The 113,219-nt window shown below is 35.7% G+C and overlaps 5 protein-coding genes, 1 long non-coding RNA gene, 2 other non-coding genes and 1 pseudogene across 12 annotated transcripts; 4 read left to right on the top strand and 5 right to left on the bottom strand.

Moving 5' to 3' along the window:
* The first annotated feature begins 21,984 nt into the window (after nucleotides 1–21,984).
* Nucleotides 21,985–28,203, top strand: LOC132605950 (proteasome subunit beta type-4-like). 5 transcript variants are annotated; one of them, XR_009569507.1, is made up of 5 exons: nucleotides 21,985–22,054; nucleotides 23,548–23,624; nucleotides 26,316–26,445; nucleotides 26,949–27,060; nucleotides 27,746–28,203. XR_009569507.1 is itself a non-coding variant. In XM_060319230.1 (4 exons), the coding sequence occupies exons 1-4, from the start codon at nucleotides 21,990–21,992 to the stop codon at nucleotides 27,771–27,773; spliced, it is 300 nt and encodes a 99-aa protein (XP_060175213.1). In that variant the 5' UTR covers nucleotides 21,985–21,989; the 3' UTR covers nucleotides 27,774–28,203. The 5 variants fall into 5 exon arrangements, 1 of the variants encoding a protein (XP_060175213.1); XM_060319230.1 differs by lacking the exon at nucleotides 26,949–27,060; XR_009569510.1 differs by lacking the exons at nucleotides 21,985–22,054; nucleotides 23,548–23,624 and adding an exon at nucleotides 25,368–25,423.
* A 1,457-nt stretch (nucleotides 28,204–29,660) lies between these two features.
* On the bottom strand, nucleotides 29,661–31,230 carry LOC132605951 (uncharacterized). The gene is made up of 2 exons (XR_009569511.1): nucleotides 30,881–31,230; nucleotides 29,661–30,731 (listed from the first exon to the last, which is right to left on the bottom strand). It is a non-coding gene; the product is annotated as an uncharacterized LOC132605951 (long non-coding RNA).
* Nucleotides 31,231–54,063: 22,833 nt separating this feature from the next.
* On the bottom strand, nucleotides 54,064–57,247 carry LOC132605949 (elongation factor 1-alpha-like). The gene is made up of 3 exons (XM_060319229.1): nucleotides 57,098–57,247; nucleotides 55,344–55,818; nucleotides 54,064–55,257 (listed from the first exon to the last, which is right to left on the bottom strand). Exons 2-3 carry the CDS (start codon nucleotides 55,803–55,805, stop codon nucleotides 54,376–54,378), a joined length of 1,344 nt encoding a protein of 447 aa, XP_060175212.1. The 5' UTR covers nucleotides 55,806–55,818; nucleotides 57,098–57,247; the 3' UTR covers nucleotides 54,064–54,375.
* Nucleotides 56,465–56,538, bottom strand: TRNAT-AGU (transfer RNA threonine (anticodon AGU)). Its single transcript has one exon. It is a non-coding gene; the product is annotated as a tRNA-Thr (tRNA).
* A 4,283-nt stretch (nucleotides 57,248–61,530) lies between the features above and the next one.
* LOC132607693 (uncharacterized) lies at nucleotides 61,531–62,987 on the bottom strand. The gene is made up of 2 exons (XM_060321777.1): nucleotides 61,976–62,987; nucleotides 61,531–61,565 (listed from the first exon to the last, which is right to left on the bottom strand). The coding sequence occupies exons 1-2, from the start codon at nucleotides 62,985–62,987 to the stop codon at nucleotides 61,531–61,533; spliced, it is 1,047 nt and encodes a 348-aa protein (XP_060177760.1).
* A 27,520-nt stretch (nucleotides 62,988–90,507) lies between these two features.
* Nucleotides 90,508–93,311, top strand: LOC132605946 (elongation factor 1-alpha-like). Its single transcript, XM_060319227.1, has 3 exons — nucleotides 90,508–90,662; nucleotides 91,559–92,037; nucleotides 92,120–93,311. Exons 2-3 carry the CDS (start codon nucleotides 91,576–91,578, stop codon nucleotides 92,999–93,001), a joined length of 1,344 nt encoding a protein of 447 aa, XP_060175210.1. The 5' UTR covers nucleotides 90,508–90,662; nucleotides 91,559–91,575; the 3' UTR covers nucleotides 93,002–93,311.
* A 4,797-nt stretch (nucleotides 93,312–98,108) lies between these two features.
* LOC132605948 (elongation factor 1-alpha-like) lies at nucleotides 98,109–101,118 on the top strand. The gene is made up of 3 exons (XM_060319228.1): nucleotides 98,109–98,264; nucleotides 99,353–99,827; nucleotides 99,914–101,118. Exons 2-3 carry the CDS (start codon nucleotides 99,366–99,368, stop codon nucleotides 100,793–100,795), a joined length of 1,344 nt encoding a protein of 447 aa, XP_060175211.1. The 5' UTR covers nucleotides 98,109–98,264; nucleotides 99,353–99,365; the 3' UTR covers nucleotides 100,796–101,118.
* TRNAT-AGU (transfer RNA threonine (anticodon AGU)) lies at nucleotides 98,970–99,043 on the top strand. Its single transcript has one exon. It is a non-coding gene; the product is annotated as a tRNA-Thr (tRNA).
* A 1,179-nt stretch (nucleotides 101,119–102,297) lies between the features above and the next one.
* LOC132605003 (receptor-like protein 34) lies at nucleotides 102,298–104,142 on the bottom strand (annotated as a pseudogene).
* Nucleotides 104,143–113,219: the final 9,077 nt, after the last annotated feature.

The raw sequence follows: 113,219 nt of genomic DNA, 5'->3' as shown, positions 1-113,219 counted from the left end.
TGATGCTTCGGTCCGCGCTTGTTATTGCATCAAAATGAAAGATAATTTAAAAAAAAAAATAGAAGTATAAGATTCTATCTATGCAGCTTCTTCTTCTGAAGCTTGACATGAAGATTAGATAGACACTTGATATTGAAAGTAAACCCTTTCTTCAGACGGACTCCTGTTAGTTGATTGGAATAAGGATTGCTTAATTCAAAGTCCAAACTTAACGGACTACATTGAACCAACATTCCCACGAGTCCAAATAAAACTGACTCCACGAGTCCAAATCAGGTTACCCGTGACCCCACTGAATTTGACCAAAATAAAAGTCGAAATTGAAATTGATTCATAGTCGGGTTAACCATGAACCCAAGAGTTTAAATTTTTCATTAGATTTAAAACCGACCCTAAATCGATACTCAAATCTCCATTATTCTAACCTAGGAAATGTCCACTTGTAAGACAACTCATCGATGAATTCCTCTCCGAAAATCACACTAAGCCGAGCCCAAAACCCCCCAAAATGTGTTGGAATGAATTAAAAATCCAAAATTTAGCTCATACTGCAAGAATTGTTGCAATTGCAGCTCTGGCCACGCAATTGCGATGGCCCAAATATGTCTACCATCGCAAAAAGACCTACCCACTAGCAAATGCGACAAACTTCCTCAAAAGTGGCTGTATTAGTTTTTTTTTTTTTTTTTTGGCAACTAACTAATTTCTCTTTCTTGTTTTAAAACTCACTTGAATCTCTCGGTCCCCACTCAAAACGCTCAAACAAGCTCTAAATTGTTAAATTGACTTGTCCAAAATATCATATCTTAAAGCCTTAGAACTTAGAATTACGAATTGAATTATTACCTTTCCTCCAGATTGAGTATTTTAGGTTCTTGGTCTTAAAATTGACAGTTGTAGTTCCTTGAGCATGTTTCTATTATTTGCTTTTAGCATGTTTCCGCATTGTCAGTAGATAATTAGCTAAGCTGGTTCGACTAGCTTGGGTAGGAGCTCGTCAAGTGTCAATCATGGCGTAAGTGCTAGATTTGAGTCGTGACACTTAGTAAGTCTCATAAGCGACCCCCAAAAATGTAGCGGCGAGAGTTAGTATAAAAATACTCACTTTACAAACCTGTGCAATTATAATAATCTTGATGACAAATATAAAACAGATATTTCGCATAAATCAAATATGTACAAGCCCGACACTTTATAAAGTACAATATTTTGAATTTGTTGTTGCTTTATTTTTTTATTTTATTTTATTTTTTTGCTTGAAAGTTCTGTTTTATGTTCAATATAGTTACTCACTTGACTTTTTGATTTAATTTAAACTAATAATATATAATTCAATCACACTTGAATGCAATATACCAATTTAAACCAGTGTTTTAAAAAGCGGAGGCGTAAGACAGGGCGTTCTACATATGTCTCGGCGAGGCGTAAGCCCCAAGGCACGGGGCGTAAGCTCCATGGGTATTTAATCTTTGGTATTTCATAAAATAATATAATTACAATAAAAAAAATTAAATAGGTAAAATTACATAAAAATTATATAAAAAGCTGTAAATAAATAAATAAATAAATAAATATATATATATATATATATATGTGTGTGTGTGTGTGTGTGTGTGTGTGTGCGCGCGCGCGCGCGCACGCTGATCCTCACAAAAAATTAATCAAAGCAATCCATTATAGATACGCCACTTACAACTTGTAATTATATATAACATAATTTTACAAATATAAACAATACAATGAAAAAAATTATTATGAAATGTAAATCAACTCTAACATCTTAACTTTCAAACAATGAAAAAATCACAATTTCTTAAAACATTATTACTATAATATATACTATTCATTTTATTTCCCTATAAGCAAATAATCAATAAACTTTATAAGTATTATAATTAAAATGTAACTCCTTTGTGAATAAAAATAAAATTACTTTCAAATAGCGAAATAATAAAATATGATAATTTTGATATATAGTACAAAAGATCAATGACAAGTGAAAATGTACAATTCGGCTATGCATTTTTAAAAGAAATATTAAATGATATTCACTCTCACGATGTTCTCAAATAGTAAATATGTGATACCACGACTTATTATTTGAGTTACACCCAATCTTCTTATATCTATAGATGAAAAACTATTAGGTATCACTCATTTGTTAAAGAATTAAGAGAGTCAATGATTTTAATTAGGGAATTTGACATATAATTTGTGTAAGAACTGGCGTACAGTCAGGCAGTTATGGCATAAGCCTCACATGAACTAAGCCCCACAAGTGAGCCCCGGGGCGTTTTGCCAGTGCCTCACCCCGGAGTGAGTCCTGAAACTGCCTTTTAAAACACTAATTTAAACTAGTAATACTCATTTTTATTTACCAATGAATTTATTATAATTTTAATTTCTTTCAGCTCTGCGAGCTCGGTTACACTAATACAACTTGTTTGGGCTCAATTCGAAAATCGGCTCAACACGGTACTATAAAAACTCAATTGAGCTCATCTCAATATTATAATAAGCTCGATAGGGCTCGACTCTGTTGAACTCAACTCGATATTTAGTAAGCTCAATTGGACTCCGCTCGGGTTCAGCTCGACACCCGAACCTACCGGTATGTAAAAGTAAATTACAGTAGTTGAATGTATAACGTTTTTCTTCGGACTATCAGAAATGTTCTGTACTCGGAGAATAGAAAATTAATACTCCTTCCGTTTCAATTTCCTTTTTAGTCTGTTTAAAAAAAAATGCGTATTTCTAATTTAACATCTCTTTAATTTCAACTTCCTATATGACATATTTAAGACCACAAGTTTAAAGAGTACTTTGGTACAATATACATATGCCTAATTTAGGATACATAAGATTCAAAAGTCGGTATATTATACATATCTTTAATTTAGAAAACATAAGATTCAAAAGTGTTCTTTACTTTTTAAACTTCGTGCCTAGTAAAACTAAGACAAACAAATTAAAATGGAGGGAGTATATAAACTTTTAATTTGACAAGATATTAGTGGTAAGATATGACTAAGATCTTGATTTATTGTTTGTTGAACGTTGAACCATTTTTGTTTTACATCAAATGACATGTGCGGAAATAAAAAGAAAAAGAAAAGGAACTTTGAATGGAATGTGAGGAAAGAAAAAAGATCAAAAGAAAAGAAACAAGGACCACAAATAATTACAATATAGCAATAATGAACAGAGGTAGGAGGAAAACAACGGGACACATTGTACTTATGAGAATGAAGAGCAATAAAATGGATGTTTCTAACTTTTAAAATTAAAATACAACCAACATTATCTGACTATGGTTGGGAAGAAGCTACATTTTTCCTTAGTGCTTTAAATTTGTAACCAAAATATTCAACTGTTGATCTATGAAAGGAGAAAGACTATTACTAAAGTACCAGGCAGCATACATTGCACGATGTTGGCAAATATAATGGTAAAACTGATTATTCGTTTTATGTCATGATCTTTTCTTCTTAATATATATATATATATATATATATATATATATATATATATATTTTAAGAAGATGGACCCTTTTTCTTTTTTCTTTTTTGTGCCTAAGAAGATGTAATCTCATTAACTAACTGTTATAAGATGTGACCCTTCTCCTCATAACTTGATTTGAGGGGTCATTAACATAGTAGTCATGCACAAATGAAGGATGACAAGTAAAGCATGACAGATCAGTAGCAACACAATTAAAACAACTATACTTGGACAAAGTATCAGTTACAATGTTGGTTTCTCTATGTTGGACAGGTTGTCCTCCAAAATCATCGAGCAGTGACCTGCATTTGATAAGAATACGTGAGTATTTATCATTTACTCCATTAAGCATAGTCAGATTTAATAGTCAAAGAAATGATATTCTAATCCTTGGAGAGTTGTAACAATGCAAGTAGCTCCGCTGGGGTAATAGAAGTAGAGATAAGGTCTTTTGAAAATCCAAATATCCAGCTATCTGTATGGTTTCTAAAAACACCCCCATTCCTCCTTTTCCAGTAATATTTTCGTAAGCACCATCTACATTAAGCTTAACGACATCTTCCGGAGGGAGTTGTCATTTGACAGGAGTGATGGAGATGTTAGGGTTTAACCTGAATTTCTTATCTTATTTGAATTTTATCTTTATTGTGTTTTACTTCAAAAAAGGTTTCTTGGTAGAAAAGGTTTTCTTTGTGCAAAAGGATTTTATCATATTTATTCTTTTTCTATTCTACCATATTTATTCCTTTTCTTGTAGGAGAAGATTTAGATTTCTATAAATAGAAGATTTATTTTTCTCATTCATAACACAATAGCATCCCCAATGTAGTCGTTTAAAGAGTTTTGTTTAGGGGGAGATTTTTCTCTCAAATAGTTTTTATGCTTTTAGATTAGTTTTCATATTTAGATCAATTGATCAAACCATATAACTAGAATATTATGTCTCTTTTAGTATGTTTTTCTTTATCGTCTGATTTATCGTCGTTCAAGGTTTGCAAATTATTAGTTTTCACATGACGCCCTGATTATTTTGATCCTAACAGGAGATTCTTGGAGATAAGGAAAATAAGTTCAGAAGCTTGCCTAATGATATGATGGATGGAAATTGGATTTGATGCATTATTAAAAAAAAAATGTTTCTATTATGCAACATGTTCCAAAGGAGAATCCGGAGGATGACATTAATGGGAAAGGACGTGTCCAATACCATGGAGGTAGTTCTTGTATTGCCAGCATAGGTCCATAGTGACCAGGTCAATAGAAAAATGGGTATGTGTACGCGAAGGAAAAAATAACCTGGTGACCGATAATCTGATCACTGTCCTTGACAGGGTGGACATGGACATCTTTGCCCCATTTGGACTCTTTCTAGACAAGAGGAAGGTTTTCAAACCGGATATCAGAGCTGTACCAACTCACCAGAGTGTTCCGACACCCTATTTGCTTCTCCATCTAAACTTGAGCGCGCAGTCTGATGTAATGCTCCATCTTTTGGCGATTATATCTGAAGCCTCTGATTCTTAATTATTATTTTTGCTTTTAGAGGACTCTCCATCCCGAGTCCTCCCTTTCCTCGTTAGTGCCACCGCTTCTTCCACCTCAGCAATGATGGCGCTCGCCATCAAATGCCTCATCGTGGTGGCGGAATCAGATGTAGCCAAAGACTCTCCAACTTGAACAACAGGACTTTGTGACTCTATAGTTGAAGTTCTTGAGGTTTTAAAGGACTACAAAAAGAGAAATCAAGATGTGAGTGAATACAGTAATAGTTGAACCTGAAAAAAAGTTGAAGAAGATGAAGATGAAGATTCAATCAAATGATGTAAATAAAATTGAAAAGGCTAAAGTCATCGACAAACCCCTGAATTTGTCTTGATATTCCATTTAGACCCTCAACTAAGACGATAATCATCTGGACCCTCAAACACAAGCTAAACTGTGCTATTTGAACACAATCCAGATCAAGTGTGGTGTGTGAGCTACACTTCCTGTGACATGGAAAAATAGACCAATAAAAATAAGTCATGTCAACAGAAACAATTAATTTTAAAATCTATTTAAATAATTTAAACCCAACTCATCCTCTCCGATAGCCCACTTCGCCGCTGCCGCTGCCTCCGCCGCCGCCGCCACCGCTGCTTCAAAATCTATTTAAATAATTAAAAAAAGGGTGCCGTTTTTCGTCGGAGATTTGTTTAAATAGATTTTGAAGTGGAGCGGCGGCGGTGTCGACGGCGGCGACAAAGTGGGATATCGGAGAGGATGGGTTGGGTTTTTCAGTTTTTTTTAATTATTTAAAATAGATTTTTTCTTAAAATTAATTTTTAATGATTAAAATTTTTTTAAAAAAAGGAAAAATTTGGTCTCTCACGCTCTTTTTAAAGCAAGGTATTGCACGCATGTGCCAAGCTGGCACGATGTGTTTAAATGGCATAGTTTAGCTTATGTTCGAGGGTCCAAATGGTCAACGTCTCAGTTGGGGGGTCTAAATAAAATATTAGAAAAAGTTCAGAGGTTTGTCGATGACTTTAGCCAATTGAAAACTAGGAACAAAGAGTTTATATCATTATGGGGTTGAACTCATCATTACCTCGATAGCCTTGGTTTATATCATCTCATGTTAAAGCTCAACATGTTTCCAGAGCATTAAGTGAATGGAGGGCCACATCACTTTGAATTTGAAACAGTAGCATTAGACACCTTTTTATTTTTTCCCGCCTAAAAGCTTTTCCACTTTCTAAACAGTTCTCGGGAACTATCCAAAAAATAATTGGACTATTGGTATTGGTGAAATACAGATATGACCTCGATATGAAAGTTGACGTGTGGCGAACATCATCTAGTCAACGCCAGGTCAGCTAAGAACCTGGCTGAAGACAGAAGGACAACCCCAAAGGTCTATTTCGGGTTTGTTGCTACTGGAATATAGCAAGGTAGCAATTCAAGTTAGCAGTAGCAGTTCAAGTTTTCAGTTAGTTAGTTGGGCTGTCCAGCTGGAGATTGACAGTTGGCCACAACTATTAATGAGTTATTTAAATTAACAGATTAGTTAGCTTGTATTAGCATGTAGAGAGTAGAAAAATATCTTAGGAGTTAAGTTGGCTACTGTGTATGTATATATAGGGGATTAAGCAGATAAATGAAACAGTTGAAAATTTCCCAAAAGTTCTAATGCTTCTTCTTCAACCTAGCTCCTCTTTAATGGAGTCTTGGTCACATTTCCACCTTATATGCACAATTTTCACATGGTATCAGAGCGTACGATCGAAATTCACCACACTACAGTTGTTTAAATCATTCTGCAATCATTTCTAGTTAAAATCTGAGAATTTCGAAGCTTCAAATCTACAACCATGGTGGAAGTTGAAGTACAGATTGAACAAGTAGATCACAAATATCCACTTCATCTTCAATCATCTGATACACCTGGTTCCATATTGATCCCAGTTCAATTGACAAGAAATGAAAATTATGGACTTTGGAGTAGATCTATGAAGATTGCTCTATTAGGTAAAGGAAAATGGGGGTTCGTGAATGGAAACTGTAAGTTGGATAAGTACAAAGGGGATTTGGCTTAGCTATGGGGAAAATGTGATGCAATAGTGCACTCATGGATAATGAGTTCAGTTTCAAAGAATTTACTGACTGGAGTTGTATATAGATCTAGTTCTCATGCTATTTGGGAAGATCTAAAGGAGAGATTCAACAAGGTGAATCGAGTAAGAGTGTTTCAGTTGCACAGAAAAATTACAAATCACAGACAAGGCACAAATTTGGTATCTGTGTACTACACAAAATTGAAGGAATTATGGGATGAATACAACACAATAATATTCGTCCCTAGTTGTGACTGTCCAAAATCAAAAGAATATGCTGAGCATCTACAAGACCAAAGGTTACAGCAATTTCTGAATTGATTGAATGATTCATATGATCAAGTTAGAAGGCAGCTACTTATAAAGTCAGTTGCTCCTACTGTGAGCCAAGCCTATGTAATGTTCACAGAAGATGAGAGCGAAAGGGTTATGGTCGATGGTGCTCAAGTAAATGCTATAGTTAACAAACCTAATGATCAACAAAATGCTATGCAAGTAGGTAGAGGACAAGGAGATCCACCTATTGCTATGCAGGCAGGAAGAGGACGAGGATACAAATTAGGGAAGAAACCAGTTGTGAGATGTGATTGCTGTAACAAATTGGGACACTCTAGAGATCAATGCTGGAAGATTGTTGCTTATCATTTTGATAACAAACAAAAGGGAAAATACAACTCTAGTGGAGGATATGGAGGCTACAATCAATGTAGATATGGGAAGCCACCATATGCAAATAACATGTATGTAAACAATGTTCATGGAGCTGGTCATAATCTCAACAATGCCTATGGTGGAGATAAAGGTTCACATGAAGAAAAGGGGCAACAATACTTCACTGAGGGACAATACAAACAAATTCTAACTATGTTGCACAAGGATGCAACTGATGGCCAGCAATCAGTGAATCCAACAAGTACTATCACTTGTTTCCCCTCAAAATTACCACATAGTGAATGGATAGTTGATTCAGGGGCCACTCATCACATTGCTGCTAGTTTAGAACATATACTGAATATTGAAAAGGTTGACAATACTGGAAATGACAAAATTCATTTACCTACTGGGGATAAGGGAAATATAACACATATTGGAAATGTCAAGATGTTTGATGATTCATTAGTGAAGAATGTCCTCTATGTGCCTAACTTTAAATTCAACCTACTGTCAGTCTCAAAGATAACCAAGGAACTGTCATGTTTTGTCAGTTTTTCCCTGATTTCTGTGTATTTCAGGACCTATTTAGTGGCAAGGTGAGGGGGATTGGTAAGGAAAGAGGTGGACTGTACATATTCTGATCAGGTGGTGAAAATAAGCAAGCAAATAAGCTGCAGCATGAGAGAGTAAATGCAGTGGCTGCAGCAGTAAATAAAGAGTCAAGCATGTACAAGTTGTGGCATATGAGACTTGGACACCCTTCCTTGACAGTAATGAAGCATGTAGATATAGTCAAGAGTAGTTGTGATAGTGTAGTGCAGTATGATTGTACTATATGTCCAAAAGCCAAATAGACTAGGCTGAAGTTTCCAATTAGTGGTTCAAGTGAATTTCTTTTTCAACTTGTACACCTTGATCTGTGGGGACCTTATAAAACTGCAACTATTGATGGAAAGTCTTATTTCCTTACAATTGTTGATGACCATACTAGATACACATGGATTTATTTGTTGCAATTAAAATCTGAAGTCATAGTGGTGTTAAAATTGTTTTTGACTGTGGTTAAAAACCAGTTTAATGTGAGTGTTAAGAGCATAAGATCAGATAATGGGATTGAATTAATCAATGGTCAATGCAAGGATTTGATGCAACAACAAGGCATCATACACCAAAGTAGTTGTGTATATATCCCACAACAGAATGGTAGAGTAGAGAAGAAGCACAGACACATCTTAGATACTGCAAGGGCTTTGAGGTTTCAGGCTGGTATTCCTATCAAGTTCTGGGGTCTGTGTGTAAAGGGAGCAGTCTACTTAGTCAATAGGCTACCATCTAGTGTTTTACATGGTCACACACCTCATAAAATGTTGTATAGAAAGAAAAATGTCATTGCCCATTTGAGAGTGATTGGTTGCTTGTGTTATGCAACAAACTTAGTCAAAGGAGATAAGTTTGCAGAAAGGGCCAAAGCAACTGTTTTAATGGGATATTTAGAAACACAAAAGGGATTCTTATTGTTTGACATTACTACTAACTCCTTCTTTGTTAGCACGGATGTTACTTTCACGGAATCCAATTTTCCTTTTAAGGAGAAATATACTACAAATCAGGAGAGCCAATGCAGAATGGAGGATTGTCACTTCCTGGAGAAACAGCACTCACCACTGGTGTACAAGACGATAACTCACCTTGAGTTTAGTCAAGGGACTGATGCAGTTGAGGAACAAACATCTGATCATGTGGCTGAGGATCTTATGACAACAGATGAACCAAATGATTCACTAATATCTGATCAACATGTTGGTGGAACAACAGATTATATAGCTTATAGCTCCTCAGAACAACCTAATGATGTTGACACTAATACTCTCAATGAAGATACTGCAGGGCTCAACATCCCACAAGCATCAGTTGAAACACCTACTTCCACAAATAAACCAGCATATACAAGAAAGTCTCAAAGACACACAAAGGAGCCCATTTGGATAAAGGACTATGCTACACAGAAGGCAGGACAAACTAGTCTGTATCCTATTACAAACTATTTGTCTTATCACAGGACCTCCCCCAAATATCAAAGCTATTTGATAAAATTTTCAGAATCAGTGGAACCACAATACTTTAGAGAGGCAGTGAAGGACCAAAAAACTCACAGATGCACTGGTGGATGCAGGCTTCTCTCAGAGCATCATGATTACTCACTATTCACCATAAAAGAGGGTAGTGACATTGTGATAGTGCTAATATATGTGGATGATCTTCTAATTACTAGTAGCAACATGAAGATAGTTGAAAGGGCTAAGCAAATACTACATAACAAGTTCAAAGTAAAGGATTTGGGAGAGTTGAAGTATTTCTTAGTATTGAAGTTTTGAGGTCTGAAGAAGGTGTTCTCTTAAACCAAAGGAAGTATGTACTAGAACTCATCTCAGAAATGGGGTTGAGTGGTACCAAAACTGCAATCACACCACTGGAATTTAACCAAAAGCTTACTACAGTAGATTATGACAAGGCAAATGAAGTCAGTGGGGATGAATTGTTAGAAGATGCTGGTGCATATCAAAAGCTGATTGGGAGATAACCATTTCAAGGCCTGACATCAGTTATGCAGTTCAAACACTGAGTCAGTTCATGCAAATGCCTAAAAGATCACATTGGGATGTTGCAATAAGGACTGTGAGATACTTGAAAAATGCACCAGGACAAGGGATATTATTAAAGTCTGGTCATACTCAGCAGCTTACATGTTGGTGTGATGCTGATTGGGCTGCTTGCCCAAACACAAGGAGATCTATCACTGGATTTGCAGTCAAATTTGGAGAATCGTTGATATCTTGGAAATCAAAGAAACAACAAACAGTTTCTAGGAGCTCAACAGAGGCTGAGTACATGAGTTTAGTAGTAACAGTAGCAGAGATTACATGGCTACAAGGATTGTTTAGTGAACTAAGTGTGCAGCTTGACAAGTCTGTTACCATCTTTAGTGATAGTAAATCTGCAATCTAAATTGCAGCTAATCCTATACTACATGAGAGAACCAAATATACCGAGATTGATTGTCACTTCATTAGAGACAAAATCAAGGAAGGTTCAGTGCGAGCAGTCTATGTAAAACACTAAAGAACAACAGGCTGATCTGCCGACCAAGAGCCTTACAAGAGTTCAACATGACCATTTGCTTAGCAAGCTTGGAGTATTCAACATCCTTCATCCTCCAGCTTGAAGGGGAGTATTGGAATATAGCAAGGTAGCAATTCAAGTTAGCAGTAGCAGTTCAAGTTTTCAGTTAGTTAGTTGGGCTGTCCAGCTGGAGATTGACAGCTGACCACAGCTGTTAATAAGTTAGTTAAATTAATAGATTAGTTAGCTTGTATTAGCATGTAGAGAGTAGAAAAATATCTTAGGAGTTAAGTCGGCTACTGTGTATGTATATATAGGGGATTAAGCAGATAAATGAAACAGTTGAAAATTTCCCAAAAGTTTTGATGCTTCTTCTTCAACCTAGCTCCTCTCTAATGGAGTCTTAGGTCACATTTCCACCTTGTATGCACAGTTTTCACAGTTGCAAGCTCATTTCGTGTTTCGCCGTACCAGAGTAAGATAGTTCCAGAGCCGGGTAAACTGTTTGGTTAGTGATCAGTGTTTGAATAGGATAAGCTTCACAGGTCAACAGACTCCAAAGTATTTGAGATTCTCTACGACTGTTACAAATCACATGCATGATGTACGAAATATGCTGATAATGCTCATGATGAATAAGCGTGATATTAGGAAACAAGTACTTCATGATTGTAGTACTGTAAATACTCCCTTGTTCCCTACTATATCTTATCTGAATCATAATCTCTTATCACTTACACACTTAAGTTATCACAGTTACTCAATTAGCAACAGTGTTCATCAATTCAATCAATAAGAATTCTCTCCCCTTTGTTTACTGTTATTTCATAATTTAAACGCAATATTATCTATTTTTCACTATCATAACCCGATTCATATTATCGAAAGACTAATTATCTATGAGTTAATGCACTTGCTTGTGGCCCAAAACTATAAATTTAATTTTTAATCTTTAATCTAGATCTTAGGCTAAACACTTGGACAGACAATAATCAACTTCCAAATTCAATATTTTTTGAATTCAAATTCAAATTAAATAAGTAAATAAATAAATAAAACTAAAGGGAAACAATTTTTTACTTTAAAGTATGCCCAAGCACAAAATTTCAAGTCCTCCTTTTTGTATTCTATTAATGGGATAAGGCATCATTACACTCCTCACCTAGTAGCGTTTTTGCTACGACACACCTTACCTAATGTTTGGTCCTATCACCCCCCTAAACTATTTAAAATCGTAATATTTTACCCCCTAAACGCTGACGTGGCAAGGAGAGTGTGTTTCACTCTCTTTGAGAGAGTGAGAAACATAAAAAAACGGGAAAACTTAATTTTTTTCTTAAAAATCTGTATTTTTTTAAAATATGAAAATAAATGTAGTTTTCCAAATTTAGTTTTAAAAACGGGTTTTCCAAATTTAAAAATAATAATTACTTTTTCCAAAATTTTATAAAAAATCAGTTTTTTTTTCAAATTTTGAAAAGAAAAATACTTTTTCTGGATTTTATTTGAAAAATAAAAGTGTCCTAAGAAAATGAAATCATGAAAATCAAGATCTTTTAAGACATTTTAAAAATAATAATCAAGCTTTCCATATTTTTAACAAATCCATTTTTCCATATTTAAAAAAAAAAAATCATGTTTTCAGTTTTGTTTTTTTAAAAAAAAAAACATATGGGTTTTTAAAAAAAAAATCAATTTTTTTTTAAAAAGGGTTTTAAATTTATTTTTTTAAAGAAAATTCAGTTTTTTAATTCGCGTTTTCAGTTTTTTTTTTTTTTAAAACGGGTTTTAAAAATAAATTTTTTAAAGAAAAATCAGTTTTTTAATTCGCGTTTTCAATTTTTTATTTTTTATAAACATATGGGTTTTAAAAAAAATAAAATTTTCAATTTTTTTTTTAAAAAAGGGTTTTAAATTTATTTTTTTAAAGAAAATTCAGTTTTTTAATTCGCGTTTTCAGTTTTTTTTTTTTTTTAAAACGGGTTTTAAAAATAAAATTTTTAAAAGAAAAATCAGTTTTTTAATTCACGTTTTCAGTTTTTTTTTTTTTTAAACGGGTTTTGAAAAATAAATTTTTTAAAGAAAATTCAGTTTTTTAATTCGCGTTTTCAGTTTTTTTTTTTTTTTAAAACGGGTTTTAAAAATAATTTTTTTAAAAGAAAAATCAGTTTTTTATTTTTTTATTCTTGAAAATTGACACGTAAGCTGATTTTTTTTTTTAAATAAATAAATAAATAAATGCACATGTGGCAAGGAGAGTGTATGTCACTCTCCCATATGAGAGTGGGCATCAGCGTTTAGGAGGTAAAATATTACGGTTTTAAATAGTTTAAGGGGGTAATAGGACCAAACATTAAGTAAGGTGTGTCGTAGCAAAAACGCTACTAGGTGAGGGGGGTAATGATGCTTTAAATGAAAACTTGTATTCTCTTCTCTTTTCCAAAACTAACTACAATTAACAACGTCAACAAATATTTCTGATTGATTTTGATGGACTGTTGTTACTTCTACTGGTTCTTCATGTTCTTCAGAGATCTCCTAAATTTCATGAGCACTAAACTCAACTAACGTTGCAATTCTCAGAGAGGTGAATTCTATTTCTTGTTGCTGCAGCTTATTCTTTTGCTTTTTTTTTTTCCTCTTCACTTCTGTGTGCCATTGCTTTATGGCTTGCATTATGTGTTCTTCCAACAATGCTCTTTTGAAATGTGAACCCATCTAAAAGAATTTAAAAAAAAAATGTCTTTTTTTAGAGTTGAACTTCTATATACTGACAATTAAAAGAATTTTTACATTATCAGGTCATATATAATTAACCGTTCATATGAGTCTATGTTAATAGACCAATCATAAAATGGAAAAATATGCACTTGCGTTGCAAGTTAATCGACGTTGTATGAATAAAAGTTATCATAAAGTTTCATTATTGTTCCACTGATTAACCTAAATTAATTCTTAAATTTATTGTTTTCCCTTAATTAACTAAAGCAGGTTTGTAAAGTGAATCAAATCGTTATAGATGTTCTTGGGAGTACAAACCTGCTTAATGAGGGCATAGGGAGGCAAAGTATTGTAACTACAAAGTACTTGAACCCTCAGCCTGCATGGTCCATATATGCAAAGAAATTACAATTTTATTTTGAAAAAAGTCAACTTTAAATACCAAAAAGTTAAGAGAAAATAATTCTAATAAAGAAATTAATGAGGATGGAATTATGACTTACGCCAAAACTACCCTGATAACAATGATCTCCACATGCTCATGGTAACAGGATCTTATTCCAAACTGCCACAGAAATATTTAGTTTTTACCAAAAAATTAAAAAAATGAGTTTTCTAAGTACAAATTACTCTGCTCCTTGTCTAAATGAGAGAGTTTGGCCAAAATTAAGGGTAGTGATTTACCGGCACCCAAATAACTGAAGGCTAGCTCAAATGCATTCTACAATCAAGTCATGTAACACAGAGAAAAAAAATATTACTATGAGTTAATTGTTAGGACAACAAAAAGGAAAATTTGATAGCTTTGCTTATAAACTAATGGCATCTCTCAGATTTCGAGAGATTTTTTTTATTGTAATTTTTTGGGAAAATGGTTCAAAACACACTCTAACTTTGGCTGAAATTGCTATAACACACTCCAATTTTGCGGGGGTCCTATGACACCCCCCACCCCCCCACCCCCCACCCCGACTATTTTTTTGTGTATTATTGATGCTATTATCGGGTGACGTGGACAACCAAGTGAGCACATGTTGGTTGAGCGCGCAAGGGTGGACTTAAAACTAAACAGACCCGTCTCTATTTGTCATGTTGAATTCCAAATAATCCTTCTTTATATGCTCACTTTCTTATCCATATCACCCGATAATAGCATCAATAATACACAAAAAAATAGTCCAGGGGTGTCATAAGACTCCCGCAAAGTTAGAGTGTGTTATAGCAATTTCGGCCAAAGTTGGAGTATGTTTTGTAACCTTTTCCCTAATTTTTTCATATGTCTTGTAAATATTTTGAATTGTCAAGTGTTGTGCGTACAATATTTTCTACATAGTATTCAAATATGTAAAAAAAAATCAAAAGATTTAAAGATTTTATGTCTGAATTCATGGTCTAAACTAAAATTGACTATCGGAATTCGAACTGTGCCACATAATTTGGGACATAGAAAGTATGCATTAAATTTTTATACATCTATATAGTGTTATAGAATATTTATACGGAAAAGAGCCAAAATTACCCCTGAACTTTGAAAAATAGTTCATCCATACCCTTCGTTATACTTTAGGGCCAATTATACCCTTACAGTTATACTATGGGGTCAATTATACCCTTCTGTCTAACTGTTGCCACATGGCATCATCCCAGCCCTTCAAAATTATTTTACTCTCAAATAATTTTTTATTCACTAAAATAACTCAATCCGACCAGATTTTTTTTTTCAGCAAAAATAATACGGATAATTTTTATATTTTTTTCTGGAAAAATTATCCGTATTATTTTTGCTGAAAAAAAAAATTTGGGTCGGATTGAGTTATTTTAGTGAGTAAAAAATTATTTGAGGGTAAAATAATTTTGAAGGGCTGGGATGATGCCACGTGGCAACAGTTAGACAGAAGGGTATAATTGACCTCATAGTATAACTGTAAAGGTATAATTGGCCCTAAAGTATAACGAAGGGTATGGATGAACTATTTTTCAAAGTTCAGGGGTAATTTTGGCCCTTTTCCGATATTTATACTATCAGGTGAAAGGAGAAATTGCTTACTATGAAAAGTGTGTAGTGGAGAAGGGTCAAAACAAATTGAGGTTGATTAAACCAAAAAAAATTATCATCAGGTTGGACCAGTGGGGATCCTATGATGACTCTATCTAAGTTTCTAGTTGAAGAGCCATTTGGGCTACAATTGTCTCCAGCTTAGGCCCAATCACCATCACTGTCTATAAAATCAACCATTCAGAAATTTGAATGGCAAATTAAGTAGTATATTGAAGTTTTTACATGGATAAGACCTAAATATAAAGTAAATTAAGAGCAGGTTTATGTATTCTTACAATTAGTGGGAGAAATGATACCCAAAGATAGACGTTCCAACCTGTTTGAATTGAGACAAAGTTCAGCTGGAAGAACCAATTATTTGTGATAGTTTAACTTATGCCTAAATGGTGAGACATAAAGTATACATGCTCTCTATAATTTTTAGATCAGATAATCACGCACTTTAACCTAACTAAGAAGATGTAGACAAACGTACCATGAACGTCAACCAGCAAGAAGATGACCACCACTAACCACATGAAAGGGCTGTTTTAACAAAGAATAAACAGGTAGTATAAGAATGTAACAATAGCTAAGAGAACTGAGAGTTAGACGCAAGCAATAGCGTCAACCTATCCAATAACAGTGCCAAGTTTTTTCCAACGTAGTCTTCACTAAATTGTGTGACAATCTATTATGTATTTGTTGTATATAAGAGATTCTAACGATCAGAATAGGTATTATATAAGTTCAATTTCAAATTTTACGAGCTGTACAATTACTACGTATGACGTATCATTGTAGTCGAGTACAATTATTTTCATGTTCTTTAGTTAATACGTAAATAGTTATATAAATTACTATCTCTACTTAAGGGAGTACCTGATGCCAACTACAACTTTGAAATCATCTTCCAAAGATCGTTCAACGTACTTCTGAAAATTGAAGGAGTTGTTTGAAGATAAATGAGCCTGCACATTTTGATTGAGTAAATAAAAGGGAAACACATTAGTGAGACAGTACGGTTAATGATTTGTTAATTGGTTACACTCAAATCATTTAAATATTACTATATCCAATCCAATCCATAGTATTTAATATTTCCGTACACTAAAAGTTAAGATAGAGACTATTTAATATCTGCATTATCACCTTAGTTTACTAGACGTTGACGCTAGTTAACCTCACTTCTTGTGGCAATCTACCTATTGTATTTGTCTTTTTCCTATAAGACTTCTACTTACATGCCCCCTAAAATCAGATTGGCTTTTGTCTGGATCACTCATTTTTTGAAAATCATTTTTGGGGGTTTCACCATATACAGAGAGATTGAATGCCTAAACCACGAATATTATATATTGTGTTACGATTACTTCATATTGATGGAAGTCTAGAGAACAACTTTTCTAACATACCCTTTAATTATCTTAAACATCTCACTTAGTAAATACGGTATCATTTGAAGCAATATGGATAAAAATAACAAATGACTTACTATCTTTAGAATGTTTTACATTTTAAATAATTTTAATCTATCAAAGCGATTAAATATTTGAAATCGGAGAATTGGAAGAAGAAGAAACGGATACTCACTGTAATGAAGCCATGGCGTAATGTAAGATAGTCAACTTTTGCTACTGAATGGAAGAATTGCCGAAAGAAACATTTCTGTCCCATTTGCAAAACTAGTAGTATACTAGTGTATATTTCCGCGCTTGGTGCGGTCGTTAAAAAAAATGAAATTATAATATAAATAATTATTGTTATAATTTTTGTGATAAAAATATTCATTAATTTTTGTGATAAAAATATCCATTACTTTTGATCAATTTAGTCTCGTTACATTCTCCAAGCATAATACTATCTATTGTTCCTCGATATAATTGTATTGTTAAGATTGTTTGCTCTCTTTTCGTATACCGTCTAGTCTCGGTTAACTATTGATGCCGGTACCATATTGTGCAATTTTACCAAAATTAAATAATATCTTGTATCATACTAACAAAATAATATTACAATAATTAAACATTCAATTTTAAAAATAGTGAACTATAAAATAAATATTATATTTCATATAAGAACTCAATTAGAAATCCAAAGAAACACATAGTTTTATATGTATTATTGTAATAATTTTGTAATCTTAATTATGATATAATATTAGTTTTATGAATAATAATATAAAAAAGTTCAACAAAAGGTTTTGTTTTTTATTCTTATAAAATCTTTGTATCATCCTTTTCTTCTTGTTGTTTTATATTCATAGAATTAGATTTGCAAAACAAGGTATAAGATAAAAGGAAAAATCAGAGAATTTCAACTTTTATAATATTAAATAAAAATTCAGAAAATATCACTTTTAAAAACTTTATAAACAAACGGTCAACACATAATTTAATTTTCTATGTACGTAATTAATATTTTTATGTTTTATTGTATAATCTTAATTTCAAGAATACAAAATATAACCAACAACAAAAATAATTAAGGGAGAAATAAAAAATTTGGCTATTCATTTGAAGTTGCACTATTTTAAAGAAAAATACATAATCCGTCATCTCTAAATATGATAAGAAGAAATAAAAGTCTTCATCTGCAGTTCGCTCAATTTAAACCATTTTTCAAAAAAGAAATCTTAATCGAGCCTTTTTTACATACATATTCTTCCAAAAAATTCTACAAGTCCAAATAATACTCTTTTATGATAATATATTTTCGGTAAGAAATTATTGAAATGTACAGTTATACTTTCAATTAGGATGCATGAATATTATTAATATTATTATTTTGATAAATCCATCAAGATAATAAAAATATTCTTCCTCCGAAAGAGTGATATTATCGAATCTATTATTTTGATAAATCCATCAAGATAATAAAAATATTCTTCCTCCGAAAGAGTGATATTATCGAGATTCAAGAGAAACCCAATCACATATACCTCTCCACTTGAATTGTAATCAAAATACTCAACTACACAGTCCATCTTTAAGAGTTTCACAAACATAACAAAATCATACAGATCCAAGAATACAACACACACAAAATTTTATGAGAAAAAAATAATAAAATATATAGTAGATATATACCTATGAATTTTGATCTTTGTGGGTGTTACACTCTCTAAAACAGTCTCTGTAATAACATTCTCAAAATAGACGTACAAATAAGTTCTATGTCCGGATATTGCTCTCAAAAGAAATAGTGGTTTCAACATAAAAAGGCCAAAATATAACTAATTTAAGCTTTAAAGAAAATCAAACACCTGATCAACATTAGCGCACTCCTACAAAAGAAAAATCAACAACCCATACACATTTAAATGACAGACAAAGTATGTATCACATATTAGAAATTAAAATTACAAAAAGAAAAAATGAAATAGAAATTCGCAGCAGTAAGAACATAGAAAAATATGAACCTTGGTGGACTTGAACTGAACTTGGAGATTCTATATCCCTTTTTAAGTGCCAAGGACATACATATGCTGTAGAATTCTGCCATGCCCAATGAAGCTATACCGTATGAGTTATATGAGGCTTAGGTTTCTGTCTTTTTAGCTCCTACCATTGATACATGATTAATACTACACATTAATTAAAATTAATGTAAGGACGGGGAGAAGAACCATAACATCTAGAGACTTTAAGGCTATTTTTTTAATTTTAATACAAGATAAAGTAATAGGATGGAGGTCAAGCAATAAAAAAAACTGACAGAATATTAAAGAGAATATAACGTGCAACATTTATCATAATTAAGAAATAATAAAGAGAGTTGAAAGAGTGACTTGTGGAGTTTTAACATAGCTTATAAATAGAAAAAAAGGAGAAAAAAAGATAAATAAGAATGGAAGCCATAGAGAGATGCCGCATCACCTTGCCTATGCTTAGCTTTATATTATATATAGATTATCAGTAGGAAAAATGGCATATGGTACCTACTCCTTTTCTTTGATGACATGGGAACTCATAGCCGCTACCCTTCGGGTGCGCACAGGGTAAACCCAGCTTCTGTGCAATAGCTCGCAAACCACACAGAAGAGGTAACCCGCACTAGGCAAGCCCGGTGCGACGAGCTCGACCTAGAAGGCAAATCCCCTACTGTCGTAGGCAGGGAGGTTTCGAACCTGAAACCTCCATTATGAAAGTTCTATGTTCAACCAACTGAGTCACCCTTGCGAGTTCATATGGTACCTACTTAAAGACTCTTTATAAATGGGGTCATTTGCACATCTGACTCTATTTTGTGGTAGTCTTTAATTTTTACTCCTAAAAATAAATAATTTTTTTGCGGGACATAAATTTATAATTTCACATCATAATATTTCACAAGTAATGTTGGGGCCCTTAAACAACATAGGGGTCGTTTGGTATGCGGGATGGGACAAATAAGAATATTCCACGGGTTGGGATATCCCATGAGATTATTTTGTCCCACATTTGAAATAGTAATCTCACCATTTTATTATAATTGGCGGAATAAAATAACCATGTGATTAATTAAGGGAAAATTTCATAAATATACAAGTTGGTCACTTACATTGCAAAAAAAAAAGCTCAAAACTTACATTACAAAAAATAGCCAAAAATATACAAACATATACGGACGTATACAAACATATACAGACATTTATATCAACATATACAAACATATAAGAAGGCAGAGAGAGAGCGAGAGAGAGAAAAGTTTGGGTAATTTTTTGTAAGAATTAAAAAAATGGATCAATTTTGATAGCATTGTTGCCCCAATTAACATACAGTGTAATTTTCTCATTAATTTAATACCCATAATCAAATGCGGAATAAAATAATCACACATCTTATTCCGGAATCATTATCCTTATCCCAACAATGACCCTTATACTTGCTAGGCATTAGTTCAATTTTAAACAACAAAAATTTAAAACCAGGGAAAAAAAAAATTAAAGACCAGCCAATTTGAAGGACAAACCGTGCAATTTCTTTTTTATAAAATGTGTCACATTTCTTGTTCAAAGGGAAAGCTGAAAAAAATAAAAAAAATAAAAATCAGTGTAAGTTTAGCTTCGATAAAAAATGGGAAAAGGGCCTGATTTACCCCTCTACTTTGGGAAAAGGTTCATATTTACCCCTCGTTATACTATCAGACCATTTATACCCCTACCGTTATAATAGTTGAAATATTTGCCCCTATTTTTAACGGAGGGGTAAATATGAACCTTTTCCAAAGTAGAGGGGTAAATCAGGCCCTAAAAAATAAAACACCCTAAAGTTTCCAAACAAAACTTACTTCGGGTACCTTTTCAACCCCTAAAATGACTATCCGAACGTCTACATATCCTTGATGTATTGAGCCTACATTATTGTACGCAGAAAAAATATCAGGTTCTATATAAAATATTGACGTTTCGGAGTCTTGACACACCACTAATCATTGGTCAAAGTATGAAAAAAAAAACTAAATTTTTTCAACCAAAACTTACTTCGGGTACCTTTTCAACCCCTAAAATGACGATCCGAACGTCTACGAATCCTTGATGTATTGAGCCTACATTATTGTACGCAGAAAAAAATATCAGGTACTATATAAAATATTGACGTTTCGGAGCCTTGACACACGACTAATTATTAGTCAAAGTATGGAAAATAACACTAAGTGTTGCAAAAAATAAAGTTGACCAATTTTTGTTTTTTATTCATACTTTGACCAATGATTAGTGGTGTGTCAAGACTCCGAAACGTCAATATTTTATATAGAACCTGATATTTTTTTCTGCGTACAATAATGTAGGCTCAATACATCAAGGATTTGTAGACGTTCGGATCGTCATTTTAGGGGTTGAAAAGATACCCGAAGTAAGTTTTGGTTGAAAAAATTTAGTTTTTTTTTCATACTTTGACCAATGATTAGTGGTGTGTCAAGACTCCGAAACGTCAATATTTTATATAGAACCTGATATTTTTTCTGCGTACAATAATGTAGGCTCAATACATCAAGGATATGTAGACGTTTGGATAGTCATTTTAGGGGTTGAAAAGGTACCCGAAGTAAGTTTTATTTGGAAACTTTAGGGTGTTTTATTTTTTAGGGCCTGATTTACCCCTCTACTTTGGAAAAGGTTCATATTTACCCCTCCGTTAAAAATAGGGGCAAATATTTCAACTATTGTAACGGTAGGGGTATAAATGGCCTGATAGTATAACGAGGGGTAAATATGAACCTTTTCCCAAAGTAGAGGGGTAAATCAGGCCCTTTTCCCATAAAAAATCAAAGAGTTTGGTAAGATTTCTATTTTCTCGTATTACTTATATTTCCAATAATTCGAACCTATCATTTTGATAATATTTCTTTGTTTTAATTAATATTTTGGCAGTTGATGGATTCTGTATTGGCTAAGAGTAGTGGCTTATTGAGCCCTGAAACTGATATCCAGAGAACACAGTATGCATTCTCTTTTCTTTTTTATACCTCTTTGAATGTGTTATGAAATTTTGTTGATTTGATTAGTTAAGTACATTATGTGTTTTGAGTTATAGGGTGTGTTTGATATGAAGCAAAATGTTTTCTTGGAAAATAATAACCTGTTTGGCCATGAGAAATTTTCATTTAGTTCAGCATTAGTTGTTTGAGCTCACACTTGGTGTTGGGAACTATAGGATTTTTTTTCCTAGCTATGGGAAAGTAGCTCTTTTAGAGCGTGTTTGGTATGACAGAAAATGTTTTCCAAGAAAATATATTCTCACTCATTTTCTTGTGTTTGGTACGCAAGTTGGAAAATGTCATTCTAAGAGCATTTGCATATATTCAAACAAAACACTATGAGGTTTTTGAATTCGGAGTGCAACTTCTGGCGGTGGTTGGGGTGTTTTTATGATCCAGAAAATGTTTTCCCCCAAATTGTTAAGGAAAACATTTGCTCCTATTTTGAGGAAAACATTTTCCAAGATATTTAGTGCAACCAAACAAGGGAAAATAGGAAAACATTTTCCGTCATACTAAACACACTCTTAGTGAAAAAACTTCTTCAAAGTGGAAACTTATAATGCCTGCAAGCGTTATTTATGGGCTTGGACTTCGATTGTGTATATAAGAATATAGAAAATTCATGTAAAGAACTTTAAAATATGTATATAAATGGTATTGGTTGCGGAAATACCTGTATGCTCTCCGCCGATCAACTTGAGAGATGTTTCTAACAATGTCAAGGGTTCCAATTTGATTGTGCTTATTCCTTTACAATTTAAGCGAAAAAGGAGCTTCATTGAGTATTCTTCGTGATTGGTTAATAGTGGTACTGACCTGTCCCAGCTCGAATCTTTTATTACGATAACTTTTACCAGCCAATAGTCGGTAGCTAGGGCATGAATCGGTATATAGTTTGACAGCTGATTCATGGAGGCAGTGGATCACTCTTCTTAATTCTAGTTTTCCTATTGATGTGGTAACTACGAAGCGAAAGTTGAGATTCTTTTTGTTCAAAAGCATGAGACTGTTAGAGCATAGAGACTGATTGTAGAGCCATGAGGTTTACAGAGAAGAGGGGCAAGTGATGCACTTCGGTAGAAAAATGATGTCGAAGATTAAAAATGGGGAGGGGGTGCAAAAGATTCAGATTATTGAATAGGTTACTATGTAATGGACATGAACAGCATGGTTTGAGTTTATATTCGGAACTTTCCTCTTGGTATGGGGGAATGGTTCAGTTTCCTTGTTTTAAGAGTACATATAAAATGATCCAGTAAGTTATCTGGCTTTGTCTGAGAGAAAAAAAGAAAAAAAGTTATCTGGCTTTCTACTGTACAACACAATTGGTTGAACACCTATTTTCATATTTGTGCTCGTAGAAATTGCATATTTGTGAATTGTCTCTTCTTTTGCTCTTCGCTTACTATACTTTGGTTCTTTGCAATATTAACTTCGCTTCTTGGTTACAGGTACCCATATGTGACGGGTACCTTAATTATCGGCATCAAGTACAAGGATGGTATTCTGTTGGCTGCTGATATGGGAGGTTAGTTTCTAATTTTAGATTTTGTGAATAAATTATTTTGAAAATAATTTGGTCTCGTTCCAGTTTGTTTGCTACTGCTATTGGGATTTTTGTTTAATTTTTCATTAAGTATATTTTACAGAGGTGGATTGATTACGGGAACTTACTTCTGTCTTTGTGATTTGACTGATTATCCTATATGAATTTGTTTATAAAATCTTTCTGACACTTACAATGGCGTTCAATCTTACGTGCTCGCGGGGGATATGAGGATATCTTTATATTTGGTGTCACTGCTGATGAAAACGGGAAGCACCTCAAAATGCTGAATTTTGAGCTTAGTAGTGTCTACAGTTGTTGACTCCCTAATAAGTCATTTACAACTGGAATTTGGGCTATATGCAGTACGTGTTAGCTAATGAAAAGTAGTGGAGCTCACTCTTGTTTTCAAGGATTCAGATATTGCTCGAGAAATAGTTCACACTGTGTGAAAATAAAAGGAAAGGAAAACTAATCCAAGAGAAGCAGAATGGGGATGTGTCCCATGTTAGAAAATGGCGAACTAGCTATAGGAGTCCTCTCCGAAAAATTATTTGATAATTGCTGAGAAAGTACTCTGAAATAGCAAAATGTACAAGGAAAATATGAGGCTTTCATGTGTCCCGGGGCATCTTGGCCTATTGAAAATCCCTTATATATGTTCAACCCAAAGCAATGATTAATGATCTTATCCAACTTCTTCTTCCTTCTTTTCCGGGCTGGCCTAAAGAAATATTATATCAAAAGAAATTCTGTAATAGGGAGTGTCAGGGTATATCTAAAGCCACCAGCAGCTGACTGTTTAACAAAAATAACAGAAGATTGAAACAGATGCTTTTGTTGCTGTTAGCATAGGCAGTACCTTTAGTGTGATCACTTTGAGCAACTTTGTTTACTTCATCTTTGGTTGGAGACTAATTTTCTGCAGGGTTTTTCTCAGTTGTAATTTGTACTATACTATTCCAAGCTTGAGAGACTCGTAAATATAAAGTGATTTGCTTTATGTAAAATACACGCAGAAAAAAATTACGCAATCGGCATGTTTGGAAGTCGAAACTGGGGGTGGGCATAAAATGGAAAAACCACTATTGTGTTTTTTAGGTTTACTTGGTCAGTTTACGATTTATATTTTTTTAAAGTTCGGTTTTTCTCGGTTCATTTTGACTATTCTTTAAAAAGGGGTTCTGGTTTTCTGTAATGATGGATAATGCAGTTCTGGTTTTTTAAAAACGGGTTCTTGTAATAAGGATGCTCTCTACCTTTTTATATGTATAATGCATGCACATTAAGTTTAAGTTCCTGAATATTTCTAAAGGGATAAATCATAAAACAGTTGTTCATTAGTACAAAGCTCTATATACCTAGAAAGTCGACTTGTGTTTAAGTGTATTGACGCTTGACTTGTGTTTAAGACTTCAAGTGAATTTTGAATTGATATTACGAGTCAGGTTTGTTTTTATTGATAGAGATGGACAGCATTCTTTAGCACTAGCTTTGCTCTACTGAAGTGGCTTGTCATACCCCAAAGAGAATTGTGTTTTTTATCTATAAAAAATTAATGTCACTAGGGAGTAGGGATGACACAAATATGAAAAGAAGCCACTTAAACAGGTTAACTTTTGAAAAAATTAAGTCTATTTTTTCAGTACAAAAAAGCCCAATGACAGGCCCAAAGAACCGGACTAAACTTCTAAAAACCGAAAAAAATCGTATTAATTTCAGTTCGGTTTTTGGTTCACCTAAAGTTCCTAAACAAAAACCGACAATCAAACAAGGCCCTGGTACATCTAACGAGATAGCCGCAGCATTTTGACCTTTAAATTTAAAATCCTACGATTTTCTTTAAAATGTTGAAATCACATAACTATATATGACATGGATGCTTCAGGTCTGATAGTATTTGCCATCTTTTGTTTGTGAGAGAAAAGCTAGGATTCTTTCATCTCTTTCCTCCCAAAAAAATAGGGGGAAAAGATGACTGCAAGAAAGATGCAATAAGGCTAGATAGTAGATAGATCAGCTTGTTGGAGCCCTAATCCTCGTGGAGAAACTAAACTGTTTTTTTTTTTTTCCTGATACTACACAATTTGTTATGTTGCGTCTGATTTTAATGTATACAACGTCACCGACTTTTCCAAAGAGTTGTTATATTTTGACTCCAGAGAAATGAACTATTTCTTTGGCAGTAGGCATTTATGCGAATGTGTTGCACCTGAATTGAATGCATATAATGTTATACTGAATTTTCCAAAAAAATGTTATATTTTGTGCTGTGATTGTCTTTTTCTTTTATCAGGCGCAGTCTCCAGTATTTTTCTACTCCGCCTGCAGCTGGCAGTAGGAGTCGTTACTTACGAATTTCTAAGAAAAGAGAAATTCAAGTTTAGGTTGTATTCGAATTAAAACTTAAGGTCTATGTTGTAGAGAGCGTGTCTCATATATTCGAGTATAGTCAGTTCTGAACTCCTTCAGAACAGCATCCTTTTTTACATTGTTAGCAGCTGTACTTAAGACAGTAACGGGAATTAAGTAGAAAATAGGAGAATGGCCTTGAAAGAGTTTGTGTTGATCGGTTTTCTAGCCTTGCCACTTCATTTAGTTCAGCTCATACATGCTTAAAACTGTATAATATTTCTTGTTTATGTTGGTCATTTTTGTTTTTGTCCTTTTCAGGTTCCTATGGTTCAACAATACGTTACAAATGTGTGAAGGGATTGAACTCAGTGGGAAAACACTCCCTTCTTGGTGCAAGTGGTGAAATTAGTGATTTTCAGGAGATACTGAAGTACCTTGACGAGCTTATGTAAGTTTTTCCGATAGAAGTTACTACTAAAGGTTTACATTTTGCTGTTGATAACTTGATATGATTAGTTTTGAATTGCTAGTACTTCCGCGTGTGATGAAAAATTCGTAGTGGCTTATGATACTTGATGCTTCATGAATGCAAATTGTATGACAACATGTGGGATGATGGGAACTCCTTGGGTCCCAAAGAAGTGCATATTTATCTAACTCGTGTGATGTATAATCGAAGGAACAAGTTCAACCCACTTTGGAATTCCCTTGTAATTGGTGGGGTGAAAAATGGACAAAAGTATCTTGGAACAGTAAAAGCTATTACATTTGTCTTGCACATTCTCTTATGTGCTTCGCCGTTATTAAGTGCTTTTTCCCACATTATTTGAGTACCATTATTAGGTGTTAGTTATAAATGCTACATTTTTCTGTTGTCTTCTTCACATCAGATATATTTCTTTTATTCTAATGTTATGATAAGCAAATATATATTTCTATTATCTCCTTTAGGTTAGTATGATTGGTGTATATTATGAGGACAATCACGTGGCTACCGGATTTGGAAATCACCTTGCAAAGCCCATTATCCATGATGAATGGCGTGAAGACTTGAGCTATGAAGGTATTAAGTTATTGGAGAAATATATGTGTGTTTCTTCTGTATAGGGATAGATCTGCAGTCAACAAGCTTCAGGTATAACCCTCCTGCTTGATATGCACAACTTCTTGGAAGATTTTTGTTACAGTAGTCAAGAAAAGCAGAAGAACCTATATTTTGATATTCAAAGTTCATAGCTTTTTTCCACGAGCTAATGCCACATATCAGTCATTGTGGTTTCTTTCCTAGATGTACCAGAAAATATTAAACGTAGGAAACAGAGTTTGGAAAGCTTAAACGGAACATAACATAGAACTTGTAGCAGATTTTTGCCGTTAGAGTTGAATGTACGATAGATAATTTGACTACCTTTTGACTCTTGAATATTTAACTTTTAGTTGATTGCTCCTCCTGGCTCCTTCTAGTTCCTTTGAGATGGTTCAGTGGAAGTTTTGTGCTCTCCCTTGTGATTTAACCAGCCCAAAGAGAGAGGGAAATATGTTCTATTCATTTATTAGTTCTTTTAAAGGAAGTCTGAGATTTATGTATTAGGTGCTATGATTTTAGTTTTTCGTTGATATCTGGACTCCTGACAATACAACATCTATTGCATGTGAACAAGTTCATTGAGTTTGTTAAATAACAAACAAATGACATCTACCTACTGTGTTTTTAAACTTCCATTTTGACATCGCTGCATGAATTGCAGATTGCAAAAATCACGGAAGAGGGAGTGACAATTTCTCAGCCATACTCATTAAAGACTTTCTGGAATTTCTCTGCTTTCCATAATCCAACTACCGGTGCGGTGGGGTCATGGTAACTAGCCCCTGTATGTCAAGGTTTGAAAAAAGGAAATATGTGACGTTTTCCTGGTTCTAAAGTGCTGCATAGTTATGGTGGCCTTGGGGATATGGACTGAATCTATATTATGGAAATTGTCGTTATGTTGGTCTTTTTTCATATGTAACTTAACAGGTACGGCACATGATGCAGCACATCCCTCAACTGTGCCCATCTTATTTTCCCAAACGTTCACTTTCCATCTACTTTGTTAAGTTTGCAAATTTATTTGGCATGCTATGGTTCATCATTGGTTAAACAAGCACTTGTATTCGCGTATATTATGTATAGCTAGATACGTACAAGCTAAAGCATCCTTCTTTATCCTGTGTTCTGGAACCACTATCATCAGAAGATTTGTTGATTGTCTTTCGATTCCATGCACTATTCCTGATTAGTTGAAGGAATCTGATCCTAAGTTTTCAGCACTCGCTTTAGATATGAAAGACGATGCTGGGGGAAACTCTTCCCTCACAAGGTTGTTTTGATGAGTAAATACATCGTTACCCCCCTCAACGATAACACTTTTTTCAAAAAAGACACTTAAACTTTGCGGGGTCCGAACACTCCCTATTCTTGTTCAAAGTGGATTTATCACGCCCTTATGAGCCCACGTGGCATATAGAGTGTATTTCACTCTCCAATAGCGCGTGAGATAAGAAAAAAAATAATTTTTTTATTCATTTCAGCATTTGTTTCATTAAAAATACCTTTTTCTTTTATTTTATTTAATATTTTCTTTTTTCCTTATCTTCTTCACCAAGAAGACCCAATTGGTTACCCTTTTTTTTCCTCTGTTTTTTCAAGATCGTTCTTCTATAGACTTTTCCGGTTCATCCTTTTTCTCTGTCTTTTTTTTTTTTTTTTTGCTTTTGATTTTTGTTATGGAGTTTGGGGTAAGTCATTGGAGATGGAATGGTGGTTTGAAGGTGATTTCTAATTTTCAAAGTTTGATTTGGTGATGGTTAATGCTATTTGTGATTGGAGATGGAATGGTGGTTCTTCTAATTCTGGTCGGTTTTGAAAAACAATACTTTTGTTTTCTTCCTTGTTCTTTTTTCTTTTTTAGTTGGGTTCATTAATTTTTTTCCCTCCTAAAAATGGAGGTTGAAAGTGGTGAGGTTAAGGGATATTGATTTGGGGGTAAGAAGTTGGATAGATGCTGATTTAAATTTCAGATTTGGTTTGGTGCTGATTTTAATTATTTGGTGGTGGTTTGGCATCTTTTCAGTGTTGTTTTGGTGGGGGGAACTTCTACAGAAGTTGAGGTGAAGAAGAAAGGGGTAAAGAAAAATAAAAGAAAAGAAAGAAAAGGAATCAAATAGTAAAAATCAAAAATTTAAAAATCAATTTGACACGTGGCAAGTGATGATTGGTGCGTGAGTTGCACATATCTTCTTATATTTGGAGTTGATCGAAAAAGGATGAATATATACTATTTTGAAGTTGTTCTAGGACCTCCGCAAAGTTTAGATGTCTTTGAAAAAAGGTGTCAACTTCAGGAGGGTTCCAATGTATTCTCTCTTGTTTTGATGGTACAAGTTTCCATGTATCTCCTATTTTTTATTTTCTATGTCTACTTATGTGACATAGTTTGAATTGACACGAAGTTTAAAAAAGATATGATTATTTTTAAACTTGTGAGTTTAAACATGTCATCATTTGTGTGATTGTAAAATTTTCCATCAAAGGTAAAATGAGCACGGTAAAATTAGTTGTTTTCAAATGTGAAAGTGTCATTCTTTTCTGAATTAATTAAAAAGGAAGGTGCATCACATCTTACCAGAACGGACGTACTTCTTATTCAAATCAATGCAAATTTGACATGATTGAATTTTCTTGTATATCTCTTAGGGAACCCATTGTAAGGGGAATCCTCAGCTCACAGTACCTTCATCTGAACTTTCATATATTTTACTGTCCTAAAGAATTGGTGATATGCTCCAACACAGAAGCCACAGGAACTTGGAATCTCATGAATCCAGTAAGGAAAGAGAAGATAATGAGGTGCACAAGGAGAGGGGAAAGGATAAAAATGATCCACTACACTTGCTCAAGGAAAATAACAAAAATTTGTGCAGCTGCAATTGGCTATGATGGTTCCTATTTCCTCAGTCTATCATGCAGAATCAGTGTTTTAAAAGGCATGAGTGTGAGGTGTGTTTTTAGTGCGTCTTGCCAGTACACCTCGGTGTGTCTTTAGTGCGCATCGCCCTGAGGCAGGGCGAGCCCCGAAAATGCTTTTTAAAATACCGTACAAAATACACAATGTTCCTAGAAGATAGAGAGTCTCGTGTTTTTCCTTTATTTTGCGACTTTATCTGGCCTATCCTTGTTGCCTGCTTATTTTTTAGCTGGCTTTGTGATTTCTACGTTTGTTTGGAACTCTTTTCTTATCTGAATCTTAAAGGCCGAACCTTCACCCTATGCTTGAAACCCTCTGCTGACCTTTGCTCTGTCCGCATTTCCTTGTGCTTTAAAGATCGAGGAAAAAAAAAATCTCTCTACCTGCTGCCAAGATCTTTAGGGGATCCAAATCTGTCATTAGCCTCTCATAGAGCTATCATTGATGGATCAAATCATTCTGCAAAAGCGTTATACTTAACACAAGCTTTTCTTTTTGCCTAGTACTGGAAAAGTGCTCATTTTCTTTTAGAAGGAAAAAGAATAAAAAAGAGTTGTTTAGGCAAGTTAGAGCAGGTGCCTCCTTCTAAACCTGAAAAAACTTGTTAAGAAACAAGTGACACTGTGAGCTGATATATGTGGATTAAATAAGTATCAATTATAGTCTATAAATGAGACAAATAAACTCTCTCAAGTATCTATAACCATCCTGGTCCCAACAATTCAGCCTGAAAAGAAAGAAAGTGGGGTAGAAATTAAGTTTCTATTGAATTGAGTAAGATCCCATGAAGAAAAAAAATTAGAGGAAGAGAAAAAAAAAGGCAGATTTCCCTATTGATTTACCTCTAAAGTGAATACGATTCAACGAAATTTATACCTGCAGATGAAAGAGGAGCTTCTACGTGAACATTTCTAACAATGGTTTCTCCTCCAACAGTCGATCGTAATTAATTAACCTGGTTTTGTAGCATCGTTGGAGGCTTAATATGCAGGAGTATGATGCTGGCCAATAAATAAAGATAATCTAACTAGGGATTGAATTTGTTCATCGATCGTCCAGCATCATCTCTCCTGCGTAGCAAGCCTTTTGATACTTTTCACCTATTTTCTCATTTGTGAATAAACTCAATTCTATATCTTATCTTTCTTATAAACAAGAAATATTGGGATGTACGTACTTGTCAATGTTGGAACTATTTGCTCTACTTTTGTCACGTTTATTTTCTTTCGTGGTGGTGTCTGAATTAGTTTATGCCCACATTGATTTTTCCACGGGTACCTGTTAGGCTGCTATCTCTCACTTACACACTTAACGGGTAATTTTGCCCATTAAAGCTTAAGTACGCATGCCTAGGTAGATGCAACTTTAAGTTACCCGGTTCATTTAAGCTCAATACTTTTGACATAGAGCATAAATTTATATGTAACTATTCATTAAATTTGGTAGATATGAACCAACAACTTTAATCACATAATCATTTTCATACAAAGAAGCAGAGGCGAATCTGAATCTAGGATTTCTGAAACATGATTTCACCACTGAAAAAAAGAAGGAAAAAATATATTAAGTGGAAATTGATCCCTAGTCCTCTAGGTAAATAATTCAACCTTCAATCAAGTGACCCATTTAGCCTGTATTCCAGCGGATAATATTATACTAATTTTAAAAAATATATACATAAAATACCTAATTTTACGAAGAGACCATGGATTCGCGTGCTCTAATTTTAATACATAAAATCGCCTCGGCTAAGAACCTTAAATCATAAAGCTTAAATTTTGAATCCACCTCTTTTGGGCGGAAAGTAATCTCATAATTTTGTCTCTACTCAGTTTTCATTTAAAAAAAAAAAAAAAAAGATTTTCACCTATTTTATTGACCCACTAACTTAGTTTTGGATGCCTCGCGTTCTAAAATTCCTCTCATTAACTTTTTCCTGTCCTTTTCTTTGTGTAGATTAAAAAAAAAAAAAAAGGCCCTCATGATTTTGGTACATCGTTCCCTACCATGTCAGGTCACTATAAAGACCAATCATTTTCGTTCTAACAAAGACAAAATTGGACAGAAAAAAATGCACAAAAATTGAGGGCCGGAAACAATCTGAATAGTGGCATTTAATGTTTTCTATACAACTTGTTGGTTCCATTTGAGTGGCTTGAATTTCATTTTAGTTAATTATATATAAGCCTTATCTTCTACATATGGTGATGTCAATACTTCTACGTCATTACTTTCTGAAAATGAAGTAGAGACTCTTTTTTGTGAGGTCAAGTGTCACACCACCAAACGAAAGACTCAACTAGCAAGTGGTAGTATAATTTTACCAACGAGTTTTTTTTATACATTGAACACAATTAAGTCACCTAAAAAATAATCATATAATTGCCGTTTATAAAAAGTGAGATTATTAGTAGTCGAAAGGGATACGGTGGGATGATTGACATTCATTCAACCTTAATCAGATGTCTCTAATTCAATTCCTGAGAACATAAAACTTCTTGGTAGGAAGCGGTTTACCTTCCTAAGCCGGCTTATCTGATGTGGATATAGATTAGTCAAGCTAGTAGATTTTGAATACCAGATGATTAAACCCAAGAAAAACAAGAAAAATAATAAAGATTATCTAATATATATAATAACTGCTTACGCTGCTGGTATTTATTATAAGTTACTGCATCGTTAGACCATTTGAGTAGTTTATTCAGGATCGCATCTTTATCTTTTTTTATCCTTTCTCTTCTTTTTGAAGAGTGTTTAGGCCTTAGGTGACTGACGACTTTAGTGTTTAGGCCTTAGGTGACTGGCGACTTTAGCTTTCTTGTATTTTTTCAGAAGTTATAGAGGGTAAATATTTACCTGCATCGGATGTTTATATCGTATCAGTTCAGGTTATCATGGTTAAGCGATTTAATGAAGTGAAAAATAACAATTAATTAGTCATAGTTAAATGATAGTCATGTATATTCAAACATGTGTTTTTCTCTTCTGCATTCATTGATTTGGTGTAACCATCCGATACGATTAAGTTACCGATTGTTGTTTTCGAGAAGTCATTTACAGACACTAGTAATCCAATAAGTGTTTGGGCACACACTAAATCTCAATATTTGATATAATGCCTACATTATACTTAGGTATTATATTAAAGGATTATAGAAAAGGTAAAAGCTAGGCATCAAATAGCTTTGTGATGACAAAAGCATGGTTTATAGAAGGATTTTTGTCTAGCAATTAACTCACCGATTTGGTAATAACTAAGCTAGAACTTAGGTCAATTGCTATTAAACTACTCTTATTCTAATCCTTTATAGACTTCATACGTTTGTTTCCAGCAAGACATGGAAATGATTTTTATTCTTTTTCAAAATTACAACCTCTCTCTCAAAATTTCCGATAGACTATTTTGTCGTATTAAACCCCTGAGTTATTGCGGTTTGAAGACTAAAATATTTTGGAGTGTGCTTTGAGACTTTAAAAAAAAAAAAAAAAAATTCAAATATTAATTTCTCCAAGAAGTCTGAAAACTTATCTAAAACAACAGTTCAAACACCATAATCATAAGCGGTTAAAGCTAAATTCATGGCTTAATACATAGATAGACCATTAAACTTGACATGTTTTGTAAGTTAGACACTTAAAAACTTGTCTAGTGACAAGATAGACACTTTAACTTAACAAATATGTATTCATTAAACACAAAAATCTGATGTGGCGAACTACCTGCATAAAAAGTTATTCTAAGCGCGTGAGATGCTATTAAAATTAGCTGACATGGCATATATCCATATTTTTTCTTTTATATAAAATGATTAAAGGCCCCTAAAATCTTGGTCATCTTCATTCATCAGTGGCAGTTGGGGAAAAAACTCAGCACAACAATATCAAATTTCAAAAACTCAAACACAAAACAACTTCAGATTCAAAGAGCCGGATTAATAGAAATCTCAAAATATCAAAATTTCAAATTTAAAAATTAAAATTAAGATGAACTGATCGCTTTCCGGTTAACTTTTGCAATTCGATTGCATTGCAAAGATGCTCCACCGGGAATGAAAGGTCCAAATTTAATTGTTTAATTCCTATGAAATTTTTCCTATTGTCGACAACTCGACATCATTTTCTGATGGAATAAATAAACGGAAAAGGGCCAAAATTACCCTTGAACTTTGAAAAATAATTCATTCATACCCTTCGTTATACTTTAGGGCTAATTATATCCTTACAGTTATACTATGGGGTCAATTATACCCTTATGTCTAACGGCTGCCACGTGGCATCATCTCAGCCCTTCAAAATTATTTTATCCTCAAATAATTTTTTACCCACTAAAATAACTCAAAATGACCCGAATTTTTTTTCCAGCAAAAATAATACGGAATTATTTTTATATTTTTTCTGGAAAAATAATTCCGTATTATGTTTGCTGGAAAAAAAAAATTGGGTCGTTTTGAGTTATTTTAGTGGGTAAAAAGTTATTTGAGGATAAAATAATTTTGAAGGGCTGAGATGATGTCACGTGGCAGCCGTTAGACATAAGGGTATAATTGACCCCATAGTATAACTGTAAGGATATAATTGGCCCTAAAGTATAACGAAGGGTATGGATGAACTATTTTTCAAAGTTCATGAGTAATTTTGGCCCTTTTCCGATAAATAAAAGAGAAATATTGTCGTGAGTTGATTATTATATGAGAAAAAATGATGAAGAAGAAGCTTTTACAAAAATGGGACAAATAGAAATTGAAAAGGAATTGGGGAAGGGAGTGGATGACATGGGGATAGGGGGAACGACTAGGGTGGGGTTGAAGAACAAGTGGGTTTTGTTTTCCTTTTTCCAATTTTTATTTTTTAATACCTTTTGTTTACACTTGTCATTTTTTTCATTTTTATATTCCACATGGCATTAAATAATAGGTTCACTTGCCACATCATTAGCAAGTGTTTTTTGCACACTTGGTCTTGTGGATGCAGGGGTTCACAAAATACATACTCCCTCCGTTTCAATTTATATGAACCCATTTAACTGGACACGACATTTAAGAAAGAGGGAAGACTTTTGAAACTTGTGGTTCAAAATAAGCCTTGAAAATTTGTGTGGCTGTAAATCATTCTTAAAGTGAATTTGTTTCCAAATTAGGAAAGAGGTCATTCATTTTGGCACGGACTAAAAAAGAAATAGGTTCAAACAAAGGGAGTATTTGTTAAGTTAAAAGTGTTTATCTGGTCACTAGGCAAATTTGAGTGTTTAACTTACAAAACATGTCAAGTTTAAAGGTCTATCCAAATATTAACCCTAAATTCATTAACTTGGAAATTATTTGGTGAAAATGACAAGTTGGCCCACACCAATTATTACTACTATTAAGAAGAGTGAGTCCAACTTACTTTCTCGTCGTCCGTTTAATAAATAAAAAATGTGGGGCCCACAATTTAAACAACAACTAATATTAAAAAAAGAAAATTGTGGGCCCCATAATTCTAATATATACACTCTTCTTAATAATAGTAATATATATCCGTTCCAATTTAATTAAAAAAAATTGTGGGTCGTTCCAATTTAATAAAAAAAAATGTGTGCCCCCCATATTAAAAAAACAAACAATATTCATGTAATTTCCAAAGTATCTCATTAAGTCAATAATGATGGATTTATTGCCACGTGCGTATTCGTAGCAAACACTAATATAATAAAGTTTTAAATACGGAGCACAAACTACAATATTATATTAATCGTGTTTTGAACATAGTATCCCATATTGACAAAATTAAGCAATATATATATAAATAAATAAAAAATGAATCCCATATTAAAAAAAAATATAAAAAAAAAGTGCAAAAAAAAATTATGAGTCCCATAATTCTAATATATAAAAGTGCCCCCCATATCAAACTACTACAACAGGCCTTGTGGACCCTTTCATTTACTGTTTTTCATGGACTGCTTGCTCCTTTATTTATAGAATGCTTTGGCATTCTCTTTTTATTGCCATCCTCAGTACTTATAAGTTCCATTACCCCATATTAAAAAACCAAACAATATTCATGTAATTTTCAAAGTATCTCATTAAGTCAATAATGATGGATTCATTGCCACGTGCGTATTCGTAGCAAACACTAATATAATAAAGTTTTAAATACGGAGCACAAACTACAATGTTATATTAATTGTGTTTTGAACATAGTATCTCATATTGACAAAATCAAGCAATATATATATAAAAAAAATAAAAAAAAAGTGAATCCCATATTAAAAAAAAAACAATGTCAAAAAAAAAGTGCAAAAAAAAATTGTGGGCCCCATAATTCTAATATATAAAAGTGCCCCCCATATTAAAAAATCAAACAATATTCATGTAATTTCCAAAGTATCTCATTAAATCAATAATGATGGATTCATTGTCACGTGTGTATTCGTAGCAAACACTAATGTAATAAAGTTTTAAATACGGAGCACAAACTACAATGTTATATTAATCGTGTTTTGAACATAGTATCCCATATTGACAAAATCAAGCAATATATATATATATATATATATATATATATATATATATATATATATATAAGTGAATCCCATATTAAAAAAACAAACAATGTCAAAAAAAAAGTCCAAAAAAAAAATTGTGGGCCCCATAAGTGAATCCCATATTAAAAAAACAAACAATGTTAAAAAAAAAAAAAAGTGCAAAAAAGAATTGTGGGTCCCATAATTCTAATATATAAAAGTACCCCCATATTAAAAAGTGCAGACTTTGTATTCGTAGCAAACACTAATATAATAAAGTTTTAGATACGGAGCACAAATTACAATGTTATATCAATCGTGTTTTGAACATAATATATATAATATGCATAAAAATAGTGCAAACTAATAATGTCCAAAAAGGTGGGCCCCATACTAAACAACATCAAGCAATATAAAAAATAAAAACAAAGAAAAGAAGAAACTATATAAAACATGGGTTTAGACCCATGCTTCGTCGTCCGTTGTCCCTTAAAAAAAAGGGTGGGCCCCATACTAAATAACACCGAGCAATAAAAAAAAGGGAGAAAAAAAAGTAGAACTCACCATCTCCAAACTCATGGGAAAAAAAAAAGTGGACCCTATATTATCAAAATCAAGCAATATAAAAAATAAAATAAAAAAGTGAACCCTATATTAAAAAAAATATAATGTTAAAAAAAAAGTGTTGGCTTTATATTCGTAGCAAACACCAATATAATAAAGTTTTAGATACGGAGCACAAACTACAATGTTATATTAATCGTGTTTTGAACATAGTATATGTATATATATTATATGCATAAAAATAGTCCAAACTAATAATGTCCAAAAAAAAAGTGCACCCCATAAAGGGTGACCTCATACTAAACAATATTAAGCAATATAAAAAAAAAAAAAAAAAAGTGGAATCCGTCATCTCCAAACTCACTGTAAAAAAATGTGGACCCCATATTAACAAAATCAAGCAATATCAAAAAAAAAAAAAAAAAAAGTGAACCCCATATTTAAAAAAAAATAATGTCAAAAAAAAAGTGCAGACTTTGTATTCGTAATAAACACTAATATACTAAAGTTTTAAATACGGAGTACAAACTACAATGTTATATTAATCGTGTTTTGAACATAGTATATATATATATATATATATATATATATATATATATATGCATAAAAATAGTGCAAATTAATAATGTAAAAAAAAAAAGGTGCAATTCATATTAAAAAATCAAACAATATTCATGTAATTTCCAAATTATCTCATTAAGTCAATAATGATGGATTCATTGCCACGTGCGTATCAATCCATTAGTGGGAGCAAATGAAATTGTTTTTCTTCAAAAAGTTAAGTAGTCAAATCATACAGTTTTCTTTCTTTTTTTATATTAGTCTGAGATCTAATCTAGATATTAAACTGTTGTATTTGTTATTCCGCCATGTCATTTATTTGTTATGTTCACTAAAATAAATATACTTAAAATATTTATATTTTAAAATAAGATAGAATTTAATTACTTTTTTATTTTTATTCTCTTTTAAAAAATATTAATAAATTTGTCGATTTTGTATTCGTAGCAAACATTAATATAATAAAATTTTAGATACGGAGCACAAACTAAAATATTATATTAATCGTGTTTTAAACATAATATATATATATATATATATATATATATATATATATATATATATATATATATAATCATTATTCAAAGACAACTACATACACATAGATGCATTATAATCTAAAGTGTTGGGCGCACGGGCATAGACCGTCTAGTATTCAAAGAAAAGGAAAGACACTCGTATCTGCTTTTTAATTGTTTACTTCCCGTCTTATCTGTTCTCCATCAAATTTCCAAGCAAATAATTCCAAACTGTCAAAACTCAACCAAGATCAAGTAAAACCTTGAAATTTTCCCCACTTGCGCTCAAGCAACCTTGTATTTTTCCCCCAATCAAGAAAATGCCGCCATCCAACTTAAACCTCAAAGACACTATGACCTCTCACAATCAGAGGCAGGGTCAAGATTTGAATCTTATGAATTCTGATTTCTAATCTTTTTAAGCTATTGATTTTAAATTGATCATTTGTACATATTCAGTGAATTTTTAAGACAAAATACAGAATTTGAACAAAAAATTGGGTTAACTCGTGACAAACACTCTCGCTCCGCCCCTCCCCACCATCCTCTTACACCCTTTTATGTCTCTTTCTACCTTATAAATACACCCATTCTTTTACAAGACAATTCAGAATAAGTGTTATTAAATATATATTTTACTTTAATATGTAATTATTTATTTATCCATTTATTTATAGAATTGAAGTTAAGAATAATGAGTTCAATTAAACCAGGTTTGCACTTGCTCACTAATAAGAAATCGACTATGATTCAACTTGCATGATGGCACATCACAATGGACGTAAAGAGACCATGAATAAGCAAAGAGATCAAAAAGGAAACGCTAGGAACTGAGAGCAAGTCATAGGTCAAAATTTCACATTTTTTGTACCGAACATATAGCTAGTTATAGCCTCACTTGAATCTTAGATTTGTGCAAGACTTTTGGAATATGCATCAGATCCTTAGGGTGTACTCTTCTGATAATATTATTATTCAGTTGATGGCACACAAAATCTAAAGATTAAGCAACGTTTTATGAAATTGTATGCACAAATAGTCTGTGTCCTATTTCTAGTTTTAGATAGCGAATAACAAATCAAAGGATTAAATTTTCTTGTAATTTCTTAAGATATTTGAGGAAGAGATAGTGTCATGCCTATCTTTGACTATCTTATTAATTTGTGGTAGCTACTGCTCCTCTTTTCATAATGCTTTATCATGGCTTTTTTGCTTTCGTTTTTTTTTCACTTTCATATTGCTTTGAATTGCTTGTCCTTATCTGACCTTTTTTGGCATGCTTTCTCTTGAGCCGAGAGCCTTTCGGAAACATCTCCACCTTCCAAAGTAGAGATAAGGTCTGCGTACACTTTTCCAAACCCCACATTGTGAGATTTCACTAAATATGTTATTGTAGTATAGCGTCATGCCGTTATACTCTCGTCTAGTTGAAAATTTTGTCTTTTAGCACCTTGCTTTGATACAGTGATAAAAACACAACACATATGGCTTTGAATTGTGCGTCACTAACGCTTAGAAATATCTTAGCTATTAAAAAGATATCTGAATGGCTTAGGAATTGTTAGTTCTTAGTAGAGCATTTTGTCAAGTAAGTAGGGGCATTTAATTGTAGTGGCCTGTAAGTTTTAAAATTGAGTGGAGGTAACTCAAGTTTTTTTTATTGAGCAGAGATGATGATTTTTTGATTAGTGATTAAGGAGTTTTGGACTTGCCCAATAGTTTCATTTTTAACATTTTGACTCTAAGCTTTATTTTTAACACTTTGCCCCCAAGTTTTATTTTAACACTTTGACCCAACCAATATAAACCCTAAATACCAAAATGGGTCCAAAAAAAAAAAGCATCAATAGCCGCCCTCGTTTTTGCTCTTTTTCCCTCCACTCTTCTTCTTCCTCCTCCTTCTTCTTCTTCTTCTCCGTCCGCTCGTTCTCATTCTTTTTCCCTCCATTCTTCTTCCTCATCTTCCATTGCTGCTTCCCCTACTTCTTCTTCTTCCATTGTTGCGCCATTTTGAAGAATTTGCTCAATAAAGAAAAAAAACGAAACCACCAGATTTTGCAATTTTGTGGCTGGATTTCATTCGTGTCTACCTGGGCATTACTTCATAAGTATTGTTGCTTCCCCTGCTTCTTCTTCTTCTATTGTTGCGCCATTTTGAAGAATTTGCTCAACAAAGAAAAAAACGAAACCACTAGATTTTGCAATTTTTTTGGCCGGGCATTAATTCATAAGTGATTTCCGCTCATTTGGTAAGTAAAATAATGTTTTTTTGTTTCAATTATTTATCTGGGTTTTGCTGTTGATTTTCCAACAATTTATAGTAGCAATTGTATTTGTTGCAACAAGTGCTAAAGTTGTTGTATAAGAGCTTCTAAAGTTTTGCAACAACTGTTGTAGTTTCTGCAACAGCTGCTGTAGTTTATGCAACAGCTATTGTAGTTGCTGCCACAATTACAACAGATTATGTAGTTGTTGCAACTTCTATACTAATTGTTGCTAAATACGTCGTATGAATAAGTTGCAACAGATTTGTGAGTTGTTGCAAGTAGTGCACTACGTGTTGCAACAAGTAGTGCACTTATTGCAACAACTCACTGATCTATTGGATTCAACTTCAGTCCAACAGAACCCAAAAAACTGAAGCTAACTCCAACAAACTAGTTAGTTGTTGCAACAAGTACTATACTTGTTGCAACAACTCACTAATCTGTTGGACATCTTCAACTGTCTTTGGATGAAACAGAACCCAAAAACTGAAGCTGACTCCAACAGATTAGTTAGTTGTTGCAACAAGTATAGTACTTGTTGCAACAGGTAGTACACTTGTTGCAACAACTTATTCATTTGTTCCAACAAGTCATTAAGTTATTGCATTTTGTTACTATACTGTCATGACTCTTTTTTAAAAAACAAAATATATTCAGGTACCGTTAATGGGGGGGACTCAATAACAATAGGTGTTGATTGCCATGGTGAATGGATCGAGAAGAACAATCGATATATTTGGCGATGGAAGGGTAGTCACATGTTAGAGACGATAGCGATGACTGTCCAAAGAGATGTTGTGTTTGATGATTTTGTGAACTTAATCATCACCTATTCTGAATTATCTTGTGAACCAAAAGACCTTGTCATCACTTACATGCATAGCTCTTTTGAAAACCAGAAGGTCTTGCCTTTTAAGATAACCGATCAGGATCGTTTGCGTACTTATTTGAATGATGTAGCTAGGCCTATTTTAAGGGTATATGTGGTTGGAAGCCTGGTAGAGAACCATAATTTAGGTCAAAACCAACAAGATGTGTTAAATGATAAATTGGATGGGGTGGATATGGATATTCTAGATAATGGAAGTGGGGGTGAGCTGATTCCTATACCTGAAGTTGCGAGCAATACACCGTGTGCTGCATAATCGTCACAGTCCAGCCATGTTCAAGATGATGAAACAGGTTTTTATAAAGGAATGTCATTCAAGAACAAGGAAGAACTAGCAACTATGTTGAAACTTGCTTGCGTGAAGAAAGATTTTACACTCAAGAAGGTGATTAATCGCACTGTGTATTGCTTTAGATGTATACATCCGGAGTGCAAGTGGTGGCTGAGGGCTATGAAGCTTTTAAGTTCTGACAGATTTTGTATTACAACCTACGTAAAGTATCACACATGTGGTTCTGAGCATATTACTAGCCATAATCCTCACGCCACAGCGAAAGTCATTGATGAATACTTCAAAGATAGGTTTCCTGACGGTAAAGGCTCATCTACAAAAGATATGAGTCAATCATTCCGCACAGAATTGGGTTGTAAGATAAGTTATTGGAAGGTCTGTAAGGGCATAGAGATTGCAAAGGCTTTGACAAGGGGGACACATGAGCACGGGTATGCGGCGTTTGATGTGTATTATTATATGCTTCGTTTCGCAAATCCAGAAGGTATGACGGCATTGAAGGTTGATGATAATAGGAAGTTCAAGTACTTTTTGTAGCCTACAAGGCTTGGATGCTTGGTTTTGCGCAAATGAGAAAAGTCATAGTTGTTGATAGGACATTCTTGAAGAGAAAGTACAAAGGAGTGTTGTTTTCAGCTGTGGCACAAGATGCGGAAAATCATGTTTTTCCTGTGGCATTTTGTGTAGTGGACAAGGAGTGTGATGCCTCATACAAATATTTTTTTGAACAAATGAGAAGCTTTGTAGATGATACCACTGAGTTGTGGATAATTTTTTATAGGCATCCAAGTATCAAAAAGTCGGTTTTAATTGTCTTCCCTTTATCTCATTATGGTTGTTGCATGAGACACCTTGGGAAAAATCTCCGAACCAACTTTCACAATACGAAGGTCGTATCTCAGTTTTATAAAGCAGCAAAATCATACAATATAGATGAGTTCAATGACCATTTCAATCAAATCAGAGATATGGTCCCTGGGGCCGCCAAACATCTTGAACGTGCTGGATTCCACAGATGGAGTAGGGTATTCTTCCCCGAAAATAGGTATTCATACATTACTATTTCCAATAAGTTAAACATCTGTTGGAACAATTGACTCACTTGTTGCAACAAGTAAGTTATTTGTTCCAACAATTCACTTAGTTGTTGCATTTTGTTATGACACAGAGACAAAAACTGAAGCTGTTTCCAACAAGTAACACATCTGTTGGAACAACTAACTTACTTGTTGCAATAACTGAGTCACTCGTTCCAACAACTCACTAAGTTGTTGCATTTTGTTATGACACAGAGACAAAAACTGAAGCTGTTTCCAACAAGTAACACATCTATTGGAACAACTAACTTACTTGTTGCAACAAGTGTCACTTGTTCCAACAACTCACTTAGTTGTTACATTTTGTTATGACACAGAGACAATAACTGAAGTTGTTTCCAACAAGTAACACATCTGTTGGAACAAATAACTCACTTGTTCTAACATATCACTTAGTTGTTTCAACATATTTAAGCAATTGTTTGATATTTTCCAACAGCTATAATCTTCTGTACATTAATGAAATATGTTATTATTTATTTTCACAGGAATAATCTTATGACGTCAAACATTAATGAGTCAGTGAACTCAATGTTCAATGTTGAAAGAGAATCTCCCATTATTGCTTTATTTGATGCCATAAACAGGAGGTTTGCAGAAAAATTTCATGAGAGGCGTATGAAGTTCATCAACTCACCAAACATCTTTGTTCCTTCAATTGAAAAACTAAATTCAAAAATTGTCAACTTGGGGAATAAGTTATTGGCCCATCAAATTGCCAACTACAAGTTCAGTGTCATTGGTCACGGTGTAGTTGCGACAGTCGATCTGCAAAGTAGATCTTGTACTTGTAGAGATTTTGACCTGGACAAAATACCTTGTCCATATGCAATGGCAGCGCTGCGGGTCCAATATGGTAACGACTTTGGAAGGCGGATTTATGAGTACTCATCTCCATATTATAAGGTGGAGAATTACATAATTGCATATTGTGAGGAAATTTGTCATGTGCCTTCTGAAGAATCTTGGGAAGTTTCTTTGGAGATTTTAGAGAGAGAGATACCTCCTCCATATGTTGATCCAAGCAAACCGGGAAGAAGGAGGACAAAGAGGAGGCGTGGAATTGTAGAATCATTTCGAACGAGGAAAAATAAATGCTCATTATGCAAAACAGCTGGCCACAAAAAAAAAAACATGTCCAAGAAGAAATGTTCCATAGTTGTAATTTGCATTATGTTGTAATAATAGTTATATGTTGGAACTTTATGACATTTTAATATTATTCTTTCTTAGCATGGTAATTTATGTCTGGTGTTTGTGAACTTGGTTTATATGTTTATGATATGTTGATCGTGTTCAAATCACAAATGTGTGTGTTCTTTGTTAATAAATTGTTGAACAATTTTCGACAAGTAATGAATCTTTTGCAATAGCTCTATAACTTGTTGGGTTTTATCCAACAAGTAACAGGACTTGCTGCAACAACTAGTAACTTGTTGCATTTTATCCAACAATTGATAGGCCTTGTTGCAGCAACTAGTAAGTTGGTGAACATATTACAAAAAATGGGAGTTTTTAAGAAGTATCAAATCTGTTGCAGCAACTAAGTTACATGTTGGGTTTTATCCAACTAAGTTATCTGTTTCAACTTATGTTTTATCCAACAAGAGTAAGGACTTGTACAAGAACTTACTCACTTACTGCAACAGATACTACAGTAGCTGCAATAGACAGTACAGTTGTTGCAACAGATACTATAATTCTGCAACAGATACCACACTTGTTGCAACAGATACTATAATTCTGCAACAGATACCACACTTGTTGCAACAGATACTACTTGGTTCACCCATATTTAGTGATCAACGAAGGGAATCAACCATATTTGGTGACAAACAAAGGAAATCAACCACACTTAATCAATTTTATGTATTTTGAGTCATGAAAGATGATCTACTAAGTTAGTATGCACTAACTCGAGTGACCATTAAAGTGAATTAATGTGAACTACTTGGTTCACCCATATTTAGTGACGAACAAAAGAAATCAACCATGTTTAGTGACCAATGTGAAATACTTAATTAATTTTATGTATTTTGAGTCAGGAAAGATGATCTACTAAGTCAGTATGCACTAAATCGAGTGATCATTAGAGTGAATTGATGTGAACTACTTGATTCACCCATATTTAGTAACAAACAAAGGAAATCAACCATATTTAGTGACCAATGTGAAATACTTAATCAATTTTATGTACTTTGAGTCAGGAAAGATGATCTACCAAGTCAGTATGCACTAACTCAAGTGATCATTAGAGTGAATTGATGTGAACTACTTGGTTAACCCATATTTAGTGACAAACAAAGGAAATCAACCATGTTTAGTGACCAATGTGAAATACTTAATTAATTTTATGTATTTTGAGTCAGGAAAGATGATCTACTAAGTCAGTATGCACTAAATCGAGTGATCATTAGAGTGAATTGATGTGAACTACTTGATTCACCCATATTTAGTGACAAACAAAGGAAATCAACCATATTTAGTGACCAATGTGAAATACTTACATCAAGTTATGCTAGAATTGGGCTTTCCTGCTAGATTCATCACTTGGATCATGTCATGTGTACAAACTGTTCATTATAGTATTCTTATTAATGGTGAACCAAGTGAACCTTTTCCAACAGCCAAAGGGCTCAGGCAAGGTGATCCCATGTCTCCTTTCCTGTTTGCCTTGGCAATGGAATACTTGAGTAGACAGCTACAAGGACTTAGAGGAGTAAAGGGATTCCGGTATCACCCAAGATGTGAAAAGTTAGGTCTTACCCACCTATGCTTTGCTGATGATTTGCTAATGTTTGCAAGGGGTGACATCTCTTCAATCACTACTTTACACAGTGCATTCCAGAGGTTTTGTAGTTCTTCCGGTTTACAAGCTAACTTAGGCAAAAGCTCCATTTATTTTGGTGGGGTTTCGCAAAGTCACCAAATGAGTATTACTCAGTTTCTTGGCTATTCCTATGGTGAACTTCCTTTCAAATATTTAGGAGTTCCACTATCTACAAAGAAGATGTCCCTTATTCAATGGAGGCCACTCATAGATAAGATTGTCACCAAAATATCTTCTTGGACAGCAAAAAAGTTGTCTTATGCAGGCAGGTTACAATTAATTCAATTTGTGTTGTTTGGTATTAAATCTTACTGGGCTCAGTTGTTCATCATTCCTACAAAAGTAATCAAGATAATTAAAGCTTATTGTCGAAGTTATTTGTGGGCTGGGACTAACACTCTCTCTAAGAAGGATTTAGTGGCATGGGACAAGGTGTGCTCCCCTAAAAGTGTTGGTGGCTTTAATATTGTCAACATGCCTCTATGGAACAAGGTAGCAATTGCTAAACTTTGTTGGGATGTAGCTACAAAGAAGGACACTATGTGGATTAGATGGATACACGCATACTATATCAAATCTACTGATCAGTTTCTTCAAGTGAATACTTCTAAACAAGCTGCTTGGTTGATAAGGAAGATTTTTTAGGCCAGACCTAAGGTAACTCTGATTCAACAGCCTATAACCAGCAAGAGGGGCATTATTCAACAGATTTATTATCAACTGTTGGGAGACAGAGAGAATGTGGAATGGAAGGGCTTGATGTTCCACAATCCGGCTAGACCCAAAGCAATATTCACCTTGTGGATTCATGTACAGGGGAAGCTATTAACTGTTAATCGTTTGGTAAAATGGGGCATGGATATAGACACAAAATGCAGCCTATGTTTACAACAAGATGAGACAAATGAACATTTGTTTGGTTGTTGTATAGTGACAAGATGTATATGGGATAGAGTACTAAGATGGATGAACAAAAATACTCCACAAAATCTCACCTGGGAACAACATAAACAGTGGATCATTGGAAGTGTCAAAGGGCAATCACAAGAAGCACAACTGTTTAAACTAGTATATACAGAGTTTGCCTACAATGTTTGGATGGAACGCAACCAACGAGTATTTGAGGCCAAAATCAAAACATGAGAACAAATTGCAAGGGAAATTATATACACATGTCGTGTTCGAGCTCCTCCGAGACTTAGGAATTTAGTAGACAACCTTGTATTTTAAAGCTTATGTTTCACTTTTAGGCTCTTGTTCTGTTAGATTTATTTGAGATAGCAGGCAGTGGTATAGCCTTTCTACCAGTTTTGTAATGACTACTTGGTGATTAATGGAAAGTTAGTTACCAAAAAAAATGTGAAATACTTAATCAATTTTATGTACTTTGAGTCAGGAAAGATGATCTACCAAGTCAGTATGCACTAACTCGAGTGATCATTAGAGTGAATTGATGTGAACTACTTGATTCACCCATATTTAGTGACAAACAAAGAAAATCAACCATATTTAGTGACCAATGTGAAATACTTAATCAATTTTATGTATTTTGAGTCAGGAAAGATGATCTACCAAGTCAGTATACATTAACTCGAGTGATCATTAGAGTGAATTGATGTGAACTACTTGATTCACCCATATTTAGTGACAAACAAAGAAAATCAACTATATTTAGTGATCAATGTGAAATACTTAAGTCACAATGCAACAGAATTGTTGCAACAACTAAGTAAATTGTTGCAACAGAGGATCCCTCTGTTCCAACAGATTCCTTGTTGCAAAATCTTCAGCAGCTGTTGGATTATTTGCTACAGAAGATCTATATGTTCCAACAGATTACTTACTTGTTTCAACATCTTCAGCAGCTGTTGGATTATTTGCAACACATTAATTATCTATTACAACATATTACGCATCAGTTGCAATATATTACGTATCTGTTGCTACAAATTCTAATATCAACTCTGGTTTTATCCAACATATGGGAATCTGTTGCAACAGATAATAAGTATGTTGTAATAACTTTTCCACATATGTTGCAACATTTGCACCAGTTGTTTTATTTTTACCAACAGATTAGGTATTTGTTCCAACATATTTGTGACTTGTGTAAAACTACTGAAACAACTTAAACAATATATAAGGGTACTGAACATAGAATATATATTTAACAAAATTACATAATGTGTTCATCCACCATAGTTCAAATGCAAGAAAAACATAAGAGAAATTGTTTAATGCAAACATAGTTTAAGAGAAATTATTTGGGCCCACATTAGGGCTCCAACACCTTATCAATAATTCCACAAGCCCACCTCAATTGCATCCTCTCCACAGTATTGTCACTCAATAAAGTATCGGGCTTGGTCATATTCGTGCGGGTAAGCAAAGCCTCAACAAAAGTAAGTGACCAGGAAGCACGTGCCCTATTGGTCTCATTGCGGGGGATATCCTTCTTATGATCAAACTTCCATGATTCATTCAGTAACTTTTCAGGCAAGTGTGAGAACATGTCACTCTGCTTTAGCAACTTGGGGAACAAATCCAATAGCGGCTGCATGTGGCAGAAGAAAGCACTATTTTCATTACATGGGATGTTGCAATCATAAGCATTTATGATACCCTCCTCAACGATGATCTCAACAGTGACAAAATGGTTGTCATTAATATTCACGACAGATATGATCATTTTGGAACCAATCCACTCGCAGCCACCTAGGTAGGGTATGCTACCTCTGGAATAAGCGAGACCATCATCGTCCCACTTAAAGAGAGCAAGTCTTTCCTTATAAGGCACAGCACCCACATGTGTAGCCTCATCGGTCAACTCTAAGTACTTGTTGCGAATGTGATGGTAGAAGTTGAGGTCCATTATTCTATCAGAGGAATCACAGTACTCAGGGAAATTAAGTTGTCTCATACGCATCAGCAACAAGATTTCATCTACATATTGTAGTAAAAGTATCAAAACAGTCAGTTACTTGCTGCAACTGCTAGTTAACTTGTTGCAACAAATAGTTAACTTGTTGGACAACTAAGTATCTTGCTGCAACAACTTAATAACTTGTTGGAACAACTAGTTAACTTGTTGCAACAAGTTCAACAAATTACAGGACTTGTTGCAAAAACTAGTTAACTTGCTGCAACATCTTCAACAAATTACGGGACTTGTTGCTACAACTAATTAACTTGCTGCAACAAGTTCAACAAATTACAGGACTTGTCGCAACAGCATACTGAATCATATAGATATATACAAGTGTTGAAACTTACTAAATCCTCCCACCATGTTGCATGTTTATCATAACCTTGAAACACATGGCTTTCCCACTCCTTTTGGATTTGATCAAGGTTTCAATCTTTTTCTTTCTTTAGGGATTTAAACGCATGAAAATATCTACCTTTTTTTAGCACTTGTGGCACAACTTCAGCAGGAGGAGTAGCAATAGACTTTTGTGGAGTACTTGATTTCCTTGCTCTACAATCAGCAAGTGCATTGGAAATTGTTTTGGCCCTCTTGCGAATCCCAACAGCAGTATAGGGTGAACTAAGCTTCTTGGATGGATTGACACCCCTCTTGGGCATCAAACTCGTTATAGAAGAATTTGTATCTTTTTGTGCCTGAACCAAGTCTTCAACCTTGTTTATCAAATCATCCATTTTCAGCTTGCAAGTATTGCATTCACAAGCACAAGAAAACACCTTGGAGGAACCGGCACCAACTGAAGAATATCTACCCAACCTATATGGGATATCTCTGGTCTCTCCACCACCACCACTTTGGGGAGTATATCCAACAACTCCATCATCATCATCTCTTCTTTTATCAGCAAGACCTTCCACAGCTTGTCTTGCAACATCAACAACAGTATTAATATCAACACCATCACCAACACCAACATCAACATCAACATCAACATCACCATCAATAACACCAGCCCTTATGATGGTTGTGGCTCCAGCTAATTCTTCTTTTATCTGATCAAACAATTCATCTGGCACAGATTTCCCAGGCCCTAAAAAAAACACATGACATGTGCAACTCTGGTTTTGTCGGGATAAGGCGTGGGTGCAAACCTACAACAAACAAACAGATATATTCAAATGGTTGGAAGAATTTACAAGATGTTGTAATAGGTTGACAAGTTAACAATTTAACAAATAACTTGATCTATTGCAGCAGGTGTCAAACTTGTTCAATAGTTTCCAACAAGTGTGTAATCTGTTGCAAAGACCCTCACATATGTTCCAACAACCTTCTCAGTTGTTGCAACATATTCTTCAGCTGTTGGAAAAACCAAAAAAGTTGTTGCAGCTTCCTTTGCAACTGTTCTGATATTTTCCAATAGATTGTGAACCTGTTGCAACAACTGAGTCAGTTGTTCCAACATCTTAGGAGTTGTTGAAACATATTCACTATCTGTTGGAAAATATTAGAACAGTTGTTGCAGCTTCCTCAGCAACTGTTTGATTTTTCCAACATATTCTGAGGTTGTTGCAGCAGATAAATGTATCTGTTGCAACAAGTATTTACTTGTTATAAAACTATTCAGGGATATTTTCCAACAGATTCTGACTTACTGCTTCCTTAGGGGGGTTAAAAGGATCAAGATTCATTTTTTTATTGTTGTTTTTAGCAATCAACCATCTGAGGATCCTTGGAAAACAAACTTCTTCCGAGTAGTCCCTGACTAGGTGAGGAATGGCTTTAAATGCCCAAGCCCAAAAAAAATTATGCCACCAAAAATCAGAATAATCAATGAAGGAAAAGAATTAAAAAGATAAAATATTGAAGAAAGAAAGTTTACCATGAAGGCCCAATGGAAGCCATAGATGTTGGAAGTCTTCACATTAGGGTTCAAATCTCTCGACAAATAATCAACAGTCAACTTAAAAGTTTTATGACCCCATGGATAGTTATTGAATGCCTCATGATCCTCCGAGAGTTCAATCAAACCAAGTTCTATATTATTATTTACATCTTTTGCCCAAAGAATAGAATGGACAAACCAAACTAAGCACAATGACTCCTTGTGCTTTCTTGACATAGTTTTTGACTTCAAGTCTTCCAGCAACTGCTCTGCCTTGTAGATCTTTCCAACAATCTCCACTAAATCCAAATCATCATCAACCTTTGTTTTGCTTTTCTTGCCTTTCTTGGCTGTCTTGGATGGCTTGGGTGTCTTTTCACTCTTCTTTAGTGTGACTGTAGGAAGAGGCTGAGAAGGAGCATGACACCTCAGTCCGGTGACTATGGAAAACTCCTTGATGCCAGAACAAACTGGCATGCCGCAGTAGTTTATCCATATCTCATTAGTTTTGCTACAAATAATTCTTCGTTTTAGTAGACCATACACAATGGTCATTTGAAACCTTGCATTGTTGTCCTCAGGCAAATATAGATACATCCCAAAACATTTGGACCTGAAGAAATCCTCCAAGTCCTCCTCTTGAAGTATCTTCTTAAGTAATCAAAGGGCTTGCCCATGACTGATTTTACAACAAGATCAGCATTCAAATCACCTAGTTTATCCATCGGCGTTTGCACACAGAACTTCTCAATACTGAAAGTTTTGACAACTTCATCAGTGGAAGGTCTGCCAATATCAATTCCAATAGAAGACTCAACAGCCCCTGTCGTCGACCTGTCAAAAGAAGCAGTTTTATGCTCTTCATTTTCTTCTTCACCTTCTTCAGATTCTTCATTGTCATCATTATTTTCATCATGTTCTTCTTCTTCTTCTTCTTCTTCTTCTTCTTCTTCTTTATTTTCTTCTTCTTCTTTATCTTCTTCATCTACTTGATCTTCTTTACTTTCTTGGCCAGAAACTCCTGCTTGAGAGGTTTCCTGTTCAGCAATTTCTTCAGAAATAATATTTGCCTATTCAGCAAGATCAACTAATGATGGCCCCTTGGCTCTTTTACTAACTGTAGATGATTCCTCCCCTTTTCTTTTTTGTGGAGATATTTTATCTGCACACATGAGATAAACAAAAAAAAAATCAATTGATTTGTGCATCATTCAAAGTAAACAAATAATGAATTTTTACAACAAATGAAGCATATGTTGCAACAAGTGTGTAATCTGTTGGAAAAACTCCATCATATGTTCCAACAACTTCATCAGTTGTTGCAACAGATTAGACATCTGTTGGAAAATATCAATACAGTTGTTGCAGCTTCCTCAGCAACTATATTGATTATTTCCAACGGATGGATAATTTGTTGCAACAAGTGGTGAAGTTGTTGAAACATATGATGGAGTTGTTCCAACAGACTAATCTGTTAGAAAATATTAGAACAGTTAATGTAGCTTCCTCAGCAATTGTTTTAACAATTTCCAACAGATTGTGAATCTATTGCAATAACAGATTCACTTGTTGCAACAACCTCAACAACTGTTTGTGTTTTTACCAACAGATTAGCAATCCGTTGCAACAGAGTACTCAGTTGTTGGGTAAAAACAAAACAAATGCAAGACCCTTTTTCCTAAGCCTTACAAGGACAACAACATCTATTTCACTATCAGCAATATCAGTGTACATTTACAAACACACAACCGTCAAAAATTGAACAAAATATACACCATTGAAGAGACACCCTACCCATGTTCTTCCTCTTCTTCTTTAACCAAAATTCCATCATTTTCATACTTTAATTTCAAAATCCTAACTTTTGAACCAGAAAAAACATCTATTTCACTACAAACACACAACCATCACAAGTTAAACAAAATACACCAACCTCAACTGTTAAACAAGTGCTAAATTTGCTGCAACAACTTACTCAGTTGTTAGAAAAAATTCAAAAAAAATCAAACCCTTTTTTCGAAACCCCAAGAAGAACAAGAACACAAACAGTACCAAAAATCGTAATTTCACAACCACATACACTATTTAAAAACACACAAACCCCAACAAGTGGAACAAATAGAGTAAATAAGGGTTTTGTCAAGTCCAACAAGCCCTTTTTTCAAAATCCTAAGGAGAACGATAACACAAAGAACACCAAAAACCATAATTTTATAACCACATACACTATTTACAAACACACAAATCCCAACAAGTCGAACAAATACAGCAAATAAGGGTTTCTCAAGCATTGAACAATAAAATAAACAACATTAAAGACAAACCCATGTTATTCTTCTACTTCTCTGACCAAAATCATCATTTTTTGCACTTTGATTTCAAAACCCTAACTTTAAAAGAGGAAAAAGTTGAGCGATTTTACCTGAGAGAAATGAAGAGCAGCAGTGAAGACAGAGAGAATGGGAGCAGCAGTTCGTCGATTTGGCTTTTGAAGAGGTTGATGAGGGACGATTTTGAAGAAGCAGTTGACTTCCCAGTTCAGTTCGTGTCTTTGAAGGAGCAGTTGAGTTTGAGTTCTTTGCAGTTCGTGTATCTTCGATTGAATGAGAGCTTTTGATTTGATATGGATGGGAGGTTGGATTAAATGGATTGGGGTCTTTTTTGTATTTTATAAAAGATTAAAAAGTTTGAAAAAAAATATTTTGAACCCCAATTTTCTTAATCCCAAATTTAATTGGGTTTTAATTGTATGTTGTCCCCACATGTCACCTGTGGTAATTTCACAACTTGAAAGTCACCTTCAGTATATTTTTCGAAGTAGTCGTAGTAACTCTTTTTAAAAGAATTGATTGGTCAGTTGATGAAACAAATTTCCGAACAAAATGTCCTAATTCTTGGCTCCATTTGTCCATAGAAACCAAAAAAAAATCTTTTTTTGGAATTTTGGAGTTGTAGTTGTGTTTGACCATAGTTTTTGAAATTATAAGTTTTGATAAAATGTAGTTGTAAAAAAATAAAAAAAGTGAAAAAAATTTAAAAACAAGTTTTTTGAGTTTTTGGTATTCCGAAATACAACTTCAAGTTGTAATCAGAATTCATATGGCCAAACGCTGAAAAGTGAAAAAAGTGAGAAAAAATCCGAAATAAAGTGAACAATTCTTATGGCCAAACAAACGCCTACTTAATCTTCTACGAAAGAAGTATTTCCCTTAGTCTAAACAACTCAGCAAGTTCCAAGATGTATTAGACGCCAATACAGAGACAATTGCCTCTATATGTTACAAGATTTCATTTCAGTTTTAGCATCATTCAACTATTTTTGCTTTGTACTCAGTCATCTCAGTCTTTAAATTCAAGAACAAGAATTAACCGGGAACTGTGACTGACTTTCAAGTAGACACGACACAAGAAAAGAGCCAGAAACTCAGATCCCAACAGCTAGGTGAATGAATACTTCCTTTGACAATTGTAACTGGAATTATTTGCCAAGACTAAGGATTGGGTACCTAATACATCATTATTAGTCAGAAAATTTTCAAAACAGAAACGGCTATTGACACAATTAATTATTCGTTACGACTCACAACTGTAGTTATTTATAAGACTCACAATTAATTCTCACAATACATAAGCTGATAATAATGAAAGACAGGCAATCAACCCCTCCAATAAATGAAGAAGAGCTGAACAGCTAGAACTTACATATGAGAAACGAAACATGGGAATGGATCAAAATATGAGGAGACATACTCGAAATTCACAATAAGGTAAATAAGTTCAGTAGTGACAGACTAAAATTCATCATAAAATGTGATAAAATAAAACCAGGTAAAGAGATAACCACCAGAGAACTATTGTCATTGCCCATCAAGCAATTTGGTCCGTACCAAATTGCTCAATTACTCCACCATCCTCGGAAGAGGCTAGAGAACCATGACAATAGCTTCTGGCAAAATGTCCAAAACAAAATTGGAAAAAACTGATGCAAAAACAAAACTAGTTCTTCCATGCAGAAGAATCTCGTCAAATGCACAACCTCACTTTTTCTTCAGGGCAGCCTTGGTGACCTTGGCACCGGTTGGGTCCTTCTTGTCAACACTTTTGATGACACCAACAGCAACAGTTTGCCTCATGTCTCTCACGGCAAAACGACCCAATGGTGGGTACTCAGAGAAGGTCTCAACAACCATAGGCTTGGTGGGAATCATCTTAACCATACCAGCATCACCATTCTTCAAGAACTTAGGCTCCTTCTCGAGTTCCTTACCCGATCGCCTGTCAATCTTGGTCAAGATCTCAGAAAACTTGACAGCAATGTGGGAAGTGTGGCAGTCGAGCACCGGTGCATATCCATTTCCAATCTGGCCAGGATGGTTCATAATGATGACCTGGGAGGTGAAGCTGGCTGCCCCCTTGGCTGGGTCATCCTTCGAGTTTGAGGCAACAAAACCACGCTTGAGATCCTTCACAGCAACGTTCTTAACATTGAACCCAACATTGTCACCAGGGAGTGCCTCCTGGAGAGCTTCGTGGTGCATCTCTACAGACTTGACTTCAGTTGTCAGACCAGTAGGGCCAAAGGTCACAACCATACCAGGCTTGATTACACCAGTCTCCACACGACCAACAGGGACGGTACCAATACCACCAATCTTGTAAACATCCTGAAGTGGAAGACGGAGGGGCTTGTCTGATGGCCTCTTGGGCTCATTAATCTGGTCGAGAGCCTCAAGGAGGGTTGGGCCCTTGTACCAGTCGAGGTTGGTAGACCTCTCAATCATATTATCTCCTTCGAAACCGGAGATGGGGACAAAGGGGACCTTGTCAGGGTTGTAACCAACCTTCTTGAGGTAGGAAGAAACTTCCTTCACGATTTCATCATACCTAGCCTTGGAGTACTTGGGGGTGGTAGCATCCATCTGTGAAATGTGAAAAAGAAAACAGAATTAGCATGATATGTAATGTTTAAACATCAATTAATTCCATCTATCCATAAAAAACAAACCTTGTTGCAGCAGCAAATCATTTGCTTGACACCAAGGGTGAAAGCAAGCAACGCATGTTCACGGGTCTGACCATCTTTAGAGATACCAGCTTCAAAACCACCAGTTGTGGAGTCAATAATCAGGACGGCACAGTCAGCCTGGGAGGTACCAGTGATCATATTCTTGATGAAATCCCTGTGTCCGGGGGCATCAATCACAGTGCAGTAGTACTTGGTGGTCTCAAACTTCCACAAAGCAATATCAATGGTGATACCACGCTCACGCTCAGCCTTGAGCTTGTCAAGCACCCAGGCGTACTTGAATGACCTCTTGTTCATCTCAGCAGCCTCCTTCTCGAACCTCTCAATAACACGCTTGTCGATACCACCAAGCTTGTAGATCAAGTGACCGGTGGTGGTCGACTTTCCGGAGTCGACATGGCCAATGACCACAATGTTGATGTGAACCTTCTCTTTACCCATGATGCCTTAGAAACTGAAGATCATCCCGATAACAGAAAACCAAGAATTAGTTTTTAAAAACCATGGAGACCAAAAATAATTACTACAAATAAACAGACATTTAAGCAGACAGACTCTTGGCTAATGATTCTCAATGATATTGAAAACTGAGGAACATAGATCTTACAAGGAAGATAAATATACTAGACGAGCAATATGTAAATTTGTCATGAGGAATTGCCTAAGGCAGGTGCGGGGTACAAAAATGATCTATCATGGTAAATAATTCAAATTTGTGCATAATAAAAAATAGTGTTTTGAGCAATATTTGATGACAAGGGTATTTTTCCTTGAAGAAAACAATTTTGACAATTCAAGGCGGTTAACAATGAAAAACGTTATCTTTTGATGTTTGGTTAACAGAAAACACTTTCCAAAGAGAGGATGCTCCAGGAATGTAACTTCCCTTTACATAATTCATTTTCCTTTCCAACTATTCTAACTCCATATGGCTCCACCAAACACACAGGAATTATCATCAATCTTGACAGCAAAGAAGTTTCATCAAACCGTATTATCAATATTAAGCAAATATTTCACTTGCAACCAAACACAGTATAAAAAGGAAAAACCAAATTATAACAACAAAAACATACCAAGTGAGAAAGGAAAAATACATTTGCTCTCGTTGAGAGTCGAACTCAAGACCTCCCGCTTACTAAACGGGTGCTCTAACCAACTGAGCTACGAGAACACTATATATAAAGAACTTTAATTCATGACAAACCCACAACACACCCAATAACGAAAGCAGTTTTTAAATCATTCACTTTTTCGATACAAATCAATTCATGGTCAAACACAAACTCCAATTTTCAAATACTTTTTTTCAGTTATGAAAACAAAAATGACTTTTTTTCAAATTTCACAATTTTCATAACCAAAGGGGCCCTAAGTTTTTCAAAACATGCAAACAGTCGTAGATTTATTATTAAATTAATTTCCAAGTAGTTATATCAAAAAGATCAGATCTTTACTAGGAAATAACCATTAACAGCTCTGAATCTATACACAGTAAAAAGGACACCTTTATAAGCTACAACCAATTTACATTCACATAACATCAAAGTAGCACTATAATTATCCAATAGAACAATTCAAATCTAATTAGCAAAAAGAACTAATACCATACAGACAAAATCCAAAATAGAAGCACTATAAATGACAACTTACAAGTAGTAAATTAATTAGTAATCATAATTCAAATATAAGATCACTGATAAAGCACAACTAAGATAAATGATAAATCAAACCTTTTGAAGAAAGAGCTTCGCTGGCTGCGCAGTTACAAATGAGAGCGAAGCGTTAGGGTTTCAGAAATGCTGAGAGTGTGATATTTTTATAGCTGAGAAAGCATGGGCTCCTAATGGGCTTAAACTTTATACTGCATACATTTACTTATTTAAGTTTGTCCGAGGGCAATAAAGGTGAATCCCCGAAATTTTAAAAACAATTAAATAAAAATTTGTGGGCGTTTGGCCATAAAAATTATTCATTTTTTTCCGAAAAATTTTTTCACTTTTTTTACTTTTAGCGTTTGGTCATAAAAATTATTCATTTTTTTCCGGAGTTGTATTCCGGAATACCAAAAACAAGAAAAACTTATTTTTCAAAAAATTTTCACTTTTTTACACTACATTTCACCAAAAACTACAATTTCAAAAATTAGGATCAAACACAACTCCAACTCCAACTTCAAAAATTCCAAAAAAAGTAAAAAAGTTTTTGGTATTTATGGCCAAACGGCACCTAATAGAAAGAGGGAAATAAGGTATACAGTCAAACCTCTTTATAACCGTATCCGCATATAACAACACCTCTCTATAACAGCCAAGTTTTTTCGAAACTGATATTTTATACTCCCTCTGTTTCAATTTATGTGAACCCATTTAACTGGGCACAGAGTTTAAGAAAGAAGAGAAGACTTTTAAACTTGTGATCCTAAATGAGTCACATATATTTTGTGTGGCTATAAATCATTGCACAAAGGTAGAGTGTTTCCAAATATAGAAATTGGTCATTCTTTTTTGCACGGACTAATAAGGAAATAGGTTCACATAAATTGAAAAAGAGGGAGTATTATATTTTATTTCTCTATAACAACATTTCACCTATAACAGCAACATTCAACATTATAATATTATGCTCTTTGTAAAATCACTCCCCCATATAATAGTTATCTTCTTTTTTTGATAATAACAATTAACCATCTATAAAAAATAGAATATCTATGATTACCAATAATAAGTGTAGAGATTTTGACTAAATATTTGATCCATTAATACAATATTTATGACAAAAAATATCATATGAATATATATATTGTCACCATTAAAAGATTTTCCTTCATTATACAAAGTGTGATTAAGCATAAAATTTGACAATTAAAAATAAAAAACTAGATTTTATGCATATTTTTTGCCTATAACAACAAAATATTATTTAAATTCAATGTTGTTATAGGTGTATAACAGCAATTCTCTATAACAGCCAAAAAATTTCGGACCCAACGATGCTTTTATAGAGAGGTTTGACTGTAATTAGTTTTTTTTCTTTTCTCGCTTCGTAATATGAGTTTAGATATTGAAATTTTTTATTTTGAAAAGGGTTTTGTGATTTGTCGAGAAATTTTGTCCCGGAAATGTCAAGAAATAAAGGTTTACCTATTTTGTCTTTTACAAAGAAAAATGGATTAAAATGTTAAATTTTTCTTCAATTATACATTTATCTTTACTCTTTAGTCACATCATTAGCAAAAGATTATATCACATTAGGATCTAGTGCAATTGCATGCAACACACACCTTATGGCATAGAAGCGATAGATATTGAAAGAAATGTTTTTCGTGCCTCCTTTCATTCCTTGACTTGGTTAATATACAAAATATACAACCGTAATGTTAGGCTTGAATTAAGGAGCTAATTCTACCAAATAATATGTTAAGCAAAGCTAACCTAAAATAGGAGATTATAAAATATTCTAACCTAAAATAGGAGATTACAAAATATTCTAACTAATATTTACATAATCTATCACACCCCCGCAGTCGAAACGGGAGGTTTACGAACGCTGAGACTGTCCCGAAAATCTTCAAATAAGACTTGTGGTAGTCCTTTGGTGAAAATATCGGCAATCTGATAACGGGATGGAACATGAAGGACATGAACCTGTCCTCGCGCAACCTTCTCACGAACAAAGTGGATGTCCATTTCAATGTGCTTGGTGCGCTGATGTTGCACTGGATTTCCTGAAAGATAAATGGCACTTACATGGTCACAATATACCATAGTAACCTTATGAATAAGACAATGTAATTCTAACAGAAGATTTTGAATCCAGCATGACTCGGAGACAACATTAGCAACCCCCCTATACTCCGCCTCAGCACTCGAACGAGAGAGGGTAGGTTGGCGTTTCGAAGACCAAGATATCAAGTTATCTCCAAGGAAGACACAATAACCAGACGTCGACCGACGTGTGTCAGGGCAGCCCCCCCCCCCCCCCCCCAATCCGCATCAGTGTAGGAAAGGAGGTCAGTAACTGAGGATGGATAAAGATGCAAACCATAATCAAGTGTACCCTGAATGTAACGGATGATGCACTTAAGAGCATGCATATGATCATCTCGCGGAGCATGCATGTGTAAGCATACCTGTTGAACAGCATAAGAAATATCCGGCCTCGTGAAATTAAGATACTGAAGTGCACCTGCGAGACTGCGATAGTGAGTCGGGTCATCATATGGAGCTCCCGACGTGCTGCTCACCTTCGGTTGAGTATCAACCGGAGTAGAAGTAGCCTTACAAGAAGACATCCCAGCTCGATCAATGATTTCTTTGGCATACTTACGTTGCGAAAGAAACATGTCATTCTTATGGCGAGTGACATCAATGCCAAGGAAATAATTCAAAGGACCCAGATCCTTCATAGCAAATTCAGAGGCAAGGAGAGCCATAATGGAGCATCAGAGAGAATCTGAGGAAGCAGTAAGAATAATATCATCAACATAAAGTAAGAATAATATCATCAACATAAAGTAAAATGTATGCCATATCGGACCCCTTTTTGTAGATGAACAAAGAATTGTCAGATCTGTTGTTTGAAAAACCAAGAGAAGAGACATAATCTGCAAAACGCTTGTACCATGCCCTCGGGGCCTTCTTAAATCGATATAAGGACTTACGGAGTAAACATACATAATCCGGATGAGTGAGATATCTGAAACCCATAGGTTGATACATATACACTATTTCCTTGAGCTCACCGTGTAAGAAAGAATTCTTGACATCTAGCTGATGAATAGGCCACTTCTTTGATAATGAAAGGCTGAGAACGGTACGGATCGTAGCCGGCTCGACCACCGGACTGAAGGTCTCACCATAATCAATGCCAACCTGTTGAGTCTTTCCATCACCTACAAGACGGGCTTTATGCCTCTCAAAATCACCATTAGACTTTTCTTTATGAGTAAAAATCCACATAGAATGAATAACATTCACATTAGGTGGACGGGGCACCAACTCCCACGTCTTATTTTTAATAAGAGCATCAAATTCATCATCCATAGCCATTTTCCAATTCGGGTCACGAAGGGCGGTCATAGGGTTACGAGGGAGAGGGGATTTCGTAACCATGGTATTCAAGTTAAACGTACGTTTTGGCTTAAAAATACCATGTTGACTCCGGGTCACCATTCGGGGTTGATTGGTAGATTGGGGAGGCTGGGGTGATGTTTGTGTGCGTGTGGGAGACGGAGCAGATGGCTGTTGGCCCAAGACAGAGGTGAGAGGGGAAGGTGGGTTTGTTTGTGGAGTTATCAACGGAGGGGGTTGGGCGGCAGGGTAGTTGGCTGGCCTATGCGCTGCCAATGGAGGGGAGTCAGCAGAACGATCCACGGTGGGAGGGGGGTATTTGGCTGGGTCACGGGTGCAGCGTGGGGTAGAGTGGGCTGATCATCCAGATCAGTAGCCATATGATGCAACCAAAATGGGGAAATCCCATCATCTAAAAAATCATAAGTAGTTGAAGTGGGAGAATGTAAATTGGAAAATGGGAAAACATTCTCATAAAAAATTACGTGACGAGAAATAATGATTTTGTTGGACGATAAATCATAACATTTATACCGTCTATGATTCGTAGGATACCCTAAAAATACACACGGTGTAGATCGGGCTTGCAATTTGTGGATAGTCGTAGAAGGAAAGAGGGGATAGCATAAACACCCAAAAACTCGAAGATGAGAGTAAGCCGGTATAGCACTTGAAGAGGAGAAACATGACCCAATAATTTGCTTGGTAAAATATTAAGAAGATATGTTGCCATTTGTAAGGCGTGATGCCAAAACGAAGGGGGAAGAGAAGCATGAGCAAGGAGAGTCCGAGTGATATTATTGATAGATCGGATTTTTCTTTCGGCTTTCCTATTTTGTGAGGACGTATGTGGACAAGAAAGATGAAATGACATCCCATTAGACTCACAAAATTTCGCAAATTGACCATTATCATATTCCCTCCCATTATCACATTGGGCATTTTTAATATGACGTTCAAATTGAGTATGAATGTGGGCTTTTAAAGCTAAGAATTTCGCATAAACATCGGATTTCTTAGCTAAAGTAAAAGTCCACAAAAACTTCAACTATCACACCCATATGGATCAAGTCCAGGAAAAGTCTCCCCGACTATCACACCGCATTAGTGCCATCCCCGTCTGAAAATCCTTCACAGGAAACCCATATGGATCAAATTCAACAGTCACAGAATTATCAGTAGTAAACTTCCGCACTGAAATTAAATTCTTAATGAGTTTAGGAGCATGTAAGACATTCCGTAAGGATAAAGGGGGGTTTGGGGGAGGCAAACTAGTATGACTACAACCACGAATTGGAATCGAATGACCATTTCCCACAACAATACCACTATTTTGATTGCTCAAATTAAAATAAGACGAGAGATTACCGTTCGAGGATGTCATATGAGAAGTGGCCCCGGTATCCATGTACCAATTTTGATCGGGAGGGTTCAAGGTCATGGTGTGCATTGCGGACTCGATGTCGGTTGGAACATACGACCCATGAGGTGCTACTGCTGCCGTGTATAGCTGTTGGGCTGGAGGAGGCCCCAATATACCTTGCTGCCTTGGTGGGCCAGTTGGGGGACGAGCCCAAGTAATGGTTGGGTACGGACATGGGGGAGGAGCAGCAACCCATCGAGTCTGCGGTACCCACTGCCAGTGACCAAGTTGTCCGGCATGCCACTGCTGCGAAGAGGAGCCCGCTGGCTGTGCACCACCGCTGCTACGGCCTGAACCACCGCGTCCGCCGGAGTTGTTTTTTCCGCCGCCTGAGCCGCGGCCAGAACCCCCTTTACGGCCATTCCCAGAATTGTGGCGGTGGGAATTTTTGTTTTTCCCTCGGTGTGAGCTTGTGTTTTCATATTGACGTGCAGCATCGTCGACCGCGGCTACCATAGCCGAACCAGACCCGTGAGAAACCATGGCTGCAAGTTCACGTTCTTCCAAAACAAGGGAAGACCGAGCCTCTGTGAATGAGGGGAGAGGCTTAGCATGGCGAATTTGTGTCCCAACCCCTTTGTACGCTTCAGTGAGACCCGAAACCAGTTGAAGGACAAGGCGGCTATTCGTCACGGGAGCCCCGACGTTTTTCAGTTGATCCGCAAGGTTCTTTAGACGTTGACAATAAGCGGAGGCATTGGGAAAATCCTCCATACGAGTCGTCGTGAATTCTTGTTCGAGAGTCACCGCACGACAGTTTTGATGATCTTGGAATATATCACGCAAGCGAACCCAAGCGTCCATGGCAGTAGCGTCTGGTTCGATAATGGTGTTTAACAGATCATTCAAAATTGTCGAATATATCCATTGAAGCACGGTGGCGTCAATGGTCGTCCATAATTCGACTTCCTCATCAGTTTTGGGAGTCGGCTTCTCCTTACCTGTGGGGGGAGGAATGATGTGATGAAGGACCTTGTGAGAACGAGCATGAATCTTGAAAAGCTCGGCCCATGTTCCGTATTGTGAGTTCTCCATCTCAAGAATAACAGAGATGTGATTCTTGATATTCAAGACCGCGAGGGCCAGGTGGAACGAGGACTTAACCGGAGTGGGTGTTGCATCGCCCATGACTGATGGATTAGAGAGTGAAGATGACGGAAAGAGGAAGAAAAGGAAGAATAAGGAAGAAGAAAACCCTAATCTGATACCATGAAAGAAATGTTTTCCGTGCTTTCTTTCATTCCTTGACTTGGTTAATATACAAACTATACAACCGTAATGTTAGGCTAGAATTAAGGAGCTAGTTCTACCAAATAATATATTAAGCAAAGGTAACCTAAGATAGGAGATTACAAAATATTCTAACCTAAAATAGGAGATTACAAAATATTGTAACTAATATTTACATAATCTATCTGATATAACTAGTCAAATTTTGTTATTTTATTTCATTCTCAACTATTTTTGGACTTTGAGTGCTCGGCTTTACTGAAATCTTAGAGTGAGATTCCATCTACGGGATTGCGTAATGTTTTAAACATATCCCTGAGCCTTATATTTGAAGTTGTGCTAAGATTTATCGTTTGAACATGGGATTTGACGAGTGAAATTAAGGATTTAAAACATAAAAATTCAAATTACTAGATATGAGATTTTAATACTTAATACTCAAAATCAAAATATAAGAAATTATATTAAAAGTGGGAGTTGGGGTATACGAACATAACACCAATATAATATACAAACAGCAAATCAAAGTGTACCGTAAGTTTGGGCTTTGTGTCCCTTTTTAATGGGTTAAAACGTGTATCTCCTTATTTTTGCAACAGACCAAGTGTACTCCACTTTAGTGTTATATTAGTCGTATCTTGGGTCTTTGCTCAAAAGTAACAAGCACAGGTCTCGTTCGCTTCCATCTCATTCTCTGAGTGCTTTTTTGGTAAGTTTCTCCGTACACTCTTTTAATTTTTCTGGTGTTTCTAATGATTGTGGTGATAAAATATCTCTCTTTTGTTTGTTGGGTATTTTATTTCCAATACTTTATGGGTATATGATAGAATTGTTTTTTTATTTGGTAACAAAATCTTGTAAGAACTTCTAATTTCTCTGCCTTTTTTACTTTCTTCCCTTTCTGAGGGAAATTTGAAGTTATTATGCTGATTTCCTGCAATTTTGTATCCATATCAATCTTGATATTCTTCCAATTTTTTCAATTTATTATATGAAGAAAAGAAAGGGCAACCCCATTATTTTTTTTTTTTTTTTTTTTTTTATGCCCCTTCTATTGTGCAGGAAATGGAAGATAGAGTTCACCGATATGTGATGGGATTAGAGCCAGGGTTGCAGGAGGCTTGTATGGCAGTAGCAATGCAGCCAGGTATGGATATAGCTCGTATTCAGGCTTATGCTCAAGGGTCAGAGGATCGTAGACGCCAGCGAAAGGCTATCTCAGAGCAGAGTAGTAGTCAGCATAAGAGGGTCAGGTCAGAGGGTCAGTATAGAGGTTCCACTAGCGAGAGCAGACCCCAGTTTAGTGCACCTCTGCAGTTTCGAGGATCTCAGCGGGGTAGGGAGACTCCCCTTAGGCAGAGACAGAGTTCTTCTTATGCATCGCGTTCTCAGCAGCAGGTGGGGTCATGGCAGGAGGTGATGCCCCCTCCTCGATGTGCGACTTGTGGGAAAAGTCATGTAGGACGGTGTCGTCAGGGTGTATGTTATACTTCTGGTGATCCGGCGCACTATGCTAGAGATTGCCCACAAAGAGTGGGTGGTATTGTTCCTGAGAATTCGGTAGCAGCGTCGTCACGCTCAGTGAGGGCCCCAGAGATAGGACTCCAGACTTCTTCCGGCCGAGGTAGGGGTGGAGGTAGAGCATCTAGCTCTAGTACTGGGCCGCATCGTATCTACGCTCTAGGTGGGAGACCGGGTCTAGAGACACCGCAGGATGCACCATCAGGTATACCCTTCTTCAGATGATTTATTGATGGATTTAAGCTATATACGAAATGTCCCTTATCACTAGTCAGATATGATTAATTTGACCTTAAATAGTACCGTCATGTTTTACTCTATTGTTTAGCTATCCATAAAATTTCTATAAGTTACAAATTTTTCAACATTCGAGGACGAATGTTCTAAAGGGGGGAAGAATGTTAGATCCCGTATTTTATACGTCGAATTATTCACGAAGAAATCGACGCGAGTTAAAGACGGAACCCTTCCCGGACCCGAAATAAGAACCCTTAATCCTAAATTTCGAAATTTGGACTAGGTGTTTATAGATTTTTACTTAGTACAAATATTAGTGGAAGACTTATTACACATTTTAATATTGGCAAAGCATGCTAGTGGTATACATTTTAATATTGGCAACTCATTATTTTAAGAAAGCATGCTATTACATGTTGGAAGACTCATTACACACACTTAAATATTAATTCATCTAATGCACATGCAATTGTAAAATAGACAATTAAAATTGAGAAGTGGGAAAGTGAGTCTCGGCCATGTAGCCGAACTAGTGGGATATTTCTTGAAATTTTGCTCAAGACCATGTGATTGGCTCAAAGCCATGAGGGGGACATGTGGCCAACACATGTGCATCATATTTAAAACCATTTGTTGACCAAAAATTAGATTTTCCCTCACTCCATCTTCAACACAACAAACTAGAGAGAGAGAGAGAAAGCACAAGCCATGGCATTCGGCCATGGCTAAAAAAATAGAAGCTTGAGTTGTTGATCCAAAAATCAGATTTTCAAGTTAATTCAACCCTTTAGAAGTCCCTAACAACGTGAAGGTGATCCTTAGATAGCAAGAGCAAGAGTTAAGTTCAAGACTCAAACCCTAGCCAAGTGGAGAAGTCAAAGTGCCAAGGTAAGGTTTAGCTTCTTTTGCATGTGTTGAGGGTGGTGTAAAACGTGTGCTTGAGGTGTAAATATAAGTTGCATGCATGAAACTATGTGTGTTGATATTGAATCATGGTTGTAACTTGGTAAACATGAATTGCATGCATGAGATTTCGAATGCCGGTGTTGGAATGTTGTTGAACCGTGTGGACTGTTTTAGGACGAATTTTGAGGTGTTGTGAATATGTAAATGTACATTACATGTATGAAATTATGAATGTTGGTGTTGAAACATGGTAATAGCAGAAGGGGCTATTTTAGAGGTGATTTGGATATGTTGTGCATATGTAAATGTGAATTGCATGAATGAAATTGTGTGTGTGTTGATGTTGAGGCCTTGTGGAAGTCGTAAGGGACTGTTTGGTGTGGGATAATGGACTGATTTTATTTATTAATTATGGTTGTGGCTATCCTAGATTGCATGGCAAAAGAATGAAAAGAATTGGAAGGTTAATGGTGAAGTTGTGTTGATATGAACTTGTTGTTGTTTTGTTGAATTATGGCCGTGTAGTGGACTGTTTTGTGGAAGATAGTGAACTGATTTTACTTGGTATTTTGATGGTTTTTGTCATGAATTTTATGATGGGAATGAAGGTATTTGATGGTTAGAGTTGGAAGTAAATTGTTTATAGGTTGTTGTAAGGTTATAGTGTCGACAATGTAGCTATTTGCGTATGAATTTGGTGATATATTTATCGTGTGACTGCTGGTCGTATTTTACTGAAATTATATGCAAAAGAGACATGAAATAATGTGTAAGAATCATATGTGGTTTGCTTGGTATGTTCGTAAACGTTTGCAAGAATTCCGGGCACCTTTATGTTGTTGGTTAGGGACTGTTTTGGGGCGTGTTGTTGATTAGGGACTGTTTTGGACTTGTTGTGGCTAGGAACTGTTTTAGACATGTTGTCTTCTTTAAATTGGAAAGACTAATGATAGTTAAGAATATATATTGTATTTACGTTGTTTGGGTTGTTGTAAAGTTGTTACACGAAAACGTTAAGGCTACGGATTATTAGGAGCAACTTGAGAATGTAGTAGCCATATATGAATCGTTATGGAATGTTGTGAATATGGGCTATTTGGAATGTTATGTGGGTTGTCCGGGTTGGTATTGAACATATGATTATTGATTTTGGAATTGGTTGTATGTAGTTGGGTTGCATATAAAGAAAACGTCGTCTAAACATCTGGAAAGGAGTTACTATCGTTAGAATACGTTTTAATCTCCCCGTAGCTTAACCATAATTCTTGACGTCTTAATATAGGTTGAGACTTTGGGCAGCGTATACGTGTTGTGTTACGAATAAACGCTAAAGGTATGTAAAGTTGTCCCTTCCTTCTTTTGGCATGTCTTAGATATAAGTGACATATGATATGAGCTTTAGAGTAATTCTATTCATAAGTTCGAGTGTGATTCAAGATTCTTATTCACTTCTTGATGTTAGAATTCTTAAGGTAATTGAGCTATTGCCTTTCAAGTCTTTTGTACGTTGGATAATAGTCGATATATATCAACTTCTATTTGTAGTAACTCTATGATGACTCATGTCTTGACTTCACTACATATTCATACTGTACATCATATATGTTGTTATTGTTCCACTCAGCTGGATTATGATATTCTTAAGCCGGAAGCGGCTGCCCGAAGGGGCCATTATTATTATTAAGCCGGAAGCGGCTGCCCGAAGGGGCCATCATTCTTATTAAGCCGGAAGCGGCTGCCTGAAGGGGCCATCATTATTATGCCGGAAGCGGCTGTCCGAAGGGACTATTGTATTATTGTGTATATTCTATATTTATATTATGTATGCTAGAGTTGTGGAAGGGACCATAAGGCACGGTTCAAAATACTGTTCCAGGTTATCCCCGGGTTGCTTTCTAAACTTGTTTATTGTTACGTTTTTCCTTGTTTATGATTCAGTAAGGCTTTACATATTCAGTACATATTCCGTACTGACCTCCTTTCTTCGGGGGCTGTGTTTCATGCCCGGAGGTTCAGGGACGCGGTTCGACAATCCAGCCACCTAGGAGGAGTCAGCACTGAGAGTCAGACAGCTCCACTTGCTTCGGAGACTGTTCCTGTCTTGGTATAATTTTGTGTATATATTGCGGGCACGACGGGGCCCTGTCCCGTCGCTTATGCATGGTCATACTCTTCTAGTAGTCTGCGAACAACGTGGGTGTCATGGTTACTGTTTGGCCTTGTCGGCCATTGTTTTGTTGTACAGAAGTATTGGTAGCCTCGTTGGTTTGCCTTGTCATACGTTACGTATATGTATCAATATGTTTTGGGATGTTTTAAGTTACAAGTCGACTTGGTTATTCTATTTACAGCTTTCAAACGTAGTTAAATAAACCCTATTGAATGCCATGAGTGAGTACAGGTAACATAAGTTGGGTTATCGGGCAGGTTAAGCTCGGTCACTCGTCAATATTTTGGGTATAATACATGAGCAGATTTTTTGATATTAAGACCTCGCCACCTTTTTATAGACAATCAATAATATTTATTGAGTAATATTTGTACTCACTCCTTCTCTCTTGCATTTTATAATGTAAATTTGGATCTAAGTACCAATGAGGTTGTGAGTAAATTCTGGAGTTAGTGTTGTACAGTTAGTGAGTTGTCTGTTTTATGCTTATCGGCTCGGAGTCATAATATTTTTTATTTGTACTTTCTATTGCAGATAGTTGTTCTGTACTGTATATCTTAGTAACTCATGACTAGGATATACCTGATTTTGTTGTTTTGGGTTTAGCCTTTTGTATTGTACTTGAATATCTATTTTCGAATTATATTAACTGATCTTATTTAGACTTGTGTTTACTTGATTTCTATTTATTTGTGGTTCGCTCAGTAGGAAGATTGATAGGTATGTTAGGATATACTATTAACCATGCAGTTTAGTTATAGTATTATGTTTTATTCTTCATGGAACAATTGTTTATTTATTTATTCAATTCAATAAAGTCTTATTTTAAATAGATCATTTGTTTACATGTTTGTCCTTTATATAATAGATGATTTAGTGTATGGAGCTTTAGCTCGTCCGCGGAAGATTAAATTGTATGTTCTTATAAATTATAAAGTTATGTCCACAATCAAAAAGATGAAACTGGACATAATATCTTGATGATTGTAGCACAAGATTAAAATACAATTTATCTCGATTATGAGAGCGGTGACCTTATTCCAACTTCTTGTGATAGTACATTTTATATGTATTGAACGTACCAAGTAGAGATAAGTGTTTTTGTAATGAACATATAAAACAACATCTCTAGCTCATTAAATATACTTATGCTCTTAATCTTGATATGATTATTATGATCAATGTGATTTGTTCATTATTTTGACTTATCAAAGGTACGACTCAATTGCGAGTCAATGTATTCCTGATAAGTTGGATAGTAGCAGATAACATTTGTGAAATAATAATTAGTTGATTGAATTCGTGTCTCGACTTTGAGATTGATGTTTGATGATCCCCTTTATGGATGCTTATAAGTTTCATTTGAAAATCCTGCAGGTGAATTTGTATCCGTCACATGATATAAGTTAATCGGAAGTATAAAGGATTTAATTAGTCAATGAATTAAATTTTTAGTAAGTTAATTTAATTGATCGGTATCGGTAATCTTAACATGAGGAGTTAAATAAGTTTTAATGAAAGATTTCAAAATTAAACTAAGGAGTGCAATTACAGTTTTTGTCGCATAAATTATAATTTATTATGGTAGGATTAATTCATTCATACATATTCCGAATTAATACCACAAATAGAAGCATCGTTATTAAATCTATGGTCCTTGCTATGCCTAATTATTATAGAAGTTGAAAAATAATAATCTTGGGGGGGGGGGGGGGGGAATCAAAGCTCACACGTTTTGCTAGGGTTTTACACCCTTAAACGTGGAGATATATAAGGTTTTTTAAGCCCTAAGAGATACACATTTTTCTAGTCGTAATACTCGTCACTCGAGTATTCTTGTTCATAGAATACTTAGGTTACATAACAGAAGTCTGCATACCTGGATGACTATGCTGTGACAGAGTTGTGTAAAAGCTTCAAGAGGTTAATATTTCTAATTTCGTTTACGATTTATGTTGTCTAGATTATATGTAAGTTTAATCAGGTTTATTTGCTTCCACTGTTCTATGCTTGTATTCCATCAATTCGTATCAGAGCTGTCGTACATCTAGTATACTTCATTAAACAAAAACTCTTGTTTTGGTGTAGTTTTTTAATGCATGTTTGTCACGTTAGTTCTTGAAAACAACATTGTTTTATGAAAAACGAGATTGTTAATAATGTTTATTGATTTTTGGAATCACATATTATCATTAAATAAGTATATTATGTGATATGAATGAATCTGAAAAATTTCTTGAGACACTAAAACGCTAAAAGTCAATTTCTACCAATTGCTCATGGTTTCAGAATTCTGATTTTGACAAACTCCAATTGACCCAAAATTTGGTAAATTCATCGTAAACGATGAACTTAGCAATATTCACCAGATTCGCTTGTGACCTAGGGCCTTTTTTGGCCATCCAGGGTTATTTAGATGGATTTTGAGCGTTTTTCTATTTTTCGAAAAAAACTGTTAAATTATTTTTTTATTTCATCAAACAGTGATGGTAGGGCTCATTCCCTATGGTCTCCATTGTATAACAGTGATATAATGAGTTTATACGTTGACATATGTCTCTTCCACATCGAATAGATTCATTATGGCTAATTACTGTGCTTAAGTCCCTAGTTGATTGATAGCTTGTATTAACTCTCCAACCGAGTTACACGTTGGTTCAATTGAACTATGGTTTATTAAAAGTGATATTTTCCTAACTTAATTTAATAGTTTACTCTCCATGTGAGTTGGTCTTGTTTTAATTTATGGGGTGATTTATCTGGCACGAATAGTTAGATTTTAATACCAAATCTAGTTATTCAATATGCATGGTTGTATCTGTGATGTATTGTTTGAATATTATTATTCTTATTGCATAAATAATTATCTATTTAATGTTCATATCTCTCAGATTAATCTTGTCTTCTTTCAACCCACTCACCTCAATTCTGAACTAAAACAAGTTAGAAGGCCTGAATTATGTTGACTGGAAAAGATATGTGGATATTGTCCCAACAGCTGAAGGATTCAAATTGTTGATTGATGAGTACCCAGAAAAACCCGGAGAAGATGCTTCAGAAGACCAGGATAAGGCTTATCACGGCTTATTTTAAAAAATTTCAAAACTTATTTATTGCACTTACATCTAGATCATATAAATCTAAATAGGATTTCGAGGTTGGTTTCTGATGGATCTCTGAGTTTATTGAAATTAGAGGCACTATCAATGTGTGAATCCTGTTTAGAAGGAAAAATGACCAAGAGACATTTCCCTTTAAAAGGAAATAGAGCCAGTGATAAGTTGGAATTAATCCATTCTGATTTGTGTGATCCGTCGAATATACAAGTAATAGGTGGTTTTGAGTATTTTGTGACTTTCACAGATGACTACTCGAAATACGGATACATTTATTTGTTGCGCTGTATGTCTGAATGCTTTGAGAAATTCAAAGAATCTAAGACAGAAAATGGAGAAACGGCATGATAAAAATATCAAATCACTACGATCTGATCGTGGTGGTGAATATCTTTCTACAAAATTCATTAAATAATTATCAAATTTTGGGATTACATCTCAATTATATGCTCCAGGAATGCCACAACAAAATGGTGTGGCAAGAAGAAGAAGTAGGACCCTTATGGGAATGGTCAAATCAATGTTGAGTTATACGGAGTTGCCTTCGTCCTTTTGGGGATATGCTTTAGAAAGAGCAAATTACATTCTGAATTTGGTTCCTTCCAAGTCAGTACCTTCAACTCCAGCAGAATTGTGGATTGGGTGCATGCCCAGTCTGCGGCACATTCGAGTTTGGGATTGTCTAGCATATATGCTAAAAGGAAAAACAAATAAATTGGGATCGAGGACAGGGGTGTGCATTTATTGGATATCCAAAGGGAACGAAGGAAGGTTTATTTTACTGTCCCAAATAAAAAAAGGTGATTGTTACAAAAAATGCCAGATTTCAGGAAAAAGACTATTTAATAAACCATGTTCCAAGAAGCAAACTTGTTTTACAGGAATTAAGCAATGAAATAACAAAAGATTCATCTCAAGAATGTATCCCTACAGCCAATATTGATCTACCATTGTATTATCGTAGTGGGAAGAACGTTAATAGGCAACATGACACACAAGAGCAATTGCCCGACATCTTGCTACCTCAAAATAGTGGGAGTAACGTTGAGCAACTTGCAGTTATTGTGCACATGCATTTGAGGACAAAGTTGATGATATCATAACACTACAAGGTGTGGAGAATAACATTAAGACTCCAGATCCTCTAAATGATGATGTGGATCCACCACAAGAACAAAATGGTGTAAGTATATCTGTAGTGTCTCGTCGTAGTGGGAGAATAATTAAAAAAAAATCTCGGTATGTTCTCTTGGGGGAATCTTGCGATAGGATCCCTGAAGAGCCTAATACAGAACCTCTAAATTACGACGAAGCACTAGATAATATAGATGCTGAAAAGTGGATTGCTTCTATGATATATGAAATAGAGTCCATGTACTTCAATCAATTCTCGGATCTTGTAGAACCACATGTAAGAGTCAAACCTTGTCACGCCTCGAACCATGGCCTGGGCGAAACACGATACGCAGTGCCTGATTACATGTGACCGAGCGAACCAACTGGTTGGATGTGATATCAAAACATACTGAATGTGAAAATAAACTTAACACATGCTGATCTACTAAATGTCTGAATGAATAAACATAAGTGCAGAAATACAAAATAAGTCTGAGAGTATAAATATGCAGCCAACACGGCAAACACAAAAGCCTATTAAACTCTTACTGTCTGTAACTTATGAAATACTGAAAACTGACAATTGCCGAGACAAGGACCTAGGCACACCTGGCTATCTGTAAAAGCTATAAAGACTGTAAATAAATGATAAGGCCCCGAAAGAACTGGGGCTCACCAATTAGCTGATACTGAAGATGCTAGCGAGCAGATGCTTCGTCCTGTAAATCATTACCTACATCGCGAGATGCAGACCCCGAGAAAAAATGATGTCAGTACATTTGAATTGCACTGGTATGTAAAGTAAGCATTGATATGTAAAGTAACTAAAAGAAAGAACTATAAGTACTGAAACTGAAACTAAACTGATAACTGAAGTGAACAACAAAGTAAATATATGAATACTTCCTGTTTTGAATAAAGAATCACTTGTTTAACTGAATTAATAATATATGGGGCCCTTACCCAAATATAAGTCCACAAATCACTGGCCTTGGACAAGTAAGTGCGTCAGTCAATGGCCTCAGCCAAGTATACGTATACATAAGACTGTGCCCTCGGGCAATCACATATGTTCCAAATTCATTTTTCATTATTAAGGAATTGAGATCACTGGAATAATGGACATTACTAAACTGAGACATGTATTCAAGGACTGATTATGAGAACTGAAGCTTTAACTATTTTATAAACATGCTGAGTATTCTAGACTGGGACTCATGGATATCAAACAGGAGTCTAAATTGATTACGTACTGAGCTCACAACATTCGGAATAAAAGCCATGAACGAATTACGAAACTAGAGAATAGAAGTTCTGCAACTATTCAAAGAATTAAGCTTAACTATATTTCAGAGGCAATTCGTAACATTGTAAAAGAACACTGCGTGGCGAGAATCATTAACATTCTCAAACGTAGAGAGTTAGCCTCACATACCATAACTTTCTGCTTTTGAGCGTAGTTCAATGTTCGTCAACCCTTTCAACTTTAATCTATCGCAATACAAGTCAAAAGGATTCCATATTTGCAATAATATCCATGCTTTGATCATCTAAGCATTTTATCAAACATTTGGTAGACATAATTCTCCACAACCTTCATTAATGGTGTTTTCTTCATCCAATTCCTATTTTATTACTTCTAGGTGATTCTACAATCTCAATTAGATGTAATTAACATCATTCTTCATCACCTATATGATTACAAATATCCAAAGCCCTACTATAGTTCATATGATTCGCTTTATCAAACCCATCAACTTATGGCCCAAGAACTTAGAGTCTAATGATCAATTCACAACTACAAATGATTAGAGAGTAGAAGCATTACCTTTTTGAAGTTCAATCCTCTTTAATTAGAGTTCTAGGGTTTCTTTGCTCCATAATGATGTCTCAATCGAATATCTAACGATTTGAAGGGTTTAATCTAGTTAGAAGGGTATTAGGAACTTGAATTCAACCTAGAATCATTATAGAACTTACCTCGGAGGGTTCTTAAGGCTTGGAACTCTCTTGCCTTAGGATGATTTTAGGTGATTAGGCGTGTTAGGGAACTAAACCCCAAGCTTAAATATAATATAAGAGAAAACGTGAAAATTTGATCCATGCGCGTTGGGCCCGCGTCGCAAGCCCAACGCGGGGTCTCACTCAGTCTTTGGTCAGAGATCAGGTTTTCTAGCTCTGGGCCCGTGATACGTGGCCAACACACACGCACCCCTTGCGCGTCGCGTGACCAAGACGGGTGGCTTGCCATTGTGAGCGTTTTTGTGACGCTCATAACTTATTGCTCCGATCTTCGTTCGACCAACTGTTTATATGGATGGAAAGATATTTCCACGTATTACAACTTTCACTAAACGTAATTCTCAACTAATCAAGGGGTGATTATTACCCAAAGTAGGCCCCTCAGCCACTTTCGCAAAAATGGGGAAACCTTCTAAATTTCGTTTTACTCTCTTAATACGAGTCGTACCTTAGTCTGAGGACCTGAGATGTTACATTATCTCCCCGTTGAGATCTTTCATCCTTAAATGATTGTCTTGGCTATAATTGCGACTATTTCTGAGACTCTACGAAAACTTCGGCAGAGTTTACTCCGTAACTAAGATTCCTGAAGCTGACTAGCTGAGACACGTGATCATTGAACTGACATGAACACATGCTTACTGTCACGACCCAGCCCCGTGGGCCGCGACTGGTGCCCTACTTGGACACCCAAACAGACATACAGACCAAATCGTCATATAATAACTTAACTCAGATTTCATATTCATCATTTTAAACAGAGCGAAAAACAAATATTATCTTACGCGATTTCGCGTACAAAATATCCTATCAAAACCAAAAGAGGCGGCGGAATATACATCGCCGAATATATGCACATATACAAATATACAGGCCATTCTGGCCGTATCCAAATTTGATAGGTTGGCGGAATGTACATCGCCAGATACATACACGTATACAGACAAATGGGCCGTTTTGGCCATAATAGCAGACAGAACCGCACTAAGACGCAGGTCATACACAAACAAACACACACATGACCCATGACCCACATATATGACTACAGGCCTCTACGAATCATAACGGAATCATATGACGGGACAGGGCCCCGCCATACCCCAAATAGTCAAATATACGGAGACATATACATCATAAAAGATATGTACCAACATATGGGCTCCGAATCAAAAGGAGCACTCTGTAATAGCAGAATATGTGGCCTACACTGACGGATCACGAACCTCTGCACCTGCGGGCATGAAACGCAGCCCCCCCGAAGAAAGGGGGTCAGTACGAAAGATGTACTAAGTATGTAAAGCATAGAGTACAGAAATACAAACCATAACTGTCATAAAAGGTACAGAGAGAAAATACCGAATCAATACATCAGAGTCTGTGCTGAAAGCATATGTATATATATATCATGCAAGTAAAAATCATGCATAAGGCTCAGGAACGTGGTCACCACTCCGACGCTGGTGCCACACACAGCATAACTCCAGAAGGTTGCAAATCTCCGTACATCTCCGAACATAACATATCACATCATCAAATCATATCATAAGCCATATCACAGCATAACTCCATAAACGGTACCCGGCCCTATGGCGAGGTCTCGGGAACCGTAACACAGCATACGGCCGAATATATCATAGTGCGCACGATCACAAAACCGGCCCGGGAACCGGCGAACGATGTCATAATAGCAGGCACGAGCAGAGTAGTGCGGAAATCATATGTATATACACAATTAAATTCCCAGACTCGATAAATAAGTACGTATACATATATTTTGAGATCAGAAAGTCCAAAGTAAGTATTGAGTCCGTCGGAAGTAGTATACAAAGGATATAAGCCTTTAAATTTACAAACTTTCGAAAATATACTTCATAAGCCTTTTTCTGAAAATTTGGTATCATTCACATTAGGGAGCTTTCAAATAACTTATGGAGCAAATCGAACGAAGCCACTAAAATACCATTCTTTGATAGCCAGAATCATAAACAAAAACCACAAATGTTAGGCTCTATGGAGTCATCCATGAAAGTTTCAAGGCGATCCGATTACGTTTGAGAAAGTTACGAATGTTTGGCCATTTTTCCAACAAAACACAAGAATCATAGTTCAATTACACTGAATGAATAGTACTCAAAATCAAACTCGGATTTTCATGAACAGAGTTGTCCCCGAGGCTCAAACCTCAACCTAGTATATCTAGGACATGCCAAAAGAAGAAAAGGGATAGCTTTACATACCTGATGAATGTTATTCGTAATCTCGTTCGCTTCGTCGCCCCTTTAGCCTATTTAATATAAAAGTAATGCTATCGTTAGTAACTGTGCTTTCTAGTTCGTAAATTCGTAGCCCATCGCTTATAGAACTCATTTTTCTTAACTTATACTTTCTCGTTAAAGGGTTTCCCCTTATTAAGGATTTAACGAAAATCGGGCAGCATTTCCCCTGTATATTCGCCTAACCCGAATTTCCAATTATTCTTCTGTTAACACAGAAATACCAACAACAGAGATATACATATAAAATTCTTACAATCCAGCCCATAACAATTCCAACAAGCCAACAACTTCTCTAAATTCATTTCAGCCCACAATTTCCTATAACACCGATTTCATGCGTTTTCTTAATTTCTATTTCGTCCAATCCAATTCTAATAATCCCATTACAATACTATTAACAAAATTACGTCATAAAACGAGAAAATCTTACCTTAATTGATGAATCTATCAACCACCCTTTTCACTTGAACTTGCCAAGAACAATCTTGCTTCTGTTAGATATTTGAACAAGAACTATATTTGCTTTCATAAAATAAGTGTGAAACGTTGCTACTTACAGGGAGTATCATATTGTTGTTCTAAGAATATATGTGAAATATGTATGTATATCTTTGTCTGTACTTATTGATTGAGGAAAAGAGCCTCGTATCACTTTTGTGATTAATCACACATGGCACCTTTTTTTTTTATCCACTTATACGTAATCTAAGGGTGCCACCAAATATTAATCATGCATGCCTATGCATATATTAATGTACCAGCTGCCCCACTAGTCAAGAGCACGCGTGGATTGGTGTCCCACTCACCACCATGTCATTAACTTAATTTATTTCTTTATCTCACTACAATCCAACATTTAATCAAATACACATAATTAATTTTTGCACTCAATTTAGTTAAATAATAAATTATTTTTGGATACCCTTCATATACTCATTATCGTAATCATGTGGTATATCACTAATTCATAGCCTCACTTGCCACACATAAAATATTATTTCCAATCACCGTCACCACAATTCTTCGTCTTAAATCATTTCGGGATTAAATCCCTTGTATACACCTAGTTCTTGATTTTCATGCTTAAATATGACCAAATCCTACGGCCTTGGTAAAATCGCTCATGTTGGACGGTTTAATTTCTTCATCCAAAAATACGGGATGTTATGGAATCAGATGGAAACTTATCAGAAAAAGATTATTGCTGGCCAAATTTCTTAATTATAAAGAATGAATAGGTAGTAATGATGTCTAATACATGTCCAAAATCCATGTGGTAACGTGGATGATATGCCACCCCTCCAATTATTTTAATATAAAAAGTAAAATCATAAGACATAATCTCATACACTAATATTTTAATATTTCTTTGAAATACATAAGCTTCCAAAACTTTTGTTATTGAAATAATATCAACTTAAGACATACACGTATTTCACAAAAACTAATACATCTAGAAATTATGTTCATCAAATTATAATCTTTCCTCAACCTAACATCAAGAGTACAAATTATTGTACTATCAATTCTCATAATGGAAAAAGATAGCTTTTCATAAGAGAAAATAATTTATGTACTCATAACAAATAAAATCTCATTTCTAAATGTCCTCGTACCACACATATAATTAAAAATGTATCCCAGAAGTAGTAACAACAATAACTATAGAAAATCATACTTATCAAATATTTAGTAAAAGGGGTTTACTTAAAAGAAAATACCATATCAAGACCATATATAATAGTTTCAAAATTCATCAAACTTATTTCGTTACTAATGTCATTGAACTCGTACGCTTTACAACTTGTGAAAACGCGGGATGTAACACTTACTGAACTGAATGAATATATGATTACTGAACTGTTGAGATACTGAATTGAATAACTACTGAACTGACTCAGTACTGGACTAACTGAATACTAAAAGACATAGAGATTATATTATAAGGTCGAAATGAAAAGGTTAATTCCCTTCAACATTTTTTGCTTGCACTTCAAAGAGATGGGGATATCTGGACTTCATGTCCTCTTCGGCTTCCCACGTAGCCTCTTCAACTTTCTGATTTCTCCATAATACTTTTACTGAAGCAATCTCCTTAGTTCTCCACTAGCGAACTTGACGATCAAGGATAGCCACTAAAATCTCTTCGTAAGACAGACCATTTTCAACCTTTGTGATTTCTGTGGGGACAACAAGAGACGAGTCTCCTATGAACTTTTTCAACATAGATACATGAAACACTGGGTGTGCGACAACTAATTCTTGTGGCAACTCTAACTCATAAGCTACTTGCCCGATCCTTTGTAAGATTCTATGGGGCCTAATATACTGGGGACTAAGTTTCCCTTTCTTTCCAAATCTCATGACAACCTTCATAGGTGAAACTTTAAGGAACACCCAGTCATCAATCTAAAACTCTAGGTCTCTCCGCCGCATATCCGTGTAAGACTTTTGGCGACTCTGAGCTGTCTTCAAACACTCCTGAATCAATTTGACCTTCTCCATGGCTTGGTGGACCAAGTCTAGTCCTAGTAATTCTACTTCGCTAACTTCGAACCAACCAATTAGTGACCTACATTACCACCCATACAAAGCGTCGTACAATGCCATTTGGATACTAGAGTGATAGATGTTATTATATTCAAATTCAATAAGAGGCATGTGATCATCCCATTTGCCTTTAAAATCTACGACACATGCTCTCAACATATCCTCGAGCGTCTGAATAGTGCGCTCGGCCTGCCCGTCATTCTGAGGATAGAAAGCTGTACTGAGATTTACCATGGTACCCAATCCTTTCTGAAAGGATTTCTCAAAATTTGTTGTGAACTGAGCACCCGATCTGAAATGATAGACAGCGGAGTCCGATGCAATTTAACGATTTCCTGAGTATACAACTTGGCATAATCATCTGCTAGATCTGTGGTCTTTACTAGCAAGAAGTGCGCTAACTTAGTAAGTCGGTCTACAATCACCCAAATCGAATCATGTTTTCAAAAGGAGCGAGGTAAACCTGTTATGAAATCTATGTTTATCATCTCTTATTTCCAAATGGGAATGTCTATATTCTGAGCCAGCCCACTAGGCCTTTGGTGCTCAGCTTTCACTTTCTAGCAATTCGAACACTTGGCCATGAAATCTGCTACGTTCTTTTTCATGTCATTCAACTAATAAATCTCCTTGAGGTCATGGTACATCTTTGTCGAACCTGGGTGAATAGAATACCTGAAATTGTGGGCTTTTGACATGATTTGCTCTCTGAGTCCATTTATGTCTGGAACACATAATCTGCCTCTATATCTTAATGTACCATCATCTTCCCCTTGTTCGAAAGCCGTTGTCTTATGCTTATGAATCCTCCCTTTCAGCTGCAACATGTAGGGATCACTAAACTGTTTCTCTTTTACTTCGTCTACTAAGGAGGAATAAACCCTGTTCTGAACAACAATTCCACCATCTTCGGAGTCCAGAAGCCGAACTCCTAGATTAGTTAAGCAGTATACTTCTTTCACCATAGTTCTCTTATCTGCATCAACGTGAGCTAAACTTCCCATCGAACGACGACTAAGAGCATCGGATATAACATTCACTTTCTCTAGGTGATAGAGAATATCCACATCATAATCTTTGAGCAATTCGAGCCACCTCCTCTACCTGAGGTTCAATTCACTTTGCTTGAAAATATACTGCAGGCTTTTGTGATCGGTGAAAATATCACCTTGTACACTATACAAATAATGACGCCAAATCTTTATAGTGAACACCACTGATGCTAACTCTAAATCATGAGTCAAATAATTCTTTCTGTGAATCTTAAGTTGTCTGGATGCATAAGCTACTACCTTACCATGTTGCATTAGAACACACCCAAGACCAATTTCCTAAAGAATCGCAATACACTACGAATCCTTCGGTTCCCTCTGTCAGTGTCAAAACTGGAGCAGAAGTCAGTCTCATTTTCAACTCCTCAAAACTTCGCTCATAGGCATCGGACCACAGAAACTGGCTTTCTTCTGAGTCAATTTAGTCAGCGAAGCTGAGATAGAGGAAAAACCCTCTAAAAATGCCTGTAATAACCTACCAGACCCAAGAAACTCCTTATGTCTGTTGTCGAGGTGGGTCTGGGCCAATTCTTCACTGTATCGATTTTTTGAGAATCTACTTTCACACCTTCCCCTAAAATAACATGGCCTAGAAACGCTACCAATTTCAACAAAAATTCACACTTGGAGAATTTGGCATAAAGCCTGTGGTCTTGAAGTGTCTACAACACTATCCTGAGATGCTCTCCGTGATGTGTCTCACTATGAGAATAAACTAGGATGTCATCAATAAACACAATGACAAATAAATCAAGATAAGGCTTGAAAACTCTGTTCTTGAGGTCCATAAAAGTAGCTGGTGCATTCGACAAACCAGACGACATCACCAAAAATTCAAAATGCCCATAACGGGTTCTGAAAGTGGTCTTCGGAATATCAATTTCCTTAATCTTTAATTCATGGTAGCATGATCCGAGGATAATCTTGGAATAACATTGGGCACCCTGAAGTTGATCCAATAAGTCATTTATTCTGGGAAGAAGATACTTATTTTTAATAGTGACCTTGTTTAACTGATAGTATTCTATGCACATACGCAACTACCTATCTTTCTTTCGAACAAATAAGACCGGTGTGCCCCAAGGTAAGACAGCTAGCCTAATAAATTCTTTGTCAAGAAAGTCTTTCAACTGAGCTTTTAACTCTCATAACTCTGCTGGAGCCATTCTATATGGCGGGATAGATATCGGCTCTATGTTGGGAAGTAAGTCAATCCCAAATTCGTTTTCTCTTTCGGGAGGAACTCCGGGAAGATCCTCAGAAAAGACTTCTCGAAACTCATTAACAATAGGTACTGACTGGAGAGTTGGGACCTGAGAGTGTGTGTCCCTAACTCGAACTAGGCAATAGATACACCCTTTAGAGATCACCTTCCTAGCTTTAAGATAGGAAATAAACCTACCCCTGGATACTACTATGTTACCCTTCCATTCTATAACTGGTTCACCAGGGAACTCAAAACTTACTATCTTGGTTCTACAACCCACTGTGGCATAATAGGACTCTAACCAATTCATGCCCTTAATTATATCGAAGTCTACCATCTCCAATTCTACTAAGTCTGCTACAGTAAGGCTATGATACACTTTAACTGGACAACCCCTATAGATGCGTCTAGCTATAATCGATTCTCCAACTAGAGTGGACACTTCAAAGGATTCACATAACTTTTCGAGTTCTATCCCAAATTTCTTAGCAAAAAATGGGGTCACATAAGATAGGTTGGGATCTTGGATCCATAAGAGCATAAACATCATAAGTGCAAAATGTTAATATACCTATGACAATATCTCCACGAGTCTCTGTATCTTAACGGCCTGCCAGTGCATACAAACGGTTCTAACTACCGCTTGTGTTACCGGACTTTACTGCACCACGCTCCTGCTGGGCCTGAGAATTATGGGGAATTGCTGAATTTATGGACTAAGCTATATTACCTTCAGTATTTTGCTCTACTAATGGATAATCCATAAGAAAGTGGCCATGTTAATCGCACCCATAGCAACCATCCGTGCTCGAACAACATACCCCTAGGTGCCTCGTTCTTATTAAATTTGGACCTTTGTACTGGTGCATTAGCTGAAGATGGAGGAGGTCCTATTTTTATTTCTTGAAGAACTGGCGATTACCACCTCCTTGAGATCCCCTATGGATGAAATTTCCTGCAGACTTAACTCCCTTGTTAAATTCCCTGTCATTCTCTTATTGTAGCCGCTCTTCTTCCTTCAGCTTGTCTTCGTTCCCTTAAACAAAGGCAACCTTCTTAGTAATAGCCATGTGATTGTTCTGAGCAGCTATATTAGCATCAGCAAACAAATCGTTTGAAAGCCCCAACACGAACCGCCTAAACCCCAACACGAACCGCCTAACTCTGACCCTCATATCACGCACCATTTTCGGAGCATACTTGGCTAGAGTGACGAACTTGAGGTAGTACTCGTTCACACTCATCTCATTCTGTTTAAGTCTCTCAAACTCTAAAGTTTGCTTCCAAGACCTCAATGGGTAGAAAATGCTCAATGAATGCGTCCGCAAACTCCTTCTAAGTCGCAGGAGTCGCATTTTTCCCATGGGACTCTTCCAGTGTTTCATACCAGGTGTTAGCAACATCCTTTAGCTGGTATGCAGTAAGCTCTATTGTTTCTATGTATGTATCATGTATCACTCGAAATATCTTCTGAACCTCATCAATGAATTTTTGCGGATCCTCACCCTTTTTGGACCCCTATGAAAACTAGAGGTTTCATGTTGAGGAACTCCCTGGACTTAGAAATAGTCGTTCCATCAATAACACTTGTTCCCTGCCTCTAAGCTTGAGTAGCAACAATCTGAGTGAGCAACTGGATAGCTCCCCTGACATCCATATCTGAAGCACTAGGCGCGGAGTAACTGGGACTTTCACAGGCCTTCTAGTAGCAAGTGGGGGTGCAGTTGGGGGTACTGAATCTAATGCAACTCTCTAGGCCTGAGGGTTCACCTCTTGAGCAGTCTCGACATTAGCTCTCTGGCTAGTGGCTGAAGTTCTCTTATTGTACTTTCTCTTAGTAGGCGTTTTCTGAAATACGTAATATGCACGAGTTAGAAGAGTTCTTGAAGTCATATCTCTCTTTGCACGATCTAGAGTATGAAAGAAGTGAGACAATCTTGAATGTCTTGGTAGTTCACCATTTATATGTGTGGCCGACACACTCATATAAAGGAAACTCTACTGGACACGGCTTCATAGACTCTTAGGACACTTAAACCTAGTGCTCTAATACCAAGCTTGGTCACGCCCCGAACCATGACCTGGCGGTAACACGACACTCGGTGCTTGACAACATGTGACCGAGGAAACCAATTGGCTGGTTGGATCAACATGTGATATCAAAACATACTGAATGCGGAAATAAACTTAACACATGTTGATCTACTAAACGTCTGACTGAATAAACATAAGTGCGGAAATACTGAATAAGTTTGAGAGTATAAATACGTAGCCAACATGGCTAACACAAAAGCCTGCTATACTCTGACTGTCTGCAACTATAGTCTATGAAGCCTCTATGAAATACTAAAAATTGACAATTGTTGGGACAAGGACTCCGGCATACCTGACTGTCTGTAAATGCAATAAACACTGTGAATAAATGATAAGGCTCCGAAAGAACTGGGTTGACTAATCAACTGATACTGAAGATCCTAGCGAGTAGATGCGTCGTCCTATAAATCGTTATCTACATCGCAAGATGCAGGCCCTGGCAAAAAGGGAGTCAGTATATTTGAATTGTATTGGTATGTAAAACAACTGAAAGAAAGAACTGTAAGTACTGAAACTGAACTGACAACTAATAACTGAAGTGAACAACAAAGTAAAGATATGAATACTTCCTGTTCTGAATAGATAATCACTTGTTTAACTGAATTAATCATATGTGAGGCCTCAACCCAACATAAATGCACAAATAAGTGGCCTTGGCTAAGTAAGTTTGTCAGTCAATGGCCTCGGCCAAGTATAAGTATAAATAAGACTGTGTCCTCCGGAAATCACGGATGTTCAAAATTCATTTATCATTATTAAGAAACTGACACCTAATGAACATTACTAAACTGAGACATATATGCAAGAATTGATTATGAGAACTGAAGCTTTAACTATTTTATAAACATGATGAGTATTCTAGACTGAGACTCATGGGTATCAAACATGAGTCTATTTGATTACGTACTAAGCACATAATATTTGGAATGAAAGCCATGAACGAATTACGAAACTAGAGAATAGAAGTTCTACAACTATTCAAGGAACTAAGCTTAACTATATTTCTGAGGCAATTCGTAACGTTGTAAAAGAACGTTGCGTGGGGAGAATCATTAACATTCCCAAACGTAGAGCGTTAGCCTCACATACCTTAACTTCCTGCTTTTGAGTATAGTACAACGTTCATCAACCCTTTCAACTTTAATCTATATCAATACAAGTCAAAAGGATTCCATATTTGCAATAATATCCATGCTTTGGTCATCTAAGTATTTTATCAAACACTTGGTGGACATAAAGCTCCACAACCTTCATTAATGGTGTTTTTTTCACCCAATTCCTATTCTATTACTTCTAGGTGATTCCATAATCTCAATTAGATGTAATTAACATCATTCTTTATTACACATATAATTACAACAATCCAAAGCCGTACCATAGTTCATATGATTCTCTTTATCAAACCCATCAACTTATGGCCCAAGAACTTAGAGTCTAATCACCAAATCACAACTACAAATGATTAGAGAGTAGAAACATTACCTTTTTGAATTTCAATCCTTTTTAATTTGAGTTCTAGGGTTTCTTTGCTCCACAATGACGTACCCATCGAATATCTAACGATTTGAAGGGTTTAACCAAGTTAGGAGGGTATTAGGGACTTGAATTCAACCTAGAATCATTATAGAACTTACCTTGGAAGGTTCTTGAGGCTTGGTACTTGTTCTCTCTTGCCTTATGATGATTTTTGGTGATTACGGGTGTTAAGGAACTAAATCCCAAGCTTAAATATAAGAAAAAATGCGAAAATATGACTTTGACCCAAAAATTCGACCCATGCGAGCTGGGCCCGCATCGGATGCCCAATGCGAGGTCTCACTCAGACTTTGGTAAGAGTGCAGGTTTTCCTGCTCTGGTCCCACGACGCGTGGTCAACGCGCACACACACCTTTCGCGTTGCGTGGCCAACCGGGTGGCCGGCCACTCTGAGCGTTTTTGTGACCCTCATAACTTCTTGCTCCGATCTACATTAGGCCTAATTTTTATATGGATGGAAAGGTATTTCCACGTAATACAACTTTAATTGAGGGCACATTTCCAAATTCTCAACTAATCAAAGAGTTATGATTTCCCAAGTAGGCTTATTGTAAAAACGGGGAAACCTTCTAAATTTTGTTTTACTCTCTTAATGCGAGTCGTAGCTTAGTCTGAGGACTCGAGATGTTACAAACCTATTGGATGTAGATGGATCTATAAGAAAAAGATAGGGATGGATGTAAAAGTGCAAACTTTAAAAGCTAGGCTTATTATAAAAGGATTTACTCAGAAAGGGATCGATTATGAGGAAACTTTTTCGTCGGCAGCCATGCTTAAATCCATAAGAATATTCTTATCTATTGCTGCTCATTATTATTATGAGATTTGGCGAATTGATGTCAAGACGACCTTTCTCAATAGAAGTCCTGGTGAGTGCATTTATATGGCACAACCAGGCGGTTTCATGAAAAGTAGTGATGAGCACATGCTATGTAAACTGAACAAATCCATATATGGATTGAAACATGCATCTGGGGTGCGGAACACTTATTTTGACAAATCTATTCAAGGCCTTTGGTTTTGATCAATGTGATAACGAGTCTTGTGTCTATAAGAAATGAGATGGAGAAAAAGTAGCATTGCTTTTAACTGTATGTAGATAACATCTTGCTCATAGTAAATAATGTGAGCATATGGAATTCAATGAAGAAGTGTTCTCCTCACATTTTGATATGAAGGACTTGGGAGAAGCGGCTCATATCGTATCAAGCTCACGCGAGATCGTAGGTACATGATATTAGGTTTATCTCAAGCCCTTTTGTATTGATACTATGATCACCAGATTCAATATGTAGGATTCCAATAAAGTATTTCTTCCTTTCAGGCATGGTATCTCTCTGTCAAAGGATCAGTCTCCTAATACAATTGATAAGATAGAGAAGATGAAGGCAATCCCTCATGCTTCTGTTTTAGGGAGTCTTATGCATGCAATGTTATGCACTAGACTTGACATCTACTTTATTGTTGGCATAGTTGGCAAATTCAGTCTAATCTTAGGCGAGAACACTAAACTGCAGTTAAAAATATAATCAAGTACCTGAAAAGGACTAGGAGCCTGTTTGGATGGGCTTAAAATAAGCAGCTTATAAGCTGGAAACAACTTATAAGTAAAAAAAAAAAAATTGGGGTAGGCTAACTTATTTTTTTTTTTAGCTTATAAGCTGTTTTCAGCTTATAAGCTGCTTTAGATAAGATAAGTCAAATGGGCCCAATTATATTTTTGGGCTTATTTTATGCACAAAATAGCTTTAAGCTGGCCAGCCAAACACTCAAAAAAGCTGAAAACAGCTTATAAGCAACTTATAAATCAATCCAAACGGGCTCTAGGAATATATTGACTTTTCACTCATGCGGTCTTGTACCCATTGGGTATACAAATTCGAATTTCCAGTCAGATAGAGATTCTAGAAAATCTACATCAGGACATGTGTTTACCTTAGGAGAAAGAACTATAAGTTGGAGGAGTATCAAGCAATCCTGTGTTTCTGATTCCACCATGGAAGCCGAATATGTGGCTGCCTCTGAGGTGGCCAAAGAGGATGTTTGGCTTGGGAACTTTCTGAAAGAGCTTGGTGTTGTCTCTTCAGTTCAAGCACCAATTACACTTTATTGTGATCATAGTGGTGTGGTTGCAAACCTGAAGGAACCACAAAATAATAAGAGGAGTAAACATATTGAGCGTAATCATTTAATTCGTGACATTATTCAGAGAAGAGATGTGAACGTTTTGAAGTTTGCGTCAGCAAACAAAGACCCATATACAAAGAACTTGCTACAGAGGACTTTTGATAGGCATGTAGAAGGAACAAGTGTTAAAGTTGTAGATGCATGTTTATGAGTCTAAGAGGAGAATTGTTAGAATATACAATTAACCATGCGGTTTAGTTATAGTATTATGTTTTATTCTTTATGGAACAATTATTTATTTATTTATTCAAATCAATAAAGTCTTATTTTAAATAAATCATTTGTTCAAATGTGTGTCCTTTGCTTATATAGTAGACGATTTAATATATGGAACTTTAGCTCATGTGTGGAAGATTAAATTATATGTTCTTATAAGGTATAAAGTTATGTTCACAATCAAAGATGAAACTAGACAAAATATCTTGATGATTGCAGCGCAAAATTAAAATATAATTTATCTTGATTATGGGAGTGGTGGCCTTATTCCAACTTCTTGTCACAATACATTTTATATGTATTGAACGGATCAAGTAGAGATAAATGTTTTTGTAATGAACATAGAAAACAACCTCTCTAGGTCATTAAATATACTTATATTCTTAATCTTGATATGCTTACTATGATCGATGTGATTTATTCATTATTTTGATTTATCAAAAGGTACGACTCAATTGTGAGTCAATGTATTCATGATAAGTTGGATAGTTGCAGATAACATTTGTGAAATAATAATTAGTTGATAGAATTCGTGTCTCGACTTTGAGATTGATGTTTGATGATCCCCTTTATGCATGCTTATAAGTTTCATGTGAAAACCCTGTAGGTCGATTTTGTATCCGTCACATGATATAAGTTAAGCGGAAGTACAAATGATTTAATTAGTCAATGAATTAAATTATTCCTAATTTAATTTAATTTAATTGATCGGTATCTGTAATCTTAACATGGAGAGTTAAATAAGTTTTAATGAAGGATTTCGAAAATAAACTGAGGAGTGCAATTACAGTTTTTAGTGGCATAAATTGTAATTTATTGTGGTAGGATTAATTCATTCATATTCCGAATTAATACCACAATTAGAAGCATCGTTATTAAATCTATTGTCCCTGCTATGCCTAATTTTTACAGAATTTGGAAAATAATAATCTTGGGGGAAAATCAAAGCCAACACGTTTTACTAGGGTTTTACCCCCTAAAACGTGGCTATATATAAGGTTTGTCAGCCTAAGAGATACACCTTTTCCTAGCCGTAATATTCCCCACTCGAGAATTCTTTTTCATGGAATACTTAGGTTACATAGCAAAAGACTGCAAACCTGGATTACTGTGTTGCGGAAGAGTTGCGTAAAAGTTTCAAGAGGTTAGTATTTCTAATCTCGTTTACAATTTATGTTGTTTAGATTACATGTAAGTTTGATCTTGACTTTTTTCTTCCGTTGTGCTACGTCTGTATTTCACCAGGGTAATTGGTCACGAGACTTTAAGTTTCGGGCAAGGCACACATTTGGCCTATCGGCAAAAAATAATTACATATGCTAGCCAAATGTACAAGTAATATTTACTATTATGTACCATCAAAGGATGTGGGGTCGTGGATGAGGATGCTTCTCCCTTAATCAGGATCTCGGGTTCGAGCCCTGGGTATGAAAAAATCTTTGGTAGGGAGCGCTTCCCCCCGAATGGGGCCCTACGCGGCTCATATTCGGATATAGTCGGGCTCCAATGCGGGTACCGAACACCGGATGGGAAACCAAAAAAATAATAATATTTTTACTATCATGTATAAAAATATGTATATTATATGTTAATATACAAAAAAATATACATGTGCCGGTTATTATATTGATGGACTGCTATACAATGTCAAATTTTTTAAATTTTGGATCGTGACATAAATAGGTCTTAGTTTGACTAGGTACGAACTTATTAAAAAAAAAAAACTTTGATCTTAAATTAAAAACGTGTAATGTATCCAAATGTCTTTTGAATCTTGTGGTTGCAAACAAGCAATGTAAAATGTTGGAAATAGAGGATTACCAAATATAGAAAAAATGTATTACTAAAAAGGTGAATTGGAACATTAGGAGTAACAAGTTTAGAGTAAGATTGTCAAAGTAATGTTCAACGTAAATACAAATATTAAAAGATTTGCATAAGTAATCTATTTTCTTACGAGAACTACGAATCATCTTCAGGTATAGACACCATTTGCTTAACTTTCTTGAAATTATAGATCTCTCTTCCCCTCTTGCCCGTGCTTTCATTCCTATCTCATCTAAAATATTTTAGATAAAGTAGTATAGTTCATAAATTATTTTTATAAATAAAAAAGGGGGAATTTCAGTAATGTACAATTTAGCACACAAAATTACATTTGCGTAGCCATTTTTTAAAATTACAAACCTATGACCCAACAAATTATGGTCGCAGTTTGTATATACAGCATTATACAACTTTATACATCTACTGTAGACAATATATAAACCTTGTATAAAAATGTATAATAACTATAACAGTTGTTTATACACACTTCTACAGTGTTATGCAGTGTTATACAGTGTTTATACGGTGTTATACAGTGTTTATACAATGTTAAAAGTGTAACATCATGTATGTGTTTTATACACACTTTATCCTTAAAAAAACACCAACATTAGAAAGAGATTTGGAAGGAAAAATAACATCTTGGAGTTTGATATGGGGGATGGCTATATCGGGTAATTATTTTTTAAAAAAAATGGGATGAAGGCTACAAAATGTAAAAAAAAAAAACTATGGCCATTTCGGGTAAATACTTTACCCAAAATGCCATAGAATTTGTTAAAAATTATAATAAGAAGTCGTTTAATTTCTTAATGCCAAACAAATGACAAATTCAAAATGAGTGAATAGAAAAAGGAGAAAATCGAAAATGAGTGAATAGAAAAAGGAAAATTTGCACTTTTAGCCCGTGCATATTGACAAATTCTAATTTTGATCCATATATTAATTGCTTAAGCATATTTAACCTTAAGTTAATCGAAGTATGCATGTTTGGTCGTTCTACTTATCACAAATCTAATGAATTATTGGTCGTTGTGTTTGGTCGTTCTACTTATCACAAATCTAATGAATTATTAACTATTAAACCATTTAATTAGCCATGCATTGTGTTAAATTTATATTGGTATTTCATATTTGGGGATAATATATAAGTATAATTCTAAAGAGAATCCAAATATATCATACTTTCTAGATAAAATGATCAAAAAAGACATAAAAGAATTCATTCAAGGTTAAATATAAAATCAAAATTCATACAACTATTATTTCATCAACTGTTAAGCATTATTCCTTATGTTACTTTATTGACAAAACTTTTTCCACACCTATTTATTGAGAGATTAAAAATGCAATTAATATCAGGGGACGAAAAAGAAAAGAAGCGAAAAAGGAAGGGGCATTTACGTAACCAGACTTAAGAGAGAACCCTAGTTCTTTGAGTATAAAAGCTCATTATCCCTTCTAAATCAACTATTCATCACTTTTGCCTGCCTGTGATTCTCTTATCTCTACTGTGACGCCCTAATTTCTCTTCTCTAAGGTTTCATCTATGCAACTTCACTCTATCAATTTTTTTTATTTTTATTTGTTGATCTGTTTTTATTCAGCCAGTACATCTGTATATCAATCGGTATAGATATATTCTTAATTTATATGATGTTCAATTTGTTTATTTATAACGTTGAAATTACACTTTGTGCTTGAATTTTGCGATTTCATTTGCATATAGATGTGTGCGTATCAGTAAATACAGATCTGTAAATGTTTGTTATGAATTTTCATATGCACATAAGTTTATATACTTTTATTAATTAAGCTGACTGAGTTGAAGTTAACTATAGGTATTTTTTTACAATCTTATGTGGCAGTCTGTTTTCCTAAAATGTTTGAAATTTGTTTAAAATCTTTTAAGGGCCTGTTTGGCCATGAAAATTGTGAGTATTTGAAAAAGCAACTTTTGTTTTGAAAGTGAAAAATTGTATTTGGAATTGGAGTTGTGTTTAGTCATGAATATATTTTTATTTTTTGTGAGTGATTCGGAGGGAAAACAACTTTTTGATGTTTTCCAAATTCCGTAAAATAATTTATGGCAAATGAGGATTCTGGTTTTATGCAAAGTTCAATTGTTCTAGTAATCAAATCCATTCACTAAACAGAAACTTATTCCTAAAAAGTGTTGATTTCTCTATTTATATAATGTAATGTAGATAAGACTTTTTGAGTTCCTTCACTCACTGCAGGAGCTGTAGCTGCCACATAATAATTCAATTATTAATTTTTTTTTCTATTAAAACTTTAATATTGTCTTCCACATATAATGAGTCAGAGAGAGTTATCATTTGGTTAAAGCTATGACTGGTTTAACTTTTCACTTCTAATTTTGAAATTTTTTATTTGCATTCTACTTATGTTTTATCTGTGTTGTTTTAATTGCAGTCTGTTAGTAACTCAAGATGGGTAAAGAGAAGGTTCACATCAACATTGTGGTCATTGGCCACGTCGACTCTGGAAAGTCAACTACGACCGGTCACTTGATCTACAAGCTTGGTGGTATTGACAAGCGTGTTATTGAGAGGTTCGAGAAGGAAGCTGCTGAGATGAACAAGAGGTCATTCAAGTATGCCTGGGTGCTTGACAAGCTTAAGGCCGAACGTGAGCGTGGTATCACCATTGATATTGCCTTGTGGAAGTTCGAGACCACTAAGTACTACTGCACCGTTATTGATGCCCCCGGACACAGGGACTTTATCAAGAACATGATCACCGGTACCTCCCAGGCTGACTGTGCCGTCCTAATTATTGACTCCACCACTGGTGGTTTTGAAGCTGGTATCTCTAAAGATGGTCAGACCCGTGAACATGCGTTGCTTGCTTTCACCCTTGGTGTCAAGCAAATGATTTGCTGCTGCAACAAGGTTTGCTTTTTATGGATAGATAGAATTAATTACTATTATCTTAAATAGTACATGTCATGCTAATTCTGTTATCTTTTCGCAGATGGATGCTACCACCCCCAAGTACTCCAAGGCTAGGTATGATGAAATCGTGAAGGAAGTTTCTTCCTACCTCAAGAAGGTTGGTTACAACCCTGACAAGGTCCCCTTTGTCCCCATCTCCGGTTTTGAAGGAGATAATATGATTGAGAGGTCTACCAACCTGGACTGGTACAAGGGCCCAACCCTCCTTGAGGCTCTCGACCAGATTAATGAGCCCAAGAGGCCATCAGACAAGCCCCTCCGTCTTCCACTTCAGGATGTTTACAAGATTGGTGGTATTGGTACCGTTCCTGTTGGTCGTGTGGAGACTGGTGTAATCAAGCCAGGTATGGTTGTGACCTTTGGCCCTACTGGTCTGACAACTGAAGTCAAGTCTGTAGAGATGCACCACGAAGCTCTCCAGGAGGCACTCCCTGGTGACAATGTTGGGTTCAATGTTAAGAACGTTGCTGTGAAGGATCTCAAGCGTGGTTTTGTTGCCTCAAACTCGAAGGATGACCCAGCCAAGGGGGCAGCCAGCTTCACCTCCCAGGTCATCATTATGAACCATCCTGGCCAGATTGGAAATGGATATGCACCGGTGCTCGACTGCCACACTTCCCACATTGCTGTCAAGTTTTCTGAGATCTTGACCAAGATTGACAGGCGATCGGGTAAGGAACTCGAGAAGGAGCCTAAGTTCTTGAAGAATGGTGATGCTGGTATGGTTAAGATGATTCCCACCAAGCCTATGGTTGTTGAGACCTTCTCTGAGTACCCACCATTGGGTCGTTTTGCTGTGAGAGACATGAGGCAAACTGTTGCTGTTGGTGTCATCAAAAGTGTTGACAAGAAGGACCCAACTGGTGCCAAGGTCACCAAGGCTGCCCTGAAGAAAAAGTGAATGGTGCGGTGTAATGCTGGTGTTTCCAATGTTATCTATTATGAGCAAGTGTGCTATGTTCACTCTTTTTTATGTAGTTCTGCTAGCGTCTCCTCTTTGATTTGCATATTAGGTTCTAGTTCTCTGCCTTGTATGTCAGGTAACCATTCTCAGAACTGGGTACTTGACAGGCGGTGGCGTGCATAATTTTGAGTCTGTCTTCATTTTCTGTTGAGGGGCCTTGGTTTTCCATGGCGGCTCAGGATTTTTGCTATTTATGTTGCTTAAATTTGACTCTTATTTATCTAATCGTTCCCTTATCTTGCATAAAGTATCTATGCATATAAATTGCGTTTGTTGAAGAGTGTTGATTTGGTTTAATAGGGCAGTTCTATGATGGCGGGTATCAAATTCAGCTTTAGAATTAGCTGTGATGGTTGCTCTCTTTCCAACTTTGATAGGTTATACAAGAATTGAGGTGGCGTAGTGCAAATTTTTCATCAAAAGGGGTATACTTTTATTTCCTTGGTGAGGTGATGTTTTGACTCTGAAGGAGTTAAAAAGTGGAGTGAACTTTGAGCTTTACAAGATCATATATCTGTAACAGGAATATCAGCTGCTTGAAACAAGAAATCACATAGTGAGCATAATCATAGATTAGGTGTAAAAGTTGTGGATTTGGCGTTTTTTAGAAAGAAACTTAGAGCCTGTTTGGATGGGCTTATGCCTTTAAGCTAAAAACAGCTTATAAGTCAAAAAAATAAGTTGGGGTAGTCCAACTTATTTTTTTTAGCTTATAAGTTGTTTTTAGCTTATAAGCTGCTTTAGATAAGCTAAGTCAAATGGATTCAATTATTTTTTTAAGCTTATTTTAAGTACAAAATGACTTTAAGCTGGTCAGCCAAACACTCAAAAAAAACTAAAATTAACTTATAAGCCAATCCAAACGGGCTCTTATTTAACTTGCTCCTGCATTTTTGTCGTAAACTTCTAATAGTTCAGGCCTCGGGGGCATCTTTGGACCAAAAATCAAGCGGTGAGTATTTTATTTTTATCTTTTATAGTTCAGGGGATATTTTCTGAATAACGTATCATAAAATTGTTTTCATCCATCAACTCTGGAAACTGGAACACAGACTATAGTGGTGTTCTTAACACTGGAAACTGGAACACAGACAATAGTGGTGCTCTTTCTTTCGTTGCTGTGCGAGTTCTCATGTATTGAATCAGACCGTGGTTTTCACAGCATTCAAGATGGTAATTAAATCATCTGACATTAATCGTATAAAATGAATATACTGCAGTAATTTTAGTTCATCGGACCTTAGATATCAATTTATCCATGAAAGATAAGCTGTTTTATTGTCGTAGGCTGATTCTGGATTATCTGATTAAAATCATGATCATAAGGCAATAGATATACTGGTGTTTAATGGAGGAGGAGAAGAGAAAAAGAGCAACACTGACAATGACAAGGGGTTGTATCAAAGCCGTTACGTGAACGTGAAGAACAATCACGAATTTCTCCAAATTACCTCATCATCTTCAAGACCATACAAATCTTGTCTAAATTTTAGGCAAGTTTGGTGTTGAATTTGGTGAAATTCATGATTGTTCTTCAGAGAGTATACAACCCCTTATCATCCCCACTATTCCCTTTTTTCTTCTTCTCCTCCATTATGCACCACTATCTCTATCACTTGATGATTATGATTTTAATCAGATAATCTGGAACCAAACTATTACAATAAAACAACTTGTTTTTTATTGATAGAGACTGATACCAATGGTCTGACCAATTAAATTTCACTAATAGACTATTGGTATAGCATATTTGCAACATTAATGGGAAAGAATATGCTTACCAAAATCTGCAGCGGGGCTTTATGTCATCAACTTAAGATTGTGAAATAAATGTGCAATTGCAAAGATATGCTGGGAGTTAGCTCAAAAGAAAGATAAGTTATACATTAAATGGACTCATAGCTACTATATCAAGGACATAGATATATACACTATGCCTATCTCAAAACAAGCTAATTGGATGGTGAGAAAAATAATAGAAGCAAGAGATCACATGAACAAATGCAAGCAAAAGTGAATGCCAAACATAGCCTGATTAGTCAAATATTATGCAGTCTTTGGGAGATCATGACAAAGTAGAATAGAAGTACCTAATATTCAAGAATGAAGCAAAACCCAAAACAGTATGAGTATATCTTCATGAAAACTTGAATAAAACAGATAAACAAACTCATCAAATGGTGCATTGAGGTGGATCCAACATGTGTACAATGCAAGAACCAATCAGAAAGCATTGAGCACCTTTTAAAAAAATGTAAGTTTGCAAAGCATTTGTGGACATGGCTACTTAAATGGATAGAAACCAGCCCAGGGAATAGCTAATAGTAACCAGCAATAGCATTTGCGGCTTAAAATAACTAGAGGAAACTCAAGGAAAGCTAAATTGACAAAACAAGTGAATACTGAAATTGTCCGTGCAATTTGAATGGAGAGAAACACCAGAGTATTTGAAAGAAACATAAGTATCATTGCAAAGGAGATTGCTTGTGTCTATAACATTCGAACCTCTAGTGACTAGGAGTTTTATTGCAAAAATTGCTATTCTGAAAAGATATCCTCCCTAAGAATTGAGCCTCCATATCATACGTCAAGTAGGATTAGTACTTTTGAAACTTTGTCAGCAAGTTGTGACGTACCTTGACTGAAAATTTGTAATTTCATTTGGTGATTAATTAAAATAAGTTAGTTACACCCCCCCCCCCACCCCCACCCCCAACCAAAAAAAAAAAAACTTATTAAACATGGATTATTTCTAAATTCAATAAACGCCAAAATCGATTCAAGATGAATTATTTAAGTTCAAACGCAGTTTTAAATTTAAGGTCCAAGTTTATTTGGGCAAAGTCCATTCAGGCATAAAATGATTGAGTCTATTTCACTATGACCCAAGCTCCAAATGACATAAGTTCATCCTAAAGCATATGCAAGTGCCGCATGAGAAATTACGGTATGTCCAATTAAATGAATTATCTAGTGAATTTTATATGACGAGCAACGTGGTATGTCAAGTCAAGGCAACTTGCTTTAGATGTTCAAGATCCGTTAAGGTGTGGAAAAACAATCCTATCCTTTGGCCTGACTTGCACCTTGTTTCAGATTTTTCAACATGGTAGTATAAACTATATTTAGATACTAAAAAGTTTCCGGATACTAATATTTTGTTGCAATTATCAGTATCTATTTTATGGATGATTTGGAAAGCTAGAAATGATTATGTGTTTAGTTCCTCATTGTGGTGTGATGCTGAAATCTTATCAAAAGCGTTATTTGACTTTCATGAGTTTACAGGTGAAGCAACAAGTGCAAGCACTATCTGACAGGAGCGACATGTTACTAACCCAACTTCACTAACCTTTTCTCTAGAAAGTGTGTTACTTTATGTTGATGCAGGTGTAACCCAAACTACTCAACAAGCGAGTATCGTAACGGTAGCTTTGAAGGCTAATGGTCAGGTGCTTCATGTCTATGGTAGTCCAATTCATTTTGTTGGAAAAGCCGTTATAGCTGAAGCATTAGCAATTTGGAAAACAATCAAAATTGCGGTGGAGCAAGGATGGAGGAACATACGAATATTGTCAGACACATCAACAATGACTCAAATACTCAATAGAAGAATAGCTCCTACTTAGGATGTGATTACTATTTGTGAAGATATTTGGCGCCTTAGTCATTACCTAGATGATGTAGCCTTCATATATATAATTAGGCGTGCTAATACACGTAGCCATAGATTAGCTAAGGTAGCTTTATCACTACTTCATGAAATCTCTTGGCGTGAAAACTTTCCGGTTTGGATTGTCAATGAGGCTTCCCACTGCTTTGTATAACTGAATAGTGTTTGATTAATGCAATATCAGTTTGTTGAAAAAAACAAAAAAACAAAAACAAATGGATGCTCAGCAAGATATATAGGATTGGTCCATAATTCAAATAACCATTCAAATTCAAGTGATGAATTTGTCTTTATACAACCCACCTATTCCATCACCGTAAATAGGGAGCTCTCTTTCATAGTCTTCCTCTACCTCCATGTTCAACTCATATGTTCAAGTCAAGATTTGATCAAATCTAATAACAAAGTTCAACTCAAGATTTGATGAGCATGAGTTCAACTCATATGTTCATGGAAGTTAGAATCTCAAATCATGTTCGTAACAAACGTTGAAGTGCTCGTGATGGACAACAATCCAATATCAAACTCTTGAATCAAATCCAAAGCCCATCAAGTTCAAAATCAAACTCTAGAACTAGAACCTTTGAATAGACGTTCACGAGGAGAATAATAAGAGGAAGTCATTTGTATATTTATTAATATCTTAGAGATTGTAACCCATATCGTCCCAAATATTAACATTGTAATTTGTAACTTTTTTTGTGTGTTCACATGGTCTTTCAATTTTTCAAGTTTTTTTTTTTTTGGGTAATGTGTGTGCACGTGGTAGCATAACTATACGTATCTTCCCACTAATTTTACAATTTTCTCGAATAATATACGATTTTTATGTAATTTTATGTTTCCGTGATTTATATGCATATTTTATTGTAATTTATAAAATATGAAAAAATTAGATATTTTATAAGGCTTATGCCTCATTCAGTGACAGTTAAAACTAAAAAGATCCCGCCTTATGCTCGAGCCTTTTAAAACACTGGTCGCAAATTAATTTTTGTAATTTCTCACTTTAAATAATTTTTTTTTATGTTAACCCTCAACAACAACAACAAAAAATCCAGTTTAATTCACAAGTGGGGTCTGGAAGGGTAGTGTCTAGTGTGTACGCAAACCTTATCCCTATCTTGAAAAGATAGAGAGACTGCTTTCGATAGACCCTCGGCTGAAAAAACAATAAAAAGAAGCAGTAGCAACAATTAGAAACAATAACATAATAATAAGATAACCAATTTAGATTAGCCCACATTAAAAATAAATAAAAAATCTCCATCTTCTAATCTAATTTTTTTTTCTTTGAAAAGATTTCAGGATTACAATTGTTGCCCTTCTACAAACTTAAATGATAATTAAGAAAATTTAAGTAAATGCATAGAGTATGAAAGTATAAGCCCACCTTGAGCCCATACTTAACTCAGCTATAAAAATATCACACACTCTGCAATTTCTGAAACCCTAACGCTTCGCTCATTTTGTTTCTGCGCAGCTAAGGGTTTTAGCGAAGCTCTCTCTTCTCTCCAGTCCCCAAAGGTTTGATTTAATATTTAATTATTTATATAATCCATAAAAGTCAATGGTATTCTAATTGTGTTTTATCAGTGATCTTATATTTGAATTAATTAATTAATTTACTACTTGTCAGTTGATATTTATAGTGCTTCAATTATGAATTTTATCTGTATGGGATTAGTTTTTGTTTTTCGTGAATTAGATTTTAATTGGTCAATTAGATAAAATTGGTTGTACCTTATGTAAGATTTGTTGCTGTACTTTACTGTGTAAAGATTCAGATCTGTTGATGGTTATTTTCCAGTAAACATCTGCTCTTTTTCATATAAAATCAATTGAATAATAAATCTATGGTTATTTGCATGTTTTTGAAAAACTCTTAGTGAATTCTCTATTGATGTTGGTATGCTTTGTATGATAGATAATGTTTTCAAACCTGCTTTCCTTAATGGGAAAATTACGCTCTATGTCCACGGGGGAAAAATATTTACACGCTTTCGCCCATATTTGAGTTTGTTCCCGGTTTAGCCCATTTTTGTGTATAAACACCTTTTATACAAGGTTGATACATTATGTATACTGCTTTCCCCAGGTATATGTTGTGTAAACTGAAAATAAGGCTACCTGGCGTAATATTTTATATTGGGCTTGTATGTTTTTGAAAATTTCCCTTCTTTATTGGGTGTGTTGTGAGTTTGTCATGAAATTAAGTGTTTTCTATATAGTGTTCTCGTAGCTCAGTTGGTTAGAGCACCCGTTCAGTAAGCGGGAGGTCTTGAGTTCGACTCTCAACGAGAGCAAATGCATTTTTCCTTTCTCACTGGGTATCTTCTTCTTGTTGTAATTTGGTTTTGCCTCTTTATTCTGTGTTTGGTTGCAAGTGAAATCTTTGCTAAAGTTTGATGAAATTTCTTTGTTGTCGAGGTTGATGATAATGCGTGAGTGTATGGTTGCCTTATATGTTAGATCTTAGTTTCTCATTACTTTATCAAAGAGAATCATTGAGCCAAGACTCTGCTTATATGCCGGTGTCTTTGTACAAATTAGTTTTGGTTTCCATGGTTGTCAGAAAATAATTATTGGTTTTCTGTTATTGGGATGCTCTGCAGTTTCTAAGGCATCATGGGTAAAGAGAAGGTTCACATTAACATTGTGGTCATTGGCCACGTCGACTCTGGAAAGTCGACCACCACCGGTCACTTGATCTACAAGCTAGGTGGTATTGACAAGCGTGTTATTGAGAGGTTCGAGAAGGAAGCTGCTGAGATGAACAAGAGGTCATTCAAGTATGCCTGGGTGCTTGACAAGCTTAAGGCTGAACGTGAGCGTGGTATCACCATTGATATTGCCTTGTGGAAGTTCGAGACCACTAAGTACTACTGCACCGTTATTGATGCCCCCGGACACAGGGACTTTATCAAGAACATGATCACTGGTACCTCCCAGGCTGACTGTGCCGTCCTAATTATTGACTCCACCACTGGTGGTTTTGAAGCTGGTATCTCTAAAGATGGTCAGACCCGTGAACATGCGTTGCTTGCTTTCACCCTTGGTGTCAAGCAAATGATTTGCTGCTGCAACAAGGTTTGCTATTTATGGATAGACGGAATTAATTGAATTTTAAACATTACATATCATGCTAATTCTGTGATCTTTTGCACATTCGACAGATGGATGCTACCACCCCCAAGTACTCCAAGGCTAGGTATGATGAAATCGTGAAGGAAGTTTCATCCTACCTCAAGAAGGTTGGTTACAACCCTGACAAGGTCCCCTTTGTCCCCATCTCCGGTTTTGAAGGAGACAATATGATTGAGAGGTCTACCAACCTTGACTGGTACAAGGGCCCAACCCTCCTTGAGGCTCTCGACCAGATTAATGAGCCCAAGAGGCCATCAGACAAGCCCCTCCGTCTTCCACTTCAGGATGTTTACAAGATTGGTGGTATTGGTACCGTCCCTGTTGGTCGTGTGGAGACTGGTGTAATCAAGCCTGGTATGGTTGTGACCTTTGGCCCTACTGGTCTGACAACTGAAGTCAAGTCTGTAGAGATGCACCACGAAGCTCTCCAGGAGGCACTCCCTGGTGACAATGTTGGGTTCAATGTTAAGAATGTTGCTGTGAAGGATCTCAAGCGTGGTTTTGTTGCCTCAAACTCCAAGGATGACCCAGCCAAGGGGGCAGCCAGTTTCACCTCCCAGGTCATCATTATGAACCATCCTGGCCAGATTGGAAATGGATATGCACCGGTGCTCGACTGCCACACTTCCCACATTGCTGTCAAGTTTTCTGAGATCTTGACCAAGATTGACAGGCGATCGGGTAAGGAACTCGAGAAGGAGCCTAAGTTCTTGAAGAATGGTGATGCTGGTATGGTTAAGATGATTCCCACCAAGCCTATGGTTGTTGAGACCTTCTCTGAGTATCCACCATTGGGTCGTTTTGCTGTGAGAGACATGAGGCAAACTGTTGCTGTTGGTGTCATCAAAAGTGTTGACAAGAAGGACCCAACCGGTGCCAAGGTCACCAAGGCTGCCCTGAAGAAAAAGTGAGGTTGTGCATTTGATGAGATTCTTCTGCATGGAAGAATTAGTTTTGTTTATTTGCATCACTCTTTTCCAGTTTTGTTTTGAACATTTTACCAGTTTTGGATCTGGCTACAGAAGCTATTGTCATGGTTCTCTAGCCTCTTTCGAGGATGGTGGAGTAATTGAGCAATTTGGTCTCGACTAAATTGCTTGATGGGCAATGTCAATAGTTCTCTGCTGGTTATCTCTTTACCTGGTTTTATTTTATCACATTTTATGATGATTTTTAGTCGGTCACTACTGAACTTATTTAACTTATTGTGAATTTCGAGTATATCTCCTTCTCATATGTTGTTCCGTTTTTGCATTTCATTTCTCGTTGTGTGAATTCTAGCTGTTTGCCTCAGTCTTAATTTACGGCCGGGCCTTAATTCTCACATGTATTGTGAGAGTAGTGAATCTCTGTAGTCGCCATATGGTGTGTGCTAGTTGTGAGTCTCTTAATTTAGTAGAATGATTTTGCCTAATCCAGACTAATATCAATCCAAGTCATTTTATGAATAAAATGTGATAAATTAACCGACCAACAAAATCACTTGTCTTATAGTTATAATTTATTGTTTCAACAGCCATTTTTGTTTTGAGCATTTTCAGATCTTAGTCTTTGCAATTTCCAGTTTCTGTCGCCTGTGCGAAAGGGGGTAGTTATTGGTCTAGCTGTTGGCATCGTGTCTGTCTTTTTAATCGTTGTAGCGGCTGGGGCCTTTTTCTTTTCTTGTGCCTACAAGATTGAAATTTCGTTCAACCATTTGATGAATGTCAAATCAATGTCTCTGTTTAAGAGAATTAGTGATAGTTCATTGGATATTGTATCTACTCACTCGGTCTCGTAGTAAGTGTTATTTTAGGTTAAAACAGACATATTAAAAAATTAATAAAGCAATGTGAAGTTTATTAAATTATTTTTATATAATAAAAATAAATTATTATTTTCTCTATAATTAGAGCATACACAAGTAGTAATATTTTTAACATTGAGAATTCAATAATATCAAATTACTACGTGACTTATCAAATTATCAATTAGATATTATTTTCACTTGTTATTTTTTGTCAAAGGATATAATTGAAAAAAATTAGTCAATTTATGTCTTGATTTCTAAGGTGACAATATGGGATGGAGGGAGTACTTCTAATGATATTTAATTTTAATCAAGCCCTTCCTTTGCCAGTAACTTGGAGTCTTAGTCCTTTTGTAATTTTTCAAATTGGATCGGCAGATATGGTTGGGCAAAAGAACTTAATTTTCAATGAGGTTTGGCTGGACTTGATATTGTGTTTCTGTTCTTTGGCTTAGAAACAGCAAGCTGTGATGTATCTATGCTGAGATTTATAATGCTCATTTGGTGATTAATACAATTCAGTTAGTTACCAAAAGAAAAAAGAACAACCCCTTCAGTTGGAGCACAACATAATTCACGGTGAAATATTTGTTATTAAATTTAAAAACTTTATGAGTACCGAGTACAAGGCTAAAACAGTGGGATGATGCTTAAACTGAAATGAGATCTTGGAATTTATAAGAGGCCAATTGTCTCCGTATTGGAATTATAAGAGGCCAATTGTCTCCGTATTAGCATCCAATATTTCTTAGAACTTGCTGCTGTTAAGGAGAAAATTTCTTTACTAAGAAAAAAAAAAAAATTAGGAATTTTTGTGAAAAAATATGTTGCAACTTGTGAAACACCTAGTATTGAATAAAAGCAAAGTGCCAGGGGTTGTAATTTGTGAAACACCAAATTGTTAGCACTGCTATAATAGATCTATAATTATAAAACAAAACAATCCAAACACTAATTTTACACTAAGCTTTGCAGGGTGGCAATGGTGAACCACAAAGACAATCATTTCCAACAAAAGAATTAGCTCCAAACTTGGTTGGTGGAAGTTGACCACACAAATGATTACTACTCAAATTCAACTTGTCTAGTCCAGAAATTGCCTTTAGAACATTCCCATAAATCATATTCTTTGACAAATCAAAATCCTTCAGTGTCTCAACAATCCTTAGTTTCTCCAAATCAAACCTCAATTTATTCCCAGAAGCATAAAATCCCACCAAGAAATCAGTCTTGTTCAACAATCCAATAGGACTACCACTAATCTCGTTATCCGAAAGATCAATATAGTCATAAAAATAAGTTGTCTTTGGTTTCCAATCATCCAATTTAATCTTGATCCCACATTTTGCTAGCTTCAAAGAGTATATAATGGGAGAAGTAGTTATCCAACTTGGAATTGTACCTAAGTGGAAATTATTGTAAGATAAATCTAGAGTCTCGATGCCTTTAACGAACAATGTTGGAAAAGGGTCGATAAGAAGATTATGGGATAAATCAAGATTGAAGATCTTGGTAAGATTTGCAAAAGATTTTGGTACAGTTCCTGAGAATTTGTTAGAAGAAAGATCTAATGTGTCTAGAGCACGGAATTTTCCAAGAAAATCTGGGATTTGACCTGTTAAATAATTGTGTCCTAGATCAAGGTAACGTAATTGTGGAGCTAGAGCTGCAATACTAGTTGGAATATTCCCAGTAAATTTGTTATAAGAAAGTCTCAAGGATATGAGCTCAGGTAAGGAATTGAACAAGTTTGGTATCGAACCACTAAGTTGATTTTTCTCTAAACTCAGATAAGTTAAGTTCTTGAGCTTGCTAAATGTCTTTGGTATAGTACCAGTGAGCAAGTTGTCACCAAGTTTGAGCCTAGTCAATTGAGCTAACTGGCCAATGGAGCTTGGTATCGGGCCAGTCAACCGGTTACCCGATAAACTCAGTGCATAAAGTTGGGTCAAGTTACCAATGCTAGTGGGTACTTGACCTGATAACTTGTTGTTTTCGATGTAAACAATTTGAATTTCAGGAAGGGTAAGGAGAAAATTAAGAGTACCCGTTAAGTTCTTAAGATCCATAAGATAAATGCTTTAGCTTATTTAGTTTGGAGGGAGATGGCGAGATGGTACCCGATAAGGTTCCGTTTTTCTCGGATCGTCCGTAGATTGATAACTCTGTAACACGATTGTCTACCCGACAAGATACACCCGACCATTTACAACAATCGGTACCTGCTTTCCAGCTTGCTAGAATACCCGACCGGTCAGATGTTATACCTCACTTGAAAGCTAGCAATGAGCTCTCGTCGTCCACGTGGCATTTTGCTGCCAGGGATGTGAGGCACTGCAGCGTGAGGATAGAGAGGAAAAAGAAGAGAGGGACAGAAAATTGAGAGAAAGATAGCATTGTGAATTTGCAGTTATGTTTGTGCTTGTGCTTGCTCAAAGTTGGAAGTCTTTATAGGGAGGAAGTTGGATAATATTGGGTGGCAAGAGATTTTAAAACCATAATACCATATCTAAATATGCATAAATATCTCCAAATGCTATAATTGGGTATACAATCATAGAACGTGGTGTACCAAAAAAGAAATACAGTCATAGAACGTATCTATTCTTCAATATTGATGGCTCTAGGTTCGACAAAGCCAAGATAATATAACAAAATATCTTCTGCAAATATTGTGACATGTTCAAAGATAAGACTTTGATAAGATTCAACCTATGAAACTCTAAAACTTAAAGAACAAGAAAATGGAAAATAGGGATGGGGAAGATTAGGGATGGGAGAAGGGTAGATGGATAGATACTTGACCCAAGAGCAAGAAATCTATGGACAAGAAAGGGTATATGAAACCCTAACCCTTCCAATCGGATTTTACAAACCCTAGAACCTAAGCAATTCGAATCAACAAACGACTCAAATGAATCCACAAATGAGCAACATTGAATTCGATGGAAAGCAATTCACTTCACAACTAGAAAGCAACACTTGGTTATCCAACCAAACAATCTATATTAAACTAAAGCTATCAACTAAACAATCTCTCATAAGAGTTTCATCATTCAACATAATCTAACTGTAAATGAGGTCAAACCTCCTACTTATACTATTAGGAAATTAGAAGACACCTAGCTATTACATTATTGTCCTTAATGAGGCAAGGGCCTTGTTTGGCTAGTTGGATTTTGGCTTGGAATTCGAAAAGACTCCTTCTTGCACATATAGCCATCATCCAATCTTCAAAGCTAGCAATTGTGACCATTTGCATCTATGCCCCTTCTTTTGCACGTATAGCCACATTTGCATTTCTATCCCTTTGTACCTCTAGCCACTTTGAGTGTTGGCCTTCTTTCTTGTAGCTTCTTCTTCCATTCCTCTCCAAGCTACTTTGCATACTTCATAGGCCTTCTTATAGGGCTTGTATGCCTCTCCATGGGTCTCCAATGCTCCTTTGGTCATCCTCCTAGCTTGAATGGATTGGAGTCCCATGCCTTGGTCTTCAATGTGAGCCTTCAAGTGGAGTGTGCCTAGTAGGGTCATATCATCCTCCCCTTCTTGAAAAAGATTCGTCCTCGAATCTGAACCTTGCAAAAGCCAAAGGAAGAGGGAAGACAACATACTCCGCAAGGATTGAGGGTTAGCACACACAATAATAACCACATAATCATGCCAAGGATGAACAAATTTGTAGTACAACCACACATCAATAGTAATCATGCATAGTAAGTGCATACATGGGATTTCAACAAGGTGATTTCCCCAAAATTCAAGAAGTAAGGGTAATATGAAGGAACTAATCCTATTAGAATAGGGAACACAAGATACCACATAGGTCCCCAAAGAGATAAAGCACATTAATTCCTCACTCTCCAAGCAAGTTCTACCCTCATTTTGATTAAGTGTAAGATGCAAAGTAAGGTCATTCCAACCTAGAGCCCCACTCTCTATAGTAGTCTCCTTAAACAATGGTTTCGCTACCAAGACATAACAAGAGGTCACTACACCGGGGTCATAAACAAAGATATGCCTCAAGTCATGGTCTACACATCCCACTTGAAAACCCATCATAAACTTAAGCAACAACATACAAAGGTTTTTATAAGCAAAGAGGCCATAAGGAAAGGTATCACACAAGATATGGTTAGCAATTTGTAGCCAAGTTTTACCCTCCCTTTCAAACTAATCCATTTTAGCAATCAAGTTATATTCCCTCAAGAGGAGGTTTTTCTCACTAAGAAATGGATCATCATAACATAGTGGTTCTTTAGGGACTTTGTGATTCCAAAGAATAGCTTCATTTTCAACATCACAAAACACAAGGCCATACATTTCACAGTCATCCACTATGTCACTATCAAGCAAATTATCATCCTTGAAGAGAGTAGGTTCAATCATAAGATCACATCCAAAACAAGCAAGTTCACTCTCAAAAGGATCAATATCAACACAAGTGCTACTACTAGGTGGACACAATTTACTCTTGGAAGAAGAGCTAATATAGTTATCAAATGGATCAACTAGTGTGTAAGCACTTTTCACCAAGACATCATCAATTAACAAAGGGTCACTAATTCCCACACAAGGCAAAACTTTACCTCTACTCAATTGTTCATCAAGCACAAAGTGATCCATATTTGCTAAAGTAGAAGGGTTAGATTTGTTACCTTTTTGTTGAAGCATATCACCTTTGTCAATTTGGTCAAGTTCCTCGTATTGGCTTTCCTCTTTGGAAGAGGATCACACTATTTCACCCTCCAAAGGGACTTGGAAACTCGGGTCCACTTCCTCTTTGGTGCGATCATCTACATAAGTACCTACAAAAGGAACAAAACAACTAGAAGAAATAGAAAGGTTAGAGGGGTTATCTTGACTTGGCACCAAGTCCTTCTCTTCTGCACACTTTTCCTCTCCTCCTAACATTCCTCTAGAAACCATACACTTCTTACTCTTCTCCTCGGTCAAACCTTGTCCTCTTTGAGCAACCAAGGTCTCCTTTTCACTCACAACCATGTCTTCTTTTTCATCTTTTCACGTAGCTCTTTCATGACTCTATAGTCTTCACGCACTTCATGGGGAGTCAATGGAGCAAGGACATACTTTTTACCTTTGACCACAAAAGAATACTTTTTGGTCTGCCCACGATGTTGAGCATCCACATAAAATTGCCAAGGTTTTCCAAGAAATATATGGCACACTTGCATTGGAACCACATCACATAAGATTTCATCCTCATATCTTCCAATGCTTAATTTGATAATCGCTTGCTTGGTCACTCGCTGTCACAACCCCAACGAGGAGTATGACAGGCTTCGACCCGTATACTGAAAACCACCTGACTTAACAGTTACTTTGAACATCATATACCAAAACTCAAAGAACACCTGCACGCTGAAAAGGCCCAACATAGAAATATCCGATCATTCCACATATGTACATATGCAGACCGACAAGGTCGCCACAATATAACGTATATCATAAAGTCGGCAAGGCTAACAGTAAAGTATCACAGACCAAAACAATGCCAACATGACCATATACCATGCTTACCTACCTTACTATTTCTATGAGCCTCTAAGAGTGTACATATGAACATATATTGCACTAGCAGAAGAGTACCAAAAGATAGCAAGTCCAGAGTAGTGGCACTTACTGACACCGTTGAGATGGAAAATCCTACTGCGGTCGCTCCTCAATAACCTTGTCAGAGCATGCAGCATGAAATGCAGCGTCCCGTGTAGTGGGACGTCAGTACAGATAAAAGTACTGAGTATGTAAGGATGGAACCGACAACATAAGTGGGACGGAAATATAAATAGAGTAATGGTAACCTGTCAGCTGAGAACATACAATATGCCATGCATGAATCTTAAAAATCATATATAAGTAAGCACATACGTGTATATGTATATCATATAAGTATTAGTGCTGTGGAACGTGCAACCCGATCCATATATGTTAGTGCCAAGGAACGTACGACCCGATCCATAAATATAATATATTAGTGCCGAGGAACGTACGACCCGATCCATAAATATAATATGTTAGTGCCGAGGAACGTACGACCCGATCCATAAATATGATATGTTGGTGCCGAGGAACGTACGGCCAGATACATAAAGATAATTGTTAGTGCCGAGGAACATACGACCCGATCAATAAACATGATATGTTAGTGCTGAGGAACGTACGACCCGATCTATAAATATAATATGTTAGTGCCGAGGAACGTATGGCTCGATCCATAAATATGATATGTTATATGCACATACATAATATAAGTAGCATGCAAGAGAGCCTAATAAAAGCCACTACTCAGTCAGAGTGACATAAGGTCGGTGACCTCCGAATAAATTATGAAAGTTCGTATCGATTCAAAGAAATAACTTAACAATGATAAACATGATAATATACCAAGAATTAATCAAATAACTAAGACATTAAGAGTTGAACTACATGACATAGGAATGGAGTGATTTTATTATGGAACGCTCATATTCATACTCTAGTTGGATTCGTGCCAAGGAAAGAGAGAAACAAACACCTTACATACCTTATCCGTCAAGCCACCACTTAAAAGATCCGTTACTTCGGTGTTTGCCCTTCACCCGAATCTATATATCGAGAAATACATCTTTAATCATACTTTCATCATATTTCCATCAACTTATAAGCACTAATTATTGAAGACTAATTTGGGTTACGGAAATTTGGGCAGCATTTCCCCTATATTCTTTACCTCCTCCAAATACCAAATTAGCTCCCAAACAATACCAACAACATCAACAACAATATCATCAAGATTCTACAAGATAAATATGCACAATTCCATCCAAACTTTCTTCAAACCTCAATCCATAAGCGAACAACATCAACACAACAAACTATAACTTTTATTCTTGTAAATATTCCTAAATAAACGTTAATAAAGAGAGATTCATACCTGATCCTTGCTAGACTAGCAAGATCTTCAATATTTACTTTGAATCCAAGCCAACTTCAACGCAAGACAATACTATGCTCGCGACTACACGTTACCCGGATCTCGATTAATATTCCATCACTTGAAATTGCTCAAAATCCTCACTTTTATGATGTATATATGATCTCTTATGTTGCTGAATTTTCTGGAATATTTGGGAAATTTTTATGAAGAAAAAATGGGGTTTTGCCCCTTATATAGTGTGCTAAAGTCAGTGGCACTGTATGTTACACCTCGGAAATTCCGGATTTGTCGCCTTGTGAGTAGGCTAATGTGAACCTAAGGTGATTATGAAACTTACAAAATTAAGGGAAGTATTAGATAGCTTAAAGTGCATACTATAATATTTTGAAGTCATATGAATATGTGAAATCTATTTTGTTGAAGGGAGTGAAATGTAAGTCGTGTTCGGAAAGATTTTTGCTATAATTGAGCCAATATTTATTTAGAAATATCTTGAGGGGATGCTATAGGGCCTATTTTATGGTTAATGAAGTATTATGTAAGTGCCAAGAAGGTTACATGAGGTTTGGAAGTCAAACGAATCAACGAGAGAAAGCTTCACATAACTGGGAGTTATACGACCACTTATACGGTCCGTATAACTTTATATGGTGACCAAATAGAAGGGTCCGTATAACATGACCCTTACAAAAAGGGTCATTTTCTTGGAGGTGTTATACGACCACTTATATGGTCCGTATAACTTTATACGGTCCGTATAAGGGGTCCGTATAACTTGACCTATTGCAAAACAGGGCTTTCCCTTGGTGGTGTTATACGGTCCACTTATACGGACTGTATAAGGGTCCGTATAAGTCCCGTCGGGTTGAGTATTTTTCCAAGTATAAATATAAGTTTCCACTTCTAATTCTTCATTTTATATCTTCTCCACTTCTCTCAAGACCTCTAGAAGGTTCCATACATTTCACCAACATAAACCCAAGGTAAATCAAAGATCAAACACCAAAAATTAGTGGAATCAAGGGTATGGGTGCTTATTAGGGTTGCTTGAAGTCAAGAATCTCTTTGGAGTTGAAGCTAGGGTTTTCTACAAGTGAAGTATTTTCATCCAAAGCCCATTCCTACAAAATCAAAGGTGAGTTTTATGTTCATTTCATGCTATTAAGAGTATTGAATGGTTGAAAGACTTGTATTATGGAAGAAAGTAGAAAATGAGTTACAAATATGAGAATAGTGGTATTCTTGGATAGTAGTTTGACATGAATTATGATTCTTGAGATGTTATGAGTGGAATCTTGTTGTAAATGATACAAATGATGTTAAAGGAGTATTATATGAGAACGAGTACGGCGTTATGCCATAGTTATGGTCATGAATCATTTTGGTAGGGAATTGTGGGAATTGGATAATGACCAACTTAACAAAGTTTATTGATTATGATATTGTGGGTGTATTGTTGATGTTTGGGAATTGTTATATTATATGGAGAAAGTTGTAGAAACAAAGGAGATGCTGCCCAATTTCCATTAGCTTTAGCTTAAGCTTAAGTATGTTTCCAGTTATCTAATCTTAGCACGAATTCTCTTAAATGTAGAATCGTCGGCTTCGAAGGGAACCAATTAGTCGATAGAGTTAAGGAGGCAAAGCGGTATGTAAGACTAATCCTTCTTTCCAAAGGCATGTTTTCCTCATTTTGCGTCTATACGAGATGTTCACGCTATTCCTATTCTTATAAAGGCTGTAAGCTCATGACCCTCGAGATTCTCTTGATATTGTTGACAATGTTTCTTGTGATGTTAATGATAACGATTATGATGACAAGGTGAATTCTAGGGATGCCATCTAAGATATTCGAAACGTACTATTCCTAGAAATGTTAGAATGTTCATGACTTTTGATATTTTAAAATACCTTCGATAAAAGTTCTTCAAAGTGATGATGATAATAACGATGATGATAATAGTAATAATGGAAAAGATGATGATGATGTTGACATGACTTAAGCACACCTATGTGTATATATATATATATATATATATATATATATATATATATATATATATATATATATATATATATATATATATATAAGTATGTATGGCTATTACATAACACCGAGCTTATATGGCCGGGCATGATATATATCACGCGCGCGCACCTCTGCAGTTGGGTACGGATAACACTGAGCCTTGGTAGGGCCAAGTACGGATAACACCGAGCCTTGGTAGGGCCAGGTACGTATAACACCAAGCCTTATTATGGCCGGGTACGTAAGACACCGAACCTCTATAGTTAGGTATGATACTACTATATGTACAAATGTATGAAATGGAAGTTTCCCATTAGAAAAAGGATAAGTAAATATAACAAACATCGCTAGAGGTATACCTAGCTCTTTCATTTCATAACTCATCCATCTTATGTTATTTCTTATGCTCTCATTATGTTATTGATTATGCTTTACACACTTAGTACATTATTCGTGCTGACGTTCCTTTGCCTGGGGGCGCTGTGTTTCATGCCACACACCTCATATTGCTTTGCAGGAAAGTTATCTAGGAGTTTGACTATAGGATGTTCCAGGCTATCAGCTAGATTGGTAAACTCCATTTGGTTCGGAGTGATGCCGCGTCAGAGTATTTCCTTATGAGCTGAGTCATATACATTATGGGTATGTTGGGGGTCTTATCCCAACTTAGGTTTTGATATCATATCTTACGTTAGAGACTTTTGCAGATGGAGTCATGTATACAGTACGTCAGCCTTGTAAGCGGCTATGTAAGCCGGTGTATCAATATGCATTACTTCACAGATTTCATATGATTACAGATTTTACTCGATTTGAGAAGGACAAAAAACATTTTGAAAAGCTTTCATCATGCATTTCATCTCATGATTTAAGAGTCCAGTGGGACTATGAGTATAACGAGAATCAGCGGGTTCGCTCGGCTCTAAGTAAGGGTCGAGTGCCCATCATGTCCTGTCAGGATTGGGGTGTGACACTGTAGCATACAAAACTATGGGGTGTAACATTCTCCTCCCCTCCCCCCCTCAAAAACATTCGTCGTCGAATGTTGAAGTAGAGTTTGCTCTGAGGTGGAGGTCAACGTTCTCGCTTGCATCGGCTGGTATTTACTTTACTTACTTGCAGTCTTACTTGCTCATTTAAAACTGAACATATTCGAATTACACAGTTTATCCTTTTTCTTTTGTGGCTAAAATTTATGCCCGTACTCAAGGTCGTCCCTTTACTTATTATCAGTCTGTCTACTAACTATTTATGCTTTATCATTCTCGTTGTCTTCGACCTCCATTGTTTATATTCTTATATGCTCTTTTATCTAATACTTACCACATACTTTTATCCAATTCGATCCCATCTTCTTTTTATTCAGAAATTCTTGTTCTCTTCGATCTCTATGTATCTTTCTTACGTTTTACAGATATCCCAGGCCTTTATCTTCTTGGAGTTTACTTATTCTTCCTCCCTAAAAGATAACCTCAAGACTGGTCATATTGTAGCATCCTTTGTTTTCTATAACAGTCGAATTAACCTTTGCGGTACTTTATCTTTCAACTAGTTTAACACCGAAATGTCTCACTTAATTTCTCTTTCCTTCAATTGAACCTCTGGCACTTGGCTAACTAACGGTAATTCTTGTACTTATATCAAAAACATCTCAAATCTCTTCTTTAATGATTCCTTTCCTTCAGTTTACTCTTAAAGTTTCTGATCCTTAGTTTGGCTAATAAATTAAGGGTGAATTCAGATTTTGTTGAAGAATAACCAAGATTCCAAGTCATGCAGCGAATTCGAATATTTTCATTCTTTCCTTTGTCTGTAACCTTCATTCATCCCTTTTCCAATAAGAGCCATCATGTTGCTTGTTCCACGAGATTTCATTGTCACTCGCTTGTTCCAATAAAACGCGATATCCTTTGGTCATTTCCTTTGGGTTCTGCTTCTACTTTTAACCTTTGTTCGACTGTCACTTAATAAGTCTTTCCTATAGTTTGATGCACTTATCTGTCATTTCGGTTTATCAATAAAGCGAATCTCTTAATTTATTAGATGCCCATCTCCTTTATTTATATCCTTAAATCTTTTTCTTGCAATCTTATCTTCGTCTACTTCCATGACTTCACCTTCTGTTGACTTAGTCCCTCCTGTTTCGCTGCCCTGTATTTCTCTACTAGTGGACAACTTTATTAATCGGCTGTGACACTTTTCCTTGCTTGCTTCTCTAGTGCTACTTTAGATTATCCCTCTTAGTACCAATCAATTTTACATACATATCATCTCATCTCCTTGTTAATTCTTTGGTTGGACTCCTTAATTCCTTGCATTGTCATCATAGTTCCACCTATGGTGGCGCCCAGATGGTTTGCAATAGCATTTCCTTGCTAATGGCTTATTATTCTCATTAATTAATTTACTTCAGATTACTCATCCAATGCATCAAAAATACCATATCCAAGGGATTTATATTCAAATGGGACTCAATTCGACCCATACAACAATCCTCAGTACCATTCCTTATACACTTGTATACAACATTTTCTTATCATCGTTGTTTCCCCCCATCACAAGATTATACTTACAACATAC

The sequence above is a fragment of the Lycium barbarum genome, chromosome 8 (genome assembly GCF_019175385.1).
Source record: "Lycium barbarum isolate Lr01 chromosome 8, ASM1917538v2, whole genome shotgun sequence".
Taxonomy (NCBI): domain Eukaryota; kingdom Viridiplantae; phylum Streptophyta; class Magnoliopsida; order Solanales; family Solanaceae; genus Lycium; species Lycium barbarum.
The sequence above is the reverse complement of the archived record's forward strand: the minus strand, read 5'-3'. Positions and strand labels throughout refer to the sequence as shown.

Bases quoted from the DNA above. Each gene is read 5' to 3' on its own strand.
- LOC132605946 (XM_060319227.1), top strand. From the start codon at position 91,576: ATGGGTAAAGAGAAGGTTCACATCAACATTGTGGTCATTGGCCACGTC. The intron at 92,038-92,119 runs GTTTGCTTTTTA...ATCTTTTCGCAG, and splicing joins TGATTTGCTGCTGCAACAAG to ATGGATGCTACCACCCCCAA.
- LOC132605950 (XM_060319230.1), top strand. From the start codon at position 21,990: ATGGATTCTGTATTGGCTAAGAGTAGTGGCTTATTGAGCCCTGAAACT. The intron at 22,055-23,547 runs GTATGCATTCTC...TCTTGGTTACAG, and splicing joins ACTGATATCCAGAGAACACA to GTACCCATATGTGACGGGTA. The intron at 23,625-26,315 runs GTTAGTTTCTAA...TGTCCTTTTCAG, and splicing joins GTTGGCTGCTGATATGGGAG to GTTCCTATGGTTCAACAATA.
- LOC132605949 (XM_060319229.1), bottom strand. From the start codon at position 55,805: ATGGGTAAAGAGAAGGTTCACATCAACATTGTGGTCATTGGCCATGTC. The intron at 55,258-55,343 runs GTTTGTTTTTTA...CACATTTCACAG, and splicing joins TGATTTGCTGCTGCAACAAG to ATGGATGCTACCACCCCCAA.
- LOC132607693 (XM_060321777.1), bottom strand. From the start codon at position 62,987: ATGGGCGATGCAACACCCACTCCGGTTAAGTCCTCGTTCCACCTGGCC. The intron at 61,566-61,975 runs GTATATTGGGGC...TTTCCTGTGAAG, and splicing joins TGGCCCACCAAGGCAGCAAG to GATTTTCAGACGGGGATGGC.
- LOC132605948 (XM_060319228.1), top strand. From the start codon at position 99,366: ATGGGTAAAGAGAAGGTTCACATTAACATTGTGGTCATTGGCCACGTC. The intron at 99,828-99,913 runs GTTTGCTATTTA...CACATTCGACAG, and splicing joins TGATTTGCTGCTGCAACAAG to ATGGATGCTACCACCCCCAA.